This window comes from Misgurnus anguillicaudatus, chromosome 22, assembly GCF_027580225.2.
Source record: "Misgurnus anguillicaudatus chromosome 22, ASM2758022v2, whole genome shotgun sequence".
NCBI lineage: Eukaryota > Metazoa > Chordata > Actinopteri > Cypriniformes > Cobitidae > Misgurnus > Misgurnus anguillicaudatus.
In genome coordinates, this window is record NC_073358.2 from 10416296 (window position 1) to 10560474 (window position 144179).

A 144179-nucleotide genomic window follows, 5' to 3' on the forward strand; every position below is an offset into this window, starting at 1 on the left:
CCTTCTGTCTGTGCGCAACCTCCCCTCCTCCTCCCCAGCACCACCAGCATAACAAAAGTGCCCCCCCACCCCTGGCCATCTGCCTATATGCTTTCTATTTTGCCCTACCCCGCAATCCCCCGTCAGACAGAGTCACTCCCCAGCTGTGTCGCCTGCCCTACGCACCCCCTTCCCCATCAGCTCCGTTATTAACCAGCTGTGAGCGCCCACTCGGGCATCTGCTGGCTACACAATGGGGGCAGAGCCCGTTTTGACTCCCCCTCTGCCCTCCCTGATGCTGTCCTCACGCCTGAGGTCACCGCACACCCCCTGTCCTTTCTGTCTCCTGTGACACTTGCTGTCCTTCTTTTCTTAGGCCAGCTGCTTTATATTCTCTTCAATGTGATATGGTCCTGTTCGCTTATCAATATGCCCATAATGCATTTCTCTGTGATGCATGATTGCAGGTTTACAGTAAAGATGAAAGAAAAAGCAATGCACCCTGAAAATGACTGAAATGTCATGCAAACCTCTATTTAGATATTGATATAATGCATGGGTGACATAGTGCATGAGTGGCATTGCTTTCTACACAATGTTGACGTAGCAGTGCTGTCCTTTCTCTTATTATTTTACTTGAAAACTTTAAGAATTATGGAAAGTTGGACTGGCTGTTTGTCGACCAGTGTCCCTTTTGAATAAAACAATACGGGTGCATGCACTTTACAATTACCCTTTTTTCTTTAGTTTTTAGTAGGCCCTGTGCATTGCTGCATTTGTTGGATTAGCTCACCTGCACATGACCTCGTGAGTCAGCAGAACACGGCACATTTCTGGATTCTTGTTCTGTCCTTCATATGATATGGGCTAAACCATGAAGAACAAGAGTTTAAATCGAGTCACATTACACAGCAAAACACTCAAGATGTTTTTTGTGCTTTGAAGGCCTGGAAACAGAATCTGAAGGGTCTTTACCTGTTTAGTGACCGAATCAATGAGACGTGCATAAAGGTCTTGTTCTGTGCGAACACCTGTGAACAAACACACAAAAGACTTGATGCCTGACTGATGACACGGAACATAACTTCATATCAGATAAAAACAGCGCTCATGTAGCTTATCTGGTAGATCACTGCATTAGCAGGGAAAAGTCATGGGTTCAAGATACTTAAAGGTGCAGTGTGTAAATTTTAGTACATCTAGTGGTAAGGCTGCAAATTGCAACCAACGTTCAGTCCACCGTTCACCGAAATGCATAGAGAAGCTACAGTAGCTGCCACCGGACAACCATGTCATTGTTGGAGAAGACTTAGTAAAAAAAGTTTGTCCATTAAGGGCTTCTGTAGAAACAAAATGGCGACTTCCATGTAAGGGGAAGCTCTGTGTATGTAGATAAAAACGTCTCATTCGAAGGTAATAAAAACATAACACTTCATTATGAAATGTCTTTATACACCACTGATAATATAGTTATGTATTTTATATTGCATTTCTGTCAAGAGATTGTTATAAAAGTTACACACTGCACCTTTAAGTAAACAATATTGTATGTAAAAATAGCACTTTTCGAAAAGAAAAAACATTTTAAATGTGGAATTTTTGATACAGACTATAGGCATAGATGTAGACAAACAGAAGAGAGGAACATACCATTACTATAGAGGAGCTGAAGTTTGTAATGAGTCCCATTGTTGGTCTTTTCTCCCGTCTGTTCCAAAAAGACAAACATAAAGAACAAAAAATCTGATGATGATGATGCAATATTCAAAATAGCAATAACATACATTACAGATTAAGCATTGCCAAACACATTACTGTAAGATGTGCTTTAAACACTTCATAACTGGTACTGCTTTTCTTTTAATTTTAAGAACCTGCATTAGGTTTTATCAAGACAAGCATCTTTCCAAGAAAAAACAAGGAACCAACACCTCTGTTAAGTCTTTTTTTTACATCTCTAACCTAAAATTAAACTTGCTTCTAAAAAAACGCCAACGACATTGAATAAGAATTGAAGTAATTCAGTTTATTCATTCATATACTAGCTGGACATATGATTTTTTTCAGTGTGAAACATGCTGTAAAATATACCTTATCCTGCTCCACAAAGTCAACAAACGCCGTCCTCTCCACTTCAACAGGCTGTCCATTACGATCATAGAGTGCCAGCACAAAATGAAAGAAGTTGGATTTTCTGAGGTTGGATGGAGGCTGCTTTTCAAAGTGAGCACGGGATAAAGACACTCCACTGTGGGCAAACAACAAACACTTCATTTATTTACACACTGCATTCACAATTCACATAGCTTGACACTCCATAAACCCAACATGAATGAATGCATAGATGTGGTGATAAAGAACAGCTACACTCATCTACATATGGAGATAAAAATCTCTTTCTGTGAATGGACTGTCACAGAGTTGTTAGTTGTTACTTCATTAAATCGTACACAAAACCCATACAAGTTTACGTTAAACAACATATTGTATACTTTACAGTTGAGATTTACTGTTGTTGTTATTTTATGCAAGACTGACTGTATGCCTTATCAGAAACTTGATTGACACTGTTGGTTTAGTTTTCATATACTGAATGATTTTTACCATTAACATGGCTGATGATTTTCTATAACTTTTATATAAAGCATGCAAACATGTAGCCTAGTCTTCATAACAAGCCTCTATGTCAAAATAATTCAATAAGCATGTAATTATTGTGTATTTTAAGTCATGTTATTCTTGTTTTATACAGATAAAGCGTCAGTATAATCTAAAGCTCTTTAAAGTTATGTATTATATATAGGTTTTTATAAATATAGGTTTACATAATTTAATGGTTAATCTGTTTATTAGTAGCTTTCAATGAAATTGATTGGAAGGTGTTTTGTTGTTATTGTAAACCTTCACATGTTAAATATTTGACAAATCTGTAAAAATCGTATCATAATATCATAAAACGTCGAAACTTTAATAAATTAGGCTACACTTGTTGAACCGCCCAAATAAACTGTTTAATACTATAGTTTGAATCCGATTGAAATATGTATGTTTCAGTTTTTAACATGATGTATTTTAGTTAATAAAGCTGTTTGATTAACCCTCGATTTCTAAATGTGGAAACAGCCTGACAGAGAGCAGTTTTAAACATAACAACCACCACAATTTAAATGTTTGCCGGTTTTTATTTTATTTCATTATTTTAATACGATTATTGGTTTTGTGTAAAGAATATTTGACTGATAAAGTAGGTCTAGTTCAACTTTCTATAACAGAAAAACTTTGAAATAATGGCAAATGTGCAATGAAGAAAAACGCCCAACAATCGCCGTTGAAATGACGAGCACGAGCGTCTTAAGATAACATTATTAATGTGTGAATTGCCGCGTGACAGCGAGGGTTTTGTTGTATTGTCTTGTTTTGTTTAGTGTCTTTCATTCGGCTCGTGACTCCCTCACCTTCAGCCACTCAGTGCGGGACAGAAGGCGAGCTGAGCCTCGTGTCTAACTGAACCCTGATGTTATTCACCTCCGGTGTCAATTTACACACAAAAACATTGACCTGTTGCTGTATTATTATCAAGACTGCAAGTGTATAATACTGCTCAAAAAATATACTTTAAATGTAATATCAAAGAGGCGCGCGGAAATAGGATAATAGCGCTAATAATTTTACGTTGCGCACAAGGTGCATTAAAATGCTATGCTTGATTGACACTTAATAGCTACTGTTTTTCTGTATGGTAAATAAATTACTTTAACATCTGTGTTGTAAGCAGATGCATTAATTGGGAAATTATCTGATTTTAGTCTTTACAAACTAAAAACAAATGTATGGAAAAGGTTCTTTGTCTGGTTCCATGAAGAACTTTTTAACATCCAGAAAACCTTTCTGTTACTAAAAGGTTCTTTATAGTGGTTTCTACAGACTAAACCTATAAGAAAATATTAATCTTTAAAGAACATTTGACTAAAAGTTTTTTGTAGAAGAAAATTGTTCTTCTAGAAACTCTGAAGAAGCTTTTTATCACCTTTATTTTAAGAAAGACTTCATTCAAATTAGAAAAGGGTAAGTACCTCTGTGCCGCATTGTTTGCATCAATAACGCCGACATTTCGCACCCAAGAACGAACAGAATCCATTTCTTCAAAAGTTTGCACTTTCGATCCGGTGATGTTTCTGTCCGGGTGATCGTGACTTCCAAACATTTAAAACAAAATCGACAGGACAAGGTAACCTCCTGTGCAAAACGACAGAAAGACTTCAACAAACTGTCAAGTTTTACTCAGTTTATCCCGTCAAAGAAGATTTTCCAAAATATCTGCGATGTCCTCCGTAATTATTTTCATAAGTTGATTGAAAAGCTGCTTTCTTGGCGTATATGTGTCCTGTTTGGAGAACCATTCATTGTTGAAGTACCTTCGTGCGCTCACCTGTTCAACCGGAGCAACATTAAATTCCCAAAGATTTGTATTTCTCTGCAGGTGTAGGCTATTTCTAGAAATGCATCCACTCAGCAGAGAAAATAAACACGATATACATCCACAAGAGGCTCGCGACTGGAGGTTAAGCGCTGCACAGATTGTAAATGGTGAGGATGCTGTGGATGGGGATCTTTAAAACCATGAGAACGTGATGATGCAGCCGGAGTCTTTTGGGACATAGGGAATAAATGGGTTGCACTGGCAAAGCTGAAGAAAGAGGAGGGGCAAATCCGTATTTGTAAAGAAAGGCGTCCCGCTTGAGGTCGATTTCCTGACGTCTGATTTTAGACTTATGGCGATAACTCACAGTTTGTTGGTTTAACATTTTAACATATGCTTTTACTGTATAACTGCATTGTGAACACATAAACCAAAAATAATAAAAATAAACATTATTAATAACGATTTCTCTAAAATACAGATTGCAGAAATAAATGTATCAAATACATAAAAATGCGTATTTATATTCATAATACAATATATTAATAATAAATCTTGGATAGGACAGGATCATGTCGGGTTTTTTTTTGCTACAGATAAAATGATTTTAAAAACTAAAACATATCCAACATTATAACTACTATTGCATGTTGGTTTTAAATTTACAAAGTAAAAGTATCCATTACAAAGAAAACGAATTTTAAATGAGTTTCATCTGACATCTGCGGGCGCAGACGCAGCAGACGGCCAAAACAATGAGATTTTTCTCAACTTTTTTTAGACCATTTCCTCTCTCGTTTAGCGCATGCTCGATGAGGAGCGGCTTTTCCATCCTTTCTGGCTGCTGGATGGGGTCATTGTCTGTGCGTGGGGCTCAAATAACTAAACAATAAGTGAAACCCCCCTGTGCACACCACCACCACCCGGCTTATACCAACCATCTGCCAGCACGCCCGGAGTCAGCTGTTCACCCTATTATATGACCTGTTGCGGAATCCATGCGCGCTCTGTAACGCTTTCTGATTAACTAAAAGCGTCACTATCAAATTTGCGCGTTCGTCCACTAGCCGATATATATTGCGTAACTTCTGTAATTTTTCTTGTAATTTTTTTAACAGATTGTCCATTGACTGGGTGATCAGCCTACTATACGTGCGAAATATTTTATTAAAAATCTGGAGAGCTCTTTACGCTTCGTTATGTGCCTATATTAGATATTTGGCGGAATGATAAAAACAATAAATATTTTATCTGTAATTGTGGTGGACGCATGTCTCTCCAAGGGGAGTCGTGAATAGGCAAACACGCCTAGTCATTAACCAAAGCAAATTTAGTGACTGAATGGCAACAGGCTACCTGTGCAAAAACTATATCATTAGTCAGACAAAAAATGATCAACATCGAAATATTAGGATTACATGATGAGACAGAAAATATGATGCATTCTACATTCTAGCATTTCAAACTTAATTTCCAATATTTCACAATAGGAACAGGCTCTTAATTTTACGTTTGCTTCTTAATTTATATTGCTTGCGAGATGTTTTTACAATTTTGTTTTTAATACGAGGAACTTCATCTTTACAAAGGACAAGAATCGTAATAATTTGTGGCGCATGAGGTGAAATGTCATGCTAAAGATTGTGTTAAACAATCTCATGACTAAAGTGTCTGACATAATATCAAGCATTGACATGTTCATTATTAGCAGTTGTGAAAACAATTGTTTTCATTTAATTTCTATAAAATATATATCGCATGGGAATAATCATTTAATGTTAATTCGTTAATGAAAATGGAAGAAATTACGCGCTTAAAGGCACATCATCTGATAATTGCATGAAAATAAATAAATGCAATTAAATAATGATGATAATAAACACAGAGATCGAATAAGTTTTTACTTACATTAAACAAATCCTTATTTTGGTGGTAAGGCTTTGTAGATTGCACTTATAAGATATTTAATGAGCTATTTGACAAGTAACGAAAATAACGTTAATCTATCTTTATTTCGACCTATACAGATTTTATAAAATCATTTTTTTCTTTACTTTCTATGGGGTTTGCAATTGTTTGCCATAACAAATACACAAAAGAACCGATTTGTGACATTTTAATTTTTCTAACAATTAAAACATTAAGCAAAAAAAAAAAAAACATGAACTGTATATCTAATTAAAATACAGAACATCCGGTTGCAAAATTATAGCCTTTACTTAAAGGGTCACTCAACTAAACATAAAGAGAAAAAAATACTTTTAAATAACAATTAATTATTTTGATCAATAATTTTGAGACCTAAAAGTTTCGTTTGCCAAATGCTAATATTTTGATATTTTACTGATAGTAATGATATAAGAGATACTAATATTTTACTGATACCATGCAGTTGCAGAAATTAAGATTGTCATTAAAGTCAACATCTGTCCTATTAAACTGATTCCCATGGGCATTTTTGAGGGACATAGACTGTAAACAATTAAATTAAATCAGTTTACAAACATTTTTAGACTGCAGTTGACACAGTAACTGAACCTGAAGTGGATCATGAGATTAAAGCTTTACATATAAAAATATAAATATATTCAAATAGGCCTACTGTAAAAAATACTTTTAACTTGTAACTGAAGTTAAAACAGCCAGTAGGTGGCGACAAGTCACATTTTGAAAATCCATTCATCATCTTGATAATAGGCCTACCACTCTCTGAGAGCCAAAGTCAGTCAATGTGTTGCATTATATTTCAGGCCCTTAAAACACACAAGTGATAGGCTATGGGGTCCATAGGTATATGGCGTGAACACAATGACTGAGAGCTGTAAAGCGCAGCATTCATAAACGTTTATGAGTTCCCAAGTTTCTTATTTACTTATTTTGGAGCAGAGAAAAAGAGTACACCAAGCCCTGTAAAAATATATTAATACTTAATTTATAATAAATATTTAAATATTATAAAACCCTACTTGTAGTTATTAAAATAGATCAGCACCCCTCCTCTTCTGAAATACTTCAGATTGGAGTATCAGATAAAATTTTTAACTAACATGACTTAAACTGAATGCTGAACACAGTAATGAACAGGTTCAATAGGACTGAGATCCTAAGAAAGTGAGGTAAAAGGACCGGGCAGAAAATTGTTAGGAGTATCATCCTTTTTGCTCTCAAGAGAAAAGGGTGGGATGCGCACGTCGAAGAAGGTACCGCCTGGCCTCTCAAGCCGGTAAGAGCCCCTGCAGGCGTAAAAAATCTGAATAAAAAATCTGACTCAAACATATTTAAGACTTTGTGTTTCACATTGCATTGAAAAATCATTAAATGTCTATAAAAATGAGCAAACCATCATTTATATGTATTATATCATGAGACATGTAAAATGCATTCATCAGAAAATGTATATAAGAAAAATATAAAGTATATAATGAGGTTTATGAACCTACCACATGTGTCCACTTGGAGACTGCAAAGAGACATGACTGCTATACTGAAAAGCTGCCTGTTCTTTTGATAACACCGGCTCCTGTTACACATAAAAAAAAGTTTATAATTGTATACCACATGGTGGCACTGTTACCAAACTGATCATGCACTCTGATGGCATGGTAAAACAAGACATTTTTGTGACGCTTGGTCTGATATAGCTCGATTTTACATTATGTTCCATCTGTGTAAACCAAAATTTACAAAAATGTCACGTTTAGTTTGCTTACTGGGTGCTTACAGAAAAATATATTCATGGATTAAGTTGTACTGTTGTGATTCATAGTTGGTTGGGTGGAGGACCACACCTTAAGGGATTAGCTACTAAAATCTCTAAAAGTTAGAAGGGTCATGCTATTTATATGTAATGTGCTGTAATATCTGAATGTCACTGACCCGTCCCACGACTCCTCTTCCTCTGACGGTCTCTAAGGTACCAGACAGACTGAAGATCCTCCAGTGTCTTTCTCTCAATTGTACCACCTCATTTCCAAGGTTCTCCAGACGAATGCTGTAACGCCACTGAGAAAATGTGCATGGAGAAACATAAAGGACAGTGAGAGTTATTCATATAAGAATCAATGAAAATGTTTAAGATTTAATTTAAGGAAAGTCTACCCATTTGGCGGCCATATTTGCAGAAGTCCTATCTATTTGATAACATGCATTTCTAAAATTGCTTGCAACAGTCACAAAAAACAACCTATTTTCAACCAAGAGTTCAACCTGATATCAACTGTAATATATATATAGTTACACAATCATAAATCGCATTAAAAACACATCTTCCAGGATCAAGTCTATTACGCCCCTGCTAAAAAAACAAAAGAAGCCTTCACAGAAATTGGATTTAATGGTTTTAATGGCAATTTTATTGGTTGTAATGGAAACTATAATGGACTCTGTGGGTCTCTATGGGTATGTGTTGGGTACTGTTGGGACCATTAAATCATACTGGAATAATGCATAATACACAGTACAAAAAATTATTTGGTAATGGTTTAAATGGTAAAAGCTCATAGTTCCTAATGACATTTTAATGTGGTGTTTTTAACAGGGACCCACCTGACCTGTTTTTATTATCATAAAAATAGCATACAGATTTATCAGTAGCATGTGAATGTTGTCTCTTACCCAGTACACTTGGGAATTCTGGGCCTCCTGATAAAAGATTAAGAGGAAATATTTATGACATCATCAAAAATATAATGTGTCCATCTTTAAGGGGCAGTTTCCCAGACAGGGCTTAAACCTAGTCCCAGACTAACTTAAATGTTAGTGTTGTCTTGATCGAAAACAACTTGCTTGGACATATTTTTAAATATATCAGTGCATGTGTTGTGTCTCAAGATGCACACCAGAGTTTATTTATAAATTATGTTTTTAAAAATGACTTAATGTATTAATTTAACTAAGGCCTAGTCCTGGCTTAAGCTAATCCCTGTTCGGGAAACTGCACCTAAATGATTTATTTGAGACATTAAAAAGTTAAAACATTGTAGGACATGAAAGAAAATATTATTTTATTACTGAAATACATTTATTTGACATATTTTTGTATAATATATAGCATTATGGAAACCAACAATTTCTAACCTTTAATGTGAATATTTAAAAATTTTATGACTTCTGGGAATCTGCAAAGCTCTTAAAAAATTAATTATTTGTACTTTTTTTACAGAAACATTACAAGTACTCTACAGTTTAATGTAATGCAATTATAGTTCACCACTTAAAGTCCCCATGAAATCAAAACTGACAATTCTTTTTTTAATGGAATATTGCAATGTTTATTATAAATATTAAAGTCATACTTTTTTAATTCATGTGTCCTCATTAACTTTAATCAAAATCTTGTGACGATCAATCTCTGATGATGTCAGCTTGATGGTGTGGGCGGATCATCCTTTAACACCGCCCCATCAAACTGTCATTCTGCTGCCAGTTCAATTTCTGAATGAAATGCCTACTTTCTATATCTAATCAAAGTACAGTGTAAAACACAAGCCATGCCCACTATTTTCATTGTGTGATGTTCCCATTTTACTCAGAAAAAGTCCAAATTTAATTTTGTATTATTTACGGCAGTACCGGCTGATAACTTCTGTTCCGAGGGGCGCACATTCAAAATATGTGTTCGGAGTGTCATGTGTGAGGCTCATCATGTCAACATATTTGTTTAGTGCGTCATGTGAACCTATGTGCAACATGCGTCATATCAAAATACGTGCCTGCTGCACACATGTCGAAAGAATTTATGATAAAAGAGACGATTACGTTCACAAAATACTCGCAAGATTTAATTTAATACTAACTCTGATTACATATGAGATTAAGCGAGTATCTGGCAAACATGAGTGTCTCTTTTATCATAAACCCCTTTGAAGCGTCTGCAGCTGCACGTATTTTGACATGACGTGTGATGCACATAGGTTTACATGAGGCACTGAACACATATTTTGACATGACGAGCCACAAACTTGATGAGCTAAATATACATTTTGGCGAGCTTCGCATCATGTGCCCTTGAAAAAGAAGTCACCGGTCGCCACTAATTTACAGTTTACTTGATTTTAAAGCCAACTAAAATGTATTCATACCCGCATACCCATGTGAAATGGGATAACCGTGACTCGAATGTTTTCTGTGGTCTCACGGTGAACACCAGACAATTCAAGCCATTGATGGTTTTTCTCCTGCCACGCACGGAGAGCATCTCTCGGCACAAATGATGGACCTAACAACAGGTTAAACACTGGAGAATAAAGTGTATATTGCAGAATACAGTACATTAATTTTGCAGTATGACGTGCGTGTACCTTTTGATGGTTTGTATAAAAGAAATCTATCAAACAGTTCATGCTGAATAGGCATCTGATCTGTTGAGTTATATGGCAAAATGTCTTCATGGCTTACATAGTCGAGACCTACAAAAAAGAAATATTTAAGAATATAAAACTTTTGAATTTAAACCAGGTAACACCTTACATACAGAATGACGTACCTGGAATAGCATAGAGGGCCCTGCTGTCATCGTGGTTGCCCAAAAACGTGACAGCTTCTGTTTGTGACCTCTGAGACTACCAATAAAACACAATGAAACATTAAGAAGAATCTCACTTATCTGATTTGTTAAAGGTGCAAGGATATCTTGACAGAAATGCAATATAATATATACACTCACCTAAAGGATTATTAGGAACACCTGTTCAATTTTATCTTTAATGCAATTATCTAATCAACCAATCACATGGCAGTTGGTTCAATGCATTAAGGGGTGTGGTCCTGGTCAAGACAATCGCCTGAACTCCAAACTGAATGTCAGAATGGGAAAGAAAGGTGATTTAAGCAATTTTGAGCGTGGCATGGTTGTTGGTGCCAGGCGGGCAGGTCTGAGTATTTCACAATCTGCTCAGTTACTGGGATTTTCACGCACAACCATTTCTAGGGTTTACAAAGAATGCTGTGAAAAACATTCAGTATGAGGCAGTCCTGTGGGCAAAAATGCCTTGTTGATGCTAGAGTTCAGAGGAGAATGGGCCGACTGATTCAAGCTGATAGAAGAGCAACTTTGACTGAAATAAGCACTCATTACAACCGAGGTATGCAGCAAAGCATTTGTGAAGCCACAACATGCACAACCTTGAGGCGGATGGGCTACAACAGCAGAAGACCCCACCGGGTACCACTCATCTCCACTACAAATAGGAAAAACAGGCTACAATTTGCACAAGCTCACCAAAATTGGACAGTTGAAGACTGGAAAATGTTGCCTAGTCTGATGAGTCTCGATTTCTGTTGAGACATTCAGATGTAGAGTCAGAATTTGGTGTAAACAGAATGAGAAGATGGATCCATTATGCCTTGTTACCACTGTTCAGGCTGGTGGTGTAATGGTGTGGGGGAGGTTTTCTTGGCACACTTTAGGCCCCTTAGTGCCAATTGGACATCATTTAAATGCCACAGCCTACCTGAGCATTGTTTCTGATCATGTCCATCCTTTTATGACCACCATGTACCCTCCTCTGATGGCTACTTCCAGCAGGATAATGCACCATGTCACAAAGCTCGAATCATTTCAAATTGGTTTCTTGTACATGACAATGAGTTCACTGCACTTAAATGGCCCCCCACAGTCACCAGATCTCAACCCAATAGAGCATCTTTGGGATTTGGTGGAACGGGAGCTTCGTGCCCTGAATGTGCATCCCACAAATATCTATCAACTGCACGATGCTATCCAATCAATATGGGCCAACATTTCTAAAGAATGCTTTTAGCACCTTGTTGAATCAATGCAACGTAGAATTAAGGCAGTTCTGAAGACGAAAGGGGATCAAACACAGTATTAGTATGGTGTTCCTAATAATCCTTTAGGTGAATGTATACAACTGTATTATTAGTGGTGTATAAAGACCTTGCATGAGGAACTGTATTGTTTTTATGACCTTAGAATGAGCCGTTTTTATCTTGGTGTTTACACACCCCGGGTCCCCTCACATGAAAGTCGCCGCTATGTTTCTACAGTAGCCCTAAACGGACAAACTGTTCTACAGAACGCATTTCGTCTCTACGTTGTCTCGGACGACGACACGTTTGTCCTGTTGCAGCTACCGTAGCTTCTCTTCGCGTTTCGAAATTGAGGTTGGTTTCAATTCAAAATATCACCACTAGATGCCGCTAAAAACCCACACTGGAGCTTTAAAGGCATATGTGCACTAAAAATACAATTAAGGAGCTACAAAAGAAGAGTTCCAGTCACACATCATCTAAAATAAGTGAAAATACCTTTGCAGACTTGGTTACCCCTTACGAAAATTAACCGTGGTTACTGTAGTAAAACCATGGTAACCACAAAATAACCATGGTTTTGACAACATCAAAGGGTCATAAAACATCAAGACAAGATGTCTTTACAAGATGTCGCCTGTTTTTTATGTTAGCGTTATATTTTATTGTTGCCCAATTCTTGAACACTCATGCATTTTTTACGTTGGAATTATACAATGTTTACGCGTCAATGATGTAGTAAAAACAGATTTTTTTTATTTAAAAATGATTGCACATATACACAACAACGCTGTAAAAAAATCCACGTTCACGCAGATCCGCAGACGATTAAATCTGCTGTATTACTTATGCCAGACCAGTAGATGGTGATGTTACTTTGTAAAGAAATACTGCAAGCCTGCATACATATGCATACTTTTACAGAGAGATAAATAGCTACAAACAATCAAGACAATGAAAGCATCAATCAATTTTGTTTCAACAGACGAAGTGACCATGGACTTCAAAAATTCGTAAACTTTGTCAGAGAGGCGTTAATAAACTCAGTATCTTGAGCAGCACAAACACAGTTCTATAGGCCGTTGTTGTTTTGGTTAAACTCGCGAATGCTTATAGACTTAATTAACAAATGCGCAACCAAACAAAATATGGTTATGGTTTATTTCCGATCTCTAAGCAGTGACTGTTGGTGCATGTACTCACTATATGTGGACAGTCTCTGGTGTCTATCAAGACTTGATAATACGTGTGGGTTTGGCCTTTCACCTCCTTAGACGCATGATTTCCGGAGGTTTCAGATTTGCTGAGAAGTATAGAAATGTGCATTACAAACTTCTATGATCACATTTTAACCTCGTTAAGACAAGGTGACACTCACCTATCTGTAGTCGTAGGAATGACATCTCTGTCATACAGGCGAGCATGCCAGGGGAAGAGAACAATACCTCTGTAGCCAAAGACACTGTGTAGGAACAACTGACACATATACACAAACAATTATTAGTTCATATACAGTACCAGGGCTCAACTATAAGGAAATTTATTTAGATTTGTACTGGCCCCACCACAAAAATGATGATGATCAACAAATGTGGCCTGCTTGGGCAAGTGACTGTTCTGTCAGCTAGCCCAGAATTCTCTCACACTGGTGCAGCATAACAACATAAAAAACTGACATGTTTTTACCTGCCCTATCTCATAACTGCCATGCTGTTTTGTTGCCTCAAATACTCCTACGGTCTCCAGAAACTTCCCATCAGGTTTGTTACTGTGATTTACATACAGAAAACAGATATATGCATGAGAAACAGGGGAAGATTATATCAAGTTATTTTCGAGACAAAATCATGATTTGGTTAAAAATCATATTACAAATTAAAGGTCGACCATTGGTTGCCGATTAATCGCTGCTGATAACGTTAAAAATAACTATCATTCATCTGCAAAAATTCCGACCAACAGATTTTTCTGGTTCTTAAGGTATAGCATGCCCGACCAAAACTAAAAATGTGCTCTGTAAAAAAGTTTAGACTGCTTATTTGCATACTGACATGGTTGAAACTTTCCTGCGATAGTTATTTGAAATTGTAATAAAATGCATTATATTACTCATACTCAATAGTTCATACTATTTTCAGCCAATACTGTAAATTTTTACATTATTTCATGCTATACTGTTTATATATTTTTAATAAATTTTTATTGTTCTTTGGTGTCTTACTTTGGTTTAGTATTATTTTAATTGGCTTACTTTAAGGTTTGTTGATAGTTCATATACATAATTTTTTTTTTTATAAAATTTAAATTATTTTGTTAAATCTGTATTCTAATGTGGTAATAAAGTTTAACACAACTTTGAGTAATGCGAGTTACTCTTCAGTTTAATTAATTCAATTTAAAAATAAAATAATGTACTGAATTAAACTGAACATATTAACATAGAATTATGCACTCTTTGCGCCTGGGCGGGAGTCAGAAACAAAGATGGCAGGCCAGAGCTTGACATTTTTGCGATCATAAAAAACACCTGCAAGGCTTGAAAGAGATCAAGCCTCAGCCAAGTAAGAAAAAGTAACGCAAAAGTAACATGAGCATTAATTTCCATGAAAAGTAACTAAGTAACGCAATTAGTTACTTTTTTGGGGAGTAACTTAAAATTGTAATGCATTACTTTTAAAAGTAACTTTCCCCAAGACTGGTTATGAGTGTTGTGTTTGAATTCAGTAAATGGTCAAAAACTATCGGTTAAAGGTGGAATACGTAGAATTCGCCACTAGATGGCGCCAAAACGGCAATAATAACAAATGACGTAGATTAATGACGCTCTGAAGCAGCATGGAATTATGGGATTTGTAGTCTTTAATGCATACTTCCGCATTTGTACACGACACTGTTGTCATGTGCTTTTTACGTCAGTAAAGGCGGTAACAAAGGGTCATGTGGATATTAACGTCATTGAAAGGAGACTGCACTGTCCCGTGTCACTGTTTAGAATGGCAATTTTCTCACGGTTTATATGTAGTTGAAAACATTAGAGATATTGATAGTAATCAGCTGGACAACATTTTTTGTTTTTTGGATATTTTACTGCAAATATCTTACAAATTGCACCTTTAATTTATCGGTTATCGGCAGATAGTGCCCACCTTAGTTATTGGTTTTGACCAAATCCAATATCGGTCAACCTCTATTACAAATTATTTAGACACACATTACATAGAACTTTATCTGGATAAACACCACTGGTATCAGGACAAAATGCACAGAAACATGCATCAAAAATTAAACAATAAATAATTAAAAAAAGACTTTAATTTACTTGCACCTGTTTAAAATTACATCATGTCTACATTAAAGAGCACCTATTATGCAAAACCCACTTTTACAAGGTGTTTGGACATAAATGTGTGTTGGCAGTGTGTAAACACAATCACCCTACAATGAAAAAATCCGCCCACTCCTTTTTTGATTCCCATTGAACAAAGCAGTCTCATTAGACATGTTTTGATTCTTTTGTTAATGTGACATCATACTGAAAAAGCCCGTCCACATTAACTAATACCCATAATGGGTAAATATTCGACAGAACACACCGCTGATTTAAAATTGAACCCTGCGGAGTTGTTTAAACCTAACTGCTGGGTTATTATACCTCGTTGCATAACAACAACAACCCAACATTGGGTCATTTTCAGCCCAGTATGTGGTCATTTTTAACCCAGCATGTGGTCTGTCCAATATTTACACATTATGGGTCAGAAATAACCCAGCCATTTTTAGAGTGCAGTCTTGCATTACCATACCAAATTGTACACTGTTCACCAAATCTCAATACTATTGTCTCAAACTGTGAAACAGATCTATCTTAAAGCAACCAATTTTTTTACCTTAAAATAACGTTTCCAAAAAGGTTTCAGTAGTTCATCCACTAGAAACAGGGTGAACGGCACTTTCACATTCGCTTTGCAGTTCTCTATCGGCCAAAACCGCACTAAAGAAGTTTACAAAAGTAGGGTAGTGTTACTGTAGTTCGAGTGAAAACAACAAAAACTAGCTTTAAGGCAGAAATACAATCCAATCAGAGACAGCTATGCTGCAGTATTTACGACAGTGGTAATGGACAATTACGCTTCTAACCTGTAGGGGGAGCAAAGAGCAAAAACTCTTTAGTGTTGCTTTAACCCAAAAGCACTCACTGTCTTTTTTCTTAGGGGGCGTGCACACCAAAGCATTTACGCCCGCAGCCAGTGCATGTTTTCAATTGTTTCCAATGGAAGCTCTACGTTTTTCAAATAAGCCAGAAGCTAGTGGTTTTCTTCCACGCTGAAAACTGGCGCTCGCCGGTTATTCCGCGCTCAGCGCCAAGAGTTGAAAAATATTCAACTTTGGGAGAAAAGCTCCGCTCATCAATGTCAGTTCTCACTCGGCTGTCCAATCACAGTGGAGGAGGGGGCGGGATATTACCACAGCAACCAACCGGCTCACAGCTAAAGTATCACAGCTACCAAAGCGCTTAGCTGAAGAAAGCAGGCACTCAGCTGAAAAAACAGCAGGCATTCGGTGTTGTCCAGGCGTTTTCAGCTGCGTTTAAAAGTTTTGGTATGCACAACCCCTTAAGTGTAGCTCATTTCCATTTAAAAGTACACATACAAAAACAGGGTGTTTTTGCTCCCACCCAAATAGGAGCATTTTGGACATGCTATAATAAATGATCTGTGGGGTATTTTGGGCTAAAACTTCACAGACACATTCTGTGCACACCTGAGACTTAAATTACGTCTTATAAAAATGGGCATAATAGGTGCACTTTAAATCAATATCGACAACCAAACCTTTCAATAGTTTTTATCACTAGACTAAAATGTTCACATTAAATTGAAAACCTTTAGATTTTTACAATTACATGCACCCATCTGGCAGGTCATTTTTATACATGGCACATTTTATCAATATGTTTATCCCTGAGAATCGATTCAATGATGTTTGTGCTGCTAACACTACAGAAATGCTATAGAAATACTAAAAGAGCATGTGTCTGAATGTTTTACATCTGTTCTGAAAATACTGTGTGCCAGCATAATTAATTGTTTTATTACGAAGCAAAAATTGACATTTAAATAAAGTCACTCTTGTGTAAGTCTTGGACCAAATAATTAAAAAAGCTGAAATATGTTAAATTATTTAAAACAGTTTAGAAAAGCAAGATGCAATTCAGAAAATCGAGGGAAATTGTGGCTTATTTGTTTTATACAACATAGTTTCTAAAGTTTAGTTATTTTATAGTTTTTTTTTAAAGCTTTTATTCTAGAATGTGGAAAAGAAGACTAAGTGACCCTCTTGCACATTTCACAGAGATTAAATTATGGTTTCAAACAGCTAAGGTTCAATTTGAGACGATACTATCCTGGGACACAGACTCTTTCAGTAAAGGACATTTGCATGGACATCTGCGTTCAAAGAACGCACGTACCTTATCTGCGCATGCGCACATAAAGTTCGCCGAGCGCTGCACTGTCCAAGTGGAGAGATTTAAGAAAGTTTGTTTCGTTCATTTAAAGGATTGTGTCAAAACAGCGAATTGTTCGTGCACGTAGCATGCTTATGCAAAATAAATAATAGCTTGTTTGCTTTGCTTTGACGCTACTTAAGGACTTTTAATAGGTTAAAAACGGACGAGATGAACTTACCGAGAGGACATGAAGCGCTTCTGCTGTACTGCATTGAATACACAACAACAACTTAAGCACTGAGCACGTCCTCTGTTAGCTTGATGTCTACTGTTAAAATCCACATTTGCTATCCGTATACCATGCTTTTTACTGTATTTACCAACGGTGCAAAATAGTCCCTGTCTAAGGACACACGCTGCCATTTTTATTTGGAAGAGCGGCCAGTGCGCATGTTAAGGCATTGCAGGTAAAAGTTTGACTATAGTGCCATCTTGTGCTTTAATGACTTTTTGCTATACAGCAAACCATGCATAGGCTACTTACTATACGTTTGCATGAATTTCACTTTAATGTAATGTTTCCAGCCTTGTTTTGATGTGGCCAGAGAAACATCATGTAAAGGAGTCACCTAACATTGTGTAATGGTCAACCTGTCCACGATTGTTATTATATCTCCTAACAAAATAAGCACATATCCCTTCAATATCTTCCTCTGGATTAAAGGATGTAGTTGCATCTGGACCACACACATACAAGCTGACACCCAAAACATGACCGAGTAAGACTGTAGATTTAAACACCAGGATTATGGGAATTTATTATATTTTATTTGAAGATTATTTTGCACTGGAGATGATTATGATACATAGAGATCAGTGTCCGGTAGGTTATAGGAAACCCGGGAGGTTTACAGTCTTCTCTCTGTTTGCCCCATAATCACTTTGATAGTAATATATTGTGTTCAGATCTTCCAATCCAAATGTAATCTAAGCCACGTAATCTGATATAACATGAGGGTTTATTTTTTTATTATTGTTTACAGCTAGTTTATTGTGAATTCCTTTGTTTTGAAGATGGAAATATATTGTAAATATTCACAAGGTTGTTTATGGTTTTCATACTTTCATATCCCACATTCATTTTTATGTTACGATAAATTAATTTTTATACTATGAACATTACTATAATGTTTATTTACAGTTATTTCATAAAATGTTGTTTTGCAAACAAAAAAGATGTTTATGAAGAAATCAGAGTGCAGATCTAAGAGTAACAACATGAAAATGTTAAAGAAATGGATACTTTTAATATGTAAAAGGTATAAATAAATAGATAAACAACAAATGTAGCTAGACCTACACTAATCAATCAATTCACAACATTATAATCTTAATAAAATAATACACAAAATGACTATGTTTAACATTATTTACATCATATTTACAAGGTGCAGAGAGAACCAATATACACAGAGAAAGGTTCACGTTCACTGTTTAAGGTTTATGTTTATATATTTTTGTATCATGTGTTATATCAGAATGGTGACAAAGTTGCTGGCCAATCCAAAATTCTACATTAACACTTATCAAAATAGCAAAAATGCACACTCCATACTGCAATAACACAATAAAAATTTTTTTATAAAGTACTACTACAATATTATCCACTATGTGTTAACAGTCTTCCAGGTTGGTGACTACAGCTGAACTATAGATAAGTTCAGATATGTCTCCTAGTGAAGTCTGAGGATAGTGAATCAGACCCTGACTCTGTCCATGTAAAGCTACATCTAAACCAATTGGATGTGCAGGAACGTCCACAGTGGTGTGAACGGACTGATCTGAACTACAATAGGATTTGAATTGATGCCCAGAAAAACCTTCAGGGTGGGATGTAAAGCAGTTCACCTGCCAGAGGCAGTCTGACTGATTTTGGAATGAGTGCTGAGGTGGCCTGTCTGATGGGAAAGATGAAGATCCAGATGAATGGGGGTGTCTGTCACCCCAGGGCAGGACTCCAGGCAGGTCTGGAGAAATGGGTGGAGGATGTGGAAGATTCTGAGACCAGGGACTGAGCGCTTGTCTAAAGCTAGACTGATGGTAGTTAGGGCTTCTGTTCGCTGTTGGATATCTTTCAGGTCTGTCTCTGTGTATTGAAGTGGTTGAACATTGCTCTGGGGTAAAACCAGGGTTGGACGTTACAGGTACATGTGGAAATGAAGACAAAGAGCTCACTCCTGTCGATGGACTCCTGACTGGTCTAGACAGTTTCTTACTTTTCATACTGCGAGCTCGTCTGTTTTGAAACCACACCTAGAAAAGAAATAATTAAATGAAATTATTTTTTATATGAATGAAATAAAATCTACACTGGGTTCTTCACATGCAGCAAAAACATACACAGTCAGAAAAAAATTACAAAAAATGGTCCCTAGCTGTTACTGGGAAGGTACATTTTTATAATATAAGGTAGCCTACTGCCTCAGTGACAGCTTGGGACAATTTTTTGACAATTTTTTCCTGACAGTGTATGAATAATTTCTGTTTCTCAAAGGACGTTCAAATCATTTTAAAGCATTTATAAAATTTTGTGCAACATAAACCATGTTGCTCAACAAAAACTTTATTTTTAAGAGTGTACTAAATAAAATCATATTTCTTTTGACTTTATATTATTATTACCTGAATTTTACTTTCGGGAAGCAGGGTGACGGCCGCCAGACTCTCGCGCAGTGTGATATCTGGATATGGGGTCATCAAGAACGCGCGCTCCAGTTCGGAGAGTTGCGCGCGGCTAAAGATGGTCCTCTTTCTCTTCCTCTGTCCGTCTGGAGGGTTATTTCTTTCCACTTCAGGTGAAGACAACGTTTGGTCGGCTGTTACATGTAAACAAATGCAAAGTGTTTTTACAACTCAGTAAACCAAGAGAATGCGTTCTTGCGCATACCTCATTTGTAGTTCAAATGTATTTAATCTTTAATGATATATAATTAAATATTTATTATTAAATACTAGAAATACAAAAATACCCTAATTATATATATATATACATATATATATCCAAAATATTAATATTCTTACCTGTAAAATGGACCATGTTTTTGTTAAAAATAAAATCACTTTCTGTCTCCAAGCTTATTTTTTTAACTAAATCGAAAGATTGGTCTAAAAATAACGCCATAGCCTTTAAATTACGCGTCGATAAACTCGTTTAGTGCTGTATCTCGAGAGATTCCGTTGTCTCCACGTCCAAAGATGTAATGTTCCAGAGTCCAGCTGAACCCACAGACTTTATACTGCCTCCATTTCACACCCACGACGCGTCTATCGTCCTTCAAGGTGTCATCGGTGACAGTCAACATCACTGACAGACAATTGGAGAGAGGCTTTCTACTTTGATCCCCTACCCCCAATAAGGTGACCTCTCCACTCCTGTCTGACAGCTTTGGACCCATCTCACATCCAGGACAGGAAAGCAAAGATTCAGATGTTGTCTGATGGCTCTTCTGCAGATTCTTTATTAAGCAAATAACCACAAACACACTTCACGTGAATGTTACTGTCTGTCACATGTCAAAATAATACTATATTATAAATAATATTAATATTAATATTATATATATATATATATATATACAATAAATACACTATATACTTTAAAAAAACTGCGGCATTTTTGTCAAATCAATATATAAAATAACATATAAAAATAATTTTATGCAAAATATATGTTAATATAGTATATATTAGTGTTTTATATTTTTGTATAATATTACTTTTTATTATATAGGCTATTTTATTTATATGACAAAAGTAATACAACAAAAGTGGAATAATACAATTGAAAAGAACATACCAGATCTTAAATATTTCGATGTCTTTCTATTTTTTATTTTAAGTATTATTTTTAAACGTAGGCTATCTATATAATTTCTTGTAAAATCGTATACTTTTGGGCGAAGTCGTTGCAAGCATTTCACGACATGTCGTATGGTTGTGTTTGTGACCAATGAAACTTGAAACCTGAATTACAATTAAAATAAAGTAAACACGAATAAATAGCAAGTGATATGCCGGTTACATTTTTTCTAATATCTGGTGACATATTATTATCTAAGGATGATATTACTTGTAGGGATTAAGAGCGATGTACAACCGAATGAAGAGTAATCTAAACCCAAGATTATTTTAGTAATCTGTGCGGTTTTAAGTTTTTGTCGGTATGAAGCTGCATCACTTTCAGAACAACATCTAAAAAACAAGGGCAACAGTTAAGCTGAAAAGAGATCTTTAAAAATCTAACATATTCATTTACATGATTAAACCTGAGACATTGCGCTGGAATACACACATTTCACGCGTGGCGGATTCCGGGCTCTTTAAGGGCCATTTCATGTAGTGTCAACACCCACAGGTACAGGGAAATCACTACTACAATGAGATGAAACATGGCAGGTAAATCGGACTACAGACCAATCACAATCAGACTTGATCATAAAAGGAAATCTGACAATGTTTATATGTTTTATAACTTGTCAATGTATTATGAATACATTATATAGTGTGTTTTAAACTATCCACTGAAATTGATTTTGCTTTTATGATGTCGTTCATTTTTAGCCTGATAAAACATGTCCATTTATTCAAAAATTTTGATTAAATTTTGATTAAATGAATAAATTAAAATAATTTTCCAATCACGTAGGCTACCTGTTGTCTATTCAATTAACATAATAATATATAAAATTAGACTGATAATAATCCACATGATATTATAACACCATTTTATAAAAAACATTTTAATGTAGCCCAATCTGTTACATGCCAGAAGTGCTTTCTTCGTGTTTTCAGATGTTTTATTTTTTTCTTTACTCTTACAATAACACTGGCATCACAGAAAACAATATCTGAGTGCCAGTGGAAGAGGATGTGGGTTATATGGAGGGTTTGAGAGATATTAAAAATCCTATTAAACATACACTGATGACCAGGATTTGGGAGAGTTTGTGTTCGAGACGCTTGCGTTTGTTTTACCGATAACCACACGGTGGCGCACATGTGCCGTGATTCATGAGGTCAACATAATGGTCTTGTGGGTGATGGACGGTCTGCGTCTATAACTGCACTGTTTTTCGTGTAGCTCTTATGTGCTTTTTTCTGCCGTTTGTTTATGTAATACTGTGCTTTAAGTGGCCTGCTGCTTTAACTGAACTTTTTATTTGGAGTTAGCTTTATATTTTACAAAATATATTTTTGGTTGGACAATAAATACAAATGAATTACAATTTTTTACTATTGTAAATAAAGGTGAAAGCAGAATTTGAAAATAGATTATGTGACTTTACACAAATATAATTACTGTTGAACATATTTATGTGTTTAAGATTTCAATAAAATAATTTTAAAATGTATATGGGTCAGTACTAAATACCACTAAAGTAAAAAACAAATCCCTCTTTTAATATTGTTTAGTAGTGCCAGCAGCTACTATATATATATATATATATATATATATATATATATATATATATATATATATATATATATAATTCATTTGGTATATTACATTTGTGACATGTTACAATCCTTTATTGAGTTTTATTTGCTATTTTTTCCTTGTAAAGCATAGGTACAATATACAAAATAATACATTATTATCATAGAACTACATATTTATATGATTTTGAGGTTATGCGTCATCTCTGTGAGTCTGTCATAGTAAATTTGTATCATATTTAAGAAGAAACATAACTGACACCCATGTTGGCACTCTCTGACCATTCGGGGGTTGACCGGGTCTCCGCCCCTTTACTTAGAAATCAACGTATTATCATATAATAATTACAATATGCTAAAGAAAACAAAATATGAATGGGCTATGAACATGTAAATGGTATACAAAATAAACCATAGTTCCAAGTTATATTATAACATTATAAAGGCACAATCGGATTTTAACTTGCCACCGCCCCCTATGCTAAATAGTCATCTCCATTCAACGTCACCGGTGTCTGGCGGGAGTTGCTTTTTTAACACGCGCACATCTAGTTCTCCGGAGCTTTGTGTTGTGTTATCACAAGTTTTGTTAGCAGAAATGATCGGACAGAAAAGCATTACGTCGTTTTTCTCGCCAAAGTCCAAGAAAAGAAATCTGGACGAGGATGCAAGAGATGACGTGAGTAAACATTGAAGTACATTACACTACATCAGCGCGGGTGACAGCAACAAACATCTGACATTTTGCGTTAACTATGAATTAATACCACTGTAACTTAGTTGACTTAATGTTTTTTCGTTTAACCCAGTTGTGTATTATATCATGTTAATGCATAAACATGATCAAGTTTTCTATTTCCCGCGAAATACATTCCGTCAGTCCCGGAAGTACATTTACGTCACTTTGTCAAACAAAAGTTAGCGTGTTGTTTCAAAATAAACTGGGACGCGGTTTGTAGTAGCACAAAATTTCGCAATTTTTTTTAAAACAATGCCGCTGCATTTTGTGAACAGTTTATGCTCTACTGTGTTATTTCAGATGTTTGTTTTTCGCAATGAAGTGAAACTTCATCAATTCTGCACAGGACATAATGTTTTCAAACATAGCATCTAGACTTTTAAATGCGCCGATGTCAGGCCGTTTTGCCAAACGAGCATATAATTCAACCAAATACACTACAATATCGTCTCACTCTCAGGTGAAAAAGCAGAAGAAGGAGAGCAGCGGTGTTATACCTTCACCATCACTGAGTCCAGAGCAGCTGGAGCGGATCTCCGCAAACAAGAAAGCGGCTCTGTTGAAGCTTGCTGCACACCAGCACGTGCCGGAGGGTGTCGGAGAGAGCTGGACAAAAGCACTGAATGGAGAATTCGGAAAACCTTATTTTAAATCAGTAAGACACTTTAACATGTGATGTGTGTCTGGTGGGCTAGTTGTCACAGTTGTGTCCCAGCCTGGTTTTATCTGGTGAAGCAGACTAGTTTTAGAGGGCTTTTGGACCATTTTAGCTGTTCTTAACTAGTCAGACTAAAAGACCAACTGACCCACCAGCTTGTCTAGGATGGGATAACCAGCTAAAACCATCTTTTGCCACTTAAACCAGCTAAGAGATCATCTAAAACCAGCCAACCATCTTAGACTGGTCATGGCAGTAGGGATTATTAGTAACTATTAGATAAAAATAGAATCTATTGTGTGTATATACTATATACACACACACACACACACACACCGATCAGCTATAACATTATGACCACCTGCCTAATATTGTGTAGGTCCCCCTTTTGCCACCAAAACAACCCTGACCCGTTGAAGCACGGATTTTTTTTTACCAGAACCAGCATTCACTTTTTCAGCAATTTCAGACAATTGCAGACCCTGTCTTTTCCTTCCTTAGACCACTTTTGATAGGTACTACCCACTGCAGACCAGGAACATCCCACAAGAGCTGCAGTTTTGGAGATGCTCTTTCCCAGATATCTACCTATTACAATGTGGCCCTTGTCAAACTCGCTTAGATCCTTACGCTTGCCCATTTTTCGTTCTAAGTCTAACACATCAACTTCTTTCAATCATGATGTTATGTTATGGCTGATCGGTGTATATTAGGATCTACAAACACTATGCATGTGTGTATATAGGATTATAATGCAAGAACAGTAACAAAATCATATTTCTCTTTTGCAGTTAATGTCTTTTGTTGAAGAGGAGAGGAAAAAGCACACCGTCTATCCACCTACACATCAAGTTTTTACCTGGACACAAATGTGTGATATAAAAGATGTGAGTTTTGCATGTAGAAAGTTGCATTCACACATGATGCTTAAAATATCAAATCTTACAAATAAAGGGACACACCACTTGTTTTGAAAATATACAAATTTTCCAGCTCCCTTAAAGGTAAACATTTATTTTTACCATTTTGGAATCCATTCAGCCGATCTCCGGGTCTGGCGCTACCACTTTTAGCTTAGCTTAGCATAATCCATTAAATCTGAATAGACCATTAGCATCGCGCTCAAAAATGACCAAAGAGTTTCAATATTTTTCCTATTGAAAACTTGACTCTTCTGTAGTTACAACGTGTACTAAGACCGACAGAAAATTAAAAGTTGCGATTTTCTCGGCAGATATGGCTCGGAACTATACTCTCATTCTGGCGTAATAATCGATGACTTTGCTGGTGTAAAATGGCTGCAGGAGAGCAATGATATTATGAAGCAGCCAAAAATAGTCCTTTAAAATAGTAATTAGTAATAGCAGGGGACTATTTTCGGGCACTGCCTAATATCCTTGCGCCTCCTGCAGCCATGGGCAGTGAGCAATTTTGTGTTAAAAATTGCTTTTAAATTATTATGAATAAATGGCGATCGATATAGGAGACAATAACAAGATGAGAGTGGTGTTTGGGACTGATCATTTCTTTTGTGATGGCAGATAAAGGTTGTTATACTCGGCCAGGATCCTTATCATGGACCTAACCAGGCTCATGGGCTGTGTTTCAGCGTTCAGAGACCTGTGCCACCTCCACCAAGGTATTACAAGCATCTTTCTGTTTAAACACTATCACAAGCATGTTTGAATTTGAAGGCTTGATTAGCAATTTCAATAAATTATGATTAAACCACTTTTGCTCCTTCACAGCTTGATAAACATGTACAAAGAACTGGCATCGGACGTAGAAGGCTTTCAGCATCCTGACCATGGAAATCTTACGGGATGGGCAAAGCAAGGTCAACTTCCAATGTGTTTTTGATTTATTAAAGGGAAAGTTCATCCAAAAATGTAAATTACCCCATGATTTACTCACCTTTAAGCCATCCTCGATGTGTATGGTTATCTTTTTCAGACAAACACAATCAGAGTTATATTAGAAAATGCCCTGGCTGTTCCAAGCTTTATAATGGTAATAAATGGTGCTTCTGATCCATCCTTCACAGAAATAATCCACACAGCTTCATGGGGTTAATAAAGGCCTTCTGATGGCAATCAATGCAATTTTGTAACAAAAAATCAATACGTAAAACTTTACCGTTCACAAGAGTGCATTTCCAGCGTAGGACAAAGCGTATGAGATGTAGTGACATTGTTTTAGCTTTCTATTTCATACTAGTGTTTTGTTTTGCTCTCTGTGCTTTCGCGTTCGTCAATACGCTAGGGCTGTGCAAATAATCGTCTGCGATTCTCATGCGTGTTTCATCAGTAAACCCGGTTCCTAGTAGATTAGTAGTAAAACGCCATCAGCTGCTTTCAAATTGAGCTGCATTTACTACACAGAGCCGTAGTTCACAGAAAAGCTAGGCAAAATCGTGTTCATAATCGAGGAAAATCAACTCTGATAATCTATGCGATTTTGCACAGAACTGCGGTTCTGTGAAGTAGATGCGGCTCAAGCAGCTGATGGCGATTTACTTGTAATCACAGAACCAACTTTTTCTGAACATACGCGCATGAGAATCACAGGCGATTTTTTTTTGCACAGCCCTACAATACGCCGCTACGTCTCGTATGCTACGTCCTACATCATACGCTGGGATTGCCCACTCTCGTAAATGCGTGTTGGTCATTACCGGAAGCTAGTTATTTTAGATTGTAAAGTTTTAAAGGTCCCGTTTTTCAAACTGTAATGTTGCTGTTAGAGCATAAATTATACCTGCAAAATTAAAAAGCTCAAAGTTCACTGAGAGGCAATATATTTTCTTTAACAGAATTCCACTTTCAAAGCCTACAACAAACGGCCGGTTTGGACTACAGCCCTCTATGTCCCAGTTGAATGACATCAATATTGGGAGTTTTTGACTAAACTTCGCCTACATGAATACATCAGTCGCCAGCTAAGCTAACGGCAAGCTAAGCTGCTATCGAATCACAACACACTAAACGTGCTACAAAATCAGAATTCGTTACGTATTTTGAAGGAGGGACTTCATTGAACAAGGAAGACATCACCCCGTTTTTAGGACCGTGAAAACAGCAGTATAGAGATGAGTAAATTGTGTGGAAAAATACCATGTTTTTTACACGTGAAACATGAACACGTGTTATGTTCCGCACTGTAAACACAATTAAAGCTTCAAAAACACAAGAAGAATGGGACCTTTAAATATAGATATTTTGCTTACAAAATCACATCGATAGCCTACCGAAGGCCTTTATTAACTCTTTCACCGCCAGCGTTTTTAAAAAAAGTTGCCAGCCAGCGGCAGCGTTTTTCATGATTTTCACAAAACTTCAATGCCTTCCAGAAAATGTTCTTCTTCAAATATATAAACATACAATATACCAAATGAAAGAACAGACCCTCTGCTTTCAAACAAAAAAAAACGTTTCATCCTACCTTGAGTAGTTCTTTTGTAATCAGCTTTTGAATATGGGTAGGTTTCTGCAAAAACACCACATTTTGAGCAAAAAGCAGAGATAATTCAATTTTTGTGACGGACTTTTCATAGAGATCCCATTCAGAGCGATCTTTAAAACAGACACGGACATGCAGCAGCAATAGGGCAATACTTCCGGGTTTAAAAAGTTGCGGTATTGCGGAAAGACGGAAATACTCGTCATTGGCGGGGAAGCGTTTTCTCTTGATTGACGAGATATCTCGTCAATGGCGGGGAAAGATTTAAATGGGACATATCACGGAAATTTGTCTTTTTCCATGTTTAAGTGCTATATTTGGGTCCCCAGTGCTTCTATCAACCTAGAAAATTTAAAAAATAACAACCCAGTAACTTTGTTTTGGTAAACCATTCTCTGCAAGCATGTGAAAAAATAGGTAATTGAAATTTGGCTCCCCCTGTGATGTCAGAAGGGAATAATACCACCTCTTAATTTGCACTATCCAACAATGGCACTGCCATTAAGTGCAGAGATTATTTCATTTGCATTTAAAAGAAAACTGTACATTTTTGCTCGTACCTACAAAGTGGCAACTTTAACATGTTATAATAAATTATGATATTTTGAGCTAAAACTTAACATACGCATTCTGGGGACACCAAAAAGATTTTTTTTACATCTTAAAAATCTTGTGAAATGTCCCCTTTAAGCCACTGGAGCCTTGTATTACTTCTGTGAAGGATGGATGAACTTTTGGGGGCTTCAAATCAGATGCACCATTTACTACCATTACACTGGTATTACCGAACAGCCTGGACACTCTCCAATACAACTCTGACTGTGTTTGTCTGAAAAAAGATGATCATATACTTCCAGGATGGCTTGAGGGTGAGTAAATCGTGGGGTAATTTCCTTTTTTTTTTTTTTTTTTGGCTGAACTATCCCATCAATGCTATAAATTACACTACTATTGTTATTGTTATAAACTATTGCACTTAGCACCGTGAGACTGTTATTGTGGTTCTTTTAGTTTTTTTCAATTCATGTTGTGTGTTATATTCTTGTAATCATGAATGTATTTTGTAGGAGTGCTGTTGCTGAATGCTGTGCTAACGGTGCGTGCCCACCAGGCTAACTCACACAAAGACAAAGGATGGGAGATTTTCACAGATGCCGTTGTACAGTGGCTCAATACTAATATGGAGGGTCTTGTTTTTATTCTCTGGGGCGCATATGCTCAGAAGAAGGGTGCCGTCATTAATAAGGTATGTTTGACAAATACTGCAACTCTGAACAAGCTTAAGCATGTGAAAAATAATTGCAAAATTGTTACAAGATGTTCCTGTGGCTCAGTTGGTAGACTATTATTGTGTTAAGGGATTAAACCCAGTGAACACATACCAATAAAACTATAGTTTAAATGCACTGTCACTTTAAATAGAAGCATCTTCCAAATGCATAAATATAAATTTTTCTCTCAATGTTAATTTACAGAAGCGACATCATGTTCTGCAAGCAGTCCACCCTTCACCACTGTCCGCTCACCGCGGCTTCTTCGGATGCAAACATTTCTCAAAAACCAACGAACTGTTAAGCAAGTCTGGAAAAGAGCCCATAGACTGGAAAGCGCTCTGATTGTTTCCCGTTTAGGATCTGATGAAATGTTGTTGGCCCTGTTTGTTTGCTGTTAAATGTGTTCTTCTCTAAACACTATATACTTGTTTATATAGCTGCGTAGGTAAATACTTCACACTATTTCCTTTATCATTGCACTTTGTGTTTCTTTGACAACTGTTCAGATTTTATATTATTGTATGTTTCATGTCATAAGGCCACAGTGTATTTTATCAAAAGGTTTGTTCCTGATGGTTCAATTTTAAACGTACCACCGTGAAGCTATTTGTGTTTGTACAATAAACTATTTTTTCACAGAATGCTGTAGGCACTTTTAATTTCACTTCAAGTACAACGGACTCTTTCGGTTTTAATATCAAGAAAAGGTATTATATTTTTGACTGACTTGCACAGTTGTTGGCCGTATAGTGTTTCTTCGAGGCGTTGAGTAAAGTGGGTGTGCGCACGAAGCAACCAATAGCCCCCGAATCCGGGTTACCACGAGTTCACAGAGAACCTAAACAAGTTTCACGCTATAGCATCAATGCTAACTCTGGGAAGAAGCTGAAATAATGACTAAAATAATATAACTTGCCTCAATAATACGGACTAACGATAATCGCCATTTCACATACAGTCTGACTTTTGGCCATGGCTACACGAGAGATTCGCCAGTACCGCCACGCCGCGATGTTGATCAAGCAGGACGACGACTCCGATGCCGAAGAATCGATCGTCGTGTTAAGGAAACCGGACGGCCGCGAGTCGCAGATCATCCACAGCGGTCATTTTATGGTGTCTTCTCCTCATACCGATCATCCACCGAAGAAGGGCTACGATTTCGATACCGTCAATAAACAAACATGTCAGACGTATCACTTCGGAAAGACGAGCACGTCGCATCTGTCCATCGACGCTTCTCTGACGAAACTTTTCGAGTGTATGACCCTTGCGTACAGGTGAGCGGCTTAACACACAAAATAAGTTTATTTAGATATTGTTTTAGCCAAGTTTTGAGGCAAATACAACTCCACCATCAAACAAAACGTCACGCTTAGCTAGTTGCTAGCTAACAACGGGAGCGCGATTAGCATCTTCTCAGTCACTCGCACCAGACGTGAAAACATGCTAGTAAATTAACAACTTAAACTTTTGTGATGTTATTCAAGACACGTGATTTATACTTTATGCCGTTGTTTAATAACATGATTAAGTACCCACAGTTACTTCTTTGTTCTGTGGCGAACTTATTAAGTTAACCGTTAAGTTAATGGGTTTATTAAATCTTAATATTGACGCCATTTTCAGTCTCAACAAATGTAACTTAGTTGTAGCATTTATATATCGCATATAGCCTGTGTGTGTCACGAGTTATAAGTGCAGATTTTTGTTTCAACTTTAGCAATAAAGCTCTGAAATGTCAAAGCCTTAGTTTTGTAAGTGTGACAAATTAATGCACAAAATATAAATAAAGTGAGAAAACATTGGGTTTGAATATAGGTTGAGTATTTACATTAATGCATTTGGCAGGTGCTTTTAATCCAAGAAGACTTGTCATTTATACATCTGTTTATTTACGTGTGTGTGTGTGTGTGTGTTTCCTGTGGTGCAAACCCATGACTTTTGCTTTACTAACCCAATGCCCTATCAGTTGAGGTACAGGAACACTTTTAGGTTTCTCTTCCCGGTTTAGCTGCTGAGGTCACGATGTTGCATACAGTGTTGCAAAATCAGCAATATGTGTTATGGCCTGACTATGCACGTAACATATTTGTTATGTTTCACAATATGAAACATTAACTAAATCTACATTCCCACCTGAAAGTTTTGCTGGTTTATTATAGTATGCTAGTATAGTTTAAATATAGTTTAAACTCATCCTTGATTCATAATGCTGTGTAATGTTACGTGATTAATCTCATCTGCGCATATAAACTGTCCACTGGTCCTCAAAAAATCCTCCAGGTTCTTCACAATTTTTGCCTTTCCAGCATATCACCTTTTTTTACACTGAGGATAATCAAAAGCATCATGCACAACCAATTACAAAATTGTCTCAATTACAAAAGACACAAACATTCACTGATGTTCATGAAGGCAACACATTTTGTACATTTTGAACTGCAAATTGTATGTTTTTACAGATTCTGCAAGGGGTATGTAAACATATGAGCTCAACTCTACTTACTACTATCATTTATCTGTGTGTTTACATCATGTTTCAATAAAGAAAATGTGGTCAAACGTTTGGTTAGTAGCTTGTGGCCACAACAAAGGGATGACTGTGATCAGATTGTTCATTCTTTTGCGTTGTAAATATAAAGATGTTTATGAATCACTAGTGAGCATGTTGGCTAAATCAGGACAGGAGCTTTTCTTATGTATGCATGTTTAGCATCTGTTGCTATAATAAGATGCTGTGTGTGGATAGTCATGTACTTGGCTGCAAAGCCATTTGAAGATTTTTGGAGTCAGTGCACCATAACAGATATCCTTCTTCATAGGCTTCAGCTAAAAAATACCCAGAACTGTGTTGAACATGCATGTTGCTGTAGACATTATCTTTTGTTAATAAAGGTTAATGTCACATTTGCTCTATCGTTGAATGAAGACTTTCTTTTAATGTAATTAATTGTATTGATGTAATGTTTTTGGACAAATATTTTGAACAGAATGCTCATGTATTTGTCCTTTGTGAAGACAAATAAGAGCTGGCAAAACAAAATCAAGGTTTATATTTCCCTCATGACCAAAAACACACATGACATTGTTGATTTTGTGAACTAAAAACAAAAAAGTCTTTCTCAAAGAAGTTGTTTGCTGTTGATTTTGTGAATAAAAACTAGGGCTGCACAATAAATCCGTGTGATTTGTCACGCGCATCTCGTCAGCAGGATGAGGAACTGGCATCTTGTCTCATCGAGGAACCTCGCATGCGATTTATTGTGCAGCCCTACTTAAAACAAAAAACAAATTTTCTCAAACGAGTATTTTGCTCTCACAATTCTGTTCTAGGAGAAATGCCCATACAAGGAATTCCACCCTTTATGACATCAAACAGGGCCAAAAAAACTTATGGGGGTGGACTAAATCTATTTCATGGATTCTGACTTATTAACACAGTTAAAGAGTAGGGCTGGGATGAAACATCATGCAATTCTGCTTGCTATGCTTTTCAATGAATTACATTGAAATTCTGCTACATCCAAAAGCCTGGGGGCGCTCTTGGGAGAAACTTAATATGCACTGAAAAAAGTACCAGTTACATGCAGTAGGTGTTTCTCAATGTCAAGGGTCCTTCTAAAGCCGAAGGTATACTAGGGACATCCACGTATGCGCTTAGTCCGCATGACATCATTATCAGGAGGGTCCGTGGCCGTCCGCGCGGTGCCCAAACATTGAGATCGCGCGGACCGTCCGCGTACAACAACCCATGCGCATGAAAAAAAATATTTTTTTTCTTGTTGTTTGATCTAAACTTTGTGTGCAGTGGTGGATCCGCTACTTTTCTTCATCTATCCTAATTTTTTAATTTACTGTAAATGGTCCAAATCAGTGCTGCCCTGATGGCCTGGTAGAGTAATAATTTGAATAAGAAATCATTTGTATTGTGTATATGTGTCCAATGCGGCCATCCATGTGTAGCCGCAGGGAGTATACTTGGAAAGCTGCGTGGACGAGCCGGACGCGGAGAAAATTTATACCCCGGCCTTAAAAGTACGTAAGAAATGTATATCAATGAATCATAAAATGGCTCTGATATGTCACTAGACATTAAGAAATCATTTTCATTTCAAATATTTATATCACTGACAACAGTGGTCCGGCCAGGATATTGTCATTTAAAAGTGGAGTTGCAGCCCTCAACTGATGTTTATGTTGTCATGTTGTGTATTTGGCACCAGTTGTGTGATTGCAGAACCAGTTTTAGCCACAAGTTTTGTGATTGCAGTACCAGTTTTGTCCACAATCCTACATACTGTTCCTTTAAGTCACTTTCTTCAGAGGCTAGGCGAGGCTCCTCTTTAACATTCGAAGAATACGTAAATGGAACAGGCTAGCAAGTGCACGTCATTACATCAGTGAAAAGGTGTGCTTTCGATGCTGTGTGCATAGGATTCTGGGGGATTTGATAGCGCGAAGACTACACATGCATCCTTTCCTGTATATCGGATATTTTTCGAATGACGGACTTAGTCCTTGGTTGAAATTCCCAGGATCCTCGACATTGGAACAGTCCTTCGACGGATGTCGATGACGTAGCATTCTCGAAATTCTGCATGGCTTCCGAGGATCCTGCCCTGACATTGAGAAAGACCTAGTGATTTTAGATATTCAGAATCGATATCAGACAGGTATTATTAGAATGAATCGTGATAAATCATCCCAGCCATATTAAAGAGATTGATTGGATCAGCAAAAAAGGATGGGAAAAATCTAATAACAAATCAAGAAATTACAAACATTTATAAAAAAAGTTGCACATTAAGGTCTAAAATTATCATTAGGTACAGAAATCGAATCAATTAAATAATAACACTGTATTTATTGTATTAATTAAATGTAAAAAAAATGTAGAGCTACAGAAGCTTGTCTTTGGTTGTTTGATTGACACAGACTTAAGTAGGTTAAGTAAGGTTACTGTCTCTTTAAGTCCAAATAGGCACAGACTGGTTTCTGCTCCTAATCTATACACACACTTTGGACATAAACAAATGTTTTTATTAGAAAAAGAATACTGTGGAGATAATTTTGTTTGTATGTGCCCTTTCAAGAACAGAGGTTTTATGTTTGCTTGCTTTTTGAAATGCATCTCTGTGTGCAAACTGCTCACTTTAGCGTCTTTTTGGGGTTAAATTGTTTAAAATCACTTGAATGTTAACATTTGCAAACCTTTGAAACACGTTCAATTATGAACTTTACCTATTTAAATTTGCGTATTAATCCGCGAATCACATGCGAGCCGAACAGTGGGTCTAATCCGCACGGATCAACTGCGGTCCGTTGCAGCACTAGTAACAATCTTGCTTTATTTCTTTAATGGGCAATTTCTGTGCAGGAAGTACAGTGGAAGAACTTATATGGGCACGTTAACCGGAATATACACACACCAAGAGCTGACACAAAATCAACGTCGCCAAAGAAGTGTGTTTTGTTTGTTTGCTTGTTCAGCTTACCAGTGTGCCCAGCATTATGGAAACACTGGATGTAGTTTGTTTATCAGAGGTAGCGAGTTGTGCTTGTGTGTGTTTGTTTAACGCTGGATTTTGTTGAAATGGGGCAGTCCCAACCAGATCATAAGTCGCAGGCGGTAAGTAAAACTGCATTAAATGTCTGTGTTTTGTTGGCAATTGTTGTCTCGTAAGTGCGTATTATGTAAACGACATGAACATGTAGTGAATCATATTATCCAGATATAGTGAGATAATGTTTTTTTAAATGGGTCTCTCCATGTATGCAAACTGCTCACTTTAGCGCCTTTTGTGGTTAAATTGTTTAAAATCACTTGAATGTTAACATTTGCAAACCTTTGAAACACGTTTAATTATGAACTTTCCCTATTTAAATTTGCGTATTAATCCGAGAATCACATTCGAGCCAAACCGTGGGTCGTGATCCGTAACACATGTACACACACCAAGAGGTTACACAAAATCAACATCACCAAAGAAGTGTGTTGTTGTTTGTTTGCTTGTTCAGCTTACCAGTGTGCCCAGCATTATGGTTGTATAATACACAGTTGTATTTTGTTTAACACTGGATTTTGTTAAAATGGGACAGTCACAACCACAGGTCATAAGTCACAGGCGGTAAGTAAAACTGCATCAAATGTCTGTTTTGTTGGCAGTCGTCATTTTGTAAGTGCGTATTATGTAAACGACATGAAGATGTAGTGAATCATATTATCCAGAGAAAGTGAGATAATGTTTTGTGTGTGTGTGTGTGCGCGTGTGTGTGCGCGTGTGTGCGCGCGTGTGTGCGCGTGTGTGTGTGTGCGTGTGTGTGTGTGTGTGTGTGTGTGTGTGTGTTGTGTGTGTTTGTGTGTGCGCGCTTGTGTCTGCCTGCAGTACGCCTCCAGGAGCTCGCGTTTTTCCGGGAAATTAGCGGTACAGCTGAACTGTCTTTTGTAAATCTGATAAGACTAAAGACTTTCAGAGATATGAAGGGTGCAGAATTGCTATAAAGGTACTCAAGATTAACACGAGATTACCAGGAACACTGTGTGTTATGTGACCTTTAAATGAACCTTGATGGAGTGTATTCGGGACAGAAATACTCAGTCATATGTCTAACTAGTTTTTTTAAACTTTGCCCATGTTTAACATGAGTATTGAACTCTTTAACAATGTTAATAAGTCAAAATGCATGAAATAGCAGTGTTTCTCCTAGGTTTACATAGCCTGACGTTGTCATACTCAATTCTAGTCAGAATTTGAGTCTGATACCGCTCCATTGGGCTATGATTATGAGGCGTGTCTCAACCGAAAAATGCCTCTGCACTCAATTGGATAGACCTACAGTGTTTCCCATACATCAGGGGTGGGCATCGAGGGCCGCAGTCCTGCAGAGTTTAGCTTCAACCTTAATCGAACACACCTGAATGTCATTTCCAAACAGTCCTGAAGACTTCAATTAGATTTTTCAGCTGTGTTTGATTAGGGTTGGAGCTAAACTCTGCAGGGACACTGGCCCTCAGGACCAGGAGTTGCCCACCCCTGCCATACATTGATTTATTTGTGGTGGCCCACCACAGAATCAACACTGGCCCCCACAAATAGAATTTTCATGATTCCCATTTACATTTTTATTTCCCTATTTAAAATAGCTTAATTCGGCTTAAAATATAATTTGATATATAATACAGATCAAATACAGATCAAAGAGTAGAAGTGAAACATATTTCAGGTGCCAACACTAGATCAAACGCAAACACGACATGATGACGTCACATATATGCTAATTAGCGGGTGACGTCATCACCACCACAGTCTCTCAAAATCCTGTGGGAAACACTGGACCTATGACCAATCAGAGCAACAGAGTGTGTGACGTATGTTGAAATGCCGTCTTTTGCAGCCTGACCGAACTGTGCTAGTTATTTCGCTACCATGACACTAACATTGTGATTATACTAAGTCTGAGTTAGCGAACGTACATCAACACCTACTATGTTTACAACATTTAATTTATATCACAACATTAAGGCACACAGTAAGACTATTTCTTACCATTTGTACGTTAGTTGAACTTCATCCACGACGATACCCATTACATTTGCTTGAAAAATATCGGAGCCTAGCATGTACCTCCACTTATTCAGCAGCCACGATTCCGGGGTTCCGAAAAGAAGCTGGCAACAACAGCTAATTATATCCATCTCGTCGTGCACGCCGAGTTGCATCGCCGTGATACCTATTTCAGTTGCTTCTTTAACTTTGTCCTCCATAAGTGCGACCAACTTTTGCTGAATCCCGTAGAAAGGACGGCAAAAACATCTTTCCGATCAGCAAATGTTTTGATCGCGTTTCTCTGTTCCTCTTTTAAAATCAATGCTCTGTCAATATCTTTTAGAACAGACTCAATGTCAGAATCCAGTCCACACATCTGAATTCTACAGCGGCAGCCATTTCATTGTAAACAGATTCAACACACACGCTCTTTGGTGACGTGGTTGATTACGTTACTGTTGATCATCTGTCCATCATCATATAAAGCCCGCCCTGACAATTTGTTTGGTTCAACCAGCTTTGGGTCTAGCATAGAAGCTCCTCAACAGAGAAACCCCAGACCGATCTTCCCTTCTTTTAAAATGTTGTGGGCGGGGCTAAGATCGGCTGGCACCCAGGCTAAGATTTACAGATTTGGGGGGGGGGGGGTAATCCTGTTGGAGAGAATAATACTGTTTTTGTTTTTTTACATATTACCTTTCTGTTGTCAGACATAAAATTAGTAGACTATAAAGAAGTGAGCAAACACGACCCAGTCACACCTCGTGTTTAATTCAACCAGCTGTCCCTTTACCTCTGCTAAAATACTGGTATATAAATGTGATTTTATAATCATCTGATAAAATCACCATACATTTCCATTGAAGCCTTACTGCTGTTGCTTTTCTTTGTGTTATGAGACACAACTCTTTTTTTATTTTAAATGTGAGTTTTATTGTATATCACGTAGCCTAATAGCGCAGACAATTCGGTGCAAATTCAGAAATATGACAGCATACACTGTTACTGTTAAGCCGCCTTTCCACTGCACACGACAAACGACGGCCGTTAAACCGTAAGTCATTAATTTCCTATGGAGAGTCGTAAAGGGGGTGGTTGAGTTGCCAACCATCTGCGGACGCGTAATTTTCGGATCCGTTAAAATTGTTTAACTTGTGCGACTACACCACATGCGATATGCCGACCGGAAGTGATGCATTTTATTGTATTTCAATCATAAACTGTGTGTAAAGTAAAAATTATTAATCCTTTTTGTTTAACTTTATTAGTAACACTTGAATCTTTAAAAAAACACTTTTGATTAATGATAAGTAATAAATTATTAATTTAATGTGTGTATGTTATTATTTTAATCTTGTCTCCATATGTTCTCTCCAAAAAATATTGCCAATCTTTGTCATATATGCGTAGCTGTTTTTTGTTTCATTTATTTGCATTCATTTAATTATTCCACCATGGTAAATATATTAGAACGAAGCCTCTTCTGCTGGAATGAGCTTCTCTCCCATGTACGATTAAACTGAAACTTAATTACGACTGCCACCAGGGGGCGAACTCCGACTGTCGATTCCGTATGTCGTGTGCAGTGGGAAAGGCAGCTTAACTACAAAACACGTGCATATACAGCATGATAGAGAGGGAGAGAATGCGTGTGTGGGAAACACGCTAACATTTCGTCAAGTCATGATAAACTCGATCAGCCGTCTTCTCTGTCAGCCACATCCGTGACTGTTGATGTTTACACAAAAAAGAAAGTATACGGAGCAACGGACTTTGAAAACACCGTCACCTTTTCAGTTATGTGAGAGAGGGCGAAGTAAGTGAATTAAGCCGAACAGTAAAATATAAATCTGCGCACTCAATTGGATAGTTGTAAACGCGGACAAAACACAGACAAAAAAGACATGCCATTGTGGAAATAAGATAAAAACACATTACTTGAGGGCTATTTAGTTTGTTTAATAAAATAACAAATTGTTTGCTGGCGCAATAAAGAAAATCAAATTTACTTGACCTTCAAGGGGGCAAGTTAGGAGGGCTGGGGGGCCCTCTTTATATAAATGTAGGTGAAACTGAAATGGCATTAGACATCCCCTTTACAGTTGTGCTTTGTTACATTGGACGAGAAAATATCTGCAAATCATGAGACCATTATGTAAAGTCATGCTGTCATATTTTTAAATGACCGGCATTTATTTGTGTCTCTTGTTTGTAAGTGGGAGGTTAGTTTCACCGAAATGGAAAAACTTCAAAGGACTAAAGCTGTTGTGGAGGGACAAGATTCGGCTGAACAATGCTATCTGGCGAGCCTGGTACATGCAATGTAAGACCAAAAAGATGATTTAAATATTGCTCAGACATTGTAGACACTTTTTTTATGTATTTCTGCGTTGCTTTTCTTTCTGGAATATGTAGAGAAGAGACAGAATCCTGTTTGCCATTTTGTAACACCTTTGGATGGCAATATGGACTCTGGAGTTCATCGACCAACAGAGGTGAGCATATTTTATTAAGGCGATTGCAACAGAAGGAAAGTATTGGAAAAGAAGAATTGAAATTGTCATCAGAGAGTATCATAAATGGAGAACATACTTTAAAAAAAGGGTAGGTTAAGGTTTACATTTTTTAAAGGGTAAGAATTTAATGTGTGTTTGATATAAAGGTTTTTAATATTACATAATAAAATAATATAACTGTAAGCAGTAATGATGCTCGCTCATTCACGTGTTCAGTACATGCAACTGTAATAATTACATTTCATTTATAGTTACAGAGGCACAAGGATGAAGACCTTTCCAGCCTTCTCACGGTAATTCTCATTTATTTTATTGTAAACTAAGAAAAGTTTATTTGCGTTTTAAAATTACGTTTGCAGTTGGTAAACATTGCATGAAGCAATGTTGTTTCATCTGTGTTGTGTGTACGTGCATGCACCTATAACAAATTCTACACTGCCCAATAGACAGCATGTTTAATTTTACTATAGTTTTATCAAATCTGCATGAACAGTAATGGTGTGTTTTGTTACTGTGTTTGATTTATGTAGTGTGTGACATTTTTGGAAATGGTAAATTCACACCAGAAAGGTCAATCTATGCATTGCATGTGTGAATGGGATCGTAGTAGCCATCGTTTGCAAGGTTACAGCTCAGCACATATTCAGCATTGCTTCAAACTACTTTTAAGGGCATTATAGGATGTTTTTAAACTTCATGTATGCATGGGTAATTGAAAGTGTGTGCATTAACTACATTAAAAATAATCTATGCATAGACCTCATTTATGTTTGTCTACAAATTTTATTCTAAGAATTGAAGTATAAACCTTTTTATAAAACATTATAAAATGTAATAATAAAATTGTGTCCAGTGTCCTGTTTGCGTAACATACTGTATATTAGAGGTCTTCTCAAGTCCAAAGAAATGTTCCTGACCCGAAATGACCCGAATCACTTTATACTAGTGCTGCACAATTAATCGCATCGCAATCACGATGTCAGCCTGTGCGATTATATGACAGCAAAATGTTGCAATTATATTAAATAAATAAATGTGTGGACTTGTTAACACAAACTTTCTGATAACAGTTTGATGATTTTCCTTGCTGTTTAAAAAAAGAAAGATAAACGAACAAAAAAGGCAGTGCACGTGTGGCATGCACATGTGTGGTGTGCGTCGTCACTTATACCAGAGCGAAGATGGATGCAGAGGAGGTTGACAGTGATCTGGAAGCTAAAAAAACTCTACGTCTGTTGTATGCCGGTATTTTGGATTTAGGATTACTGACACTGAGCAGTTGCTACATCACGTGGCAAAACGAAAACATATCTAGTTTTACAAATACACATTTTAGCTAAACTGTGTGTGGATTTTCCTTAAAACCCATCAAGTTGACTCATGATACAATTTAGTATAATCGAAATCGCACACCGCAATATTAGCATCAATAACCGCAATGGAAAAAATTACCCAAATCGTGCAGCCCTACTTTATACCCGAACACAACGTGCATAAATTTTTTGTAAAAAAGTAAGACCAGACCCGAGACAAACCCGAGAAAATTATACCCGAGTCCGACCCATACTAGTGGCAACTTTTTTTTTTGTATAAACGGCACTGACGTGTGTGCATTATACAGACAGAAAGAAACTCCGCTGGTCTCCCAACCAATTTGGCGAGCTGCTCCTTTAGTTTTACTTTGTTTTCTGACTACGACACCAAGGTAACCGCTAAAATGTACATTTAAAATGGACTGACATGTCTGTCTCAACGAAAATGAACCTACCACCAGCCACACAGTGTCGCATATTGGTTGCAAGCGCTCTTGGCAAACAGATGAGAGGTTTGAAAAGGACATTGTTCGATGCACATGTGAAACTTTTAGACCCGAACCCGATCGGGTCTCGTGTCGGACCTAAGTGGACCAGTGAAGACCTCTACTGTATATGCTTGATGAACAGCTAGCGTTTTAGTCCGCACGAGCGTTTAGTGTGTGTCTTGACCTCGCCTGCTTGTTGCATTTTGACCTCCCAAAGGGAGCGGAGGAACAGTTGTCACTCTTTGGAGAAGTGTGTCCAGACACCTGCCGTATCCCCTTCTACCAGGATGAGGACGCCAGCAGTCGACGCTACTCCCGCAGGAGTCGGGATTCACCCGTTCCCATGGAGATGGACATGCTTTTTGACATGGATGTGCTGATGTCTGAATTCTCGGACACTCTGTTCTCCACGCTGGCCTCGCATCAGCCTGTGGCCTGGCCAAATCCTAGGGAGATTGGTGAGAGAGAAAGTCAGGTTTGTTAATGGGTTTACACGAGAGTGAGATTGACTGACCCCAAATCTTGTGGTCCTCTTAGCTCATGCAGGGAATGCAGATATGATCCAGCCTGGCCTTATTCCCCTGCAGCCCAATTTGGACTTCATGGACACCTTTGAACCTTTGCAAGGTAAAAGCACACTTCAGCTGATCCGGGTCTATTTATAAAACCAAGCGGGGAACGTTCCTGTAAAATGCAAAAGCCTGGCTTCCATTACAGATTAAAACTTTTACATTTTCTAAAAGCGATTGCAAAATGGCAGCACTTTTACTAATCAATGATATGTGACTAAAACATACTTTATTCCTCTTGCGTTAAATCATTCCAGAAATTATGCTAACGGATGTTGGTAGGTTTGCTTATATCATAGCCACCGCACTGGTAGGTGTGTTATTCAGCCATTGAAGGAAAACACCACAGTTTTTAAATATTTTACTGTGTTCTTGCCTCAACTTGGACAAATTAATACATACTTATTTATATTTTCAATGCATGCCCTTAAAGGCGCTCTATGCATTTTACGTTTTTGAAAACAGCGACCCCTGGAGTCGCTGGGGAATACTTGCAACTGTCGTAATTTCTCATCCCCACTCTGTACACCTCCAAAGATAATGACCAGGTAATGTTTCACAATTTCATACAAATATTAGGCTACTGCATAGTCTACTAAACTACGGATGATGGTAATAGGATAATAAGAAGTTTATTTCAAGTGTAGAGTAGGCCTACCTGAAATACCTGAAAATAAAGTAGCCTACCGCGTTTGCTTGCTTATAACGTTTTTACATGATTGCAGCCAAATTACAAGTAAACCATCTATAGTCTATGTCTACTGTATAATTTAATTTGTGTTTTTTTATTGTAATGTAAAAATTACAAAATGCCATGCCGAAGTTAATTGTGTACGTTGCATTATTTCACAACATTGGCCGTTATAATGTCACTATATATGATTATTAGGGATGCACCGAATCCAGGATTCGGATTCGGCCGAATACTGGGCTTTTTGACGGGGTTCGGGTTCGGCCGAATCCTAGATTTTTTTTCCACCAAACCGAACCCTTGGCTTGCGCTACGCTGGTCGACGTCACGCGGCCGTTGATTACACACATCGGGTGCTGACGTGGAGATGAGCTTTTTCTTTCAGTGAGCCTTAGGGGCTGGACACACCAAAACTTTTAAACACGGCTGAAAACGCCTTAAGGTATACTTTTTTTCCGCGTCCGGCTCGCACGCGTCCGCGCAGCTTTCCGAGTATAGTCCCCGCGGCTACACGCGGATGGCCGCGTTCGACACTATACGCAATACAAATGATTTCTTATTCAAATTATTAGTCTAACAGGCTGTCAGGGCAGCACTGATTTGGCGACATCTACAGTACATTAAAACATTAGGATAGGTGAAGAAAAGTAACTGATCCACCATTGCAAACAGAGTTTAGAACAAACAACAAGACAACAAAGAACAGGAATCAAACAAACATGCTCCACAGCTTTCTGTTCTTGGAAGAAGTAAAAGTTAAAGAAGAAAAACGATAGTGTGTGCGCAAATGCTGTCTATTTCCTTTGTATAATTGTTTATAGTGGAGTGTCCTGTCTAAATATTTTCACGCGCATGCGCCTTCGTACGCGGACTGTACGCGCACTGTCCGCGCGGTCTCAAATTTTGGGCTGCACGCGGACGGTCCGCGCGGCCGGCCGCGGACCCTCCTGATGACGAAAATGACGTCATGCGGACGGCGCGCATACGCGGACGTCCCTAGTATACTTTCGGCTTAAGGACGCCAAATGCCAGCAGTTTTTCAGCCGAGCGCTTGGTAGCTGTGATGCTTCAGCTGTGAGCCGGTTGGTTGCTGTGGTAATGTCCCGCCCCTCCTCCACTGTAATTGGATGGCCGTGTGAGCTTCTCACTCAAAGTTAAATATAGTTTTCAGCACGGAGCTGCTTGCTTATTGGAAAAACGAGCGTGTCGCAACGCATCGCTTTCATTATGCATAGGCTTATGGTAATTGTCAAAATAGTTTTTCCAACTTGTCATCCTGGCATAATGTACAGTTAAAATTAAATAAAATGAAAAATACACTGCTGTGGACTTCATTAATGTGTTTTACTGTGTTAATGGAATAAGGATGCGAGTAGGATTCGGTATTCGGTTTCGGATTCGGCCGAATCTTAAACGGTGAATTCGGGATTCGGCCGAACCTAAAAAATCTGGATTCGGTGCATCCCTAATGATTATTGCTATTTATCATAATAGTTTGCAAATTGTGCATGTTTATACTATTTACAACCTCTAGGCTTATTTATGTCCTGATAATTCTCGGGCGTTCAGTTGTTGTTTATAGGCTTGTTCAACTTCATGCGGCGCTGCAAGAACCAACAGCCGGATGACGTCAAAGTTGCGCGAGAATGATCCGAAGTGTAATTTGGTCTCACTCTCGTGGCACTTTGATATCATTCGTCTTACGAACAAGCCTAACGTGTGTGACGTCGTTGCCATAAAGCAAGTCGTGATTCTCGCGAGAATTGTCAGGGACGCTCCTCTCAAGCTTGCATTGCTGGGTTTTCTAGCGGCATCCTCCCTGAGCTTCAACAGGAGGATGATTCGCCCTACTATGACTTTGTTTACCACCGAAATAACTTTGAAGCTGTTACATTAAGAATAATAAAATAACTGCATAGTGTGTCTTTGATCTGTACACCGCCTTGTGGGTGTGTTGGCATTTGGCCTGGCCCCGTTCATTCCTTGGGATCCGGGCATTGAGTGAATTTGATATCCACCGAACACTTCCATGTTTTCCCTATTTAAAGACTGTTACATGAGTAAGTATGGTGGGACAAAATAAAATGTGGCGATTTTTTTAAGTGGATAAAAGTGTGAGCTGTGTTGTGTGGTGGAAGAGCACTTAGTTTGCAGCAGTTTAAGCTCGGCGCACAGTAAGATCATTACTTCTGACTACACCTCTAGCTTAAACTTCTGTCAATATTGCTGCCCCCGAGGTCTAGGTGCTGCAGACTGGGTGCTCTTCCGCCATGCAATGTAGTTCTCTTTTTTTAGCGCTTTAAAACGTAGCTTAGACACTCCTTTTCCATCGACGCGAGGAAAAATATCCCAGGGGCTGTTACACTTGGTATTAAAGGAACAGTATGTAGGATTGTGGCCAAACCTGGTATTGCAATAACATAACTTGTGGCTAAACTGGTACTGCAATCACACAACTGGTGGCCAATACACAACATGACAACATAAACATCAGTTGAGGGCTGCAACTCCACTTTTTAAATGACAATATCCTGGCCGGACTGTTGTCAGTGATATAAGTATTTGAAATGAAAATGATTTCTTAATGTCTAGTGACACATCAGGGCCATTTTAGGATTAATTGATATAAATTTCGTACATACTGTTCCTTTAAGATATATTTTCGTCGATTGGATCACAAGTGGATGAGAGAGACACATCACGTTTACACATGGTATTTAAATCTGTCTCGTTTGTCAACTTTCAACCGCTTCTCTCCAGATTACTGAGGGGATGGTCTGTAAACGAGTCCCTCTCCAGTCATTTTTAACATAAGAAGGAGTAATGACGCGTTTAAATGGACGCGAACTCATATTATGTCAGAGTCCACTGCTTGTGTTGTAAGTAAACATGTTACACAATGTTTTGTCCGTGTATATGTAAGAGCTTTCTCTGATATTGCTGAAGATCGCGCAACTGTCCCTCGCCAGCGAATGTATTTCAAAGATTGAGGCACAACATGAATTCAGCCAGTCGAGCGACTCGCCCGTCTATATATTCTAAATAGCACATTCCACACTTACGAGAATACTTAGATTAGTAGGTGGAAGTAATTACAAATGAATGAGCACACATTTTTGAAAGAACTCATGGGTTTTTGCTAAGAATTAACTCAAAAAAACTACACAGTGGAGCTTTAAATAGGGAAAACATGGAAGTGTTTGGTGGCTTCTAAATTCATCCATGTTTGGATCCTAAGGAATGAATAGGGCTAGGCTAAATGCTAACACATTCATGACGCGCTGTATAAAGATTAAGTGCACGCATTGAATAAAGAAAGGTATGTATTCATTCGTCTAAATTGAGGTAAGAACACAGTAAAATAATGAAAAACGGTGGTGTTTTTCTTAAATGGCACTAAAAGCCCCTTGTATCTGGGAGTGGCATTGTTTCCATTGCAGTTTTGTGATATATTTTTTGAATTGCCTGAAAAATCACCTCATACAAGCGTAACAAAGTTTTTTGCGATATTGACAGGTTTCCTTAGGACATATTTTTGATTTTCAATTTGAGCAATTTGAAGGGTATTAATGGCAATGAAAACCCCTTGTATTTGGTAGCGGCAAAGTTTGAGGTTACTGGGAGTTTATACTACTATATGACTTTGCATCTTTAAAGGGGCCATGGCACAAGACTTTTTTAAGATGTCAAATAAATCTTTGGTGTCCACAGAGCACATATCTAAAGTTTTAGCTCAAAATACCATATATATAATTTATTATAGCATGTTAAAATTGCCACTTTGTAGGTGTGCAAAAATGTGCCGTGTTAGGTGTGTCCTTAAAAATGCAAATGAGCTGATGAAATTCAAACACTGATCACAATGATGGTGGTTTGTTGCAATTTAAACTCAATTGTGCTTTTCTCTGCACTAAATGGCAGTGCTGTGGTTGGATAGTGCAGATTAAGGGGTGGTATTATTATAATAAGAGTTCAACGACATATTTTGTAATGTGCTTGTAGAGAATGGTTTACCAAAACTAAGTTACTGGGTTGTTCTTTTTCACATTTTCTAGGTTGATGGAAGCACTGGGGACCCAATCATAGCACTTAAACATTGAAAAAGTCAGATTTTCATGCCATGGCCCCTTTAAAGAATAATCACGTGACAACCTTTTTGTGATATTGACATGCAAGCTTAGTAACAGGAGGAGATGCAGGCATGTTATCCAAGCATTAATGGCAACTAATGCATTTCTGTTTATTTGGGAGCAGCTTTGTTTGAGTTTTTTGGGGGGAGGTTATAGTACATACTCAAGTGACTTTTTAAGTATTTTAGGTGAATTTGAATTTGATTAGATTCCTTTTTTCAATTGCCTGTAAAATCACCTTGTGCAAGAATAACAAACTTTTTTGCGATATTGATGTGTTTTTATAACCTGTATTTTCTGTTCACAATTTCAATTTTGAGCAATTTGAAGTGTAATGTAAAGCTTTACAACACCACAACTAAATCTACAATTCGAAGTGTGACCTGCCTAACAAATAATAACTTTTTTAGATCAGAAGCAACAAATGTTTATTATTATTGTATATGCAAATGTATGAACACAAGGGTACACCTAAGGCATACTCCAAATGTGTTTTGTTTAACCAGATTTGTTTCACACCCTGCGTCCACCTGCCTTCCCCTCCACTTCCCCCACTGCCCTACCTGTCACCCCTATAACCAGCAGCAGTTCCCAAACACAGGTAATGCATCCTCACTGTGGATACACATGTTCGTAGAGCAAGCTTTTGTTGTGATTGTGCAGTTATATCCTAATAACAACACGACTCTCCACACCATCACACAGTTTGAAGTAAAAATGAGTTGCGGTATCCTAACATCTGTCTGTTTGCTAGGTGTCCTTACTTCCTCTCTCCACGGAGCTTTCTTCAGTGCCCTTGGACTACCGCCTCATCACCTCTGTACCATTGCCCAGCCATCTCTCAGCAGCCAATCAAAACACTGATAACTCTGTTGGTCCCTCCTACCAACAGAATTACATGCCTCTCTTCACAGAACAAGTGAACAATACCGTCATGCCTCCAGCAGCTCCACCCCTCTCTCCAGGACCCCACCATCCACAGTGTTCAGGTGTTTCTACAGAAACTCCCGCCCCTCAGCCCACTCCAAACATTGCACCTCCGTCCGTCATTACGCACAGCGCCCCCTCCACCGTGACTCCTACTGATGCTGCCACTTCCTTCAGGTCAAACTTTGAGTTGCCCAGTACAGCATCTCCTCAGTCTGGGGTCTCAAAGCCCCTAAACTTTGCACTACCGAAACCCGTCCTCCCTCCCGCCTCTAACAAAAAGAGCCGACATGCACAGAGGCCGATCATTCCGGCCAATCGGCTGCCGTCTTCTCAACTTATACTCACAGGTTTGTGACTCTCTTTAATGTAGATTGTATGTTATCAGAATGTTAAGTCTATCAAAGGGAACTCCCACCAGAAAGTCAAGTGACCGTAAAGTCAAACAAATCATAAAATAAATGAAAATCTGCATCATATCTAATAAACGGATGGGGTTTTATCTGCAAAGATGGAATGTTTGACCAAGTAATAGCAGGTAAGGTCAGTCTACCACCTTGTAACCTGAGCACTGTTTCCCGGTCTGTTTGAGGAATAGGAGCGCTGTTGGAGTGCCTATTTAAAATGTCAAGTTTATTTTTGGGGATGAATTAAGCAGCTGCAAATCCAGCTGGAGTCCCCAGTCACTTCTGAAGGGTTTTGTTGAACTGAATCCTTGATAATAGACTAAGGCCCATGTAGAGTTCACTTACTACACGTACGCGAGGGTCAGTGTACAGTGCACGTGACTCAAATTTCGTCATCAGAAAAGTAGGCGTGTACTGTACACGCAATGGCGGACATGCACATTTGATTTTTTTGCAGTTAATAGTTTATTCAGAAGGTCGCAACCGTGCCTTGGGAGGCATTGATTCACATGGTAGACAATGACAAATGGCATAAATAAAACTGACTGGAACGAGGCGTTTATATTCACATTTATGTTTTTATATAGTAAAAACAGCGCGTAAGGTCAAACACATCTGTCTAGCACGTGTTTACATAGAAAAGCAATGGAAAAGTAGCACAGCGGAATGAAAAAACGCATTAGCCTTTAGCTGCTTTGCTAAACAAACTTGAAAAACTGCATAAACAAAACAGACTGGAACGCGTTCATCAACAAAGAGAGATTTTGCGGAAAAGTCAGGAAGTACCCACATATATACAATTGTACCATGATTACGTTTTTACTAGTGGCATCACCCTGTTAGTCCCATTTAACTGTTACCTACAAACCCCCTGTAGGCTAGGAGAGGTATTGCATCAATCCACCACCTGTGTGTGCTTTGAGTCAAATTAAGGGGGGAGATATTAAAACATTTAAAACAAGCCTACTCTATCCTGTACCGAATCAGTACTTTTACACCTCTAATGTTGTGGAAAATATTAAAGGACTAGTCCATTTTCCTCAAAAAAATCCAGATAATTTACTCACCACCATGTCATCCAAAATGTTGATGTCTTTCTTTGTTCAGTCGAGAAGAAATTATGTTTTTTGGGGAGGACATTCCGGGATTTTTCTCATTTTAATGGACCCCAACACTTAACAGTTTTAATGCGGTTTCAACGCAGCTTCAGGGGACTCTGGGCGATTTCAAACGAGGCATAAGAGTCTTATGCGAAACGAAAAATGTGCACTTCCAAACCACAACTTCTCATCTTCCCCCAGCTGTGCGATGCGCCAGCGCGCCCCCACGCAATTGCGCAATGACATCCAAAGGTCATGTGTTACATATATGAAACGCACATTTGCAGATCATTTTAAACAATAAACTGACACAAAGACAGTAATTAGTATCATTCCACATACAACAACGTCAGAACGGTCCTCTTTCTCCACACTTGTAAACACTTGGGCGTAGTTTCGCATACGTCATCCGTGACCTCTTGACGTGATGGCGTATTGCGTGGGGTCGCGCTGGCTCGTCACACAGCCGGAGGAAGACGAGAAGTTGTGGTTCTAAAGTGCTTATTTTTTATTTTTCTTGCCAAAAATGACAACTAGATAAGACCCTTATGCCTCATTTGAGATTGTTTAGAGTCCTTTGAAACTGCCATTTTAAACTGCATTAAAACTTTTTAGGGTCCATTAAAATGAGAAAAATCCTGGAATGTTTTCCTCAAAAAACATCATTTCTTCTCGACTGAACAAAGAAAGACACCGACATTTTGAATGACATGGTGGTGAGTAAATTATCTGGATTTTTTAAGAAAATTGACTAATCCTTTAAGAGAGCACTCCAGTTTTGGATTTAATCATCATTTCTACAAGTATTTTGACCATTTCTGTGCAGCGTCTGTTGAATTCCAACAAAAGCAAACCTTATGAGCGACATAAAGTCACCCAGCAGTAATGTAAAAGACTGAGTGGATACAAAGACACATGTGATATATATAGTAACAACTTTATCATTACAAGTACTGTCAATCCTGATGTTTGTCCTCATCATTCACAGGTCCTACAAGCGCTGTTATTGTTACTCCGTCCCTCAACAATGATGTTGTCTCCACCACTGGTATGGTCCTCGCCACGCCCAGTATATCTTGTGTAAGCTTTCAGATTTTTTTTCTTCGATACTTTTAGCAACGTATAAAGACCATCTAGAACAGACCTAAATGTTTATATATAATACTGTAGGTATAAAATGGTTGCTACCCCCCAGCAGAATGTTAGATAGGACTACCATTCAAAAAATTTGAAAGAAATTGAAAAATTATATATATATATATATATATATATATATATACACACACACACACACACACACACACACACATACACAGTAACTGCTTTGAATGCTTTAATGAAATCAAAATGTCTTTCTGAAGCCACCGGCGGCCTCTGGTAGCAAATAGGATTTCACGGGTCACATCTGTGAGCTGCCCCTTGATATGTGTCATTTTCAACTTCCTGTTATAATAGGAAGTTCATCAACACAGGAAAGAAATTTCATTCAGCAAGTATATTTCAAAAAAATGAAATGGTCAAGATAGAAAACTTGTTTTTATGTTAAACTGATTATGTTTTTCTCAATTTCTCAATCCTTAACTCTTTCCCTGCCAATGACCAGTTTTTGCGGCAATCCGTATTCCCGCTATTATCCACCAGGTGGCCAACTTTTAAAACCCAGAAGTATTCACTTAGGGCAAACAGTATAAACTCTGGGTATGTTTTGAGGATCGCTTTAAATCTGATCTAAAAGTCCTTCACAAAAATGAAATTATCTTTACTCAAAATTTGGTATTTTTGAAGAAACCTACCCCTAATAGAGAGGTAATAAAAAGAGAACAAATAAAGGTAGGATAAAAACATTTTAATGTTCTTTCATTTGATATATTGTATGTTTATATATTTAAGAAAGACAATTTTCTAAACTTTTGTGAAAATCATAAAAAATGCTGGCACTGCCTAGCAATTAAAAAAAACACTGGTGGGGAAAGAGTTAAATTCAGAATTTTGCCCAGACCTGGTAAATAATAAATTTTGACACCAATCAATCCATGCATTTTGATAAACCATAAGATCGTAACACATCTCGCAGGGTTCTGCTGGATTCCACATTCTTCCTCAAACCCAGAAGTCTCCTCAACTTATCGTGCCCAAAGAGGAAAGCACTTCAACCGTGTCCAACAGTAAAACATCAACACAGTCTGCGACAGGTTAGTTTTATCCCAACCATTTTACATTTGTTTGTTTATTTATTTGTTTGTTTGTTTGTTTGTTTGTTTTACCAAACTCAAAGTGTTCCTGTTTTTTATAGCGCTTGATGGACGGGTGTCAGGTCAAGGGTCACCTTTAGGAGCAGAACAGGTGCCGAGCCCTCAGTCACCTCTCAACAGCAGCACGGGTTTGGCTAAAAGTGAATGCAGTCAGGTACTGATCACAAGATCGGAATCGGTGATCATCTGCTAAATAAAAAACATTTATCATTCTTTTAAAAAACTGTTAAAGCGTCAACGGTGTTGTAACTTTGCTGTAAAGTACTTTGTTACATCTAGTTATATTGTAATATATACCTGCTGATAATGATAAAATAATGCTTTTTCAATTTATTTAATGATGTTAAATAAAGTCTGCATAATCTGCTTTTGTTTACAGAGTCGGAGAGTAAGTCACATATCGGCTGAGCAGAAGAGAAGATTTACCATCAACGTCTGCTTTAAGACGCTGTGCGGTCTGGTGCCCACCCTCAAACCACAATCAAATGTAACTTTTTAGTATTTATTCAAATAACAAAGACCAGTTATCCAACTGTTCGATATTTTGAGTTTTTGTGGTTGGTGTTTTTAGATCAGTAATGCGGCCACACTTCAAAAGACCGTTGAATACATCAGCAAGTTACAGTTGGAGAGACAACAGCTGCTGGAAGAGACAAAGAGACTAAGAGAGGAGATTGAAGACCTCAACACATCTATAAAGTGAGTCATTATATAAACTATAATGTTTGTTTTGCAAATATTAAGTATGTCACAAAAGTAAGTACACACCTTACATTTAAGAAAATGTTTTAGTATATCTTCTCAAGGGGCAAAACTATAGAAATAAAATGTGGATTTATTTTAGAGTAGTCAATGTGCTCCTTGTATAGCAGTACAGATTTTCTGTCCTCTGAAAATAACTTAACATACAGCCATTATTGTCAAAATAGCTGGTAACAAAAGTGATGTGACAAGCAATTGAATTTTCGATAATAGTCGATCATGCAAATTGTAACACATGTCATTATTGATTAATTTGGTCGGTGATGTCAATTGTCTATCGTACCAACACAAGAGTGTGAGCTATGTGATTATAGCCAGGTGCATCGAGATGGAGTTTCGAGGTTTGCCGACTGTTTCAGGAACCAGTAGAGCTTCGAGGTTTCATTACTTATATATACTTTTAATTTGTTAAATATTCACAGAACCCACACACAGTAAAAGGGGTTCAATGTGATTTATACAAAAAAAATTACCAAAAACAGAGATTTGAGGTTTCCATCAGACAATAGCGTCTTTCACACAGTAATTTCGGTATATTACCATGAATTTGCCTACTATATAGTATGGAAGTAGGCGGTTTGGGACAGAGCGTCAGTGTTGTATTTGTAAACAATGGTGGGTTATGAGGGGTGGGAATCGCAGGGTACCTCACGATACGATTCGATGCACGATACATGGCTCCCGATAACGATAGTACCACGGTTCGACGATTCTCCGATAATCGATGTATTGCTTGCAAATTATATGCCGATACATTGACGATATCTGCCAAACTATAAAAACAAAATGTCCAGGGAAAGATTAAGTGTAACTTTTCTCTTTATGCAAGTCCACAAAAAGTTTTTAGGTATAGTGCTCCAGACTACCTTTTCTACTAAGAGCACTGTAGCCCCTGACTGAAATTTTTAAGAGTGCAGAAATGTTAGGTGCACACGTTATATCAATGAATGCAATTATTAACTTTTTCCTATCTGCATAAGCCTACTGGCAAATACTTTGATAATAAATAGACTTCTGTATATGCATTTCATGCCATTATGCACAATTGATCAAACTTTAATAGGAAGCAACAGACCCTTTTATCTGTAATGTTCATTTATAAGTTGTCCCGCTCTCTCTATCTCTCATCTATGCCATATTTAATGACCCCGCATCTTCTTGTGGTTAAATCTGTGTTTGATTTAAAGTTCGCACGGGGCTGCGCAGACCATCGTTATATTACTAAGTGCATTGTGACAAAGAATAGAAGTGTCGTGCAAATAAAAAAGATCGCACGATCAGCAGTAAAAACACGATCGCACATTCGTTTTTCTGTGGGCTTGCAATCTACTCGTCTTTCAAACTGAAATAACAACTAGAAAAAAATGCAGGTCGCCCATGTGTGAGTACAAATGCTCGCGCTGTCTCATTTGTGCACAGTCTGAAGTCCTGAGGTAAATTAACAATATATTAGCAATGTGTATAACATTGCAAGCACATTAAACATTTATGCTGATAGCTTTTCTTTGTAAACGGACACATAACAAAATATAAATGTGTTTTGTATAAACATTTATAATTTTATCAGCCCATCAATGGTATAAAAGCATTTCAACTTAAATGGCTGAGGCATCTTTTTATTTTATGTGCATCCGCCATCCTATCCTTATTTCTTTCAGCGTTTGTTCATGTTTTCATCATTCTAATCATTCATGTGTTTAGCGCCACCCCGAGGCGCCATAAAGTAATGGCGCTGGAAAATCTATTTAGGGCATCTTGTTTGAAGCCAACGTATCGATTCTCGTATCGCGGAGGCTGACGATCGATACATCGCCATATCGAGATTTTGGCACACCCCTAGTTATGACTTCATATCCATGTTCTGTGTTACAACCCAATTCGGGGACCAACATATTAAGCCAGTCAAAAATAGAAAACAAACAAGTCACTTTGATCAAGCAAAATATCAAATTTATTGGCAAAACCAAAAAGTTAAACGAAAACAAACGAATGTAAAATGTAATGGCGGTCAAGACATAAAGCAAAACTAAACTACTTTCCTAACTCCTGAGAGAGAAAAAACAAAGACAAAAAAGTTTTCCGTTGTGTTCAGTTACCCACACTTCCTCTGAGCTAGTTTAACTAGACAAAGTCAAATTCACTCTCCTGAGCAAAATAAAACCAATCTCAAAGAAATGCCAACAAACAAAGGGTGGCTTTCTCTTGGTGCTTTTCCATTGCATAGTACCCCATGGTTTGGCTCAGGTTGGGTTGGGTCAGCTCAGCTCACTTTGGCTTGGTTAGCTTTTCCATTGAGTTATATTATAGGTGTGTTGTTATATTTGCGCTGCCTACTGCTGTAACATCGTACAAGTGAGAGCGTCGTTGTACATTCCCATACATTAATTTAAAAAGTCCGCCACGAAATTAAAATTGACCACCACTACTTCTGTCTCACAGGACAGCTTCTGTACAAACACCCGTTGCGTTAGGCGTTAGTCCGCTGAGCCTTATTTAATTTGCATTTATGCGTACGTGCGCATCGCGAATGTGCCGCCACGAACTGCAAGTCTGGAAAAAATTTTATGGTGTTCCTGATTCACAACCTGTGGATGTTTTTCATCGCCAAAAGGGAGTTTGGGAACTTACACCACAGCACAGATAACAACAGGTTTACTCGAGACAGCGCAAGCTAGCATGAAGGTAAAGCTAATCTTTTACATTATAGTGACAACGTTGGTAGTGACGATTCTCTCAGACTAGGGCTGCACGATTACAGGAAAAATGATGATCACGATTGTTTTGCTCAAACTTTTGATCACGATTAAAAATTACGATCATTTCTTATTTACAGTATTTTTATTACACTTTACAGCCATGTATATAATATTATATACATTTTATAGGCCTATATTATAAAATATTTTATTGTTTTATAATATTCACAGCTCCCATTCTCTTAGATGTTTTTAAAACATTTTAAATAATTCCGCAAAATTCTGCAAAAGTTTTACAAAAGAAATCCGCAGAAATAACAAAAAAAAACCTCCGTACACAGATGGCTTACAGCTGTACTACTATTGCATTTAAAGCAGTTGTTTTTTTTTGTTGCTTGATTCTAGACTGTCTGTTTTGTGCTTGGTCTTTACACATTAATCGCGACGATTGTCATTAATTAATCGTGGGGCACGCATATCGTTATCATGATAAAAATACGATGAATCGTGCAGCCCTATCTCAGACCAATCAGTGATCTAGTGTTTTCGCGTCACGTTTTGGTATCAGCTCGGGTCGCTTGGAACCCCAACTGAGGTGGTACTAAAAAAAAAAGTATTGGGTACTACGTACTGTAGTAGTAGCTTTTAAAAAGGTACACCTCAGGCGTCAAAGATAATTGTTCTCCACCCCCTTCCAAATGGACAGCCACTACAGAACACATACTACACAAAAATAAAGAGCAGGGGCTCGCAACAGTCTGTATTTTGTGTTTTATACTTCTGTGGCAAATGATGACAGTCACGCAGTTGCTTGTGACCAAACAACATTGCATTAGGTCACTTCAAATGGAACTGAAATGGGGAAGAGTCGCAACCTTCGTCTTGAACAGCAGTACTGTTCACACAGGGGGTGTGCGAATAATGCAAGCAATCTGGACGTTAACTTTAGGTGTGTCCTACCTTAAACAGCGTGCGTGGGGTGAGAAACGTCCGTAAACAGTAAGTGGGAAAATCCATCATCTGTATCAACATTATGATTGGCCCATAAGTTGTCAGCGCATTCTGACATCGTCTGTTTTAACCTGATAAGGAACACTGCGCCGTACATGGTACACCCCCTCACTTGCACGTGAGGCTGCATTACGTCATTGTAACTTTGAAGCATTAAATCTTCAAAATATACGGTCATGCGGCACATCGTTGTAAAGCTTAGACTTTCGGGATTCCGTAAGCGCTCACACAAAGCATAATATGATTTTTAGCAGTCATAAAACTGTAATCTAGTAGTTAGTTACCTGACCCGGCAGCGCCGATTTAGGATATTTATTTACCTTCAAAATCTTCCCTTTATCCACTTCGGTGAAATTGTCCAAAACAAATTGTTCATAAATCCCCAAAAGTCCAAGGAAATGGAATATCCAAGCCTTTTAAACCAAAACGATTTGTTCATCTCACAATCTTGACGTTTCTGACCGAATTACGATATAAATAGTGTATACAATTAGTTCACTAATGGACATTCCTTCAAATCTCACTTTTCATTCACGATTTATAATGAATATATTCGGATGTCACGTTTATTGTGCAACGTCTGAGGAACAAATACGCCGGAATTTCAGCCGTTTCATAAGAGGTTAATGCTGGTAATCTTTAACCCTCTAACTACCTCTTAACCAAATAGCTGAGCACATTTTTAGTTAAAATATTTTATTGAATGGAGTACCTAAGCTGATTGAGCTATCTCTACCATTTGCTTGATGTATGTTATGCCAACAAATCCATTAGATGTCAGTGTCATTCAACAGGACGTCTCTGTCACAGCATTTCTTCTTAGACGGATGGCAGAGATAAGGAAATCACTTCTGCCATGTAAACTGTTCTTGGTGAAATTTTGTAAAGAAAACATATTTTTTGACATATTACACTGTAATATCAATATAACATATTACAAATCCCTAACTTTACATAATTATGTTACTTAGTGCCATGAAAAAACGTTTGTATGTTTTTAATAATTTTTCAAAAACGTGCTTTACCAAACGGTTGATTTGTCACGTTATGGTAAAAGTAGAATAGCTAAGCTAATGTTTTTTCTGTAGTCAGAATGTGCTATTTGCAGAGAAATATCAATTTCCGATCATTCACAGCTATGAATATGAAACCCAGTCAGTTAATTCTCCATTCACACATAGGGCTTATCAGTAAATTACTGGTAATCGTACAACCTCTCTTACTGATAAATTGGCAGCATTGATTTACCAGAAAAGTTCTGTTCACACCTGATCTGTTAACTGCAATTTACCAGTAATTTACCAGTAAAGATGTGAAAGGGATATTTATCAGTAGCTACGTTTACATGGACACAGATTCTGATTGATAAATCCTATCATAGCGTTTACATGAACGCTCAATAATGTGACCAGATTGATGTGTGTGTTTGTACAGTATAGGCATGGGCCGATTACCAGTTTCAAGGTATACCAAGGTTTTAAACAGTCAAGGTTTCAAAACCACTAAAATGTTCTGTGATACCGTCTCCAAGATATGAGCTGTGTTTATACAAAATTCATTAAATCATGTGATTGATTTAATTAACATTTAATATACATTACGAAAATATTATATATTTTTTGAAAGCATATTATAATTTTAATGCTTTTTTTACCTGGCATTTGAAAATAACACATTTTAATGTTGCAATGGCAAAACCGCAACACCGTGAAACCGTGGTATTTTTGCTAAAGGTTATCATACCGCCAGAATCTTATACCGGCCCATGCCTAGTACAGTATGGCAGAAGCTTCAAATCATTTGATCATTTGACATGTGCACATTGCACAATATAGAGTTTCAACTGTTTTAACTGTTTAAGATTGAAAGAAAAAAACTTGAGTAACGCCGAACAAAATAAAACACTCAGCCGAATACCGAATAACAATTTTTTTTTTCATTTTCCTAATTATTTTGCCAATTTTCTCACCATTTGCACAAGTTACATTTTCAGAATGTCCTTTTTACTATATGTATTTCACATTATTTCACAATGAACATTGTTTTAACATTTCAGCTGTCATTGTAGGACCTTTTTACATCTGGTCACTTCTTTGATCAGATATATGACTTGTAAAAACTGTTCCATTTACATTCGACCACATAAATAAGTCTTGGCTAAACGCGTATTAATCCGATCTTCTATTCTCGCACAAAATGCAAATTACCTATTTATTAAATTACTCTGCCTTGAAATTGCAATGCCGCTTATCCAGCACTGTTTGACAGGAGCATGAAAGGGGGAAAAACGCTCAACAAGGCAGTCTAACAAAAAGCTTATTGTTAATAAACCTTTTATTTCTCGTTTAATATAAGCGTGTTTGTCATTGTAGGACTTTACTGGATCTAGGAAGTTTTTATTACATACTGCTGACCAGTGCCGGGCAGTAGCTTCACTACAAGTAGCGAAGCTAGCAGTTTAACTACATTTTTCAGTAGCTTGGCGGTAGCTTAGCTGCTTTCTAAATAAAATAGCTTTTCAGTAGCTAAGCTCTTTTTTTGACCAAGTAATGAGGTAGCTTCCACACAAGCTACAATTTTCCAAACATTTCTGAAGTCGTCCTGAATTTGAGAATAAGCGTGTCATTTTGAATCAACACAGGACGTCGTTTGTCCCGTATGTTCGAGTTGTGCAGCCTTCCTTCATTCATACATACAAAACATTACCACTTGCATTCTGTGAAGACTCGTGCTACCTCTGATTGGGTTGTGTCATCAAGCCAAGCTAATATAAAAACATGTAATAAATATTACAATTGAAACTATTGATAGAATGTGCTTTGGCGGGCACCTCACAGACTCTGTGCAGGCTACCTACTGCCCGCGGGCACCACGTTGGAGATCCCTGTGTTAAGATATGTCAGGGCCAGGGGTTTCTTAAATTAAGGCAGCTCAAACATGCATTTTATTCTGGGAGTAGGATAAGACCTGTCCAGCAAACCGCCCCATAATGTGAAGTACCTAGGCCTACATTATGCTTGTATATAGCCTATAATTACCAAAATGCTAAATGGAAACTAAATAAATAATAACATAATAAAACTGGTTAAAAGTAGCTTGGATGTAGCAAGCTACTATTGATGTAGCTTAGCTTGCTACATTTCCCAGGGGGGTAGCTTCAGTGTAATGAAGCTTCATTTAATGTGAAGTAACTGGTAGCCTAGCTCACTACATTTTCCAAGTAGCTTGCCCAGCACTGCTGCTGACGCTCTTCGTCGTTCTATGACATGATATGAAGAGCTAAAGTCTCTTGTAGGGCTGTCATGATTATGAAATTTGGCTGACTGTTAATTGCCTAATAAATTGTGACAATTATGATGATTAATTGCCTGTTTTAGGACTTTGACGATTAATTGTCTGTTTTATTGCTTTGACATTTAATTCTCATACATATTTTTTTTGTTTGTTCATGAAATAATGTTCACACATTGTTGTGATTATTTAAATAAAATCTTTTGCGAGGTTTTGAATTAGTACTGGACCACATGTCTGTAGAGGCCGCAAATCAATTCCTTATAGATCCTTAAGAATAGCATCGTTCACTTCCCTAAATTAGGAATTGCTGTTTTGTAAATGTATGTTTTACCTGGCAGTACATACTGCTTATCAAAGTTTTGCAGCATTTCTTTAAATGCTGTTTTTCCACTGTATTAAATGGCTTTGAAATGTATGGCGTTGCACAGTCAGTTAAGGAGCGCCATCTGATACCGTCTCGTTTATACATGTGCTGCAGCTCCCACTTGTGTTTTTTAAGAGGTGTGCAATCATTGCGGTGATCTCAAACCACACCTCTCAAACGGATTAGATTTTTATAAAAATATTTTTTTCTTTTATTCCAAATGAGGTGTTTACATGGAGTATTTTCATTTGGATTGAACACTTGAACCGATTACAATTGTTCATGTAAATGCAGCTACTACTGTTGATATATTTATGCAAATAATTTGCTTTGTATTTCAGCATATGCCAGGAACAGCTGCCTGCCACAGGGGTTCCCGTCACACGCCATCGCTTTGATCATATGAAGGAAAAGTTTGAGGACTATGTGAAGAGCAGAACCCTTCAGAACTGGAAATTTTGGATTGTATCCTTTAATCAAAAGTTCATTCAAAACATGCTTTGACTTTAATTCATGTTCACTGCATTGTTATTCTTTTCACATGGTGTCATCTGTCAAGTGACCGCAGAACTTTAGATAAACAGAAAAAAATGATGCTTGATGAGGTCACAGGGATTCCCCAACATGATTTTTCCTAAATTATTACCTTAAAACGTGTAATAATTTACATTTTAAAGACACTGAAGACATAATCGGTCATAATAATGTTCTTGTTATTAACATTTTCTCAAGTTTAAAGTGAGTTGTCTACTCAATTACATGTCTTCTTTAACGCCTCTGACACAGTTTAGTGTCATCATTCAACCTCTGTTTGAGTCTTTTAATGGGACGGTGTCGACCACCAACCACACAGAACTATGTGAGACCACAATGCAGTGGCTGGATCGCTACTGCGCTCTCCCTGTCCTGAGACCTAGTAAGAGCTCTTATTCACTTTGAAGCTCACATAACACACGCTGTTTCTACATTTCTGATGTTAATCTAGAGTACCACTACCTATAGAGTAGTATTACATCCTTTTTATATCTGAAGAGTCTTTAGTTTAATCAGATTTATAAAAGACAGATTAGCTTTACCGATTCCTTCCGATAACGTCCGAAAAAGGAAGAAGGAGGAGTTACTACCACAGGTGGAGCAAGTACGTCATGCAACACTGTACAACACTGTTTTACTTATGTTTCACTACATGTTCATGTCATTTATATAATATGCACGCACCTATTTCCAACATAAGACAGAAGTTTTACTTACCGCATGCAATTCATGGCCCGGTTGGGACTTTTCAATGAAATCCAGCGTTAAACAAACACACACGCAAAACTCCGCTGCTACGCCGGATAAACAAACTATATCTATTGTTTCCATAAGGCTGGCTTTCTTCTCCTTACATTCAAAAACACACTTCTTCTTTCGTGCCATTGTAGGGCTGAATGTTTTCATGTTTTCTCGAACACTTTAAACTGCTTTCATCAACAAGTTTGCAGCATTAGCGCCTGTCTCACTTGTCTGCTGGTTTCTGTTTAATCGTGTCATCAAAGACCTCATTATTCTGTGAAATGTATTCTGACTTTTCACTTTTTGCAAAAATATTTTTTTGCTATTTATTTATACAATATTAAAATGTCATCAGATGCTTTGATTTTTATTTTTGACAGTTGTATGATAAGGTAGTAATGAGTGACTTTCTATGTCAGATTCAAGTAGATACGTTTTGTTATCTTATTGGCTTGTATTGTGGTAGATGAGGACTAAAACATCAAACCTTGCACACTGCAGTTTCTATAGAAAGTAGTGATTGGCCGATATGTGTGGTTTACGCCCGATAGCGATATAAATAAACCGTGTGGGCGATATGAAGCTGATATAACACAAATGTAATTACAGTAAATGAGATACATACCGGTGAAAGAAACGGAGACAAACAAAATGAGAGAAAATTGTTGAAACAAAATAAACATTTGTTATGCATAGTATTTGTAAACATGAATACCATTTTTAAGTATATGAAAAATCTACAAGACATATTTGACCCATGCTGGCAAATTGAGTCGGAATGAGCAAATTTTTAAAAATGAGCTATTTATATTTTGACATTCTCTATTAAAAAAGCGATGTATGATTTTTAGGAATCTGACAAAAAATGACAGAGCTACACGCGTTACTTTTGAGAAAAATAGGCTTTATGCCCAGCTGCACTACTTCCTGAACTTCAGCCAGCTCGTTGTTTCCTGTCTGCCATTACTGGACAAACTGATTAATCCAGGTGTGTCTGATTATTGTTGTTTGTGACTACTGAGGTCAGGCACACCTGGATTAATCAGTTTGTTTGTGACTACTGAGGTCAGGCACACCTGGATTAATTAGTTTGTTTGTGACTACTGAGGTCAGGCACACCTGGATTAATCAGTTTGTCCAATAATGGCAGACCGGAATCAAAGGAGATGGCTGAAGTTAGGAAGTAGTGCAGCTGGGCATAAAGTCTATTGAGTTGAAGAATTCTGAAGGTTCAAAAACAAAATCACTGCATCCATAACCTAAAATCACTGTTAAAACTAATAGATGTGGTACACACAAAGTCAAAAACAATATCTAAAGGAAAAGTTCCTTTTTTTTCTCTTTGTGTGATTGACATTGGGACAGACAGCTTTAAAGTCGGCATGAAACGGAAGTAGCGATTGTCTTATTTTCCCCGTGGTGACATATATCCGAATGAAATGGTTTCTGAAATGAAATAAGGCAGAGCTGGATTTGAATTTGTCCATTGAGATCTGATTGGATCGTTTGAAGTTGGGTTGTGTTGCTAATTGCTAATCGCTGCGATCTTCTCCGGGACCCCGCCCACCTGCCATACCATATCACCGGAAGTGAAGAGAGATCGTTTTGAGGAGGGGAGGAGATTTGCATTTTTGATTAAAGATTATGAGCACACACGAATTTTTTTTAAAAAAAATAAAGCTCACAGATAAGTCATTTGTTAATAATACCACAATGTTAAAAAAAATATATATAGTTTTTCATTTCAATTTCATTGCGACTTTAAGATCTACTGTAATGCAAGGATATTATATAATGTTACACATTAGATTTTTTCCTAAACATTCACTTAAAACATAACAGATTATAGCTACATGAATTCTTGTCAAAACAGATGAAGAGTTTGGTTCCAAATTGCAATAAATCCATTTTGACTAAATGGTGACAAAATGAAAACCACTATTTTCCATTAAAAACTGTCGCATAGCATATTTAGGTTATAAAAACAAAAAAATCAAATCCATAATTTGATTTTCATAGATATATATATCATTCCTGGGATTCGGGAATACTTCAACTTGGACTTTTTTAATTTTTGAACTACATATGATTACATTTCCAAATACCCCACATTATTAGGAACATATCAAACCTTCAAAAAAATCATATTTTCCCATCTCAGGCATTAAAGACTTTTTATTATTTTCATTTTTTTTTCAGATTTGTACACCTTTTATTCTCAACCCTGTAACGGACAAAATTGAATTAGTTTAAACAGAATTTTACACAAAACTTGTTATAAAACAAACATCTACCTACTGCTCATGTGTCCCTCATACCAATTCAATGACTTCAAATGTAAATGTTAAAATTTTCACATTTGTATGTGATGGAGCCACAAATACTGAGCCCTTAACATGTCGGGTGGTAATCGGCAAGAAATGTTTAAATTTTTTATTTTCTTCCTTTTTATTTACCAAAAATATTAATGTGACAGGGTTGAGAATACTGTAATGGGGTTGAATACTGTTACAGGGTTGAAAGGACACATCGGCCTACATTTAATTTGAATTTGTTCAATACGAAGACGAGACCATTTTATTTCAGGCAACCAGTTAGTATTTAGTCATATTTAGTTTTTTCATTTTTACTTTATTATCTGAACTGCAGTGAGAATTTAAACAAAGAAAACTACTGCATACAGTACGGTTGTTAGTAGCTTTCAAATATTTTTGGTAAGAAAAAACAAAAATAGATTACTAAACACAACCTTTTATTAAATGGGCACAATAGGTAAATTCACTAGTCTGTGAGGTGCCCGCCAAAACACATTCTATTAATAGTCTCAATTGTAATATTTATTTATTACATTTTTTATATTAGTTTGGGTTGGTTTTTGTATGTTAACATTTTAAACAATACTAAATTACAAATCAAAAAGTAAAATAAAATAAAAACAACAAGTAAAACAAAAATGTTTTGAGTAGACTATCTAAAAAAGTAGCCCTCCAGATTGTTTTATCCATTGTGGTAGTACTTGCTCACAAAAAGGTTGGAGACCCCTGCACTATTGTCTAAAACATTCCTCAGTGCTGAAACATAAAACAAAACTGGAGCAGATAAATGTTCATAATAATAAAAGTAACAATCAGTGGGTCATTACAAAAGAAAATGCCATGTTAATGCCCTTTTTTCTGGGTCAGCATCTCTGCATGCACGAAACTGCCTTTGCCTCTCTGCTGTTGATGTGGGTGTCATTTCTGACTAGGATGCCTGTGGAACTTTAAGTGGACACATTACATCAAATATTTTATTTATAACAAAAATAGGAGTTATGATTTTAGTAAAAATATATTTACTGAAATGAAATTTTTAAATTACAATCAGTAACTCAACTTGTCACGGCCTAGTCCACACGGACACGGGTATTTTTATAACCGTGACTTTTTTCACGCGGTTCGGCCGTTCGTCCACACGAAACCGCAGTATCAGGGCACTGAAACCGAGCATATTTGAAAACCCTGGCCAGGGTGAGCTTTTTAAGAAACCCCGGTTACACTGGTGTCGTGTAGAGAGTAAAACCGGGTGTTTTGCCTTGCGACGTCAGAGTGTACGCCGTTATCCACTGTGTTTGACGTCAAGATTGTGCGCCGCTGACTACTTTGTTGATGATTCTGTGCCATGGCGGACGTATCTTGCTAATAATAACTGTCCTAACAGGGCTTCTAACATGTATACAGATTAGGGGTGGCACGGTTCATGAAAAAAATCCGAACCGTTCGGTTCGCTTGTCTCGGTTCGGAGCGCGTGTGTGCCGTACGGTTCAACGGTTCATGGCATGCGCAATGTAACCTCATGCCCTGTATGTGACCCCAGATAGCGTGTTTCCCTTTCGCGAATAGCGCGAAAGAAGAGGTGACTGCTGTGGAGAGTGAGTGCTGCCGGTCATGTTACGTGTAGAAATGTCAAGAGGGAGAGAAATGGAAGTCTGCCCGTAGTTGGAGGATGCCCCAGTGTCGTATAAGTTTGGTGTGTGGAAACATTTTTTTATTTTATGTTACCTATGATGATACACAGATATATAGAACTGCAGGCTATGGGTTGAATGTGTTCAAAACAGCCACACGCGACGACAGCCTTCTCTCCGCCCATTTATCTAATCTGAGGTAATGAACACTGTTTTACGTCTTTTCGTATTCAGCGCTATTTTTAGCCTTTCATTGATAAAACGAAAGCGGCTGATTTCCGCGTAGTTTCATTTTGCTACCGCGTAAAAGTTGCGCGATCTTATTTCATAAACTGCCCCTTAAAGTAATCAGGACAGAAGTAGTCAAAAGTGGACAAAAGAGACAGATTTAAATATTACAGGTGTAAACGTTATGTTTCTCTCTCGTCCACATATACTCTCTGCAGTAAAAAAGCAGCCTCTCAGTGATAAATCTTAGAGCTACACTGAAGTTGGGATTTTGATAAATGCAAGTTATCTTTGTGTGGTAAAAAGGCACATAAGTTCATGTAGATGGCAATACACATTCTCTTTTTTGCCAAATAAATGAAAAGCATGTTGAAATCATCAATGTCTTCCCTCTTGCTGTATCAAAATCTCGCCTGGCTTTCCTCAGGGATGTTCCCAATAATGTGCTTAAAGTCAAATTCAGTTTGTGCATGATTACATGATATAACTTTTTTAATACTGTATCCTAAATTATGGATAATTAATACATTAATAAGATAATACATTTCTGGAGTGTTAAAAATTAAAAGAAAAAATAACAACAAGAACCGTACTGAACCGAGAACCGTGACCATAGAACCGTGATACGAACCGAACCGAGGGTTTTGTGAACCGTGCCACCCCTAATACAGATAGATGCTCAGTTATCTCACTATATTGCGGAACACGATTTGGGTTATATCCCCGCCTGCTGGTGTGGCATGCTCTTGGCAGCGCTTGATAGCGTGCTTTTGCTTTATCGTGTGGATGGATATTTAATTTAAACCGAGCATGTGTGGACGGGATTTTTTTTTTAGGGAAAACTCCGGTTATAAATATACCCGTGTCCGTGTACTAGGCCAAAGTTTACAACCCCAAAACAATGTCATATGTGACGGGGTTGAGTGTGATGGGGTTGAGTTCTTTTTGCTCAAAATGGCCATGAATATATAAATTATTATATATAAATATATAAATAAAAATAAAAATTTGAAAAGTCATAATTTTCCATCTTAATTGTATGTGATGGGGTTGAGTTGTTAAGCTTGACAGTACCTTCCCTGACAATAATACACCTCAAAAAATGAATTAAAAGTGTGATATCACACACCATCTTCTGCACCTTGCTGTTGAAGAGAGCTGAAAGATGCAACTTCCTGTGAATGATGTCACATATTATGGCCGGAGAATGGTTGAGTTTAGACTGAGTGACGTACTTTATAAGTTGTTTTTTTATCACATATCTTGCTTTTTTTCAAAAGCAAAGAACAAAAATAAATACTTGCATTATTGCCGAAAATTATAGACACTGTGCACATGTTATTAATTATTTTCCGAGTACAAATTCAGCGAAGAACCTTAGGGACATGACAAAATGCATGCTGTAAGACAAAAATAAGATTTTTTTTTTAATTATACAAATTATTTAAATGCAATAATTATTTGTATTCATTATAAAGGACATATCAAAGTATTATGAAAAGCTTTTAACATTTCATTGTGGTGAACCACCACTTTCAAAAACCGAATTCCAGGAATGACCCATATATATAGATTAATCCCATACAAAATAAAATAATTTTTTTGAGTTTGTGCTTTGTGTAAATATTATGTGTTTGTATATATATATATATATATATTAGGGCTGGGCATATATTAATCTAGATTAATCTCATACAAAAGTAATTTTTGCATAATAGAGTTTGTGATGTGTGTAAATATTATGTATATTTAAATACACACACATACATATATATATACATTTAAGACATTTTTTATTTATATATATATATATATATATATATATATATATATATATATATATATATATATATATATATATATATATATATATATATATATATATATATATATATATATATATATATATATAATGTTTACACACAGCACAAACTCAAAAAAATGCTTTTATTTTGAATGGGATTAATCTATGACCAGCCTATATACTATATATATGGGTCTTTCTATATATGCTGGCCATAGATTAATCCCATACAAAATAAAATAATTTTTTTGATATTATGTATATATATATATATATATATATATATATATATATATATATATATATATATATATATATATATATATATATATATATATATATATATATATATATATATATATATATATATATATATATATATATATATATATATATTAGGGCTGGGCATAGATTAATCTAGATTAATCTCATACAAAATAAAAGTGAGTTTGTGCTGTGTGTAAATTATATATATATATAAAATAATTTTTTTGAGTTTGTGCTGTGTGTAAATATTATGTGTATATATATATATATATATATATATATATATATATATATATATATATATATATATATAATATAATATATTAGGGCTGGGCATAGATTAATCTAGATTAATCTCATACAAAATAAAAGTTATTTTTGCATAATATGTGAGTTTGTGATGCGTGTAAATATTATGTATATTTACATACACACACATACATATATATACATTTAAGACATTTTTTATTTAAATATTGTTTTTTTATTTATATATAATTTAGAAAAACAAAAACATAAATAAATATATATACACACATGTAAATGTTTCTTAAATACATACATGAATGTGTGTATATGTGTATATACACATAATAATTACACACATATATATATATATATATATTAAGAACATTTTAAAAAATTTAAGAAATGTTTTATTTATATATTTCTATTTATTTATATATAATATAGAATATATAAAAATATAAATAAATATGTATACATATATAAATGTTTATAAAAGTACATACATGAATGTGTGTGCATTTATATATACATAATAATTATACAAAGCACAAACTGAATAAAAATTATTTTATTTTGTATGAGATTAATCTAGATTAATCTATGCCCAGCACTAATATATTTATTTATTTATTTATTGTTATTGTATTGTTGTTATTGTTATTATTGTTATATATTTTTTATCCATAAACATTCATTGCATCTAATGACCCATATTTATTATTACCAATAGTAAACCTACAAACATAAGTGTATACACTGACTTCCGGTTTCTGATAAAGGCAGTAAAGTATCACCCTGAAATGTTAATAGTTAAATTCTGTTTCTTTGTGTTCTTTTTAAATTTTCAGTGGTTCTCAGAACGCTCCGTCAGCTCTGCACCAGCACCTCCATCTTGACAGACCCCTCACTTTTACCTGAGGAGGCCAAACAGGCCGCTCTCAACAGCCAAAAACATTCCTCAGGACCTCAGCCTTAATCCAACAACCGTTCGGAGGTTTTGATGATCTGAACAACTTTTATCCAGACGTATCATCCTCGTGAGCCTTGAAGACACGTGATGCCTTTAACACACCGTGTGCTGTGCTCAGGTCTGTGTTGTTACTCAGCTGATGGGAAGTGGCGACGAATTCTTTGACTTTTCATTAAAGGTGTTTTGGGATGAGAGATGGAGATCTTTAGGTACATTGCACTATATAGAGAGAACACTGTTACAAACTGAGAAATCTTCACACAGTTGATATAATAGGTAATAATAACAGCTTTCGAAAATAACAAGAGTAAGCTATATTAAAAGACGAGGGCTATTTTTCTTTTAACGGTAGGCTGCTGTTTTTTAGAAAAGAGTTGTGTGAAGATTCTTCAGAAATCATTCATTTACGGTAAGTACCTAATGCCTTTTTTACGAACTTTTCTTTTGCATTAGATGTAAAACAAAAAGACTTGACTCTACGTTTTGATCTTATCCTCTAATGACCCATCGTTGAACACTGCAGTCATATCTGAAATGCTTTTTCTGTTTATGAGATTTCATTATGAGTTGTTGCCTTTGAATTCGTTTATGGGGTTTTTGACTGTACCTCAGGTGGTGTTACAATGTATTTAGAGTTATTTTTTACTTTTTTTAAATCCTGAGGCGTGTGTCTAGCAAAAAAATTGCATTATTCGCAACAAACTTCTCCCAAACAGAACTACGTTAGCCCAGGATGAGTTACATACAATTTGTGATGCACCTTACAGTGAGTAAAGAGTAAAGCTACAGTACCTCAGCAAGTGAATAATCGTTTATGCATGCATGCATTTTGAGTTCATATGTGTCTTAATGTCAAACGTCTGTTTTTAAGAGTATTCATTAAATTCAACTCTTGGCTCTTAATGTTCTGCATTGGCTTTGAAATCTAGAGTTATGTAAAATGTTTGTTTGCAAGTTGGGTCACTTGTAAAGGTTTTCATTGCATAAAGTTATTTAAAGGATTTCGAGATATCAAAGCATAGATTTGTATCTATGAAACGGCATAAAGCCAATGAGCCAAATTCACTCCAATTCAATCCTGTATGGTTCATATAGGAGTTCATAATTTGAGCAGTTTGAGCAAGCAATACAACACATATGTTACCTTGACCACAAAACCAGTCATAAGGTTAATTTGTATTGAAATTTGAGATTTATACTTATCTTCTAATAGCCATAAACCATTGATGGTATAGTTTGTTAGGATAGGACAATATTTGGCCGAGATACAACTATTTCGAAATTTGGAATCTGAGGGCACAAAAAATCAAAATATATATCTCCTTTATAGTTGTCCAAATTAAGTCCTAAGCAACACAGATTACTAAATACATTTTTGATATATTTACGATATGTAATTTCACTAACTATCTTCATGGAACATGATTTTTACTTAATATTACTTAATGATTTTTGGCATTAAAAATTGATAATTTTGACCCATACAATGTATTGCTACAAATGAAGAGTTTGGTTCCAAAACGCAATAAATCCATTTTGACAAATTTCGGTAAAAACGTGTTTTCTATACCAAGAAAGTGACCAGATGAAAACCACTGTTTTCTGTTACAAACTTTCACATAGCATCTTTAGGTTATAAAAACATTAAAAATTCAAATCCATAACTTGATTTTCAAAGATTTATTATAAAAACGAATTATTTTTTCCACAAAATGCAATAAATCCATGACAGTTTTTTATTTCAGAGTGCTGTAAATCTATTGAATCGGTGTATGGATGTGCATTCATCTTTGCCATTTTGTTTTTATTTAGTTGACTAGTGGTATACAATGATTAAAAAATAAACATTAATGGCATTAACCAAAACACTTACTTTGTAATATTAAGAACACATTGCTGCGGTTATAGTTGACGTCGTCTCTTTACATTTTCACAGCGATCAGCTGTAAAATGTTTTGGTCCCGCTCGATTTTCGTTGACTTTGAGTAAAATAATGTAAAGTTTTCATAAGATCCTCTGGGGTCAATGTTTTAGCATGATAGGCTTGATGCTGTCGAGAGAACAAGCAACCGAGTGCCTCTCGCGGAAATTGTTGGATGTTGATGGCTTGCGTTTCTTTCCCGTCACAGAGGACCATCACAGGTTTGGCAATGCAATTAAAGTATTATTTTGTTTTGTTTGTTGATCACGAAGTACAGGGTGGATGAGGAAAATTGGGATTCCGTGTACTCGGCGCGCCGCCATTGTTTGTTTGCATTGCGTGACCGGTTGGCTGTAATATCAGGAATGGATTTATTGCGTTCTGTAGAGGAGGAGGAGTGGCGTTTGTCGCGTTTTGGGAAAGGGGGGAGAAAGGATGACAGAATGTCATGGCGGGTATTAGATTTTGCGTAAATTGGGAATTTACTTTTAACTACTGACCTGATATAATGCTGATTTTGGCAGTAACTCATTTTTTTCAAAAATGGCGTTTATCGCATTTTGGAACAAAACTCTTCAAATATACCCATGTGACTTATGGTCCAGGGTCACATTAAAAAATAAGTTACCACCAAAATCAGTGTTGTATCTGGTCAGTATTAAAAAGTAAATTCTTAAATTTTTTTTGCAAGGTTCGATATCAGCTGCGTTATTCTGTTGTCTTTTCTCCCTTTTTTCCAGACCGCGGCGGGGGCAGTCTTTCTTCTCTGCAGAATGCAATAAATCCACTCAACAAATCGCAGCGCACCATTCAACGTATTGTGAACAACAATGGCGGCGCGTTGAATTCACACGGGGTCCTGGTTTTCCTCATCTACTTTTTACTTCGTGTTCAACTAACAAACAAAAGAATATGACTTTTGTTGGCATTGGTAAACCGGTGGTGGTTTTCTGTGATGGGAAAGAAACGTCAAAATCTAATAATTTGCGCGTTTGTGCTGTGTATAATTATTATGTATATATAAATGTACACACATTCATGTATGTTTTTAAGAAACATTTATATATGAATATATATTTACTTAGATTTTTCTATATTCTATATTATATATAAATAAAAAACTATATATAAATAAAACATTTATTAAATTATATATATATGTATGTGTGTGTTTAGATGTACATAATGTTTACACACAGCACAAACTCGTATGTTATGCAAGATTACTTTTATTTTGTATGAGATTAAACTAGATTAATCTATGCCCACCCCTAGTTTTAATTAATGCCATTTATGTTTAATCAGTGTATTCCACTAGTCAACTAAATGAATATAACATGGCAAAGATGAGTGCACATTTATGTATTGATTCAATAGATTTATAGCATTTAAAAAAACATTTTGCAAAAAAAATCCGTTTTTATAATAACTATTTAATTTGGTTATTTATTATATCCTAACGATGCTGTGTGAGAGTTTGTGGCGGAGGGTGGTGGTTGTCGTCTTGTCACTTTCTTGGTATGGAAAACACATTATTATCGAAGTTGGTCAAAATAGATTTGTTGCAATTTGGAACCAAACTCTTCATATCTTGTTTTCAAGAGACTGTGTATAAAATGTTATGATAAAGGCGGGCTGTATAATAATTCACATTTTGGCCCTGAAAGGGACAGTTCACCCATGAATGAAAATTTTGTCATTATCTACTCACCCACATTCACTGAAAAAATAAAAACCTTGGATCAACTTAAAAAATTGAACTAATCATTCACACACAGTATTTGACATTGACTCAAAGTAAATAAATTAATTATATTTAACTTGAAAAGTTTAGGTTGTCTCAAATAAAAAAATAACAGGAACACCCTGAGTTTTATACAATCCTGGTACCCAGCATGGATTATTCCAGTTAAAGGTGCAGTGTGTAATTTTTAAAGGATCTCTTGACAGAAATGCAAAACAATATACAAAACTATATTATCAGGGGTGTATAAAGACCTTACATAATGAACCGTTATGTGTTTATTAACTTAGACCTTTTTATCTACATAGTCACAATTTCGTGCCGCCATTTTTTACAGAAGCCCTTAACGGACACATTTTTTTACCAAGTTGTCTCCGACGATGACATGTTTGTCCAGTGGTGGCTATCGTAGCTTTTCTGTATGTTTCAAAAGTGAGGGTTGAGCAGTGGACTAAGCCGTTGGTTGCAATTTGCAATCTCACCACTAGATGGCACTAAAATTTACACACTGCACCTTTAAGCACATCAGCATCCGTCCATCCACAGCATCTGTCTATCTGAAACATCTACAGCTTTTATTTAAACCCCATTGATTTCTCCTGCTATTAAAACTATGAAAAAGTCAAGTCTTTAGGCAGATGCTGTGCTCTTTGTCTCCATAATAGCATTATTTGTTTGGTATTTGAAGAGTAAAGCTTTTGATTTGGGGAGGATGTGGTTTTTGTCTTTGTAAATAAACTTTTTAAGGATTTGCATGTATCTCGCATATAATTATCGCCATCATTTCGTTCAATGAGAGCTCTTGCTTGAAAACAAGCATACAGATACTGATCATTACTAGTTATCTGTTACCATCACAGCTCTTTCTCTTTTCAGTTGGGTTCAGTAGCAGTTTTCGTCAAGGATGGTTTTATAAATACATAAAAAGAAGAAAAAAGTTGGCACACCACAGCTTCAAATTGAAATTCTTTAATGTGTTCTCACCACAACTGACGTTTTGAGCCTATTTGGTCTCTTTATCGTTTTAAATACATAAAAATAAATAAATAAATAGATAAATATATTTTTAACAATCAATAGTGAATATGTTAATAAATAGTATGCCGAATTTGTTCAGCATCACGGCATAGGTTTGGAAAACCATTTGATGAAAAGCACAAGAAGGCTTCTCAGCTTTTTCGGGTCTTCCAAATCCTTGTCGTTGAAGGGCTTCTCGTTCTCGCAGATGTTTGCCACGTGACTGCCACATATGCCACGATCCTTCAGGGTTTCCTTCAGGTCCTCGACCTTCTGTCTGTGGCTGTTCAGCTTTTTCAACAGCTCTGTGTCATCTAGCTTTGACGCCTCCTCCAAGTAAGAGCTGATTGTCTGAATGATTGAACAGTTGAGAAGTTCGTCTTCCTTCGGCAACTTAATGCATCCGATGGTGTGTGTTCCTGGCCTCAGGGCATCTGCTGCTACTTTCTCCTTGAACAAAAGTGACCAGTCAGTGTTAGAGCAACTTGTGAAGTTGATTTGATCAATGCAGTGTTCGAATACGAAGTAAAGCAAGAAGAAAACCACAAAACAAACTTACCAGATAGTTCAACGTATCGTTTGCTTCAGCCACAATATTCTCGATTTGAATTTCGACAGGGTCAGGTCTGATGGTTGCAGATTGGTTGATTGGTAATAGCAGAAACAGGAATGCAACTGTGAAGACAAAAAAAGTCCTTAAAGTTCTCACACCTCGTATGGTTTTGGCTCTCAAAGAATAAGGATGTGTGACATGAGCTCAATCTTAAGATAACATGAGGTGCATGATTTCTCTTTGCTAATTTGAATCGTTAAAGTTCTGTCTTCACTTACCGGCAGCGTAAAGCTCGATTCTGTGTGCCATGATGAGATGCTTTTGGATGGTTGTTGATGTGTTTAGCCATATTTTATTCACACCTTATCTCTTCATCAGTTTGTTCGTGCGTGGGTTATATATTGGGGTTTTACGTGACTGATGCATTGCCTTTACAAAGGATCAACTAGAAAAAAGTAATTTTTTAAGTTTTTTAAACTTAAAGGTAGGGTAACAGATTTGATCCTGAAACATTTTTTGTTATGCTGGTTAAAAGTCTCCTTACATCCTGATAGCAATCACTGTGTTAAGTTGTTTAAATGTATTTGTAGAAATTTATGTTATCTGTGAAAGGCGTAGGACCAAAAAATGTTCAACAAATCATAGATTTCGGTCCGAACGGACGTTTCCATTTTTGTCCCTCATACGTAAGCATAATTTGAATGCTAACCGCGCAGCGAGTCCACGGAGACACCACACGTCATCGGCGCGTTCACGTGCGCTCACCTCCTGCCTGTAAACAGTGAGAACAGAGATGTGACCGTCTGATCTGTGCGTGTTCATGTGTTTTGAAAGAGGCGTGACTTTGGATGGCGATTTGACTTGAGGGTGGGATCGGGATTTCATTGCTAGGCGGCTACCGTTAGCATTTTTCAAAATTTGTTACCCTACCTTTAAGTTTTTCACATTTTTTTTAGGTATTACCAATTAAAATGATTCATTTTTAAGTTGATCCAACTTTTACTTTTGACAGTGCACCCATATCTTCTATAATGCATTTTTATTGCTTTTTCAATTTTTTTTTAAATATACAAAACAACTTTGGTTTTATTTGATTGCACATATAGTCTTGTTCGATGTCACCAAAGATGAGCAGATACAGCGGAATTTTAAAATATTTGTGTGTCCCCCCCAAACGTGTACATTTTTAACATTTGCATCATCATTGGAGAGTTATTGCATCAAAATGTGCATTTCTGCCTCTTTTTGTTATTTCAATGTTGTGTCATCGTTTCATTATCTATTCACAGGATGTGTGGTTACATATTTATTTGCATGTAATGTAAATTAATCTTGATCCCTTCTCTTAGTTTTTTAGTGGTTTATTCCATTACAAACTCTACTGTAATGTCAATGTAGATGATGATTAATAGTCTGTAAAATCTGATGATTGCAGTTTTGATGTGATTCATCATCAACTCTTTACTTTATAGCAGATACTGTAGCGTCTCTTATCCTTAAATCTCTTCCTTTGTTGATTTCATCATGTCAGTTGCAAAATGTGACGAAATGCAGATTATCTTTGCTGTGGAGTTTTTGACCCATGAAAAGTAAGAGTTTTTGGAGACGCGCAAATCAGCAATAAAATCTTCGTTCCCCGGAAAGAATCATTTGACCTGTGTAAGACATTTTGACCCACTTACATTTTAACTTAAATTTGAGTTTAATTTTGTGAATTTGTAATTTAATTGCAGAAATGTTTCGTTTTTAAATTTGCAATTGGCTTATTTCGCGATAACAACCTACTGCCTGTACATTATCCAGCTTATTACACGGCTATTTAATTTATAGCTAAGGGAGGGGACATTAAATATTGATTTGAAATATTTTATATGCTAATTTTTAATGAATGTCGATCTTCCTCGAAGAAAACCTTTTTACTTTCATAAGTAAAGACATTAAAATGGTTTAATGATTTGTAAATTTAATGTCATATATGTTATTTAAAAAAATATTTATATTTAATTGTTTTGTAATATTTAGCTATACCTGTCAAAATTATTTGCAGCTCTGTGTTATTAATTTAGTGCAGTGTAATAAAGTAATTAAGCTAATGAACACTTAAATATAGGGTCAATGAAAAAAATGTAAATCTTTTTGAAATGGATGTAATGCATAGTTTTAAGTGAGAAACGATTAAAACGTGTTTAAAAGTTTTTTATTGAACATTTCAGTACATCTTTTGATCTACATCTAGTCCATATTACTCAAGAACACCGTAACCTGTGTTTTTTGCACAGGCTACTAAAGGGTTAATGGTGCCACATGGTGATCAACAGTAAAAATGACAAATTTTACCTCTTTGCTAAAGGAAAAACCACCAACAATCAAGAATGCATGATAATATGGTGTCGTGGCTTTGCAATTAAATAAATGTGGTTATAATGGAAGTCAATGGGGCAAAAATGGCCACAAACCATTAATGAGGGAGAAAAAATTAAATCTGATGCTGCACAACTAAAAATGCATTAAAACCAATGTTTTTACTAATCTTTGGCATGCCCAAGACAATCCAGTCCACAATCACTTTTATATTAAAAATCAGTCATTTTGTGTGTGTGTGTTTTTCCCCCTCAAATCAGTGACATCACTTATGAACTTGGCAATTAAAGAGTTCAAATCATGAAATCTTTGTAAACATTTGGTAGTTTTGATCAGTACTGAGGTTGATTAACAGATTTATGCCAAAAAAATGTTTAAAAAAAAATATTCATCATACATTTTTACAGCAGTTTTATTTAGTGGCCATTTTACGAAAGGGTAGTGAACAGGAACAATGCACAAGGGTTAAACATTCCAATTAACTACTTTATTTATTTGCTAATGCAACCATTATAACAAATAAAAAAGGTTTTAAAATGTTGTTTTTTGTATTATTATTTCCTATTATGGAAGTTGATGGTGCCGCCGGATCTGTTTGGCTACAATTGTTTTTATAAATGGCTTCATTTGTCTTCAGCAGAAGGCTGACAGAATTTGGGGATGAACTATCACTTTAAGTCACTTTATATTTGCTATCTCATTCAGATTTCTAATAGTCATCAATGTTTACTGACTGAGTGATTAATTTTGTCACTTTTTCAAAGGAATTAATATATATTTTTATTTTATTTTGTTGAATTCATCTTTTTTATTACAATCTTACACACAGATTGAAACAGGGCTTTATTTAATTGTTTGTTTATCTGTAAAAAAAACCCTACATTGCTGGGTCCCTTCAGCCCACATGTTGATATAATGACGAAACCAGGGAAATTATAATCTAGATATGAGCACTGTTGGGGAACACCTTCATGACGCATTGGACAGTGGAGAATTTTGCAATCTATTCACAGATTTTCTGAAGGTGAAAGGGGGTCAAACACAGTATAAGTATGGCGTTCCTAATAATCCTTTAGGTAAATAATGAACGTCCTTATCTTCTATCAGATGATCTTGGAGAAATGGGGGATGAAGGAGATTGCTGGGAGGAAACAGTCTGATAACTTTAACTATATTTACATTTCTTCTAAATTCATATGAAGTTCAATGCACTAAATTCCAAGTTGAATTACCTTTAACAATTTGTAATATTAATTGCTTTGTCCAGATACTCAACTCAAGTTAATTAAATTTTGCTTGAGCTTAACGTTTTTATTTTATTTTAATTTGTTATAATAAAATCAAAATGATTTAATCTAAAAAAAAAACATTTAATAAAATATTTCGAGCTTGGATAAAAGAGTACTGGTGATGTTGATAAAAATCAGTGAATAGATTGCAAAATTCTCCACTGGTTTTACTTACCTCTGCATTTTAGTGTCTACTCATTACATATGGTACTATAATATTGTGTTAACCAAAATAGCAGTGTACTAATAAAAGTGAATAAAGTGCAAAAATGTATACATATATTATATTTCCTTATTTCAAATGTATTGAAAACATAACACATTCAAATTTAATTTAGTACCCAAGGGTCGCCTGAGGTTAACCACTAGACCCGAAAAGAACAATTTTACTCTTATCAGGCCATTAGAGTTGCACTATTTTTATTTGGGCCAGTCGATGTGATTCTGCACATGCTTTTTTTCAACAATGCTGCTTCTTGCAAACAGCTCAGACGTCTTCCGACTGTCACAGTACTCGAGAGATAAGTGTAGATCTTTGATAGAGGTGAATAAAAGGCTAAATTTGCTATCCTGACTATTCTTCAATCTGTAACAGTATGTAGTTGCTTGTTATCCTCCAAGTGTTTTGGGTTTGTGTTGCCATTTTAAACCATTTGAGATCATTTTAGTTGAGCATCTTAAACTTTGTTGCATTGATATCCAATGATTTCATTAAATATCAATTGATTTCATATCAACATATATTTTTATGTTACTTTAATATCTTAACAATTAAAGTTAAACACTCTCAACTTGTTTTCTAAGTTATGTCACAAGTCAAAACTTTAAAGAAGTATGACTTGCATAATTAAGTTGTTTGAACTTCATGCGGGGACCTTTTTTTTTTTATTAAACTTCACACTGCTTTTATTCTGATTACACCCTTCTCAATTACTGAGAAGTAGTAGTGTAGGTTTGGTACCAATGGGTCAATTGTTTTTCTATTACACTACTGTACACTACACTCTAAGAAAGGATGTGTTAATTTTAACACATTGTTTTATGTTATACTATTTAATACATTATGTGTTATTTTAACACAGTATGTGTCAATCCGTGTTGATTTTGTGTTGAAATAAATAAAAGGGAGATGTGTTAAAACAAAATAAAGTGTGTCCTTCCAAAAATAACAGCGATGTGTTAAGTTAAGGACAACACATTAGTTATTTTAACACATTCATTTTAAGAGTGTAAATAATTTGTAAAGACTGCTATTTTTTTTAACCCAAGTGTACCATTGAGGTACTAATATGCAGTCTTTGGTATACCAATAAGTACCTCTGAGCTACTAATATCACCTTCTTTAGGTGCAAATGTGTAATGTTTTGCCCCATTGACAGGATCATTTTTGACCCTTTTTGCTGACAGTGACATCGAAATCACATATATCTATTTTTATTCATACTTTTATATTTAAAATTATGCATGCTTCTCAGTTTTATTGGATCCATTCCTTTACCTTCACTTGAAGTGAAAAATTTAAGGTGAAAGCACTTTAACCCTTTAACTGCCTGGGTTTCATATTCATAGCTGTGAATTATCAGAAATTGATATTTCTCAGCAAGTACATTCTGACTATAGAAATGGATGATCTGAAAACATTAGTTTAGCTTTTCTACTTTAACCATAAAGTGACAAGTCAATTGTTTGGTAAAGCACGTTTTGAAAAATTATTAAAAGCATACTAAAGGTTTTTCATGGCACCAAGTAATATCCTTTTGCAAAGTTAGGGCTCTTACAGTGTAATATGTCAAAAACACATGCTTTCCCTTGCAAAATTTCCCCAAGAACAGTTCACATGTCAGGAGTGATTGATTTCTTTGTCTCTGACATCCATCTAAAAGAAATGTTGTGACCATATACTGTTATAAAGATGGACGTAGTGTCCATGACATCACCCATAGGTTTCTGAAGGTCGTTTTTGAAACCTAAAGTAAGCGGTGCCTGCCGTCGCCAACTTGCCAGGACATCACTGCGCATCACTGCGGATATCCGAAAATGGGTAAAGAGGCGGAATGCGGGTGAAGCTGAGGTGGCTGGTTGCTGAAACCACGCCCCCTAGCTCAACTAGTGACAGCAGTGGCTGTTCAACCGTCACTCAAGCAGCCACGCCCTTAATTATGCAGAACTTTAAGGCTTAATTTAATTTAAAAGGATGAGTTGTCATGAAGGGCAAAATTAGCTATACAGACCAAAAACAAATTTTGTATCAGGCTGTAAACATATGACATTCTGACATCTAGTGGATTTTTTGGCATAATGTGCCTCAAGCAATGGTAGAGATAGCTCAATCAGCTTAGGCAGGCCTACTCCTCTCAATAAAATATTTTGACTAAAAATGCGCTCAACCATTTGGTTGAGAGGTAGTTAAAGGGTTAGAAAAATTGGTAACACCTAAAATATTTAAACATTTTTAATTTTAATGATTCACTTAAAGTGGCATTACCAATTGAAGTAATTTTTAAAGATGATCCAACTTTTACTGTTTACAGTGTTTAATACAGTGGCTGCGTCCAAAATCTCTAATGCTGCATTCTGAGGAATTTACACCTTTTCATTGCATTTCTAGCGAGAAATTAATATTGTCGTTTTAAAATATGAGATTAATTATCACAAAGATGCTCTCTGTTTATATTTCAAACAAAATTCCATTACGCTGCATATGAAGGCCAATGAAGTCATTGCCTCATGAGGCAGCGAACAAGTCAGCTGCCTTCGGTAATTCCTTGCTAAGCAAGTCAGGTTTTTTGTAGCGCAGTTGGTCATGCGTTTGATTCCTGGGGAACACACATAGGCCTATATAAAAAATCTCTTGAATTCACTGTAAGTCATTTTGGATAAAAGTGTCTGTTATATGCATGACTGCAAATGTATCGGTTCCTACTTCAAGTATCATATAACTGTTTAACATTAAAACAATTACAGACCATTTTCTTTATGTATGCTACTGTGTTTTGGACCATATTCCCCCATGGACATTTAATGCTTTTAATGTGATTGAGATAAAATTGTCATTATAATTATTAAACCATACTATAACAGTTATTATTTTAGCAAGGTCAATGAAAAACGTCTCTGATCTGATTTTTGAAGCTTCAGCCACAAGGGCGGCGATGTGCTCGTGCGCGCCTCCGAGATAATCAAGAGAAGAAGAAGCATCCGGGTATTGTTGTTCAACCGAAACAGACACGGATGAGAGAAGGAGATTTCAGACTTCGGCGACAAAACACGGAGATTTCATCGGAAGTTTCATTTGTTTTTGTTTGAAATGGCGGTATGCACAATAGTTTTTTGGTTTCTCGTGATTTTAACATTTAGCGAAAGCTTAAAATTCCCAAAACCGTTATTCTTTTTACTGCAACATGAATTGGAAAAATGGCGGCCGTTGAAGCCGATAGACAGAAATGAATCGTATCGCTCAAAAGAGCGATTTTTCTAATAGTCTTAATGATCATCTTTAAAAGTAATATCTTGGATTGAATTCTATCAAACGTTAATAATCTTTCAAGAAGTATCATCATTGTAACCGAACGAACGAGCTATTTTAGCTAGGTGCTAAAGTAACATGCAGTTTGGGGTTGTCATTCTTCGTGTGTGCCATGGTATATACATGTTCACATTAAGAATGATTACATATAATTTTGTAATATGTTTTTAATCAGGCAAATGACGCCGACTTCAAATCTCAGTCAGACGAGGACCGTCGACGGTTCGCACCTGAAACCTCGAAAAGCTCGCGGAGTTCGAAGCATTGCTCCCGGTCCAGATCACGTTCTGTAGAGCGGAAGCGCAAATCAGGTACTTATTTGTTTTGAAAGTCACATACTTTACATTTCCAATGTAAATACAGTTTTCAGTATGTTTACTTTCAGGTTATCATCCATAGATATTTTCTAAAAGTCAAATATTTTTCTGTTCATTCCCCCCTCTCCTGTAAATAACACTTCTGAAGATATTCTTAAAGTTAAACCAAGTTTTTACAATAATTTGTTAATATTGTTAATGCATTAGCTAACAATAAACAATAGTTTTTACTAATACATTTTTAATGTCAAACAATAGTTGTATCTGCTAACATTAGTTAATGCACTGTGAACTAGCATGAACGATTGCTTTGGCATTTAAATTAACAAGGATTATTAAATGATGATAAAGTATATTGCTCATTGTTAGTTCATGCCAATGCGTTGACTAATGTTAAAAATACAAGCTTATTTTGTTACCATTTAGTTTTAGCAAAAAGAGGTTTTTAAGGGTGCCATAGAATAAAAAAACTGTATTTACCTAGGCATAGATGAATGATAAGAGCTCTGTACATGGTAATGACATACCGTGAGCCTCAAACGCGTTTGATTCCTAATTTCTATGTAAACCTCACATGGAAAAGACAGCTGGAAAACAGGCCAATCTCAACGTTTCACCCACTGTGGCATCACTGCTGAGATGTATGCCCCACCATTAAATTACACATGAAATTAATTATAAAGTTGTTAAAATGCTAAAAAAACATAGTTGTGAAGTTGCAGAGTCAGCGCTACGTGCTTATTAAATCTATATGCTAGAGTTTAGGCTGAAGTTCTACTACTGACGTTGCAGTTACGTTTTGCAGGTTCATATCTCCAAAAAATAGTGGTTCCTCAAAATCTGTATTTTTGTCTCATATAGGCTCAAAAATATAAGGTCTGACTAATTTGAGCTACTGACATGAGCGTCAGAGCAGAGCTCAACATTATTATTCATGACCCTTCCAAATAGTGCAAAAATAGACCATTTAATTCAAACAAATCCGCAGGACAAATCCGGGTGTTGTAAAGTATGGTAAGTAAGATTTGTTTTCTGTAAGCTAAGCCACACCCATTCATTATTTACAGGTAAAGTAGTCAGGGCACTAATAAGGGAGTCTTCCATTTTAAAAGATGCCTTAAAGTCTTTCTAGTGCACTGGAATGTTAGGCTGCGTCCAAACACCCACACTCGAGAGGTGTGCACGTTCAGTAAATGTTAATTTTAAAGTGTTTATGTATTAATTTTTTACTTATAATATAGTAATAAAATAAAAATGAATATGTTTTGGAATTTTTACACTTGCTAATTGCGTTAGGTGAATAATTATACATGCACGCTTGGGATCTTCACACCCATTAGAACAGTGGTTTTATAACTGGGGGGCCGCGAGATGGTGCCAGGGGGCCCCAGTTTTATGACATTTCATGAAATACATTAATTTATCATGAATTCTGTGTAATTAAACCTAAAAAAAATAAGGCTACTAACCAATAGCACTACTTTTTTGTATAATTTAATGTTTTTTTATTAAAATGTTGAGTTTTAGAAAAGTTTTTTGTCACAAATTTTCTTTGGGGGGCCCGTGAAGGAATGCACCGCACACAAGGGGGGCCGCACGCTGAAAAAGTTTGGGAAGCACTGCATTAGAACACTTGGGCCAAATGCTGTTTAGTTAGACTGCTTTAGTTCCCTTAAAAATTCCACGATGCAACACAAAAACCTGAATGGCTGTGCGAAAAAGTTTAGATGGTGATTTGTTTCCTCGCTGGCCTTTTAGACAATGACTTTAAAGGCATAGATTGAGCAATGAAATCATGTTTAGTATATGAAGAAAGATCACGCTTCTGACAACCAAGTGAATATAAAAAACCTTCAATACTAAGGTCACGGTAGAAAGGCAATCAAAAGTTGAAAATGAAACTTTTGTGGGATATCGGAGAAAGTGAATGATACATTTGTGCTGCCTTCAGAAATTGATCAATAGAAGGGATCTCAGTAAGGTATGTAGGGATCGACCGATATGGATTTTTCAGTGCCGATACCGATTTTTGTTTCATCAGCCTTAGCCGATGACCGATACAGGCTGCCGATTTTCTTGAGCCGATATTTGGAGCCAATACTGGTTTTGCTCACTCAATTTAAAATAATAAAAATTATGTAAAAAATGGCATGTTGTTAAAAAGAGATTTTATTAGTTTGCACAGTTATTACATTTATTGAAGTCTAGGAATAGTCTAATCCCTGTCCAGGAAACCGCCCCATAGAGATAAAAAAAAAACCCACTTTGTTCAGCTATGATCAGCTGTTAAGCCGAGCTTTCAATGTTGTCGTGAAAAGGTTGGTTGTTTTTAGTCACATGACCTGCAATCGCTTGCGGGTTCCAGCACTCTGTCTGTAAATTATGCCGGAAAAATCGGCAAACACGGCAGCCATGTATCGGCCGATGCCGATACGCATAAAACTCGCAAATATCGGCCGGCCGATATATCGGTCTATCACTAAAGGTATCATTGGATTTTGACCTGCCTTGACGCCTTCCTAACTTGGACCATTAGCATTTTGGTCAGCGAGACACTGGTCAATCTAAGTTGTTTGCTATTTTTACTTTCAGGAGACAAGAGGCACAGACGAAGCCGGAGCAGAAGCAAAGAGGTAACTAATTTTCGTCCATTGAAGTCATGTAGACCTATGTTAAACTGATCACAGCATCAGTAATTTTACAGCTGGCATTTCTAGTTTTAGCACAGGGTAAGTATGAAGCTTAGACAAGAATGAAATGCCAGACTGAGAAGCAAACACTGAGATAATCGCATCTAAGCGCATGTAATGTGATCTTAGATTTTCTTAAATATATGTTACAGATGAAGAGATTTATTTGGGAGCTTTTTGAACGTCCTGTATTTAGATCACATGATAACATTTCTATAATAAATTATACTCAGCGTGCTAATGCACGAAGAGACACACTGAACAGAAGACGCTGCTGACAGATAGCAAAATTATATGCCTACTACCTGGACAGGTAACTATCAGTCATTCAAACTTATTTATTAAAAAAAAGACCTATCACTGTTTGTCACACAACCTAAGTTAATGCCTTTTTGTAGTCACTAGCTGAGATTTACAATTGAAACAGTGAGTGATCTTTTCCCACCCATGTAAATGCATGCACATAGGATAATATGTAAATGAGAATTGAGCATTAAGTTGTATCTAATTACTCATATAATGCTTAAAGGACTTAAAGTAAACATGAAACAACCTTCACAACCCATTTGACCGAATATTGGCTGAAAAAACGGGGTTTGCTGTTTTTTTATTATTGCTGAAATCTTTATTACATTAATGTTTAAAAAGACTGCATTGCATGTAACAGTATCCTAAATATGTTGCGTATTGATTATAGATCGCTTGAAATGTCAGCCAAAGTTGCGTCGGATACATTGCAGTTTTGTTATTAAGACTCTAAAGTAAATCGGGTTCGTTTTGATTTCATGTTTACTTTAATGTTGTTCAAACTCAGGTAAAATACTTTAAATGTAATTTTGCAATTTCTGAAAAAAGGTATTTTTCACTCCAGGATCGTTCTGTTTTTCACAGTGTTTGTGAATTGTGTTTAAATGTGCTGGTTAAATGCACTGAATAATGAAATGAACACTATACACCTTGCACACGTTGGATGGTGGTGGAAGTTGGGATAGGGTTCATGCAATTGATAAAGTTAAAGTGTTTGTCTTGTCAGAATACTTGGCAAGTTTGTTCTCAAAGCAATGTACTAACTCTCTTTGTTGCACTATTTTCCTGAAAGAGACCAATTCTTCTTAAAACAGGTATGGAAGAAGGACTCTCTGAAATGTCGGAGCGGATCAGAGGAGATGGAGCTGTCGGATAAGGGCCACGATAGGCTGTCTGAAGAAAAGGAGGAACGACAACGTCGTAAAGAAAGGAAGTCCTCCAAGACGAGAAGCACGTCGAGATCACGCTCTCGAGAAAGGTGACGGTGTTGACATTGAATGCACTGTTAGCCTGTATTAAAGATTAATGTGCTAACTGGAATTAATATTTTACTACAGACGACACCATAATCGAAACTGGGACAAAAAAAGATCTCGCTCACGCAGCGGTGACAAGAGATCAAGGAGTCGTGAGAAGAAGAGACGGGGCAGATCTCCATCAAACTCCAAAACCAAACACAGACATCGCAGCAGGAGCAGGTGGGCAAATTATATATATATATATATATGTATATATATATATATATGTATATATATATATGTATATATATATGTATATATATATGTATATATATATATATATATATGTATATATATATGTATATATTTATAAATTTATTTATTTATATATTTATATATTTATACATTTGTTTACACACACACACACGTATATGTATGTATGTATGTTTTAAGTCTATCTAAATGAAACTCATGATTGAAATTCACAATTTTATTTAGAGAGAAGAAGAAGAGAGTGGAAAAAACGAGGAGGAGAAGTCGTAGTCGATCAGTCAGTCCTGTGGCCTTCAGGGGCAGAAACACAGCCATGGATGCTCAGGAGGCGCTGGCCAGAAGGTAAAGCATCACCTGGGTCATATGTCAAAACTGGATTACATATTTTAGGTGCAGTAGACATTTAAAACTAAGTTTGTTTATTAAACAAACAAATATATTCATACTTTCAGGTTGGAAAGAGCAAAGAAACTTCAAGAACAGAAAGAGAAAGAGCTGCTAGAAAAACAACATCAGGAGAGAACAGCAGGCAAGTTGTCTGACTGGGGGCATGATGTCTGAGCATTGTGTTCATCTTATTAATCCTCTTTTTTCTTTCTTTTTTTTTTAACAGCAACGGCTCCGTTGTTGTGTGACGGCGCCACTGCCGCGGCCGGCCCTGCTCTGAACGTTGCCGCACTGCTGGCTTCCGGCACGCAAGTAACCCCGCAGATCGCCATGGCTGCTCAGATGGCGGCGCTTCAGGCCAAAACGCTGGCAGAGACTGGCATTGCTGTGCCGAGCTACTACAATCCCTCTGCGGTCAACCCGATGAAGTTTGCCGAGCAGGAGAAGAAGAGGAAGATGTTGTGGCAGGGGAAGAAAGAAGGGGTAAGGACATGAGTCTGTGGAGTGTAATGAAATTTTTAAGGGTTGACACAGTGGTTGAAATTTTATGATAATCAGTATCGTGGTAAAACAATGTATATAAATGTCAGTGTAGCTAAATAAGATGCTTATGTTTATGTTGTAGGACAACAAGTCACAGACGGCTGAGCTTTGGGAAAAGCTAAATTTCGGCAACAAGGACCAAAATGTTAAATTTCGCAAACTGATGGGCATTAAAGTAAGTGTTTTGCATTATATGTTGTCATTTCTACATTTTCTGTCACGTGTTCTTAATTTTGATTGACTCTTGTGTAGGGTGAAGAGGAAAGCGGTCCATCAGGAGGAGCAGCAGCATCAGCTCATGAAGAAGATGGTTTGAAGACCTTGCAGCAGCAGGAGGAGATGTTTCGCAACCTGGACGTCCAGTACGAGATGGCTAGATCGCAGACGCACACACAGAGAGGAATGGGCCTCGGCTTCTCCTCCTCTTTCTCCTCCAGGGGAATGGATGCTGTTTGAACTTCCTCTATCGTCATTCTCCATTTTGTATTGTTGTCGACTTTCCAGCTGTAAGGCCGGTGTGTATCTGTTTGTAGAGAATGCTGACACGGTAGCTTGTGTAGATATCGGCTTCATCAGATCTGGCTGGTTCATCTTGGAAAAATTCACATGTAAATACAATTGATCACTCAAACAGGATTTGTCGCTTGGTTTCTGGAAATAGTGTGTTTGATACAAAGCTTTCGTTGGGATTTATGGTGGGCATTGTAATTGTATAACTGTTTGTTTGTTTTTTTATTAAAACTGTGTTTACAGATATGCCATCTCAAATGCATGTGACGGACTAATACACACTGACATTGTTGGCCTAATACCAAGAATACTGTCAGGGTATCCAAAGGTAACAGATCTGTGTGTTTTATTTATGATTACTGAATCATATGAAGCTACAGCTTCACTTAGAGATTCCTGATGCACTGTCTGCCTTGACGGTTTTGTGCTCAGATGTAAATGTTACATTGTCCATCAAAGTACAGCATTAGAGGATGTGCTTCTATTCTGAAGTATTGTCACTATATAGCAATGGCATCGAAAGGCACGATGCACACCCCCTTCAGACGTCACTCTGTAAAATATCAGTGTATAGTAAGCAGGTCATAGCACAAAATAAACCTTGACACAAAGTGAAAGATTTATTTTAATTGAAACTATTATAAGAAGTTCGACACAGTGATACAAGAGACATGGAGCTACTAGAGATGTGATGGGGTAATGGGCAGGTGCAGGCAGTGCAATGGCCGAACTTCACTGGAGGGACTCTATATTGGAGGGGGGGTTGGTTAACTTCTTATATGGGTTTAAAGTGGAGATGCACTAATAATACATTTTACCATCGATAGCCCATTACTCAGACTGATATCTGCTGGTACCGATAGTTTGGTGGTTTATTAAAGGCGGAGTGCACAATGTTTGAAAAACGCTTTGGAAAAGGGAGTCGGGCCGAGTACCAAAACACACTTGTAGGCAACCAGCAGTAGGGGGCGTGTCTACTAACCGACATCCTTGCCGGGTTGCTCAAAAGAAGGTCCAGATTCTATTGGGGTAGGGGCGTGTTTGTTTAGGTGATTTCAAAACTACATTCTGAAGATTAAATTTTCTGAATGTTATTGATTCATATAATGAACATTAAACTAACAATGTTTCTATACATTTTCTATTCCTGAGCTCAAATTCATTGCATTTTCCTGTTCTCTTTTAATTGACAGGATCTATCGGGGTTTTTTTTTACTATCAATTATTGGCCAACATATTGGTGCATCTCTAGTTTAAAATTATTTTTTGTGTTTTGCTCCCAAGTATGTTTTCTTGAGTATTTAAGTCACACAAATGTTTAACAATTATACAAATTATAACAATAATAACTAAATAATTCTCCTCAGGTTAAAGAAAAAATTTGAGTCATTTTTAAATTCTGTTAAGGACAAGTTTGGTATTTTACACTTAAAGCCCTGCTTTCAGATTGTTTATGATGAAATAGAACGGTTTTGACTTAAATTTGGACACATGATGCTGGCCCGAGAATTTCCGGGTGTTTGTTTTATCATCTCCCGCCTCTATAATGGGTTTATAGGTGCACGGGAGCGGTCCTTTCTGGAATGCATTGGACGTTCGTTTGCAGGGACGTGGGGCTCGTCGGGTGGTCGGGGGTGTTCACTGGTGTGCTCTCACAGAAATCACTGCAAAAGATGCTTTCCAACAGGTTTTATTATAGTTTTTAATAGTCATGTATTAGATGTGCTGTGAGGTACGGTATTACTCAGCGCCGGGAACTTTGTTTGTATTCTTGCAATTGGCAAAGGCGGATTATCGCCACCAACTGGGCTGGAGTGACTGTTATTCAAGCTCTCAACGGAAGAATGTACGGGTGTGAGGCGTTAGCAAAAATAGGTCCACAAGTTTAGAAGTTTTAGAAGTTTAGGCCAGCATCATATGTCCGAATTTCAGTCAAAACCGTTCTATTTCATCATGGACAATCTGAGAGCAGGTCTTTGTGTGTAAAATACCGAACTTGTCCTTTAAGTTGTTTAAATAAAGTTATTTTTCGACTTCACAATTTAAAAAATTGTAACCAGTTGGAGGTGGAAGTTTGTTCCCCCTTGAAATTCATTTTCAGCCCTCGGTGGAGAGGATAAGGATACAAATAACTTGAAATAACTCTATACATTCTTCAAAACTAAAACTATGGGGGTGGGGGTTTCTAGACTAAAATATTTTTTATTTATTAAAAAAATTTAATTGCACTGACATATCTTAAAATACACAAGTGCCCTTTGTTTTGCCTCAAAATGCACACAAGTAATGTTTTTAGTAAGGCATGTTTTTTAAAACTAGTTATACTACGGGTCTGCTGAATGCTTTATTCTGATTGGCTGATGAATGTTCTGAGGTGTGCAATTATTTTCTGGGAAACGCACAGCGAACATAGTTCAAGGCAGCTCTTTTAACCGCATTGTGAAGTGATATGGAACTGTATAGTTAACTGTAATAACGGACTAACAAAAACAACATGACAGATGATTTTCCAAGCAATAACAGCGCTGTTTAGAGATGCACAGAGGTAGCCTCCTTTACACAATCTCTCTCTGTGTCTGTCGCTCTCTTTCTAATAACTTCATTAATAACTGCATTAGAATGCTATAAACAGCTCAAGCCTCCATTGTCAGCTTTAAAATTATGTTTTGGAACAAGCAAAAGCGCCGTTGGATGAGACGCGGAAGAAACTTTTTCCATGTTTAAGTGCAATATAATTGGATCCACAGTGCTTCTATCAACCTAGAAAATGTCAAAATGAAAAACCCAGTAATTTAGTTTTGGTAAACCATTCTTTGCAACGTGTTAAAAAATAGGTCATTGAAATTTGTCTCCCTTGTTACGTCAGGAGGAGATAATACTGCCCATTAATCTGCACCATCCAAGCACGGCACTGCCATTTAGTGCAGAGATCAACTAATTTGCATTTAAAAGGACACACCCCCCCAAAAAAGCACAATTTTGCTCACATCTACAAAGTGGCAATTTTAGCATGCTATAAATTATTATCTATATGGTGTTTTAAACTAAAACTTCATATACGCACTCTGGGGACACCAAAGATTTATTTGACATGTCCCCTTTAAATAAAATCTTAATTAACACATTCCTCATCAGGCTACTCGATAAAAAATAAATAAAAACACAAATAGTTTTTATTGCTTTGCAGATTTTAGTCAGATAACATCTTGAATGTTCTACCCTTAGCACAAATACTAAAGCTAAAATTAGGATAGCAAACTCTTTGTGGAAAAGTGCAAATGGGTAAAATTTAAATTGTAGGAATGCATTTCACTTCTATTCCTTTCTTTTATTTATTGACCCCTTAAGTCTTAAATGATGCCTAATCCAAGTATCCCTTATTTGGATATTAAACTGGAATATAATACATGGGCCACTCCTGTGATAAGATTGTGATTGGCAAATTCGAGGATAAGCAATAAGATGGGATATTCGCTGTGCCTTTTCCATTCGTCTGCCTCTTCGCTCAAACCCATCCAGTGGGCGAGAAGATTCCTCATGGCCTCTGGGAAAAGTTCAGACGCCAGTTCCTCTGGAGGCGGCAGGTCTGTGATGTGTTCAATATGCTGGGCTTTAAAATCTTCAACCCGACGACTGATAGCGCCGTTAGCCGCGCTGAACTGCTGGCCGAGCCATCCTGAAATGGATTTCAGCAGTGCGCTGGAGTAGATGGAGATCCTTTGAAAATGTGTTTGAAGCAGGGTCATCACCAAATCCGTCAGTCTCCCCTCATCCGGCTTCTCGGTGATGCAGCACTCGACATAGTCCAGTATCTTCATATTGGTGTTTAACTGTTCCTCTTCGATGTTTGTAATAAACTTCACTTTATCTCCAATGCTGTTAAGTTTCTGAACAAGTAAACCAGACTGGATGGTGTTCGATTGCTCTGTTGAGGAACAGTAGTCGTGGTCTGTAGAAGATGAATTGGTGGACTGATCTGTAAATCCCTGAACATTTTTCAAGGCCTTTTCTCCTTCAGAGTTCAGATGGCTTTGGGAGGATTCACATGTGACTGTTTGTGCCTCCTGAACATCCACTTGGGTGTCAAGATGATAGGTCAGGTTTAGTTTATCATCATCTATCCGAGACTTCCACAGATCCTTATGAAATAAAAAAATGTAAACCGTAAGAATATTTTAAGACCAAATTTAATCATACAACCACACCTTTAACTTACCTGAAAGGACTCCATAACTGACAGCTGATCTTGTTTGTTATAAAGTTCAAAAGCCACTCTGAATACTCCATGTATACTATAAAACCACAGACTGTTACTGGAGAAAGGAAGTCTCAATCCCTGAAATCTGCAGTCTGAAGGTAAGAGAGAAAGTATTAAAGGAAAACACCACCGTTTTTCAATATTTTATTATGTTCTTTACCTCAACTTAGATGAATTAATACACGCATATTCCTTTTAAATGCGTGCACTTAATCCTTGTACAGCACATCGCGAATGTGTTAGCATTTAGCCTAGCCCAATTCATTCTTTAGGATCCAAACAGGGATGAATATAGAAGCCACCAAACACTTCCATGTTTTCCCTGTTTGGAGACTATTACATAAGTAGTTACACAAGTAGGTATGGTGGTACAAAATAAAACGTGGCAATTTTTAAGCAGACAAAAAATGAGAACTATATTGTATGGTGGAAGAGCACTTAGTTTGCATCACTTCGACCTTGGTGCGCAGCGCTGGCGTCACATGACCGGAGATAGACGAGAAGTTGTGATTTAAAAGTGCATATTTTTTATTTTCCTTGTCAAAAATGACAATCTTTTCGCTAGATAAGACCCTTATGCCTCGTTTTGAATCGTTTAGTGTCCTTTGAAACTCTGTTGAAACTGCAAGTTTAAACTGTTACGTGTTGGGGTCCATTAAAGTCTATTAAAATGAGAAAAATCCTGGAATGTTTTCCTCAATACACTCTAAAAACAAACGGTGCTATATAGCACCAAAAGTGGTTCTTTGCTCGTAATCATAGAAGAACCGTTTTTAGTGCCATATAGCACCAGTGAAGCACCTGTGTAGAACCATATAGTGCTATGTAGAACCATATTTGGTGCATTAGTGGTTCAATATGGCACCTATATGGTTCTACACCGGTGCTTCACTGGTGCTTCACCGGTGCTATATGGCACTAAAAACGGTTCTTCTATGATTACGATCCAAAGCAACAGTTTTGGTTCTATATAGCACCGTTTGTTTTTTTAGAGTGTATACATCATTTCTTCTCGACTGAACAAAGAAAGACATCAACATTTTGGATGACGTGGTGAGTAAATTATCTGGGTTTTTTTTTTGGAATGGACTAATCCTTTAATACTTTTAAAAACCTTTTAAAGTTAACTCTGACTGAACAGTGCAATTGCTTTTAATTAGGTGTCTTATACAATTGTATGTTTGTATTTGCTGATCTTAAGTATAATGACTTTTTGTTTGTTTTCTAGTATGTATAGAGATTTGTGGTGTATTATGTAATCCGTGTCGTCTTTTATGTATTGAAATTTTGGCCGCCAGTCTTGGCCAGGACTCCCCGGGAGAAGAGTTACTGTAACTCAATGGGACCTTTCCTGGTTGAATAAAGGTTTAAAAAATGTAACAGTCTTTAAATAGGGAAAACGTTGAAGTGTTTGGTGCCTTCTAAATTCATTCCTATTTGGATCCCAAGGAACGAATGGGGCCAGGCCAGATGCCAACACACCCACAACACGCCCCACAAAGAACAAGTGCACGCATCGACAAAAAACAGGCACGAATCAATTCGTCTAAGCTGATGTGGGAACATGGTAGGGTGTTGAAGAGCGGTGGTGTTTTCCTTTAAACATTGAAATAAACAGTTCATCATTTTTGAGACTACAAAAAGATCATCAGAGTACCTGATGGGAAAACCAGTTTAGTTGCTAGTCCTCGCTTAGCAAATTTGGCATGATATCTGGGTTGGTTTTCACTGCGTATGTCTGTGTCTGAGAACAAATCCGCTCCAAGAAACAGAGGTACCATCTGATCCTACAAAATAAAAGTACAAAATATAAAGATAAATTAAAACTTTAAATATATGAAATAAAAAATGTATAATGGTCCTCTCACCTCATTGGTACCTTGTTTAGCAACTTTAAATGACTTGTTGTTTACAAGATACAAGTGCCGTATTCTCCTTTTACCGCATTGCCAGTTTGACATATTGATGAGAGAAACCCCACCAGATGTCATGATGCTGTAAAAACACAACTATTTCCACAACAAACTGTAAAACGTATTCAGATGTAAAAATATGTATTTACAAATTAGAGCGCACACGCACTGATCAAATAAAGGCTTTTATGCACGCTCTCTTCTCCTGGGTTAAAAAAAAACTGTCCATAAAACTTAAATAAAATAAAAATGTGAATATACAACTATTTTTTATTAGAATATTTATGTAATATAAAAATAAATATTTTTAATACTTGCTTGCGTGTTCTTCAGCAGTTGTATTTTGTTATCGCGTTCCCACTGCATCCGGTTTCCGGTCTCTCATCCAATCAGCGCCCCGCGTAAGCGCGTTTTTACCGATCAGCCCTTCGAACCTAGAGACGTCACATTGATCATCAAACATGGCCGAGGTTGATTTTGGAGACACCGAACTGTTCGATCAGTTCGATGAAGTGCATGTCGTAAAACATATTCGCTTTAATGAAGATGAAGAAGAGGACTCGGGTCAGCCGCGCAAATGTCGACAGACGTTCGACGCGTACGAAGCCACAATCGCGCGTTTGAACGCAGAGAATATCCTTACAATGAGACCTGGTGCTTTCTCTTTGCATTTAGGCGCTCTTCTGTAACTTACTTTAGTAAAAGTCTTGTTTTTGACTACAACTGTATGTCACGACGACGTGCAACACGGTGTGCTCAACCGAGATTAAAAGTCCACGTGGAGAAACAAGTAATATTTCTTCAGGTGTTTGTGTTGATCAGTTATGGATGTTGCAGTGGGACCCAATACGATTGTATAGTTTTAGTCTCGGTGTTAAACGTATTTTATAGCAAAGCACCCATTTAGTCTTTTATTATGGTTGGTAATTGTAAAACTACATTGTTTTGTCGGTTTTAAAAGCATACAGCATCTCCTGTCTCAAATGTTAAGTCCTGCTGTGACGTCAGACAGACATCAAGAACTATACACCGTAGAGAAACGGTGGACTGTTTTGATAAATAAGATTTTTTTATATACAATTTATTGTATTTTGTACCTTAACAAACGTCCACATGAGGAACTGAAGAGAAAGATAAATGTATTAAGTCGTCCTGTGTGAGTATATTAAATATATAATTTATCAATAGTTAAACTAAACATCTGTGTGCAATTGACAAATTAATTGTTTGCTTATTTTCATCCCAGAGGTATAAAAGTTGAAAACCCCAAAACCGATGGACCGCTCTGCCAAGTTCTTTATGGAAACAGTAACATTTCCAAGTAAGTTTTTGTTGCAAAGTGTCCTAATTTCTTCTTATAGAGCGAAAAAAGGTAAACAAGACTATATATGATTATGTTTACAGGCAACATCGACAAGAAATCGAAGACTTCATCTGCTGTCTTGTCCAGAAACACCTACATGATGCAGGAGGACCTGCGCCTAATGTCAAACCACATGTACATCTTTAAGTCTTGTGTTCGCAAAGAGATTTGTTATAAATATTCTTGATTAGAAAACAAAAATAATTCAAGTCTTTATTTCTTCCTCAGTATTCAAGTTTTGTCATGGAACAGAGCTATAAAGTGCAGGAGTCATGTACCACTAAACTTATCAAAGATGCTTTCAGTGTGAGTACCAGAGATGTTTGTCTAAACATATATTATTATTAAATAATTTAATTTCGTGTGTGTGTGTGTGTGGTATTTTGGGGGAAAATTCTGATAAACATGCTCAATTTTTTTATATAAACATTCATCACTTATTAACACTTTTGTTCAGAACTAATCCATGTTGTTTTTCTATGTTTGCTTTGTTTTTGTAGGTGGTAGGAAGTGTTTTGTACTTTACCAACTTCTGTGTTGACAAACTCGGCCAACCACTCCTGAATGAAAATCCCCAGCTGACAGGATGGGAAGTTCCAAAGTATCCTGACGTTTATAGTTAGCTTGGCAACTTAAAATTGTGGCACTTTAAATCATTAAAAAAAATCTTTCAGTTTGTTTGCCCCCTATCTGTGCATCACTGTTCCTGAATCACGATTGCAAAGATACCAGCAGGTTTTCGGCCAGGTCATTGCGCTTGAAGATCAAGAGATCCAGATTAAAGGGAAAAGGTAAAATTGCTTTGCAAGCCAGTATGCTGAATTGTTTGTGCAGATTGCCATATGCAATGCCAGGTGTGCAGCACATACAGATATTTATTACTCACATGCTGTATGTATTTGTCTTTACAGGCCGAAACCTTGCTGTTTTAACTGCGGTTCTGAGGAGCATCAGCTGCGAGATTGTCCGGAGGTGCTGATCTTGATCATATTGAATTATTTTAAACACAATTTAATATCAGATCTATTTAAAGTCTTCCTTCTGTTTAAGCCTAAAGATATGGCTCGCATCAATGAAAAGAGAAAAGAGTTTTCGCACAACAACAACAATCAGAGCAACCAACGTTACCACGCAGAGGAGGTCGAGGAGCGATTCGCAAAGTACAAGCCGGGAAAAGTGAGGTCAGCCGTCTTTTGAATTTATTTTATAGTCCTAGGCAACAAAAATTACATTTAATGATTTAAAGAGCAAAATACAATAATGCACAATGTTTTTGTGAGTCAAGAGCTTTATGATGCCCTTGGAATCACAGCAAACGCCCTCCCTCCCTTCATATATCGCATGCGGGAGTTGGGTTACCCACCCGGTTGGCTAAAAGAGGCTGAGATGGAAAACTCAGGCTTGACGCTGTATGATGGTAAAAGTGTTTTTTGAAAGATAACGAAAAAATTAAATTTATGTTCAGATATGTTTTTAAATAGTATAATTCAACTTGTTTTGCAAGGATCAAATGATGCTTCTGAAGATGACCAAAGCCAGAAGATCTCGTATGATGTCTCCAAGCTGGTTGATTTTCCTGGATTTAATGTTATGACTCCACCCAATGTCAGGGATGTAAGTACACAAAAGTATTGTATTAAATAACAATGTATTCGGGCTCGGCAGTGTGATTTATTGTATATAACTTGCAAACGTAAAAATGTGTAAACCATGCATCACCATTTATACAGTTCCAGTAACACTGAGCACAGGGTTCCCACAGGTCCTTGAAAGTTTGTGAATCTGGGGGGATTCAAGGCCCTGGGAAGTTTTTGAAAATATAAATACATAGATACAGGTCATTGAAAGTGCTTAAATCTATTTTATGCAAGAAGTTTTCTGGAAAAAAAGCCATATTCCCTGTGTAGTGTAGGATAATATCATACAATTTCTAGCATTTTAAGCACACATGCTAAACTGTTCGCTTTAAATGCTTATATCTTCTGTATGCGAATGTTGATTCATACCAGAATGCTTTTTCGCATAGTTGTGTTTGACACTTGAAAACGTTTTGGTTAACGTATGTAACTGTTGTTCCCTGAGAAGGAAGCGAGACCCTGCGTCTCCCTTGCCATACTTCTTGCGTCCCTGTAATGCCATCTTTGGCAATATTTCAGATAGCGATATACCTCCTGGCTACCGCGTCACCCTGTCTTTGTTTTTAAGCCTCACCATTGGATGAATTTGATATACACATTCAGACGCACTTACCCCTGGAGGTGTCTCCAAAGTGTTGCCAAACTGCAATATTGATGCAGAGCGAGTTCCTTCAAAAGGGAACTGTAACAATGTATCTTAAAATGTAACACGATGTAACCTTTCTCTCACTTGAAATGTGTCCCCACATTTAGTTCTTGAATTTGAGGATATTGGACCTGGAAACTCCTTAAAAGTTCCTTGAATTTGAAGTTAACTACGGTGTGGGAACCCTGTGAGCAACTATAAGTGTTGCTTTCTGTGTAGACTGCTTTATTGATTATAATAGTGTATAATTGTTTTTTATTGGTGTAATAGTCGTTTTATATAGTTATCGTTTAAAAAGCTATTTTAATTTCGCTTAATTTCGTTAGATCCTTTTGACTTAATTTCCACTGAAACAGGAAGCATGGGTGGGGCACATTGAGTGTCCCCTTCCTCTTTTAAAATAGCCAATTGCGTTTAGTTTAGAAGCTGAAGTCCAGAATGATGTCATAAAAATTATTCATCTGTATAGAGGGTATGCGTTGACGTCACTTTTCCACATGACCACGCCGGAACTCGCCCTGTTGAGTGGCAAAACATTCAACAAATGGCTGCTTTTCGTAGCGGCTGCTGTAAAGCTGACTATTATCAGCTTAAATTAAATTAAGTTGGCCTCAACAGTGACCCTAACAACTTGCCAAACAACCAGTAGTCTGCGGACATTGGCATTTGGCCAGACATTGCTTTTCCTGACATATATGTTTGTCTTGCCTAACACTTTTAAACCATCCCCCCATTGTAGAACACAAGGCTCATCATAATGTATGTTTTTTTAACGAAGGCTCCCTGACAAAACTACACAGAATAATACACAGAATAAGAGGATTTTTATCCAAAAATTTTACATACCTGACATATGGCTACTGCTACTGAGTGGCAAAACATTCAACGAAATGGCTGGCTGTTCTAGCGGTGGCTGCGAAAATGTCAGTATAACTGACAATTCTCAGCAAAAATAAAATTTAGTTGCACTTGATAGTTACTCCAGCAACTCTACAAACCCATCTGTGTGGTCAGTGGACGTTGGCATGGATGATCCATTTACTTCTCCTTTCTGTGTTTCTTGGCAGTCTGTGAAACTATAACTCTGAATTCTTGTTAAATCTGTTAGTACAGTCTATCGCACAACAGCTTTTTTCCATTTAAACGCGTTTTCACTGTGTTTTCGCTGATTTCACACTGTACACAAATTCTGCCTCTGTCTTTTGCCACTCAGTGGGCGTAACCGCAGTCACTTTCGCCGAAGGTGACGTCACGTGCATACCCTCTATTGCCAGAAACAAGACACTGAGTGCGTTTACATGCTGTGAATAAGTCTTATCTCTTTTAAAATAAACATACCACCAGCCACAGGATGTCGCAATCACTCTTTGCAAGCAAGGGGTTGGAAAAGGACTCTTGTCAGGTCCGTTCGGCAAAAACACATTAAATTTAAATTACCCAATGGCGCTAATATTATACCCAACCCGTGTCCGAGGCACCCATAAAACTTCTAGACCCGAATCCGCTCTGGTCGGACCTCAGATTTTCAGATTTAATTGGTAAAGACCCCTGCTTTCCATGTCTGCAGAACCTATTTAATGTAACACATGTTTTATTATTTATGCGTTAAGTAAACGTGAAAAATGGTTTTCTTTTATTGTTTTTGCATTGTATGCAAATGCCTTAACCGGCTTTTGTGCACATGTCTCTGTATAAAATATAAACGTCACAAATGGAATCGTAAAATAAGGCATATAAGTCTGTGCTCGACTTTACACATTATACGTTTACTAATCATAATCTGCGTAATACTGCATGTAAAGGCACTCATTACGTTTTGAATGCTTGTATATTCTCAGTATGAATTTTGTCAATATTTTGGAACACACTAGTTTATAGATATCCTTATTAGAGATGTAATGATTACTGGTTTAATGGTTTAATAAGGTGCTCTAAGCGAATTCACGCGTTTTAGACCATAAAACATTTTTTGTTACATACAGCAAACATCTCCTCACTATCTGCTTGCTGCCTGTCCGCTGAACAAACTTTAAAATAATGCGGTCTCTGTAGACAGCCCAGGCTCTACAAACTGCAATAAAAACACAGTGGCCAAACCTAGCACCACAAAACAAAACAAAGTGTTCCAGCCAATAAACGACAAGAAGGAGTTGGAGGTGGGGGTTGCGCGCATCATGAAAGCACGGATGGGAGGGGGAGGAGTTAGCTACGCTCCGTTTGTTTGAAAACAGTTCAAACATCAACAAAAGTGACGTCTCACAGATTCTCTTAGAGTGCCTTTAACCGTGATAAAAATATCCAATGGTTAGAATTACTGCATTTTTTTAATATCCATTTAACCGTACCAGTGTCACTGCTCAAAAACCCCTGTCCAGCCTCAACCAATTTAAGCAATAATGTGAGAAAACACATTCATTCACGACTGCTCCCATGTGTTTGTGATGACAGTGCTTGACTGACGGAATTTAAATTAAAAAAATGCTCACATTTATGGAAATCTAGTTGTACTGACACATGTTTACAATTTTTTTTTTTAAGACAAATCCATCTTTTCTATTCGTTTTCCATATAAATTATGTTTAAAGCTCCTTTTTTAGGTTGTTTTTTTTTCATGATTGCTGTGAGCACAGGAGTCGTGCAGCTTACTCCTGTGACACAAAGTACACATAATTTTTTTACAGCATTTTGCTGATGAAAATCTGATTTATTCACTTGTGTTTTATCTGACCTAAATGAACTTTGATATTAGGACCCCAAATTTGCTATGATTAATGTTATATCCTTATTGTTTACGTGAAATTTGGTTTGCATCAGTGCATTTTTTACATTTCTAGAAATTGTTCACAAAACCATGATAATATTGATAACCGTGGTGATTTTGGTCACTATAACCATACATTTCCATACTGTTTCATCTCTTATCCTTATGTCTAATATATATTCATCCTAAAAGTGGAAAACTTCAATTTCATGGGCACTTGAAATAGATTCATTTTATATACAGTGGTTATTATCTGTTATAAAGTGACAAGGTGGCCTGTGCCATAACTAGGAACTACAATATTATACAAAAAGGAAAATATAAAAATCTAATTACTTTTCAAGTTGACTAAATGGATCAATTGCTGTAAAATCAAGAAATTGTTTTACAATTTTTAAACTCCTGCATTTGTTTTGTATACAGGACTACAGGTCTTTTGGGTCCATCCCCATGCAGCCCCAGCACTGGAAAGAAAATTTCACTGCTTATTTAACCAGCACTTTTCCATCAGTAAGAACATGCTATGCAATATGTTTTTTAATCTTTAGTTTGTTGTTTTTCTTAATACGTCTACACAGGGATGTATACTCGAGTCACATGACTTGCGACTCAACATGCACTTGTATCCCAAATTTGATGACTTGGACTCGATATAAGTCTCAGGTCTTCTGTAATTAAAGGAATATTCCATTTTCTTAAAAGAAAAATCCAGATAATTTACTCACCACCATGTTATCCAAAATGTTGATGTCTTTCTTTGTTCAGTCGGGGAGAAATTGTGTTTTTTGAGGAAAACATTGCAGGATTTTTCTAATTTTAATGGACTTTGATGGAGCCCAACATTTGATACTTGACTCAACACTTAACAGTTTTTTTAAAGGACTATGAACGATCCCAAACGAGGCGTGGGGGTCTTATCTGGCGGAACGATTGTCATTTTTGACAAGAAAAATAAAAGTATGCACTTTTGAACCACAACTTCTCGTCTAGATCCGGTCGTGATGCGCCAGCGTGACCCCACGCAATACGTCAAGAGGTCACAGAGGACGAACGCGAAGCTCTGCCCCAGTGTTTACAAGTGTGTTGAAAGAGGACCGTTCCTATGTTGTTGTATGCCAACTGATACTAATTAATGTCTTTGTGTCAGTTTATTGTTTACAATGGTCCGCAAATGTGCGTTTTATATATGTAACACGTGACCTCCCTACGTGACTACGCATTTACGTTAGGTCGCGCTGGACCGGACCTAGACGAAAAGTTGTGGTTTGGAAGAGCATTTTTTGTTTTTCTTGTCGAAAATTGCAGTCGTTTCGCTAGATAAGACCCTTATGCCTCGTTTGGGACCGTTCACAGTCCCTTGAGGCTCCGTTGAGGAAAACTGTTGCGTGTTGAGTTGGGTGTTGAATGTTGGGCTCTGTTGGGGTCCATTAAAATTAGAAAAATCTGGATCTTCTTTTAAGAAAATGGAATATTCCTTTAACTTAGACTTTGACAGCAATGACTCGAGACTTGACTTGGACTTGAGCCCTGTGACTCGGAAAGACTTCATAATCAGATCAAAGTCCTTATCACTCTAGAAGGGTCCCTGCAGCGTGCACTTGACCCCATTGTGTTTGACATCCCTGCTTCTGACAGCGCTGCCCTGTACGCTTGATCACCGCCCAGCAGAAACACAGAACGCAGGCATGAGAAACGAGAGGCGTGGTCGCGATCATTGGTGCTCGCCTCATCATCACCGTTACCGCTGCTGTTAAATGTTAAACATATTCTACCTGCCTTCCTGATATAAATTAATATAAATTTGATATGATTATCGATACTGATACACTCATTTGAGAAAAGAGCACTAATGACTTGTTTAAGACTTAAAGTTGATGACTTACAACTCGACTTGGACTTGCCTGTCTTGATTCGGTACTTGAATGCAAAGACTCGAGACTTACTTGTGACTTGCAAAACTAGACTTGGTCCCACCTCTGCGTCTACATACATTTCTCAAATTTTCCTTCCACAGCCTAGTCCTGGTTCCAATAAGAGGCGTCATACATCTGAATTAATGCTCGGCCCTACCAAGAAACTGAGATCCAGTCCAGATCGTGAATCAGACATGGAAATAGAGTCAGGTACGAGGCTCAGATTCTGTGTTAGACTTTAGTGTAAATAGAGATTTCGTAAGCACAGATCGTTTCTGTATGAATAAGGAGAAAATTGTTGTAAAGTAGGTCATAAAAACTAGTTTTACAACAATAAACTTTAACTTTGAACAGATACAGAGAAGAGAAATTAGTTTTAGACAGTGCCTTTTAATTATTTACTGGAAAAGTAATTGTATATTAATTTTAGAGCTTGTTGAAAATACAGAAGTTTTTAATCCACTTACAGATCAAGACAAGACTCCAATCAGACCAGAAGGTTTCCAGTTTCAACCACCACCGCCTCCTCCCGGTACTTCGTCCCCTGGCATTCTCCCACCGTTACCACTGGGAACGCCGCCCTCCACACCCACCCCGCCTCCCCTCCCTAAAGGTACTCCGCCAACATATAACTCTCCATCCAGTCAAGCAAGAGGCGTGGCCGAGGGGGAGGAGTCAGAGGATGGGCTGACACTGGAGGAACTGGAGGAGCAGCAGAGGCTTCTGCGGGAAGCCCTCGAGAACGCGGACACCACGACAAACAGCGACTCCGAGACCGTAGCATCCGTGACTCCTGTCCCAAGCTCCCCCAGTGTCTGCACACCCTTGAGACTCGATGTGGAGGACGACGGAGAAAAGATTCAGACGGAAAACGCAGACAGTCACATGTATGAAGTCTTGAGCACGCCTGCTTCACCTGTTGTGGAGCCGGTGAGCAGTGTTAGTGAGGATGAGAGAACGGATACAATGACAAATCAAGGCCAGGGAAAAGCTTCGATTGATGAAAATGTGATGGACGACATGAGTGACATTATTGTCCTGGATGAAATTTATTCGGAAAATGATAATTCTGACACAAACGACAGAACTGAAAATGTGACATCGGTTCAGAAGCAGGAAGCCAACACTGAAGTGACTGAGAACAGTGAGGAACCTGTGACAAGTAAAGTTACTTTCGTTCCTCATCGTAGCAAATTTGCAGCGGGAATAATTCCTTTTGAGGACACACCTGAGTTTACGGAGGTTGCTGAAGCGACAGGGGTTTACCTGAAGATTCGAGATTTGCTCAAAGGTTCCCCAAGAAATCAGGCCAAAAACAAGAAATAATGGATGTCTGTTTTTACACTTTTTCTTTTACTAGTTACCCAGTCAGTAGAGTTTTGATCTTTATCTGTTTTATAGGTTATCAACGATGTCTCGCGCATCATTTTTAAGAAAACTACAAGGTCTTGGGCTAAAAAAACAGATGGAAAACACATTTGATTCATGTACCTGGACTGGCTTTTGTACTTAAGATTTAAATGTGTTTAATATTATTTTTATATTCTTCTTGTTAAATTTGTTGTTATTAGGGTGATTATTGCTATGGTTGCTTGTTTGACCGCCATTGAAAATTTGCATAATTTGTGAATATCTTAAATCCTTTCTTAAAGATTTTGTCATTTGTTCACCTGTGTTGATCTCATTAAATTAAACATTTTAACTGGTAAATAAAACTTTTTTACTTTACTATAGACTATAGCTTCCATAAAGTAAATTCAATAAAACAATTTATATTATTATATAGACAAATATTTGACCCCAAAATGTTAAAATAGGCCAGTCAGATCAGATGACCAGACAGCTCTGCAATGGTAAGTATTTTATTACAATGTGGAGGTGGGCAGTAATTTATTAAATTTAGTCATTTTTAATTTATAATTTTTTTACTCTTAATTGTACAGTACAGAAGATGCAACGCACGACAACTATTTAGGATGCTTTACTTTTATATAAATTTAGATTGCACTACTCGTACTGACTTTCCCAGGTGTTCCTGTATCTCAGTTAGTAGAGCATTGCAAGGGTTCAATTCACATGGAACATAGACCTAGATACTGATAAAAGGTATAGCTTAAATGCACTGTTATTCCCTGTTTACGTTACAAGCAACACGATCCCATTCCTTTTTAATTGAGAGCTGGCGATTTTAGCGACATTGACTGTTGGGTAATGTCCAGTGATGCAACAAATAAAAAAAATCTTAAACTTTATGCAGATGATGAACGACTTTAAGGAGGGACTACCAATGGGAGTGAAGCGTGGAGTTCACGTCATCCATCTTTTGTTGTTTTTTTAAGAATTAAAGCTGCAAGCAGCGATGAAAGGGCCCTCGCACACATGCCAACCACCACCCAATGGCCATAGGTATGCAGTAAATAGTGGGGATATGCATTCAGGTTTGTAATTATAGGAGGTATATTGATGATATTATGATGTGCCACAACTCCATTTTGCAACAGGTGGTGCAATTCCTTAAACTGAATACATACACTAACCTAAAGGATTATTAGGAACACCATACTAATACTGTGTTTGACCCCCTTTCACCTTCAGAACTGATTTAATTCTACATGGCATTGATTCAACAAGGTACTGAAAGCATTCTTTAGAAATGTTGGCCCATATTGATAGGATAGCATCTTGCAGTTGATGGAGATTGTCATGTTCAAGAAACCAATTTGAACTGATTCGAGCTTTGTGACATGGTGTATTATCCTGCTGGAAGTAGCCATCAGAGGATGGGTACAAAAGGGATGGACATGGTCAGAAACAATGGTAACAAGGCATGATGGATCCATGTTCTCATTCTGTTTATGCCAAATTCTGACTCTATCATCTGAATGTCTCAAAAGAAATCGATACTCATCAGACCAGGCAACATTTTTCCAGTCTTCATCTGTCCAATTTTGGTAAGCTCGTGCAAATTATAGCTTCTTTTTCCTATTTGTAGGGAAGATGAGTGGTACCTGGTGGTGCTGTTGTAGCCCATCTGCCTCAAGGTTGTGCATGTTGTGGCTTCACAAATGCTTTGCTGCATACCTCGGTTGTAATAAGTGGTTATTTCAGTCAAAGTTGCTCTTCTATCAGCTTGAATCAGTCGTCCCATTCTCTTCTGACTTCTAGCATTAACAAAGTATTTTTGCCCACAGGACTGCCGCATACTGGATGTTTTTCCCTTTTCAGTTACTGGGATTGTGCGTGAAAATCCCAGATTGTGAAATACTCAGACCGGCCCGTCTTGCACCAACAACCATGCAATGCTCAAAATTGCTTAAATCACCTTTCTTTACCATCCTGACATTCAGTTTGGAGTTCAGGAGATTGTCTTGACCAGAACCCCTAAATGCATTGAAGCAACTGCCATGTGATTGGTTGATTAGATAATTGCATTAATGAGAAATTGAACAGGTGTTCCTAATAATCCTTTAGGTGAGTGTACATGCCTTTAGTCCTGAACTCTTATCTAACTTTAATTAGGGCACAGATTAAACATTGTCCCCCGGTTTCACAGACAACGTTTAAGGCTAGTCTAAAACACATGTTTGAGATGTCTGAATTGAAAATAACTTGCATGTACAGATTTTAAAACATGCCAGTGCCATCAATTTGTCTCAAGATACACACCAGTACCATATTTTTCTGAGGCATTTTTATAAAACATGCATAAACATAATTTAACTAAGGCCTAGTCCTGGCTTTAGCTAAGCCTTGTCTGTGAAACCAGGCCTGTATGTTTGAGTGAATGTAAAGCATGCTTGCTCACATTGACAGCAGGTGGCACAACGACTGTAACTGAATATTGCCATGTTGATGTGTGCAGGTCAGGACCATTATAAAACCTGTGACGTTTGGGGTAGGTCAGACATGAGTTAATCAGTTTCATGGCAAAACATCAAACTTTGTCTGGCTGCCACAGACACATCCTCCAATGAAAAGTCAACAAATTCACAATTTATTATCATAAAGGCTTTTAGATGAGACTGATAAAATAAGATACTGATCTGGTTAAATCTCTTTAAGGCGGTTTCCCGGAACCCGGTTTAGATTAATCCAGGACCAGGCCTTAGATATATTGAGACATTTAAGTAGATTTTACAAGCAAAACTTACAAAAAAAACATTATAGGTGTGCATTTTGAGACAAAACAACAGCAGTGATATATGTTAAGATATGTCAATGCAAAGTGTTTTTGAATTATGGCAGCTCAAACATGCATTTTAATCTGGGACTAGGATAAACCCTGTCGGGGAAACCACCCCTTTGAGTAGTAAATCACAGTATAAAACATGTTATTTCCTGCTTCCGTAGGTGGCGTACTGACTATCAATGAATTTTGGCATGTGTGTGTTTAGGCCAGGCCAGTTATCCATCATGTAAAGCGTAGGACAGATTGAATATTGTAAGCCTGAGTTAAAACAACTTCCTGTTGCATGGCGAAACGCTGAAATTTGGCAGGCCACTCGGACACACCCTCCAATGAAAAGTCAAGATTTCCGTACTTTAGTATCGCAAAGGCTTTTAGATTAGACTGACCAAATATGATGATGATCTGATTAAGTCTCTAGGAGGAGTTTGTTAAAGTATAAGCCTAGAAATGACAAAATTTGCACACAAATCACAGAGAAATTTCAAAATGGCCGACTTCCTGTGGGGTTTAGAGCTTGGCTCCAAGAGTCTTGGGATGATACATGATCCTTCTGCATTTTAAACTTGGTCCGTTTAACATAGCGTGGGGCTGCTCTCTTAAATTTTTGTAGGTGGCGCTATAAAGCCATTTTACACCCCCGTTTCTGAAGCCTATACCACATTTAAATTTTGCCACATTTGACACGTGTGCAACGTTTCATGACTTTTTTAGCTTGTTTAGGCCCTCAAAACTGCAATTCATTTAAATATACTTTGCCAGACCGCCATGGACACACCCTTTAACAAAAAGTCAAGGTCGTCGCCATTTATCATTACAAAAGGCTTTAGGATTAGACTGACCAAATATAATGTTGATATAGTTTAATCTCTAAGAGCAGTAAACCACAGTGTAAATTGTGATATTTCCTGCTGCCTCTAGGTGGCGTTGTGACTGTACCTGAATATTGCCATGTTTATGCTTCCAGGCTGGCACCCTTATACAACAAGTGAATTCAGGGCAGGTAGGGCATTGCATGCCTAAATTACAACATCTTCCTGTTTCATGGCAAAACATCACACTGCCACACTGCCATGGACACGTCCTTCAACGAAAAGTCAAGATCTTCGCAATTTTTATTGCAAAGTGCTTAAGATCAGTCTGACCAAATATGATGATGATATGATTTAATCTCTATATCAAATAAATCATAGCGTAAAGGATGGCATTTCCTGCTGCCTCTAGGTGGCGCTATGACTGTAACTGAATATTGGCATTAAAATGTGTTCAGCTCAGGACGTTTATAAAACACGTGAAGCATGGGTCAGATTGGACATTTTAAGCCTGAGTTAGAACAACTTCCTGTTTCATGGCGAAAACGTCGAAATTTGTCAGGACTTTACGGACACATTCGCCAACGAAAAGAATCTCCGCAATTTAACATCGCAAAGGCCTTTAGATGACACGGATCAAAATGGTTATGGTTCGATTAAATCTCTAAGAGTAGTTTGTTAAAGTATGAAGCCTGAGTCGGAGCCGATGGTGTAGTGGGAAACGCTCTGACATGTGGTGCTTCTGCACTTTCGGCGACCCGAGTTCGATTCCCGGCTCATGGTCATTTGTCGATCCCATACCCCTTTCTCCCCCCTGTACTTTTCTGTCCTCTCCTCATTTACTGGCAAAGGCAAAACGGTAGAGCTTGGCTCCAATATACTTTTTTGTATGACTTGAGGTGCTATATATAATCCTACCAAATTTCGTACCTGTACGTTTAACAGAGCGGGTGGGCTGTTCTCTTGAATATTTGTAGGTGGCGCTCTGGAGTCATTTCTACACGCCCAATTGTGCAACCTATACCGCATGTAAATTTTCACCACTTCTGCGTGTGCAATTTTTCATGAGTTTTTGAGCATGTTTAGGCCCTCAAAAATGCAGGAAAATAACACTAAACTCAGGCCCTAATTAGGAACCCCTCTTATAGACCTCACAGTGACCAAGACCTTGTTCACACTGTCAGTCCAAATCCGATTTTTCTACATAATAATATATCCGATTGATTTAGCGCATGTAAATGGCAAAAAACAAATGAAATATTTTTTTACAAATCTGTTTCAAGCTACATTCATGTGGGGTTTGAAATCCTATTCAAATCGCATTTCTGGAAATCAATTTTAATTCTCTACATTCTAATCAGAGTGGGCATAGCTTTTTACTTATTTCACGTTCTCTCACACAATGTAAAATGGTAAAAAACATCAGACGTTGCGTCAGAAACAAGATTGTTGTGTTATTGTTCATGTGGAGATTTGCTTCCTGTGTATCTGCAACATCATATTTACACTGTCATATCAAAGAGCACCTATTTTCTGATTTGTGATTTTTCACATCCTTTGGTGAGTAAAGGGCCGTTCACATATCGATAAATATAACGCTAACTATAATGATAGTGAATTATTACAGCAACTGCATCAACGCTGGATACCTGAGGTAATATTATGTTTTATAAAACGGTTAGTTCCAATCCTTGATTCTGATTGGTCAATAGGTGTGCTTTATTCACGATAAAACACTGCTATGACCGCTTCACCCAACAGTTCTATTTAATATCACTGCGCCCTTAGCAACACCCTTAGCAACACATGAGCATATAATGAGACAAAGCCTGAGAACAGTTTGTTGTTATTATTTTTGCGCTTTCATGTTGTTGTTTGCAGTCAGGGACTATTTTTTCTAGCGGAAGGAATGCTTTTATTGATTTAACTTCATGAAAGTTGCACTAATATATTTTTTACTTTAATATTGTGTGGTAACTGTTTTATAAAAGCAATAAGGTACTCGAGGCAAGTGCTGTATCCTGAATAAGTAACGGCTGAAGGGGTTGCAGGCACTCCGCTTCGCGTCGTGCCTAACAACGCCCTTCAGCCGTTACTTATTCACGATACAGCACAGCCTCTCGTACCTTATTGCTTACATAGACCTCCGCATTGAGCTTTTCCACTGTAATTTCAAGTGCGCGTGCGCTTAAGTTCATATAGATTTGATTGGCTGTCAATGGTATATCGTTCATCAGGTGGGGAAAAATCGCCCAGAAAGTGATCCCAACAATATCATTTTTTGTATCTTTATTGTTATAGTTATAATGTGAACTCCGCTTTTGTCTTTAATATAAAACGATTTTAAAAATTATATATTTTATAGTTATCGTTATAATGTGAATGGCCCTTAAGTGTGTGTTTGTACATTTTAACGATATGCAAGGTACAAATGCCAAAGTAAACGTTGACGGGAGTTATCGTCTCCAACTTAAATCTCTTTTCTTGGATTACAACAAACATACGAATTGTAGGCAACAGTTTACTTCCTTGGCGATGGTTTGCTAATAACTTCAATTGCATTTTATCTCTATTTGATGATACTGGTAATATTCTAACATATGAGCAATTTTTGAATTTTCATAACTTTCCAGTCCCATTGAAGGAGTATAATTCTTTGATTAAAGCTATCCCTGCTGGATTAGTACACTTAGTTAGTAATTATTTAAAATATAACACAGGTAATTGTGTTTGCCCCTCCCTATGTCTAGATGGAATTGACTTTTTGGACAGAAAATGCAACAATGGACACATTCGTAAAGTTTTTCAATCAAAAAGGAAAATTACTCCTAGAGGTAAATTCTACTGGGGCTCAATTATTTCAAATGTAAATTGGAGGAAAGCCTGGCTCTTGCCTAGTAAATTTTGTATATCCAATAAAGTCAAAGAAACCCATTTTAAAATTCTTCATAAAATTTACCCTGTTAATTCTCTTATTTCTAAGTACTCTGACATTGAAGAAATCTGTTCCTTTTGTGGTTCTGAGAATGAAACTATTCCCCATCTATTTTTTGAGTGTAATTTAACCAGTCAATTTTGGATTGATTTAAGTGTCTATCTTTTCAACCCTGTAAATATGACCCATAGCTTCACTATCAAAGATATTATATTCTATTATGAATATCCCAAGATGTTTTTCCTTGAAAACACTGTTAATTTTTTTATTTTATATGGTAAATTCTTCATTCACAAACAAAAATGGCTTAAATCCCCTTTGTATTTTCCACTTTTTCTTACTGAAATAAGATCCATTGTTACATCTCTTAGACTTATAAAAAACAAAAAATGTACACTTTTTTTGAAATGTTATGATGATTTATTCAAAGATTTAAGTTAAATTATGCACTTTTCTTACTCCGATGTTGAGTTTATAACTGTAATACAGTTTTACATTATGCAAACCAATTATTGATTTTTTTTGTTTGTTTATTTGTTTGTTTGTTTTGTTTTTTCCTTGTATTATTATTCAATTGTCTGCAAGTTAAATTCTGTCTGTAATTTGTTTTTTATTTCCCTGATTGTATGTATATTCTTTATATTTTTCAATAATAAAAATATAAATAAAAAAAAAATAAAAAAAAAAAGTTTACTTCCTTGGCCTGTTGACATGGACACAACGATCATTATCATAATTCCGCCTGCTTTTGACATACAGCCTGTAAGTAGCCTATGTTTTCATATTTAAAGAATTTACTACTGAGTTAAACCATAACTCAAACACGGTAAGCAGCGCTGTAATAGGTGCAATCAGAGGACACTGCGTTTTTTCAGAACAATGAGCTTTGTACAAAATCTACGCATTTCATGGAGGTGCATGGCATAGATGACCAACAAAAATGTACGGTATGTGGAAATTAATGTGTTTTTTTTTTTTTTTACCATAAAATACGCCTACAATAAATAATGTTTTTAGCTATGTAATAGGTGCTCTTTAAGACGACATTAAGTATTTGTATTCATGCAGCACTGCCCAGACAGAGTCGTATGGCATCAAACTACCATAAGAGTGATATTTTTATGTGCAGCCGATCAGTGCCGCATGAACTTGAGCACACCTATTTCAAACACCTCCACGCAAAGTCATTGCATAGAAACCAGTCAGTGCAGCTATTCTGAAAAAAAAACATCGGATCTTAACAACAGTTGTGATACACTGTGTGGACAGTCAGTCATTCAAATCAGATTATGCATATAAACCAGATTTATATGACAGTGTGAACAAAGTCAAAGTTGCAGGTAGTGTGCGCATGCAAAACAAGTCGCTTTAGATAAAAGTATCTGCCACATGCATAAATGTAAAGGAGTGCGCTGACCAGTGGGTGGCGCAAGTAAACGACTCCTGCTTCACACAACCTGTCGATCGCGCTGTTCCTGCATCGGGTCCTTGCAGTGCGATATCACCGTTTCTTCGCTTTTTTATGTGTTTGGCCTTCCATAGTTTAGGTTGAAGCACACCAGACCCGCGGTGTTTAGGCGGGGCAGAAGCGACGTCATTACGCCACGCGTGTCGCTGCAAAAGTGTGTGCTTGAACGCGCCGGTTTAATCCTTAACCCACGCGGCAATCGAGCCAAGTGGATCAAAGATAATTCAAAGGAATCCATCTCCTCAAGACGCAGCAGGTGAGTGCGCGAGATCAACATAAGAAGCGCTCGTTTCCGTGAATCGCGCGGTTCTCCAGGAACGCGCTTTCTTCGTGTGGAAGTTGCCCAGTCAGAATTTCCTCTCAGGTTGTGCTTTGGCCCTCGCTCGTTCGGTAACTATACTGTTTATTTAATAACGCCACCGGTTGTGTACTTGGATCGATCAGCTGCTGGTGTTCGTGGATTAGCGTTAATTGTGGATTTTCAGTGACTAGTTAGTGTGTGTTTTGTTCACTGCAGATATGCTTTGGTTCGGTCCGTCAGCCAGTCAGTCAGATGACATTGCGGGAAGTCGTCAGTCGAACTTGTGAACTTTCTTTATGTTTTTCCCGTCCTTTCGACATATGTGTGGTGTTTTAGAAGGGTTCTTGTTGTAAAGCTGAGGTGAAACATGTCGTGCTATTTAGTTTAGGCAACATTGTGACGTAGTGGTTGATTTTGTGTATGTAACTTTGTAAAACGATCCTGGAAGCTAAGTCCTGTCAGCTACGCAATTCTCATTTATAATCGAAGCTCCTCAGCATTCATCGTCAAAACTAGTTAATTTAGTTTTTTTTGTCACGTAACTTTCAAACATAGGCTTTATAATTGGTAATGCTGTAAAATAAATCTGTTTAATCTCCATAATCCAGATGTGCCACCTGATCACATGCTGCAGTATTTCATGCCAACTGTGCAAATACTTGTTGCAGATGAAAGTGTACAAGCTAGCATACACGTTAACTAGGATAGCTTTTAACTATATACTCATATTATTTTGACACTTTATATATAGATGAACAGCTAATACATGTGTGTGTGGTGTAGCACTGATGAGTAAGTGGATATCGTTTAAACTTGTACTCGTGTCTTTAGGCCAGGGTTGTTTTGGTAAATGTTCAGGTAGTGTCATGGAGGAAGTGTCACCTTTTATACAAGTTGTATACAACATTTGTACTGTTTATTGTTTTCTCTTGTATTTCTATACTATTATTTTTCTTAAGGTTTAGACACGATTGAATGTATCACACTTTTCATGATTTTTATTTTGGTTTCTGCTATCTGTTCAGTGTTTATCTAGTATTCACCCTTTCCCTTTACTCTGTGTGTTTGTGTGTGTGTGTATTATAAAGTTGTGCATACAAAACAAATGTATTAGAAATGTCCCAGAGCAACCCTTAAAAGAGTGGACTCAAAACCACAGGTCACACATAGTTGATTTACATTTGAGGATCAAACCGCATGCTTTTCCTCTATCAAGGGACATAAAATATTTTAAAACTAAGTAATCTATATGGCTGCATAACGATTAATCGCAACTAATAGAATAAACGTTTTTTGTTTACATCATATATATGTCCATACTGTGTATAATAATTATGTTTATATAAATACACACACACATGCGCATATATATATATATATATATATATATAAGAAATATTTGAAGAGTTTGGTTCCAAAACGCAATAAATCCATTTTGACAAACTTTGGTAAAAACGTGTTTTCTATACCAAGAAAGTGACAAGATGAAAACAACTATTTTCTGTTACAAACTTTCACACAGCATCTTTAGGTTATAAAAACATAAAAAATTCAAATCCATAAGTTGATTTTCAAAGATTTATTATAAAAACGGATTATTTTTTCCACAAAATGCAATAAATCCATGACAAGTTTTTATTCAAAATGCTATAAATCTATTGAATCAATAGCCTATATAAATGTGCATTCATCTTTGCCATGTTATATTCATTTAGTTGACTAGTTGTACACACTAATTAAAAATATAAACATTAATGTTATTAATCAAAACACTTACTTTGTCATATTAAGATCACTGTCATTGCGGTTACTTGACGTCTTCACTTAACGTCTTTCACGCGATCAGCTGTAAAATGTTTTTGGTCCTGCTCGATTTTCGTTGACTTTGAGTAAAATTATGGAAAGTTTTTCATAAGATCCTCTGGGGTCAGTGTGTTAGCATGAGAAGCTTGATGCTGTCGGGCGAACAAGCACCCGTCTCCCGAGTGCCTTTCAGGGAAATTATTAGATGTTGATGGCTTACGTTTCTTTCTCGTCACAGAAAACCATCACAGGTTTATCAATGCAATTAAAGTATTATTTTGTTTTGTTTGTTGATCACAAAGTACAAAGTAGATAAGGAAAACTAGGACTCCATGTACTCAGCGCGCCACCATGTTTGTTTACATTGCGTGAATGGTGCGCTGTGGGATTTATTGCGTTCTGTAAAAAAGGGGGAGTGGCGTTTATCGCATTTTGGGAAAAAAGGGAGAAAAGATGACAGAATAACACGGCGGATATTGGATTTTGCGTAAAATTAAGTATTTACTTTTAACTACTGACCTGATATAATGCTGATTTTGGCAGTAACTCATTTTTTTCAAAAATGGCGTTTATTGCGTTTTGGAACCAAACTCTTCATTTACATGTATGCATTTTTATTTATGTATCATTTATTATATATGGGATTAATCATTATACAGCCCTAGTAATCTAAGGGTAAAGAAAGCTTCAAGTATCTGCTGAATATTTCTATTTAATTTGCATAACATGAAGTTACATGAAATTATTTTTATTGAACTCTTTACTTTTGCAATGCATGTTTCCATTTGTTTAGTCAAACATCTTTTTACAGAGTATTTATTTTATGTACAGTACTTGCCCTCTGAAAAATTAATTTAGAGCCAAGCTTATTGATCGTAAGATTGTACCGGATAAGACCTTAGACAGATTTACAACAGAAACGCTGTACTAAAATCCGCTCTGGCATTGGCAACTAAAATCTGCCCTTAATACGCTGCTCTGGTATGGCTGATTTTTTTTCAGTTAATGGATAGCCAGCAGATAGATGGTCTATTTAGGTCTTTTAACCTGTTTAATACTGATAGCACTAAGAGGTCGAGTCAGTAAATCTTTTTGTTTTTCAAAATCCTTTTTGCTTGTGTTTCATCACCCAGTGTTAGTCGAAGTGGTTTGACATTCGTATTGCTTTGCAGGTTACATGTTATTTGTGCTGTTTTTCATGCACTATTACTGTGTTATTTTCACCGTCTACAATGTGACAGTTTCGCACTGTTATCCATCCATTCATGACTGAAAAGATCACTTTACAAAGACATTGTGATCAAAAGATGTTTATTTATATTTACGCACTGCACTGTTTGGTCTCATAACATTTCGGTGGAGCTAGTATGTCAGCAGTCTAATAATAACCCATTGGAAATGTTATTTGCTCCTAGCGACGGTACACAATACCGAAAAATTAGTTATCCTGTCATCAGTGTAATATATTTAAACATAGGCTGATGATAGCTTCTGAGAGGATATGCGTTACTAAAATCAGGTTGTGAATTATGATGCTACAGATCTATTTTGTGTGGACTATTGAAAGTTTGGGCTGTCACATTCCTATCATTTCATAATGATATTTTTTTCTCAATTTTAAGTTTTGCTATGGCCGTATTACTCTCATACGCTCAGCTTGGCATTGCAGTATTGATGTATAGTAGGGCTGTGACGGTTGGCATAATCACCGCGGTGTTGAAGTGCAGCCTGCGGTGTTGTGCACCATCTAACCCAGCGAAATGTCTTTAGTAGATTTAGTGGGCTATTTGCAAGGGGAGGCAACTGATAACAACTGATAATGATGCGCTGGTGACGCACTAGGCAATCTTGCATTCATAATCGCGGATGAATCGCAATATTTCCCCGCTTCTCATTGAACTACGGCTCTGTGCAGTAAATGCCGCTACATCTGAAAGCAGCTGATGGTGATTTATTACTAATCAAGGAACCGGCTTTACTGACCAGATGCACATGACAATCACATGTGATTTATCGTGCAGCCCTACCTGCCAAAATGAATTCCTGAACTAAAATCGTTCACAGTTTTGTGGTAAAACTGTTTTTTTTGGTAAGTGGTTCCGGAACTATAAAATAGTTCAAGTCCTTATACTTGTGTAGATGTTTTGACTGCATGACTTCATTACTTGCACGTTTTGCTATTATTTTCAGTGGCTGAACTGCCTTAGTTCAAATCTTAAATGCATTTAAATGCCGTAAAGGAAAAAAGGAATTACAACAGGAAGTGACTTGTTAACTGCATAACAACCAATGTGAGACTAGACTAAGCAGTTAATTTACCCATGATCAGCAAATTAGTTACCAGCTCTCTTCTCTTAGTGTAAATATATTGAAATTAATAACTATGTACGTAAAAATGTAAGTCCATATTTAGTAGAGCTATGGAAACCATTGGAATATCGCAATACACGTACCGCAATGGTTTGCAATAACTGAATAATTTTAATACTTCAAAAATTATTAGGCAAAGTTTCAGGTTGGTGAGACTGGCTAGAGAGTTTTTCAATATATTTTATTATTATTAAAATTAATTTACAAACTTAAAGCATTACTCCCCTAACCAAATACCAGTTTATACTCAAATCAAACAATGAGAAAACAGCCTCACATTTGGCTTACAGATGTGTATGGCCAGCAGCCATATCACCCTGTAGCCCAAGACAGCTTGCCCACTGAAGCTAAGCAGTGCTGAGCCTGGTCAGTACTTGGATGGGAGACCACCTGGGAAAACCAGGTTGCTGCTGGTAGAGGTGTTAGTGAGACCAGCAGGGGGTGCTCACCCTGTGGTCTGTGTGGGTCCTAACATCCCAGTATAGTGACGGGCACACTATAGTGTCAAAAAAGCACCGTCCTTCGGATGAGATGTTAAACCGAGGTCCTGACTCTCTGTGGTCATTAAAAATCCCAGGATGTCTTTCGAAAAAGAGTAGGGGTGTCCCCCGGCATTCTGGCCAAACTTGCCCATTTGCCTACTAATCATCCCTCATACTAATTGGCTATATCACTCTGTCTCCTCTCCACTAATAAACTGGTGTGTGGTGGGCGTTCTGGCGCAATATGGCTGCCGTCGCATCATCTAGGTGGATGCTGCACATTGGTGGTGGTTGAGGAGATTCCCCCATTCATATGTAAAGCGCTTTGAGCACTGAGAAAAGCGCTATATAAATGTAACATTATTATTATTATTATTATTATTATTATGTAGACCGTCATGTGAGGCTGGATTTAATGTTTAGCCTTTGAATAGTTCATGTTACCAGTCGGTATTACATATCTGTGTTCTAAGTCTGACACACTGCGAGACCCTTGAAACCCTGACAGGGACATTCCAGCCTATATAATACCTAAGGTGGGGGATATGGTATATACCAGGGGTCTCCAATCTTTTTTGTAAACAAGGGCTACCACAATGGATAAAACATTCTAGAGGGCTACTTTTTTGATATAGTATACTCAAAACCTTTTTGTTTTACTTGTTGATTTTATTTTACTTGTTTATGTGTTTTATCATTGTTTAAAATGATAACGCATGCGTAAAAGTAGCCAAATATAAAAAATATGTAATAAATAAATATAAAAATATAGGCTATTAGTTCAATATGCTTTGGCGGGCAACCTGGTGCCTGCGGGCACCATATTGGAGACCACTGGTATACTGTCTTCTCACTTGTTGCATCTTATGAACCTATTTTAATAATTTGTGTCCTGGCAATCATACAATAAATTGTCTTACAAAACAGGCCTTTAACAATTACAGAGACAACCACTAAAGAAAATCCAGTGTGTATGATTTAAAATGAAATGTGAGTTCTCTTTAGATTAGCTATGGTTGAGTGTTTACACCTATGCAGCTGTTTATTCGGGTATAGAAATCTGAAAATCTTCCATGCAGTGATTATTCTCTCGTTTTCCTATTAAGCATCAAATTCACAAAAATGACCACACATAAACAGTAGGGGTGGCACGGTTCACAAAACCCTCGGTTCGGTTTGTATCACGGTTTTATGGTCACGGTTCTCGGTTCAGTACGGTTCTTGTTGTTATTTTTTTCTTTTAATTTTTAACACTCCAGAAATGTATTATGTATTAATTATCCATAATTTAGGATACAGTATTAAAAAAGTTATATCATGTAATCATGCACAAACTGAATTTGACTTTAAGCACATTATTGGGACCATCCCTGAGGAAAGCTAGGTGAGATTTTGATACAGCAAGAGGGCAGACATTGATGATTTCAACATGCTTTTCATTTATTTGGCAAAAAAGAGAATGTGTATTGCCATCTACATGAACTTATGTGCCTTTTTAGCACACAAAGATAACTTGCATTTATCAAAATGCCAACTTCAGTGTAGCTCTTAGATTTATCACTGAGAGGCTGCTTATATACTGCACAGAGTATATGTGGACGAGAGAGAAACATAACGTTTACACCTGAAATATTTAAATCCGTCTCTTTTGTCCACTTTTGACGACTAATGTCCTGATTACTTTGAGGGGCAATTTATGAAATAAGATCGCGCAACTTTCACACGGTAGCAAAATGAAACTACGCGGATATCAGCCGCTTTCGTTTTATCAATGAAAGGCTAAAAATAGCGCTGAATACGAAAAGACGTAAAACAGTGTTCAGTACCTCAGATTAGATAAATGGTCGGAGAGAAGGCATTCTCCTGTGGCTGTTCGAACACATTCAACCCATAGACTGCAGTTCTATCTATTGTTTTATTTCCGCTGTCATCTACATGAACTTTATGGTGAAAAAATTGTTTTATTTCCGCTGTCATCATATGTAACAAAAAATAAAAAATGTTTCCACACACCAGACTTATACGACGCTGGCGCATCCTCCAACTGCGGGCAGACTTCCTCTTATCTCCCACTTGCCATTTCTACACGTAACATAACCAGTCACCTCTATTTTCGCGGGAAAGGGAAACACGCTATCTGAGGTCACATACAGGGTATGTGGCTACATTGCGCATGCCATGAACTGTTGAACCGTGCGACGCATACACGCTCCGAACCGAGACAAGCGAACCGAACAGTTCGGATTTTTTTCATGAACTGTGCCACCCCTAATAAACAGTGTTATTTAAACTCGAGTGATAACTTGTGAGTTTTTAAGCATTTAGCAGACACTTACAAAAGTGAGGAATAACTATAGAGAAATTCGTCTTGGGGAGCAAAGGTATGAGAAGTGCTATACAAATAACATACTGAAATGGAAATTATATCTCCTTCAGGTTGAGATGAGTATAAACAATTTTCACACAACATTATAATGTGGCTTCTCCTCTCGTGCAGAACACAGCCTTAAGCGCATGAAGTAATCAAATATTTAGCTATCAAATATGTGCTATATGTAAATATTCAGCCCTGAGTTTACAGTTACAAACAAACACTGAGCAAAAATATTAACTCAACACGTTTTTGCTCCCATTAATCATGAGCTGACCTCAAAGATCTAAGACTTTTTCTATATACAGAAAAGGCCTATTTCTCAAATATTGTTCACATATCTGTGTTAGTGAGCACTTCTCTTTTGCTGAGATGATTCATCCATTTTATATATGTAGCATATCAAGATGCTTATTGGACAGCATGATTATTGCACAAGTGTGCCTTACTGTACGTTCACAACGCCACCGACTTGAGAAGAAGCTCAGGCCGCCCGGTCAAGGATGCTTGTTAAAAAGTACGGGGATGCTTGTTGACGCTTTGGGCGCTCTGAAGTAATGTTTTGGTAGTAACGAAAGTTTACATCGTATGTTTCTTCGGAATCAGCCAGCGAAGACCGTCTAGGCTATGTTCCGATTGGTTGCTGGCATTTTGCCGCTGAACCGCGTAATAGCTTATTACCATAAAGTTGAGCTGCTTTTAACTTTCTGATTGATGCTCTGGGTCGCTCAAAACGCGATGCCGATGGATTAGACGCTCCTTGCAGCTGAGAGAAGCCGGCTTCCATTGTGAATGACTTCCGGTATCTTTGGAAGCTCAAGTATGCGGCGGTGTGAATGTACAGTTAGGTGTACTGTACATAGAAAAAGTCTTAGACCCTTGAGGTCAGCCCATGAAAAATGCGGGCAAAAACAAAAGTGTTGCATTTATAATTTTGTTCAGTGTACATGTACAAGTTTACAAAAACTACCTGTGTACTAACTGTGTACCAAATCTATTATGAATTTAAGCTTTGCCCTGTGTACTCGATCATGTAGTTCAGTTTTATGAAATTTTATAAAACACATTTATCATAAATTCTATTTAATTTAACCATAGACTGTAAAAAAAGATGGACAACACAACATCGCTTCCTTCCATTGTAATGAATTGAAGCCAAAAATGTCAGAGCATGGGTGCTGCCATGTTATGGATAAACATTAGTTTAGAGGCAGGGGCCATGCGCACAAGGAATCATCCGTGGACTCAGAGGCGGAGACGCGGCTTCAAACGTTCGCCCAAACGCTCGCATTCCCAATTCAACCATGCCAGTCATAACGACACCCCGTTTCTATAGCATCAAGTTGCTAGCTAAAATGAAACTTAGCACAAAATTGAACATATATCAGCGTGATAACAACAACTACCTTAAAGGACCAAAACCATCTTTCGGGAAATTTTATTGGAAGTGTAAATAAATTTTTATTTAGAGCCTTGGCCCGTTTGTTTGCATGGAGAGGGTGGGGTTTATGATTTGTACTGCCGCCAGCCACCAGGGGGCGATCAACTAGCTTTACTTTTCAAGATGTATGAGGCACACCCGAATTAAACCTTAGAAAAATATGGCTGCTAACCAACATCACTAAATTGTATAATTTATTATGTTTTGTTTAATTCAAATTCTAAGTTTTAAATTGTCATAGATTTTCTTTGGGGGGGCATGAAGGATTGCACCCTACACAAGGGGGATTTAGTGCACTCTAAAAGTGACTGTTTTTTTTTTACCTATTATGGGTAAATATTGGACAGAACACAACACATGCTGGGTTAAAATGACGCCATGCTTGGTTAAAAATTACCCAAAGTTTGGTTGTTTTTATGCAACCATGGGGTATAATAACCCAGAAGTTGGGTTCAAACAACCCAGCATTGGGTCAATTTTAACCCAGCATTGTGTTCTGTCTAATATTTACCCATTATGGGTCAAAAATAACCCTTCCAATTTTAGAGTGTGTATGACTAGAAAGGTAGTATCGTCTCAAATAGATCTTTAAGATGTTTTTATTAACCAGAAGTATAAGTCGATTCCCAGTGAGGGCAAATAACATCAAGTGATGAGCATTTTTAGCAATCAATACGTAACATTTGCTTGTAAACACATCTAGATCGAAAATGGTGACTTTTCAGCTCCATATAAGACGATCACTGTGAGTCTCGTGATTAGTTTTCTTTACATAAAGCAAAACTGGGACAGTTGTGAGCATGAAGTGTCTACACTTTATTAATTTGTTCAAATGAGTACTTGTGTGTACTTGAAGTGCACTTGTTCTTGTTGGAAATTTCAATGTGAATTACTCAACACTATTTGTGCTACAAGATGGCTTAGAATAGTTCATAAATATCTGATTTGGGACGCACCATGAGTCTACGACAATTTTCAATAGTAGTAGCTTGCAATGGATATACATTCCAAATAAACAGTATGTTAATAAAATGTCAGTGAAATAAGATCCAAAGCTGAAATACTGAAGTATTTAATATGTTTCTTTTATTTCTCACCACAGGGTCCTTGCTGGTCCTTTTTCCTTCAGCTTTTTATTTTCTTTTTCTTCTTTTTGTCCGCTGATGTTTCACCTATGAAGCTGCCTGTACTGTAGCAGCTGAGTCAATGTGTGTTGGAGAGTCAAAGCCCAACTATAGACAGAGACAGCACATTTAAAGAGACCATGAGCACAGCAAAGCCCAGCGGACTCAAAGCGCCCAGCAAAATCGGCAAAGCAGTCGCCACTGGGGCCACAAAAACATCTTCCTCTGCGGGTGAGAAGCTTCTCACTTAACTAAGTCATGTTTTTTATCTTTTAAAATCTTTTTTTTCTTCTTTTTTTAAAGCTTATGCTGCATGTAAATGTAATGATTTATGTATATAAATAAATGTTATCTGGAACAGGTGCCCCTAAACCAACTCCAAGTGACAAATCCTCACCTGAAGCCCAAGATGTAGGAGAGGAGTATAAAATTGGTGATCGGGTCTGGGTGAATGGCAACAAGCCGGGCGTCGTTCAGTTTCTCGGAGATACCCAATTCGCTCCAGGGCAGTGGGCTGGCATTGTGCTGGATGAGCCGATCGGGAAGAATGATGGCTCTGTATCAGGGGTGCGGTATTTTCAGTGCGAAGCCTTAAAGGGTATTTTCACGCGCCCCTCCAAACTCTCCCGCACAGAAGGGGAGGCGAACGGGACGACGACGGCCCCTCCGTCTCGTGCAGCATCGCCCACGCCCTCCACGGCATCAGCCACGGCTTCAACCAAGAAACCGGCCACGACCACCAAAACGGCGGCTCCGCCCTCCGAGCTGGTGCGTTCAAAAAGTGAATCGGTATCAAATCTATCAGAAACCGGTTCGGTCAAGAAAGGAGAACGAGAGCTAAAGATCAATGACCGGGTGCTGGTGAGTGTCTTAAAATGATGTTGTGAAGAACCGGTACAAAGCTGCATTATGCTGATTCATGTTATTTCACAAAAAAACATTGAGATTATGTTATTTTTTTATGCATAATTCATAAAAATTCAGTAGTCTGGCAGTTGATATGAATTATGAAGTACTTTTTAAGAAGGGTTTTAACATGTTTCTAGGTTGCTGGCTCAAAAGCTGGTGTGGTGCGATTCTTAGGTGAAGCAGATTTTGCTAAGGGTGAATGGTGTGGCGTCGAGCTGGATGAGCCCTTGGGAAAGAACGATGGTGCTGTGGCTGGAACCAGGTAAATTTTTGTACTTCTGTGCGGTAGTGTTATATCCTGTTTTTACATACACCGCTAGTGAGGGTTGGACACATGCATTAAAGCCTAATAGTAAAGTCATGATGGATAGAAAGAAGATCGTTTGGAGTTTTACATGGATGTGCGTTTGTGTCATCAGGTATTTCCATTGTCAGCCCAAGTACGGTCTCTTTGCACCAGTCCACAAGGTGACTCGCATCGGTTTCCCTTCCACAACGCCGGCCAAAGCGAAGGCGACTGCGCGGAAGACATCGACCACGCCGTCGGGACTGAAGCGCAGCCCCAGTGCCTCCTCCATCAGCTCCATGAGCTCGGTCGCCTCGTCCGCTAGCTGCAAGCCAAGCCGAACAGGGCTGGTGAGATGCACGAACTCCTGCATGCACATTATTTTTGGTTTTGAGATGCTTAAGAGTGCCTAACAACTGGCCTGAAACTGAATGGAATGTCTTATTTACACATTAAACCAGGAGAGAGTATTTTAAAATGCTCATTTAGCTCACATAGTAGTGCTACCCACAGGTCATAGGCTTGATTCCAAAGGAAAAGACATACACTGACAAATTGTGTACTCTATCTGTCTAAATATCACAAATGTTTAATGTAAAGATTTTGAACTAAGTTTCTCACCGAAGCTGACAGAGACGTCCTCGAGGTACAACCGGAAGATCTCGGGCACTACGGCCCTTCAGGAGGCCCTTAAGGAAAAACAGCAACACATTGAGCAGCTCCTCGCCGAACGTGACTTGGAGCGAGCCGAAGTTGCCAAGGCAACCAGCCATGTGGGTGAAGTGGAGCAGGAGCTGGTGGTGCTGCGGGAAGGCCAGGAGCAGGTGAGGGACAGCTGTACTTCTTTTCCTCCATGTGTCCCTGCTTGTGAAACTAGTCCCAATGCACTAAATTACTTTTGCGAGTATACAAGGCATGACAGTTTTAGGAACTTCATCCTAGTAGGTTCCCCATCCTGGCATGGTGTCAGAAAAAACAGTATAGTGAGTGCTTTGTGAGATGGAAGTGAAGTTACCAGTGTTGTATATTTAGGTTGCATGGAGGTAGCAACCCTTTGCAAGTTGCAACCATTATCACGCCAGCAATTAAACTAGCAGCCATATAAAATATTCCTACTCTGTTAGATTTCAATTAATGTCGCCATATAATTTGTGGATTAATCGGGTTACTGGGGTTTCATTTAAAGGATTAATGCACTTTCTTAAAAAAAAATCCTGATAATTTACTCACCCCCATGACATCCAAAATGTTGATGTCTTTGTTCAGTCGAGAAGCAATAAACTCTTTGGGGAATTTTTTTTTCTCAATTTAACTTTATTCGACCTCAACAGTTTACAGTTTTAATGCAGTTTAAAATTGCAGTTTCAACGTAGCTTTAAAGTGCTTTAAGCAATCCCAAAAGCGACATAAGGGTCTTATTTAGCTTATTTAGCTTATTTAAAGCTACATTTGTGGACCATTTTGAACAGTAAACTTACACAAAGACATTTATAAAAATATTCCCATTTGTTGATCTGGGGATTTTTTTTGTGTGTGATGTTAGTGATAGTGTTGTATCCATGAAATGGATAAACTTTCAAGAAAGTGAGTTACACCATAATGCTGCGTTTACACCAGCCGCGGTAGATGTGTCAAGCGCAAGTGATTTCAATGTTAAGTCAATGTAAAGACGCGTTGACGTGGTCTGGAGGTCTCGCGTCGCGAATGATGCGTTTAGCACGTCACGCTAGATGCGATTCCACTTCATTCGCGCAAATTGAGCGTATGGCGTGGTACGTGTGACTGGTGTTTTTTGTGCATTTCGCCTTCGATGCGAATTTGCGGCTGACGTCCGAGTTGAAAAATTTTTGCGTCACGTTAACCAATCAGGAGCCTGTTTTGCTGCTGTGGCGGCACCCCTGCCCAGTGTCACTCATTCAACATGAAGGAACGCTTGGTATTGTCCGTGAGCAGTCACCCAGAGCTATAGCTACGACACAAGTTCTTACCGTAAAACTTCAAAACTTTATTCGACCTCAACAGTTTACAGTTTTAATGCAGTTTAAAATTGCAGTTTCAACGTAGCTTTAAAGTGCTTTAGGCAATCCCAAAAGCGACATAAGGGTCTTATTTAGCCAAACGATTGATGCCAAGAAAAAAAATTCACTTTATACCACAACTTTTCGTCTTGCACCAGCCGTGTGACATGCTAGCACGACCTTGCGCAATGCGTAAGTACATTGAAAGGTACATTTGTGGACCATTTTGAACAGTGAACTTACACAAAGACATTTATTAGTATCATTCCACATACAGCAACGTCAGAAAAGTTTTCTTTCTCCACAATTGTAAACACTGTGGCGGTAGTTTTGCATACGTCATGCTTGACCTTTCGACGTGCTTGCGTATTCCGTAAGGTTGCGCTGGCCATCACATGGCTGGTTGTGGTTTAAAAGTACATCTTTTTTATTTTCTTGCTGAAAATGACAATTATTTTGCTAGATAAGACTCTTATGTCTCGTTTGGGATCGTTTAGAGCACTTTAAAGCTGTGTTGAAACTGTAAGCTGTTGGTTCCAATAAAGTCTATTAAATTGAGAAAAATGAAATGGATAAACTTTAAAGTAAGTGAGTTACACCATAATGCTGCATTTACACCAGCCGTGGTAGATGTGTCAAGCGCAAGTGATTTCAATGTTAAGTCAATGTAAAGAAGCTTTGACGTGGTCTGGAGGTCTTGCGTTGCGAATGATGCGTTTAGACGCGATTCCACCTCATTCGCGCAAATTGACCGTCTGCCGTGGTACGTGTGACTGGTGTTTTTTGTGCATTTCGCGTTCGACGCGAATTTGCGGCTGACGTCCGAGTTGAAAAATCCTTTGGCGGATTTTCGTGTCGCGTTAACCAATCAGGAGCCTGCTTGCTGCTGTGGCGGCAGCCCTGCCCGGTGTCCCTCATTCAACATGAAGGAACGCTTGGTATTGTCTGTGAGCAGTCACCCGGAGCTATAGCTACGACACAAGTTCTTATTTCTATAGAGACAGGAATAAAAAGGACCTTGCTTGGAAGACCTGGTAAGTGGCAAATACACATTTCACTTTTGAGTCACGTGACGTTTATCGACCCGCGGCATTCCCGCCGTTTTTTAAACTATTTTCCCCCTGTAGTAAGGTGACCAAATACAAACCGGTAACTCTCTCGATAAATGCACAACATCAGTCATCTTGAAAGCAGACAACCGCATTGCCACAAGAAGCATATTTCGCCTCTGACGCGCCTCAAATGCTTACTTTTTTCGCGTGTCTGCTTCTGCATTCAAACTGTTTAAGCGGCAAACTAGGCACAGTAGACACGATTTTGACGCCTCAAACGTGGCTGGTGTGAACGCAGCATAAGTGTTTTTTTTTACAAATGTACAAGTTAAACTCAATGGGGCGGTTTCCCAGACAGGGATTAGACTAGTCCTAGACTAAAACATTTTTAAAAGCTGTTCAAACTGAAAACAACTTGCACTTACATGTCTTAAAATTAGGGCTGTCAATAGATTAAAAAAATTAATCTAGATTAATCGCATGATTTCATGAGTTAACTGCGATTAATCGCAAATTAATCGCACATTTTTATCCATTCTAAATTTACCCTAATTTAACACTTTTCAGGTTTTTAATATTCTAATCATATATACATATATAGATGCTTTATGCAAATGTATGTTAACAACAGCCTGTTTACATTTTAACAAAATCACCAGCCATTGTTTTGTATATGAATTTTCCTTTCAGAAGATTTTTCTTTCTCCATTTTTGTTTGCTGCTGCATCATTTGTGACCTGTGCTGGCAAGTTGAGTCGGAATTAGCAAATTTTAAAAAAAAATAGTTGTTCATATTTTGACATTCTCTATTAAAACATAGAACAATGCATGATTTGTTGAAATATAACAAAATATGACAGAACTACACGTGTTTGAAGTTGAAAGAGTCAAATTACCACAAAAATTTTCACATCCATACATTATATTACCACATCAATACCTTAAAATCACTGGTTAAACTAATAGATTTAGCACACACAAAGCAAAAACATCATCAATGTATGTTCAACTTTTTTTTCCTTTTGTTTGATTGACATTGAGACAGACTGCTTAAAATCTAAGTGATCTAATATAATGTTACACATCAGATAGTTTTACCCAACAGTTAACCAAACATTTACTTAAAACATAACAGATTATAGAGCCTACCTGCGTGAATTCTTATCAAAACAGATATTTGTAAAACTGTAATTTTGTGAAGATGTCTATATATCCGGGTCGCGCACTCGCGCGTCTGTGTGCACGCGCTTCAGATATCAGTCAGCGTGAGGGGATCGCTTTTGAGTCTTGTCGCTCTTAATAACTCTTTAACATTAATCAGGTACCGAACTTTATCTCTCTTAATGACTCTTTTAACATCAAGCAAGTCCTGCAGTCTATTTTATAAGTCATGCATAAAAGCGAAACCAAAATGAATTGAGACGCATTTTTGTATTAGATTAAGCATTAGGAGGACGGTAACGTTACACCTCTCAAACGTATAAATAAAGATCATATCAGATGTCCAACGAGCATTTAGAGCATTGGATTTGGTAGACGATTTGCTTAATGTTCTTATTTCTATGAAAACCTTTTACTCATTTAGAGAGAGTCACGTCTGCGTCTCTGTTCATTCAACTATGGGCTGGACCAAGGGTCAAACAGAAATTGCGCTTTGCGTTAATCTCCGTTAATAAAATTAGTGGCGTTAAAATGAATTTGCGTTAACGCGTTATTAACGCGTTAATTTTGACAGCCCTACTTAAAATACATCAGTGCCCTTTGTTTTGCCTCAAAATGCACAAACATAATGTTTTTAATAAACCATGTTTGTTCAAACTAGTTATATTTCCTATTTAACTCAGGCCTAGTCCTGGATTAAGCTAATCCCTGTCCGGGAAACCGCCCCAATATGCATAACGTATAATGCTAAATGCTTATTATTTAAAGTAATGAATTTTATTATTCAGTTTATTGAATATGTACATTTTCACACTCTTAAAACGAATGTGTTAAATTAACACATCTTGTGTCCAGCCAAGGACAACACACCCAGTGTGCCGCCCTCAAACCAACACATCTCTGTGTTACCCTTCGAACAACACACTTTGTGTTGTTTTAACACATCTTGTGTTGTCCCTTTTATTTATATGAACTCTAAATCAGCACGAAATGACACATAATGTGTTAAAATTAACACATAATGTGTTAAATAGTTTAACACAAAGCAATGTGTTAAAATTAACACACCCTGGATGTGTTAATTTTAACACATTGCTTTGTGTTAAACTATTTAACACATTATGTGTTGTTTTTAACACACTAAGTGTCATTTAAGTTCATAAAAAAATAAAAGGGACAACACAAGATGTGTTAAAACAACACAAAGTGTGTTGTTCCAAAAATAACACAGAGATGTGTTAAATTAAGGACAACACACTAGATGTGTTGTCCTTAATTAGACACAAGATGTGTTAATTTAACACATTCATTTTAAGAGTGCAGGTATATAAAAATAGTAATATCAAATATAAGATGATTAAAGATAAATAAGTTTAGAATTTTTTGTATAGTATATGTTGTGGTAAGTTGTTTTGATGTATTTGTGTGGGATATGTTGTGGTAAGTTGTTTTGATGTGATGTGATAACTTTTAAAGTCACCATGAAATGGAAGTAGCAATTATCTTATTTTCCCATGTGGTGATGTATATTTGAGTGAAACGGCTTCTAAAATGACATTGGGTCATGTTGCTATTTGCTAATCGCTGCGATCTTTTCCCGGACTCCACCCACCTGCCATACTATATGACCCGAAGTAAAGAGAAAGTGTTTCTAGAAGGGGAGAAGATTCGATTTTTTTGATTAAAGATTATGAGAGCACATGAATTACGTAAAGGATAATCCACAGCTAGCCATGCATTAAAGGATTTTAATGCATGACGTAGAGGCGAAGAACCACCCGACGTGTAGCGTGCATTAAAACCCTTTAATGCATGGCTAGCCGTGGATTATCCCGCGTATACCTTGGTTATTTGCCAAGTTAAAGCTGTAATTAATGTTTACAGTGTAATTTTTTAACATACGGGCAAAAATGATGGTCATTTTCTCAAGTAAAGGCTCGCACTCCGTCCGCTTTAAATAAAGTAGTGCCACAGAGAGGACTGAAAGGACCCGAGGGAGAGAGAGAGAGAGTTACCTGTGGCTGTCTATCCCCTTGTTGCTTAAGCCAGGCGATTTTCCAGGGGCTTCAGCCCCGAATGTATTTTGAAAAGTTGACTGACAAATATGAAACCGGACAATAGCCTATGTAAACCTTTTTAAATCAAATTGTCTTATTTCATTGTGCTTTGGCTTTACTGCATACAGTGACAGTCTGTCAGAAATAGACATAGGGCTAGGTCTTAAAAAATCTAGCCTATAGAATAAATTTCTTTGCTGTCGGTAGCCTATGGGCTACTCCGTTTCTGCCACTCTGTTGAATATGCAACAGGTAGGGGAGGAGCTAACGAAAGCACTATTTAGCTACCGGAATGGAACCACTGATCTCCACAACGGTAACTTGAAAAAGTATATACTATATATGTATATGCTGCAGATATTCTTATTATACACTTTATACACTCTTTGAGTGATCCCTGTATTTAATATGGTCTGGGCCAGGGGTGTCCAGACTTTTTTGTGTGGTGATCTACTTTTAAAATGATAAAGCCGACAAGATCTACCTGCTAAAAAACAGAGTTACATTTTTTAATGACAATTTAAAAGCGGATTAGGACTATACTGCCTTTCTCTACATTGAATTTAAGGCTGTCCCCATTAGGCTACTCCATTCTTTTTGAGGAGTTAAAAAAGTCCTTGAGTACATGTCAAGTACTGCTTAAAATAGCAGAGATGCAGTTTAGTGAAACAAACTAGAAAAAGACAACAGTATCAGAAGCATATCTCTCTCTCACTCTCTCTCTCTCTCTCTCTCTCTCTCACTCTTGCGCGCGCACACACACACACCGTGCGCATGGATCTGCTCCTGATGAAGGCAAGAATGCGCATCATGGTAAATTTCGGAAATTAGACGACTGAGCTGCAGCGGGCAGGCATAAGATTTATAAAAACACATTTGAGAAGAAAGGCACACCAACTCAAAAAGTCTTGGGTGTTTCACAATTAGGGGCTAATCACACAAAAAGCACTTTAAACGCTTGGAAACGCAAGGCGCGACGCACTGCCTTTTTTTTTTAAAAGAGCACTGCGACGCGGCTTTTTATATTGCTAGGCAACCACCGAGTCAGCTGTCTTGTCAATCAAATATTGAAGCGTGAGCGCTCTTTTGCTGTTAACTGTCATATTAGCAGAAACTTTAAAAAGAGGACGCTTGCTCTGACCTTGTTTGAGGGTGTGAGGTGCACAAACACAGGAGAGAGTGAGCGAGTGGAGTCCGGTTCTTCAAAGCAACTGTAAATTTCCCTCACCACAACGTAAGGCCCGTCTCTTTACTCATTCGAATGACGTCCGGTGCGTTCTTCGCTCTCAGCGTTCCAAAAACCGCAAGGCGCTCAGCGCGCATAAACGCGCCCTGCCCATAGAATATTATTCAAAAAAGGCGCCTGCAACTGCCATAAACGCTTGTGGGGTGATTGGCCCCTCTCATAATGCCTATTTCGCGCTCTGTTTTCCGATGCTCATGGGGCATCATATACAGTTAACTTGTGTGCGATCTACCGGCATTGCCTTTGCGATCGACTAGACACCCCTGGTCTGGGCTAAGCCCCGAATGTCCTTCAATGCTGGAAACGCCTCTGCTTAAGCATATAGCTAACTTAATGATTCTTGAATTGATTTATTAAAATAATTTATGAATGACAGGCAACACTGACAGTGACAAGGCAATCTTTATTTGAACTAATCATGTCATTTATTTATTTATGTAAAGTGTGAAATAAAACCTGCGCTCTCTCTCTCTATCTCTCTCTCTCTCTCTCTCTCTCTCTCTCTCTCTCTCTCTCTCTCTCTCTCTCTCTCTCTGTCTCTGTCTCTGTCTCTGTCTCTGTCTCTGTCTCTGTCTCTGTCTCTGTCTCTCTCTCTCGGTTTTAATGCACACCTTCCAGCCATTCAGAATCAAGTATTTAAACAGACCATGGTATAAACATGAATAATAATAAAGCTCACAGACAAAATACCACAATATTCCAAAACAAATGACAGTTTTTCATTTCCATTTCATTGCGACTTTAATGTGTTTGTGTGGTATGTGTTGTGATCAATTTTATGTGTTTGTGTGGGATATGTTGTGATAAGTTATTTAATGTGTTTGTGTAGTGTGTGTTGGAGATGGAGGCTAAAATGGATCAGCTCCGAGTGCTGGTGGAGGCCGCAGACAGGGAAAAAGTGGAGCTTGTAAACCAGTTGGAGGAGGAGAAGAGGTTCAGTATCAAAGAAATTCATATATTCACAATTTATATTTGTCTACATAACAAAAGGATAAGCCTTATATACAAAGATTTTTTCTAGTGATGCACAGAAAAGGAAAATTCTGGACACGGTGTACTAAAAACCCAAAATACCCCTAAAAATGTGTAAACCTGATTTCTTGGAAACTAAGTTGTTTATCACGTCATAAAGTCATGAAACTGACAAAGGGATTAGTTATCAGAGGTTAAAAGAAATTGAAATTGACAAACAAAGAAATGGAAACAGTTGATAAGGTATTGTTGTCCAAACAGAAAGGTGGAGGACCTGCAGTTCCGGGTGGAAGAAGCTTGCATTACCAAAGGAGATTTGGAGGTATTTAAAGTTTCTTCCTCTGATATGATTAAACTTCTTTTAACATTCACCTGTTAGTTTTACTGGTTCTTAGTGCTGTTTGGCATCTATTACTTCGGGTGAATCAGGCAAACTCTGCTAAGGATTTTTACGGAAATCTGACTGATTCATTTGATTTGACCGTGTACAAGTATAAATCATATCTCATACAATTTACAAATGTTAGTTAGCTGCTTTATTTGTTTATTCAAATGTTTTATTTTTTAAACCCAGTTAGTTATTATATGTTTTGTAATAATAATTTGATTTAAAAAAATTACATAAGTTAACCGTTGTTTTGTCATAAAGACCTTTTTAAGTTCTTTTTCCCCCTGTGATTTAAACAATGGTGGTACTGTTAGGATTAGATTTGTTAATTTAAGAATAAAGACAGCTTTACAGTTTCTTTGTGTTGATCTACAATGGGTTTTTAATCGTATTTATACAGAAGATTTTCACTGTCTATAGGCTATGTATTAAATTATACCAGTATGATAATTGCAGGCTGCATATTCTGTTTTTCCACACATTTGCACAATACAAACATACATTAATACTAGAGATGCACCAATACATTTTATAATTTTTTTATTTCACTGGTGACATCAGATTCAAAAAACAATTTTATATTTCAAACAGAGATGGCAATATAGAGTTAAAGTTTATGTATTGAAGCTTTAAAGGGGTCATGACATGTTTCTTTTTATTATTTTATTATGTTCTCCAAGGTGTACCTTTTTAATATTACGTTTTTCCCAAATAACATACAAATTTAAGTACTATTTGATATTTTTCACCATGTTTTTCATCCTGTAATTGAAACCATTCAATTGATATATGTGCTTCCCCTTTAAGAACGTTCCGCCTGACTTGATGTCCCGCCCACTTCTATGATTGACAGCCTACATGCTGCGCATACTACGCAGTTTCACTTTTCTCAATGGTCTTTTTAAGCACACTGTGTGTTTATTCATGTCACAGACAGCCAAACAATCTCTCAGAAACTGATTAAAACAAGCAACAGAAAACATAAACGTGTGCAAGTCATATTTAACGTTTCATAACTGACCTCCTGATGTGAGGTTTTATTGCATATGATGGAAGCGGGAAGAGTAATAAACACAAAGTGCTTAAAAACAAACAAACATTTGTTTGATGTTTGATTAGTCGATCTCTTTCATATTGTTAATGCAATATTGTTAAAAACAATTGTTTGAAACTGTTATTTGTTTATGTACAATTAGTTTATGTACTGGTCCAATAAATTTTTTATGGTTCAGTTATTAATAGTTTTTACATCATGCGTGTTTGATCGTTACTGTATCGTATGTCACTTTCGTTTATTGTCCAAAACACATCTAAATATTTAATGTATCTAAAAATATATTAAATTAAAACGTCGAAGATGTTGCGTGTTTCTAAGTCGATGCTATGTGATTTTATTGGGCAGAATTTTATTTAAGGTTACATGTTTATACCTTCATAGTCTAAGCGCCAATTTAGTCTATTGTTTTACCTGTTAAATACAATGTTACAAAACTATGTAACCACCTCATCATCAAACTGATTTTAATGCACTGATTAAGACACATCATCTCAATATTATAAACTTAAACAAAAGGATAAATGCTTTATCATTGTGTCGCTGTAGATAAAAGCGTTTGGGTAAATGTAATGTAGCCTAAATATAACTTTAAAGCCCATAACTTAAAAAAGGCTGTTTATTAAAATTCTATTATAAAATGCTTCACTATTTATTATAGGCTTATTATAACTTATATGCCTACTGGTAATTCTCTCTTGTGCTTTTTTTGATACGCATGCACAAGCTTTAACATTAAACAAGAAAAATAATGCACTTGTAAGGCGTGTCTTTTTTTCAAAAACTGAATTAAAAAACTAAGTATGTCCAATGAATGTTTGTATAATGTAACTGTACTCTTTGTGTAAAGAATTGTTAAGACAAGAACAAAATGATGATCTGCTGTCACGTGTAAATCAATGTCCGTATTGTATTAAATATTTATGTCTATCGCTATTTTATTCATGTTTTATTGTGGATGTATTCTCACAATTACAACACACTGTTAAAGTTTATCAGACACAGAGTTGATGTAATTCTAATTCTAAAATGTTACGTTATAATCTATTGAAAGTTACCAAGGACACTATTTTTAGGCGCTGAGTATTATCATTGCTCCTCCTGCAGCCATATATAGAGTATAGTTCCTAGCCATATCTGTCTAGAAAATCGCAACTTTTAATTTTCCGTCTGTCTTTTTGCACAATGTAACTACAGAAGAGTCTAGTTTTAAACAGGAAAAATATCGAAACTATTTGGTTATTTTTAAGCGCGATGCTAAATGGTCTAATCCGATTCAATGGATTATGCTAAGCTATGCTAAAAGAAGTAGCGCCAGACCCGGAGATCAGCTGAATGGATTCCAAAACGGTAAAAATAAAATGTTTAACTCTAGGGAAGCTGGAAAATGAGCATGAGTTGTTCCATGCGCCACCTGGTGGAAATTCTGTGAAGCACAACACATTTATGTAAATTCTTATGCTACGTACACACCACACGCGGGGCATTGCGTTACTCGCTCTAGATTGCTCGCGGGATTTAACTTCGTGTCATGCGAATTTTTCGCTCGAGTTGAATATTTTCAACTTGGGCGAAGACGCGCTTGAGGCGAATAGAGTGTGTTTTTGCGGCAACGCGCCACCCATTTCGCGTCATTCGCATCGCCCCACGCGAGGACGCGTCTGATCACGTCTCTGCATTGACTTTGTATGTAATCTACTCGCGCAAATCGTTGAACTCGCATCTGGGGTAGAGCCACAGTTAGAAACGTTTTTGCAGGATTTCACAGCAGTCCGCTAAACGACTTGCAAGATGCCGAAGAAAAAACTGTGCATTCTTAATGGCCACATCTGTAATGTACTTCATAATTTAACCATTTTTAATTTGTTTTTTTTTCCAGATAACGATTACATAACTCATTGTTATTGATAATGAGGACATTTAAAACTATGAATCTTGCAGGGTGACACCAAGACCTGTTATGTCAATGGATCAAGGCAAAATTGATTCATGTCATAACCCCTTTAATAATTTGGATATTTAAACATTTCTCACTAATGATTTAATTGATATCACTTCTTTAATTTTAATTGGCCACTAACACTTATCTGTTCAGTTCATCTGGTTTTTCAGTAACAAATCTCATGGAAATGACACACAAGATCTGTTACTGTATATCTGTTACTGTATACTGAATCTGTTACTGTAAATCTTTCTGTCTGCATTTTTCCTATCTGTGTCTTAAAGCTCTTGATAAGTTGAATGTTATTATCCATTGCATTCATTTACCGGTTCAGATTCATTTCAAGTTCCACATTCAAATATGACATCATTTACATCAATTCATATTCAATTCAGTGTATTTTTAAGATTATGACAAGTCAAATGCTTGTATTACAGTCAGGCTAGTAATTGTTAATTCTCTGTGCAAATAGGTTTGGTTTGATTTAGATTTGAATCACAGTATGTGAATGTGATTAGTTTTTAATCACTACAACCTGATTTTTCACCATATGTTTGGGATTTAAAAGCCAATTGATTCCTGCTATCATGCTAAACTGCGCAAGAATCTTATTCTGAAAGTTTAGACATTGTGATTTCTATAAGGTTCATTTTGAAATTGTGTGAAATTTGATTTGGTGCTTTTATATGTTATTCGGTAGCAGGTTTCATTAAATATTTTCAAATTTTTCCTCTTCTTTTTTGATGCCAAACTATCATTTTGTTTTACATGTTTACCCACATTTTATTATTCTCTCTCCTGCTCATTGGTCACTATCACGCTGCATGAATGTGTTTTTGATTTCTGTTTTCATTGTCAGCATGTCAATAACCTTTATCCAGGACATTTCACTTTCTTCTTTTCCTGCATCGTGTTTTTCACGTCATGTCTTCGTTTCGCCTCGCTCCACACCTCTCGCCCTCTGCATCAGGCTGGCATGTGATGGTGGCACTGGTTGTTTTTCTACCTCTCCCCATTCTGTACTAACAGACGCAGACGCGACTGGAGCATGCCCTCCTAAAGGAGCTTGAGCAGAGTCTGCTTTTTGAAAAGACCAAAGCTGAGAAACTTCAGAGGGAATTGGAAGACTCTAGGGTAATGGATCTCCACCGGGGGCCGTGGGTCAGGAATCACTGCTCATGAGTCGTGGAAGCTGATTTTTTAGTAGGGCATTAGTAAGGGATCCTCACTGCATGTCGCTCAATAACCAATTAAAAAATTACTAACACAACCTAATTATCTCGGTGCTGTAGTTTGGTTGGGCTCTGTGTGTGTATTCACGACATGGGCATAGGTATGTAGACCCACACCCACCCACGTTTGGCGGTCCAACAGGTGCATAAATCCAGGCAGTCTCATGCATAACCAAGTTTTGCACATCTACCAACCCAATTAATGACCATTGGTTTTGAAATGAACCGTTCAACAGGCACATATGTGCATGGTGTTCAGATGTCTATATACTTTTGGCCATGTGGTGTACATTAGTATAATTATAAATGAAATGTAAGACAATTTAATATTTGCCTTTACTCAGTAGTACAGTTTCGGTGGCATTACTAGATCTTCAAAAATTGGGAAGTCAAACATACTAGTTATCTAGCTGTTATCACTTTCATTAAATTGATATATTCATATGGTCTTGCTCTCAATCACATAATGTCTTTGTTGATTTTAAACATTGTAAGACAATCCTATGCTTCAATTCATCCTCACAGTTTCAGTAAATACAGTTTTGCAGAAGCCTGTTTTCCCACCCTCTCCTTCAGGTGGCCACGGTCTCCGAGAAGTCCCGTATCTTGGAGTTAGAAAGGGATCTCGCCTTGAGAGACAAAGAGGTTGCTGCCCTTCGCAAGCCACTGGAAGTTGTACCTGGACAGGATGGAGTTACCGAGGACTCCACCGCAGCATTGCTCCAGGAGGAGCTACGTTCCCTCCGCACACAGCTGGCCGAGCAGAGCGCCAGTCACCAGGCCGAGCTGTCCGCCCTGCGTGAGACGCTTGAGGCCCGAGAGAAGGGACACGGTGAGGCCTTGATACAGCTCCAAGAAGCTTCAGGACGTTTGGCGAAGGAGAACGAACGACTTTGCGTCCGCCTAGCAAAGGCCGAAGAAGACAATGCGAACGCCGTTGAGCAGTGGCGTGCCAAACTGGTGTCAGTCGAGGCCTCGCACCAGAAAGTCTTAGAGGAGCTGAAGACCTCCTCGGGAGCAGGCCATGCCGAGCTGATTGAACAGCGAGCTGCTCTGGAGCGGTTGAAAGTGTCACACCAACTGGAACTAGAGGAGATTTCCAACAAGCGTGCTGCTGAAGCCTCAGGGTGGGCCGTTCAAACCAAAGAGCTCCAGATGCAGCTGCAGAGGGTCACAGAGGAGAAGGAGCGACTGGAGGACTCGCTACACACCAATATTGAGAAAACCGAGGAGCAGCACCTGGTCGAAATGGAGGACGTCTTGGGAAAGCTGCACGCTGCTGAACTCAGGGTAAAAGAGTTAGAGGAGGAGGGGGGTAAGGTGGGCCAGCAATTGGATCAGAAGGTGCGGGAAGCTAAGGAGAAACATGAAGCCCTTCAGGCGCTGCAGTCGCAGCATAGTGAAGGTAATCAGGAGATGCAAAAACGGTTGGCCCAGCTAGAGGAGGCAACGGCCAAAGCCAAATCCCAGGAGGAGAAGGTAGGGCTTCATGTCCATTTGTGCCCTTTTTTACAGCAGGACCACCGATTATCCATTGTCAACCAGTTAATTCATAGAGTCATGCTAAATGAATGATTCTAAAAATCTTTTTTTAAACTCATTCCCTCTCTCTTAGAGGCTGTTTACACTTGGTATTAAGATGTGTTTTCGTCGATCGGATCACAAGTGGACGAGAGAGACACATTACGTTTACACCTGGTATTTTAATCCGTCTCTTTTGTCCACTTTCGACCGCTTCTGTGCTGAATACTATGAGGGGGTGGTCTGTGAGACGGTGGGCGAGTCTCTCTGCTGTCATTCAAACCCGAGCGGGAGTAATTATGAGTTTATATGGACGCAAACTAATATTATGTCGGAGTGCACTGCTTGTTAGGAAGTAAACATGCTGCACAGTGTTTTGTACATGAGTATGTAAGAGCTTTCTTTGAATTTTCAGTGCAATTGATGAAATAGGATCGCGCAACTTTCACACGCTTTCAAAACGAAACTACGGAGATCAGCCGCTCAGTTTTATCAATGAAAGGCTAAAAATAGCGCTGTTCACCGAATGTTCACGCCAGAAGTCAAAAAAAAGACGTAAAACTTGTGTTTAATACCTCAGATTAGATAAATGGGCGGAGAGAAGGCGGTCGCGTGTGGCTGTTCGAACGCATTCAATCACATGTGCGTTCCGCAACTCCAAAGCGATCCGATCGAAAGTGGTTTCGACCACCTCTGGATGTGGTTGAAAGTGGTCGAAAGTGGACGAGCTCAAAACGTTTTGAACACCGTTTACACCTGGCATTAACGTCGTCCACTTATGATCCGATCGACGAAAACACATGTTAATGCCAAGTGTAAACAGCCTCTATGTTATCTTGTTTGCACTTGCACAGAAGATGCATGGTGCCAGATTTGATGTCAAAGACGCTTTTTGGCCCTGTTTACACCTGGTATTAAAGGCAGGGTGCATGATCTCTGAAAGCCAATGTTGACATTTGAAATCACCTAAACAAACACACCCCTACCCCAATAGAATCTGGACCTTCTTTTGATAGACCCGCCCAACACATACGCAACCCAGGCAATGATGTCGTTTAGTAGACACGCCCCTTACTGTGTGTACAAGTGTCTTTTGGTAGTCGGCCCGACTCTCTGTGATCTAAATAATAAGATAAAAATATATGTACATGTACAGTACTGTGCAATTTCTATTGTGATCTGAGAAATTTAGTGAATTTCTCTCATCATCTTGTGATCTGTTCGACCAAAACACAACTTAATACCGGGTGTTCAGTGGTGGTCCTGCTGTGAAGCATATCATTCATTTATTTCTTTAAAATTACTATTATTTTAGTACATCCAGCATGTAAATGTGCTCAGTGTTCTGTGTGTTCATTTTCCATAATTTCAGTCATTCTGTATGACAGAAATTTTGAGTTTGTGTGTGTGTAACTCATGTGTCCCCTGTCATTTCCCTTCATTTCTCCATTGTGGTGGTGCATCTCCATGCAGGTTGTTGAGTTGAATTCATTACTCAAGGACAAAGCTCAAAAGTTGAGTGACCTGTTGCAAGAAAAGGGCTCTTTGGAGAATGAAGTTAGTGTGCTGGTAAGTACCCTGTTTTGGGTTTACCCTGTGTACGGTAAGGATAAATCTTATAGAATATCTGAATATCAGCGGTATCAATATTAAATAGTTTTTTGCACCTGTGTTTTTTCCCCCATTTGCTTGGTATGTTTTAGCCATAGGCCACAAACATATTTTATACAAGTATGCACTTTCATTGCAAGTACATGTACCATTTAAAATGCCTAAAGTTTGTTTCTGTGTGAGTTTTTTTCAAATGTCTTTACCAGATGATGTGTTCAGGTAGCTAGCTACACTTTGAAAAGGTATTAATATGTGGCCTTGGACCATAAACCAGTCATAAGTGTCAGGTTTGTTTTATTGAGAAAGCAGAATAAATGGGCTTTCCATTTGATGTATGGTTTGTCAGGAAAGCATAACATACCGGTATGGTCAAGATACAACTATTTGAAAAATTTGGAATCTGAGGGTGCAAAAAATCTAGACATTGAGAAAATTTGCCTTTTAAAGTTGTCCAAATGAAGTCCTTAGCAACACAGTTACTTACTAATGATACATTTTTGTTAGAATTATGGTAGGAAATTCTCAAAGATCTTTATGTAACATGATCTTTACTAAATATCCTTATGATTGAGATTGATCCTCTTCCATGATGGCAGGTAATTCGTAGGGAGAAACTGACCATAAAAGGAGCTTATGCCCACTGTTGTGTGGAGAAAATGGCGGTTCTGTCATATTTCATGAAATTAAGCTTGCACAGCTAGAAGTGTTTGCGTTTACATGCTTAAAGGAACAGTATGTAGGATTGTGACCAAAATTGGTATTGCAATCACAAAACTTGTGGCTAAAACTGGTACTGCAATCACACAACTGGTGGCCAATACACAAAATGACAACATAAACATCAGTTGAGGGCTGCAACTCCACTTTTTAAATGACAATATCCTGGCCGGACCACTGTTTTCAGTGATATAAGTATTTGAAATGAAAATGATTTCTTAATGTCTAGTGACATATCAGGGCCATTTTATGATTAATTGATATAAATTTCTTACATACTGTTCCTTTAAGTGACTTATTTTTCGTTGCCATAACCTTAAACTAATTCTTTTTTTAGAAGCAGAATCTGGAAACTGCATCTAATGATCAAGCCAAATCTTCTCAATCTAATCAAGGTATGTGTTTGAATCGCTGTTTTTGTTGATTGTAGGTTATTGCACATTTAATTTAATTATTATCCATAAATCTATATCTCAGAGTTACGCGAGGAGCTCAGGAAGAAAGAGGAACAATGCACATCGCAGTCTGCTGAATTACAGGAGATCAAGAGTCAACTAGCTGGTTTGTGTTCGTCTATCAAGTATTATTCAGAGGGGGGACCGGGGCTCTTGGGGTTTGTTGTATTTGCATTTGACAGTATGCCTTGTTTCATTGCCTGTGTTGACTTTGACCTTCAGGATTACAGAGAAATTTGAAGGCGAGTGAAGAAAAGCTAGACATGTTGACCAAAGACAAGACCAAACTTGAGAACGACATCATGGATATGATGAAGTCATCGGGAGACAGTTCTGTCCAGCTGACTAAGATGCAAGAGGAAATCAACCAGAAGGAAAGGTCTGCTGGGATATTTTAACTTAAACTATAAAAATATTTTTTACTATAGTTTAGATATGAGATCTGCTTTAAATGTCCTAAAATCACATCTTAATATTACATGCTGTCAGGTGGTTTTAATCTATTATGTCAGACTGAACTGTTAAAGGGACACTCCACTTTTTTTGAAAATATGCTCATTTTCCAGCTCCTTTAGAGTTGAACATTTTATTTTTACCGCTTTGAAATCCATTAAGCCATTCTCCGGGTTTGGCGCTACCACTTTTAGCATAGCTTAGCAAATCCATTGAATCTGATTAGACCATTAGCATTGCACTCAAAAATATCCAAAGAGTTTTGATATTTTTCCTATTTAAAAGTTGACTATTCTGTAATGATATTACGCAGTGCCCGAAAATAGTCGGAAAATAGTAATCAAGGGGACTATTTTCGAGTGCTGCGAAATATCATTGGGCCTGCTGCAGCCATGGTACGGCAGCAAAGTCCTTGATTATTACGCTGGACTGAGAGTGTAGTCCCTAGCAATATCTGCCTGGGAAACCGCAACTTTTAATTTTCCGTTGGTCTTCGTACAAGATTTAACTACAGAAGAGTCAAGTTTTAAATAGGAAAAAATGTTTTGGTCATTTTTGAGCGCAATGCTAATCGTCTAATCAAATTCAATGGATTATGCTAAGCTATGCTAAAAGTGGTACCGCCAGACCTGGAGATTGACTGAATGGATTCCAAAACGGTAAGAATCAAATGTTTCACTCTAGATGAGTTTTAAATTTCTTTTTAAAGAAAGTGTAGTGTCTTTTAAAGTCACAAATCTTTAAACCCAATTACAGAAGACTAGAAGAGCTTCAGAACCAGCTGACGGAGCAGAATGAGAAGACAGCCAAAGCCGAGGAACGCTGTTCACAAGCACAAGTCCAGGCTGAGAAAGATGCTAAGGAGATCTCTGAAAGGCACCAAAGAGAGCTTAACAGCCTACAGGAGAAAGTCCAGCTACTGGTCAGTAGGGATGAAGTAACACTTTACAATAAAGCTCAGAGTATAGTTTGTTTTTTACGTACACACACATACATGCATGGTCGAACGCACAGCCTTGCAAAGTATAGTTTGTACGTGTACGCAACGGAATACAATGCATCACCTGGGTTACATGCTACATTCTTCTGTACACGCATGCATTACAAAAAATATTTAAGAGGCACTTAAATAAGGCACCGAAATCTGCATTCCAATTCGGTGCGGTACATACCGGCCATATAGGTACCCTGTCTGATGAGAAGCCAACATCAAAGAGAGACTTCAGTTATTCAAGCCTGATGTGGTATGAAAGCATCTGTTTAGTCTGTAAACACTATAAAATGTATTATTGTTATACTTACTACTTTATTTATTATTATATTGCTTTTGGATTGTACCCAGTGCACCACAACTCATATTTACAGTCTGTTTTTCTGCAATGGTGTAAATATTAAATGTGTATATCAGATTATTTGTAGTACACTATATATAATAGACATAATAGACAAAAAACACAAAACCTTTCATAAGAGTTACATCTATTATCAGGGCAACAGCTTAGACTTTGACCTTTTATTGAAGTTGTCTGTTTGTCATTACTGCAGGAGAAGAATGTTGAAGAACATCAAGCTAAAGCCAAAGACGCAGATGCTTCGAGAGAGAAAGCTCTTGCAGATGCTACAGATCGCCATTCAAAAGAAATACAGGACTTAAATGCTCAGCTAGAAAAAGTCAAGCAGGAGCTCTGTGTGATTCAGGATGAACGTGTGGAGTTAAAGAAACAGCTTGAGGAATTGATGCCCTTTAAAGAAAAAGCTGAGGTAAAACAGCATTCAGCAAAAAGCACCAATGAGAATCTTATCAGAACTTTCCACAAATACACACACATAATTCACAGCAACTAAGACCAATGAATGGGGTAGATTGAAAATAGTTGGATATCACACCTAAAAACCTGTTTAAGTTCTGAAAATGATAGACTAGTGTTTTATTTGTACTCAGGTCTCAGAGAGAGCGGAGCAGGCTGCACAGGCATCACTGGAGACCTTAACCCAGCAAAACAGTCAGCTGAGCAAAGATAAATCTGAGGCTCAGACGCTGGTGACACAACTGAAGAACACAGTAGAAGAATTACAGTCCAAGGTGAGCAATATTAGAGGATTTGAGATGAGAGATCGCTGGTGATGTAATTAACCTCCTAAGACCCAAGCTTTGGTTTGTATTTTTTATATATTTCTTCCAGCTATTTGGTGTTAGGAAGAACCAATAAATATAATAATTAAATATTTTACTTAGAACATGAAGCTGTGTAATTGTCCACGTTTGTGTACAACAGGTTCCCGTTACACAGAATTAAGGATTATGGTGCAAACAACAAAAAATTTAATGTCCAAGTATGTGGACACACCAGGTCTTAGGAGGTTAAGGGCGCATTACGCATATCATATCATACCCAATTCAAAGATATTTTACCCAAGATGCGTTGCTGCTATTGCTACGAGTGAGGGAGATCGCACTGGTTGATATAGCCGCTCTAGCAAAGGAAGTCCTGCCTTCCAGTAAAAAGAGCCAATTGACAACTGTTAAAGAATGACATACTGTCACCTGTTCTTTGCGACATTCCATGCCAATTGTTTGCGCATGCGCAGTGGCCGTTTCTCAATGTCAAGGATACTTCCTTGGCAGGACTACTCCTTACAAGTTACTTCCTTCAGAGGCTCCTCTTTAGAATTTGGAAAACATGTAAATAGAACAGGCTATCAAGTGCACATCATTGCGTCATTACATCAGTAAAAAGGTGTGCTTTTGGCGCTGCGCGCATAGGACTGTGGGTGATTTGAGAGTGCGAAGAGCACAAAGGATACACACATGCATCCTTTCCAGTATATGGGATATTTTTGGAACGAAGGACTCAGTCCTTGGTTGCATTTCCGAGGATCCTCGACATTGGAACATGATGTAGGATGTCGATGACTTAGCATCGTCGAAATTCTGGCTTCCGAGGATCCTTCCTTGAAATTAAGAAACAGCCAGGGTCCGACGTTGCAAACGTGGCGGCACAGTGGCGACTTCCTTAAGTCTTTGCCCAAGTACACTTGATCATCTGATGCTTCTAATACATGTTTTCTTATTGCTTTCAACTCCATTACAGAGATTGTTTTTACTTTTTCTGGCTTTTTTGATGATTAATGTCATTTATGTCATGTCTTAGGGTTTTGTAATCATAAGAACAGAAGACATTTTTACTAAAGGTGCACTTACACTATTTAAACCAAATCGCGCCCAGGCGCGTTTGACCCCAAAAGCCTGGGGCCTCATTTATCAAGCGTGCGTACGCACAGAAGTGTGCGTAGGAACAGTTTTACGCAAAGTGTGGAATTTATCAAATTGCACTTATACTTAGAAATGTGTGTAAATATACGCACACCTCGGAGTATGCGTACGCAGAGCATCTAGTGGTAGAATAGCGATACTACACAGGACCCTGTTCCAGTGAGTAAAGAAGTGTCTATTTATTATCCACAAGCAGGTGTTAAAAATGATTAATGTCAGTATGGTAACAGCAAATAAGTATAATGATTTATTTGTGATATGTATCTGTATCTGTGAAAGCACATGTGATTTGTATTAATGAAGTCTCCGTCAAATGCTTGACACAGTATGGCTTATCTTGCGTTATTGGAAGACTTGGCAAATAATCCATTCCGCCGGTAGCGCGTTTTCAAAGATCGCGCCAATGATGCTGGTTATGTATGCTGCTGTCCAAGGTGGAAAGTTGTCTGTCCTCCTCCACTTGCACTCGTTTCACGTCGGTGTGCTGTGACGCGTTTTTTTTTCTTTCTGATAATTTAATGTCAAACGACTTTTTTTATTTCTAAAAGTGTTCTCATACCCAACGGAATTAAACTCACTGGTAACATGTTCCCATGCAGATTTGTTTTCTTTTGTTAGTCATTCCTCCCATACTAAGTGAACCAAACAGGATGTGTTATTAGGATTTAACCTCATCCACCAGTAACTCAATTTCTGTGTCTGTAAAGTTTCTCTTTTGGGCTCTCTTTGCCATTATTGCGATGAGGGAAAAAGCACAACCACGTGACTTATAACGGGAGGTGTTGTCACCATATATGGTGCATTGGAGGCGTTTCGAAATGCAAATGAACGTGCACGAGCATGGTGCTTAAGAACAAGTGGGATTTATCATCAAGGATTACTTACTGATGTGCGTACGAACCACTTGCGCACGTTTGATAAATCCCGATTTTTTTGTACTTAGGCACATTCTAAATTTCATTCGTAGGTACAAATATAGAACATTTTCTACGTAATGTTGATAAATGAGGCCCCTGGTTCATTTGACTAGTGTGATCGATCTGTACCGTGCCCGGGTTAATTGCGCCCTGGTCGCCTTGCATAGGTGGCCACAAGCGTGGTTCACTTGGGCTCAGGTGGGAAACGTGCAATGTGATTGCAAATTGAGCCACAGCGCGATTCAAAAGAAGAGATGTCAATTGCAAACGCGACAGACCAACTAAGCAATATGATGGCATATGACAGGGCTAATTGTCATCGCGCACCAAATGACTCCGAATAAAAACATAGACTTAACATTACGATGGGCTCCAGTGTTGAGAGAGTGCTTTACTTCCTGCTTTGTTTAAAACAATCGCATCCTAATGACGAAAGCATGCCCGGGCGCAGATCGATAAAAGTACAGTGTGGCTGCGTGCTTCTGGGGCAGTAGGGAGGGGGGACAATCGCTGGGGCGCAGTTTGGTTGGGGTAGTGTGAGTGCGCCCTAAGTGTTTAGTCTTACAGAGCAGATTATGATGTAAATCTCGACTCGGATGTGTTGAACTTATAATTGCTTTTGTCTGTGTTTAGTTTGCTCCTTTTCTATCTTGTCTGTTTTATTGACTATAATTGTTTTCC

At 37.4% G+C, this 144179-nt stretch overlaps 9 protein-coding genes across 23 annotated transcripts in view; 5 read left to right on the forward strand and 4 right to left on the reverse strand.

Moving 5' to 3' along the window:
* ebf2 (EBF transcription factor 2) overlaps nucleotides 1-4875 on the reverse strand; it is a 28450-nt gene extending 23575 nt beyond the window's left edge. Inside the window, exons 1-5 of the mRNA XM_055200864.2 lie at nucleotides 4053-4875; nucleotides 2071-2227; nucleotides 1630-1687; nucleotides 955-1010; nucleotides 773-846 (exon numbers count right to left, since the gene is read on the reverse strand). Coding sequence (XP_055056839.2) covers nucleotides 773-846; nucleotides 955-1010; nucleotides 1630-1687; nucleotides 2071-2227; nucleotides 4053-4183 — 476 coding nt within the window. The 5' untranslated portion in view covers nucleotides 4184-4875. The remainder of the gene's footprint in view (nucleotides 1-772; nucleotides 847-954; nucleotides 1011-1629; nucleotides 1688-2070; nucleotides 2228-4052) is intronic.
* Nucleotides 4876-6392: 1517 nt separating this feature from the next.
* Nucleotides 6393-18068, reverse strand: LOC129441104 (polymerase delta-interacting protein 2). The gene is made up of 11 exons (XM_055200865.2): nucleotides 17857-18068; nucleotides 13856-13937; nucleotides 13548-13645; nucleotides 13373-13472; nucleotides 10884-10959; nucleotides 10699-10806; nucleotides 10480-10616; nucleotides 9014-9040; nucleotides 8276-8401; nucleotides 7840-7919; nucleotides 6393-7632 (listed from the first exon to the last, which is right to left on the reverse strand). Exons 1-11 carry the CDS (start codon nucleotides 18039-18041, stop codon nucleotides 7503-7505), a joined length of 1149 nt encoding a protein of 382 aa, XP_055056840.1. The 5' UTR covers nucleotides 18042-18068; the 3' UTR covers nucleotides 6393-7502.
* Nucleotides 18069-18905: 837 nt separating this feature from the next.
* sebox (SEBOX homeobox) lies at nucleotides 18906-21202 on the reverse strand. Its single transcript, XM_055200866.2, has 3 exons — nucleotides 20700-21202; nucleotides 20301-20494; nucleotides 18906-19931 (listed from the first exon to the last, which is right to left on the reverse strand). The coding sequence occupies exons 1-3, from the start codon at nucleotides 20797-20799 to the stop codon at nucleotides 19293-19295; spliced, it is 933 nt and encodes a 310-aa protein (XP_055056841.2). The 5' UTR covers nucleotides 20800-21202; the 3' UTR covers nucleotides 18906-19292.
* Nucleotides 21203-23618: 2416 nt separating this feature from the next.
* unga (uracil DNA glycosylase a) lies at nucleotides 23619-29885 on the forward strand. Of its 2 annotated transcripts, XM_055200868.2 has the most exons (7): nucleotides 23619-23793; nucleotides 24314-24508; nucleotides 25303-25398; nucleotides 26053-26150; nucleotides 26260-26348; nucleotides 29038-29216; nucleotides 29446-29885. In XM_055200868.2, exons 1-7 carry the CDS (start codon nucleotides 23713-23715, stop codon nucleotides 29584-29586), a joined length of 879 nt encoding a protein of 292 aa, XP_055056843.2. In that variant the 5' UTR covers nucleotides 23619-23712; the 3' UTR covers nucleotides 29587-29885. The 2 variants fall into 2 exon arrangements, with proteins under 2 accessions (XP_055056843.2, XP_055056845.2); XM_055200870.2 differs by lacking the exon at nucleotides 23619-23793 and having other exon boundaries at nucleotides 24020-24508.
* Nucleotides 29886-30001: 116 nt separating this feature from the next.
* On the forward strand, nucleotides 30002-68956 carry mlxip (MLX interacting protein). Its single transcript, XM_073861054.1, is given in 17 exon segments — nucleotides 30002-30524; nucleotides 39011-39114; nucleotides 39201-39289; nucleotides 39291-39398; nucleotides 39562-39603; nucleotides 41329-41569; nucleotides 41649-41738; nucleotides 47008-47102; nucleotides 47256-47778; nucleotides 49924-50015; nucleotides 51010-51127; nucleotides 51229-51341; nucleotides 51567-51674; nucleotides 51759-51886; nucleotides 59656-59779; nucleotides 60101-60230; nucleotides 67932-68956. Coding segments are annotated over 17 exon segments (2541 nt in total). The 5' UTR covers nucleotides 30002-30216; the 3' UTR covers nucleotides 68060-68956.
* Nucleotides 68957-80094: 11138 nt separating this feature from the next.
* On the forward strand, nucleotides 80095-86693 carry rsrc2 (arginine/serine-rich coiled-coil 2). Of its 3 annotated transcripts, XM_055200871.2 has the most exons (10): nucleotides 80095-80251; nucleotides 80640-80775; nucleotides 83374-83414; nucleotides 84593-84756; nucleotides 84836-84976; nucleotides 85235-85351; nucleotides 85462-85538; nucleotides 85623-85879; nucleotides 86022-86114; nucleotides 86192-86693. In XM_055200871.2, the coding sequence occupies exons 1-10, from the start codon at nucleotides 80246-80248 to the stop codon at nucleotides 86393-86395; spliced, it is 1236 nt and encodes a 411-aa protein (XP_055056846.2). In that variant the 5' UTR covers nucleotides 80095-80245; the 3' UTR covers nucleotides 86396-86693. The 3 variants fall into 3 exon arrangements, with proteins under 3 accessions (XP_055056846.2, XP_055056848.2, XP_055056850.2); XM_055200873.2 differs by lacking the exons at nucleotides 80095-80251; nucleotides 80640-80775; nucleotides 83374-83414 and adding an exon at nucleotides 83462-83784 and having other exon boundaries at nucleotides 84571-84756; XM_055200875.2 differs by lacking the exons at nucleotides 80095-80251; nucleotides 80640-80775; nucleotides 83374-83414 and adding an exon at nucleotides 83462-83784.
* A 2926-nt stretch (nucleotides 86694-89619) lies between these two features.
* On the reverse strand, nucleotides 89620-110428 carry LOC129441113 (uncharacterized). 4 transcript variants are annotated; one of them, XM_055200886.2, is made up of 6 exons: nucleotides 110291-110428; nucleotides 92935-93054; nucleotides 92576-92702; nucleotides 92365-92494; nucleotides 90666-90799; nucleotides 89620-90588 (listed from the first exon to the last, which is right to left on the reverse strand). In XM_055200886.2, exons 3-6 carry the CDS (start codon nucleotides 92696-92698, stop codon nucleotides 89827-89829), a joined length of 1149 nt encoding a protein of 382 aa, XP_055056861.2. In that variant the 5' UTR covers nucleotides 92699-92702; nucleotides 92935-93054; nucleotides 110291-110428; the 3' UTR covers nucleotides 89620-89826. The 4 variants fall into 4 exon arrangements, with proteins under 4 accessions (XP_055056861.2, XP_055056860.2, XP_055056862.2 ...); XM_055200885.2 differs by having other exon boundaries at nucleotides 92576-92716; XM_055200887.2 differs by lacking the exon at nucleotides 92935-93054 and having other exon boundaries at nucleotides 110291-110398.
* Nucleotides 93082-102655, forward strand: zcchc8 (zinc finger, CCHC domain containing 8). The gene is made up of 14 exons (XM_055200884.2): nucleotides 93082-93253; nucleotides 93734-93776; nucleotides 93867-93941; nucleotides 94025-94118; nucleotides 94212-94289; nucleotides 94484-94584; nucleotides 94709-94774; nucleotides 94895-94955; nucleotides 95034-95164; nucleotides 95264-95400; nucleotides 95488-95597; nucleotides 99451-99537; nucleotides 101042-101150; nucleotides 101410-102655. Exons 1-14 carry the CDS (start codon nucleotides 93082-93084, stop codon nucleotides 102264-102266), a joined length of 2121 nt encoding a protein of 706 aa, XP_055056859.2. The 3' UTR covers nucleotides 102267-102655.
* A 28-nt stretch (nucleotides 110429-110456) lies between the features above and the next one.
* clip1a (CAP-GLY domain containing linker protein 1a) overlaps nucleotides 110457-144179 on the forward strand; it is a 57521-nt gene continuing 23798 nt past the window's right edge. For 4 of the 9 annotated variants that reach the window (XM_055200876.2, XM_073860529.1, XM_073860530.1 and 1 more), the window contains exons 1-17: nucleotides 110457-110597; nucleotides 120212-120464; nucleotides 120595-121094; nucleotides 121280-121404; nucleotides 121562-121778; nucleotides 122055-122252; nucleotides 129792-129895; nucleotides 130196-130256; nucleotides 134348-134452; nucleotides 135127-136029; nucleotides 137545-137640; nucleotides 138737-138794; nucleotides 138877-138960; nucleotides 139077-139233; nucleotides 140064-140229; nucleotides 140853-141068; nucleotides 141250-141390. In XM_055200876.2, the coding sequence (XP_055056851.2) occupies nucleotides 120374-120464; nucleotides 120595-121094; nucleotides 121280-121404; nucleotides 121562-121778; nucleotides 122055-122252; nucleotides 129792-129895; nucleotides 130196-130256; nucleotides 134348-134452; nucleotides 135127-136029; nucleotides 137545-137640; nucleotides 138737-138794; nucleotides 138877-138960; nucleotides 139077-139233; nucleotides 140064-140229; nucleotides 140853-141068; nucleotides 141250-141390 (3222 nt within the window). In that variant the 5' untranslated portion in view covers nucleotides 110457-110597; nucleotides 120212-120373. Of the gene's footprint in view, nucleotides 110732-120211; nucleotides 120465-120594; nucleotides 121095-121279; nucleotides 121405-121561; nucleotides 121779-122054; nucleotides 122253-129791; nucleotides 129896-130195; nucleotides 130257-134347; nucleotides 134453-135126; nucleotides 136030-137544; nucleotides 137641-138736; nucleotides 138795-138876; nucleotides 138961-139076; nucleotides 139234-140063; nucleotides 140230-140852; nucleotides 141069-141249; nucleotides 141391-144179 lie in introns of all 9 variants that reach the window. The other 5 variants (XM_055200877.2, XM_055200880.2, XM_055200881.2 and 2 more) reach the window with 5 other exon arrangements.

Bases quoted from the DNA above. Each gene is read 5' to 3' on its own strand.
- LOC129441104 (XM_055200865.2), bottom strand. From the start codon at position 18,041: ATGGCAGCGTGTGTCCTTAGACAGGGACTATTTTGCACCGTTGGTAAA. The intron at 13,938-17,856 runs GTAAGTTCATCT...TGTAAATCACAG, and splicing joins AAGCGCTTCATGTCCTCTCG to TAACAAACCTGATGGGAAGT. The intron at 8,402-9,013 runs GTAAGAGACAAC...ACATTTTCTCAG, and splicing joins AGAATTCCCAAGTGTACTGG to TGGCGTTACAGCATTCGTCT.
- sebox (XM_055200866.2), bottom strand. From the start codon at position 20,799: ATGGCGTTATTTTTAGACCAATCTTTCGATTTAGTTAAAAAAATAAGC. The intron at 20,495-20,699 runs GTAAGAATATTA...TACATGTAACAG, and splicing joins AAACATGGTCCATTTTACAG to CCGACCAAACGTTGTCTTCA. The intron at 19,932-20,300 runs GTAATAATAATA...TTTCTTTTCTAG, and splicing joins TTCCCGAAAGTAAAATTCAG to GTGTGGTTTCAAAACAGACG.
- unga (XM_055200870.2), top strand. From the start codon at position 24,206: ATGTTTTCAAACATAGCATCTAGACTTTTAAATGCGCCGATGTCAGGC. The intron at 25,399-26,052 runs GTGAGTTTTGCA...TTGTGATGGCAG, and splicing joins AAATGTGTGATATAAAAGAT to ATAAAGGTTGTTATACTCGG. The intron at 29,217-29,445 runs GTATGTTTGACA...GTTAATTTACAG, and splicing joins AGGGTGCCGTCATTAATAAG to AAGCGACATCATGTTCTGCA.
- rsrc2 (XM_055200871.2), top strand. The intron at 84,977-85,234 runs GTGGGCAAATTA...AATTTTATTTAG, and splicing joins AGACATCGCAGCAGGAGCAG to AGAGAAGAAGAAGAGAGTGG. The intron at 85,539-85,622 runs GCAAGTTGTCTG...TTTTTTTAACAG, and splicing joins ACATCAGGAGAGAACAGCAG to CAACGGCTCCGTTGTTGTGT.
- LOC129441113 (XM_055200886.2), bottom strand. From the start codon at position 92,698: ATGACATCTGGTGGGGTTTCTCTCATCAATATGTCAAACTGGCAATGC. The intron at 92,495-92,575 runs GTGAGAGGACCA...TTTATTTTGTAG, and splicing joins CTAAACAAGGTACCAATGAG to GATCAGATGGTACCTCTGTT. The intron at 90,589-90,665 runs GTAAGTTAAAGG...TTATTTCATAAG, and splicing joins CAGTTATGGAGTCCTTTCAG to GATCTGTGGAAGTCTCGGAT.
- zcchc8 (XM_055200884.2), top strand. From the start codon at position 93,082: ATGGCCGAGGTTGATTTTGGAGACACCGAACTGTTCGATCAGTTCGAT. The intron at 93,777-93,866 runs GTGAGTATATTA...TTTTCATCCCAG, and splicing joins AATGTATTAAGTCGTCCTGT to AGGTATAAAAGTTGAAAACC. The intron at 94,290-94,483 runs GTGAGTACCAGA...TTGTTTTTGTAG, and splicing joins TTATCAAAGATGCTTTCAGT to GTGGTAGGAAGTGTTTTGTA.